The sequence below is a fragment of the Manis javanica genome, chromosome 3 (genome assembly GCF_040802235.1).
Source record: "Manis javanica isolate MJ-LG chromosome 3, MJ_LKY, whole genome shotgun sequence".
NCBI classification, from domain to species: Eukaryota; Metazoa; Chordata; class Mammalia; order Pholidota; family Manidae; genus Manis; species Manis javanica.
The window spans coordinates 45,911,752-46,021,877 of record NC_133158.1 but is presented as its reverse complement, the minus strand read 5'-3'; the positions used below and the strand labels follow the sequence as shown (position 1 = coordinate 46,021,877).

General features: G+C 41.9%; 1 protein-coding gene and 1 long non-coding RNA gene across 8 annotated transcripts; one reads left to right on the top strand and one right to left on the bottom strand.

Annotated features, from left to right (window-relative positions):
- Positions 1-19,824: 19,824 nt before the first annotated feature.
- Positions 19,825-88,216, top strand: KCNJ15 (potassium inwardly rectifying channel subfamily J member 15). 7 transcript variants are annotated; one of them, XM_037014787.2, is made up of 4 exons: positions 44,648-44,870; positions 80,658-80,849; positions 82,078-82,176; positions 84,376-88,216. In XM_037014787.2, exon 4 carries the CDS (start codon positions 84,396-84,398, stop codon positions 85,521-85,523), a length of 1,128 nt encoding a protein of 375 aa, XP_036870682.1. In that variant the 5' UTR covers positions 44,648-44,870; positions 80,658-80,849; positions 82,078-82,176; positions 84,376-84,395; the 3' UTR covers positions 85,524-88,216. The 7 variants fall into 7 exon arrangements, with proteins under 7 accessions (XP_017500590.1, XP_036870682.1, XP_017500588.1 ...); XM_037014789.2 differs by lacking the exon at positions 44,648-44,870 and adding an exon at positions 71,993-72,008; XM_017645101.3 differs by lacking the exons at positions 44,648-44,870; positions 80,658-80,849 and adding an exon at positions 19,825-20,103.
- On the bottom strand, positions 40,471-44,389 carry LOC108386963 (uncharacterized). The gene is made up of 3 exons (XR_001850698.3): positions 43,935-44,389; positions 41,681-41,865; positions 40,471-40,999 (listed from the first exon to the last, which is right to left on the bottom strand). It is a non-coding gene; the product is annotated as an uncharacterized lncRNA (long non-coding RNA).
- Positions 88,217-110,126: the final 21,910 nt, after the last annotated feature.

Below are 110,126 nucleotides of genomic sequence, written 5' to 3'. Positions count from 1 at the left end.
GGGAAAACTAATGTCTATTTGAAGAATTCCTTTGTCATAATTTCAAGGCTTGAAGGAAGTGGATTTCTTTAAGAAAAATGAATCTCCACTCCAATTCTAGAGTTGGTCTGAGATGCTCCTTCACTAGACATAAGTGTTATGACTTTACAGAAAAAAATAAAATCAATGGGTCACGATTTTTCACTTTTAAAATTTTCTCTGCTAAATTTTATGCACAGTTTGGGCATCTTTTAGTACGTGTTCTCCTGTGAGAAAATGAGTCACCATATGGCAACAGATGAGCCACAGACTTGTCCAGATGCAGTCACTCGTGTTTGATGTGGCAGTTTGCTTTCCACCTGTTCTTCTGATTGTTAAGTTATATTGCATATGATAAAGTCCCATTTTCTCCAGATATGGTCATGGCATTTCTAAATGGAATTAAATATATTAATATTTCATGACTTCATGGCTCCCCATTGGAAATAGACATGGACTGAAAGATGGAGAAATGACTCCCCTTACCATTTACAGGAAGAAATGAGCCCAGTGTAGCTGAGGAGCTATTAGAGGAGGTGCCTCCAGCATCCAACCCAACAAAGCCTAACATTCCACAGTTAGATCTTCACTCCTTTGGCTTGACCAGCAGACATTGTATGGCTTCCAAAAATGCAGATATCACAAAGGTAAAGCTGTGCAAGCTAATCATTCACTTGCAACAGTATTTTCCATGGAGGCGTGATCAAGTAGTCTGAGGGTCAGGGAGAAGGGAGGATGATTAATTGGCAATTTCTAAATCCCACCCCCAGGGATTCTGATTCTGTAGCTCTGTGGAAGGCTGTAGGAATCTGAATTTTAGCAAACACTCCAGGAGATTTCTAGGAACATTAGAATTTGAGAACCAATAATTTATATCCTGATGTAAATGAGATTATGAATCCTTTCTTGAGAGCAAAGGAGATATTTAGTGATATCTGAGAGTAATTCAGTGGCCGTCAATACAAGAGGCAAAGGGGAGTCTGACAAGGTGCTGAAATATCTGTGTTTTTCCTGGAGTAGTCATCTATTAGGTGCTTTCTTGGAGAGGGTGTAATAATAGTATACTTTGTATAAATACACTGTGAAGAGAGAAAAACAAACATCTGGGCCCTTGTGTTCCCTCTGTTCATCTAGGAAGGGTCTTACATGGCACAAATTCAGCCCTTCCACCCACCCTGAAGTTCTGTCCTTCATTTAGACATGAGCCCCAGGAAAGTGGCCCAGGTACCACCTTCATTTTTTTTAATATATACATTTTTATTTTGGTATCATTAATATACAATTAATTACATGAGCAACATTGTGGTTACTGGATTCCCCGCATTATCAAGTCCCCATCACATACCCCATTACAGTCACTGTCCATCAGCGTAGTAAGATGCTATGGAGTCACTACTTGTCTTCTCTGTGTTGTACTGCCTTCCCTGTGCCCCCCACCACATTATGTGTGCTAATCATAATGCCCCTTATTCCCCTTATCCCTCCCTTCCCATCTATCCTCTTTAGTTTCTTTCCCTTTGGTAACTGTTAGTCCATTCTTGGGTTCTGTGAGTCTGCTGTTGTTTGTTCCTTCAGTTTTTGCTTTGTTCTTATGCTCCACAGATGAGTGAAATCATTTGGTACTTGTCTTTCTCTACCTGGCTTATTTCACTGAGCATAATACCCTCTAGCTCCATCCATGTTCTTGCAAATGATAGGATTTGATTTTTTATTATGGCTGAATAATATTCCATTGTGTATATGTACCACATCTTCTTTATCCATTCATCTACTGATGGACACTTATGTTGCTTCCATTTCTTAGCTATTGTAAATAGTGCTGCGATAAACATAGGGGTGCATATGTCTTTTCCAAACTGGGCTCCTGCATTTTTAGGGTAAATTCCTAGGAGTGGAATTCCTGGGTCAAATGGTATTACTTTTTTTAGTTTTTTGAGGAACCTCCATACTGCTTTCCACAATGGTTGAACTAGTTTACATTCTCCACATCCTCACCAACATCTGTTCCTAGCCTTTTCAATGTTGGCCAATCCTACTGGTGTGAGGTGATAGCTCATTGTGGTTTTAATTTACATTTCTCTGATGATTAGCAATGTGAAGCATCTTTTCATGTGCCCGTTGGCCATCTGAATTTCTTCTTTGGAGAAGTGTCTGTTCAGATCCTCTGCCCATTTTTTAATAAGGTTATTTGCTTTTTGTTTGTTGAGGCACATGGGGTCTTTATATATTTTGGATGTCAACCCCTTATCTGATAGTCATTTATGAATATATTCTCCCATACTGTAGGATGCCTTTTTGTTCAACTGATGGTGTCCTTTGCTGTACAGAAGCTTTTTAGTTTGATATAGTCCCACTTGTTCATTTTTGCTTTTGTTTCCCTTGCCTGGGGAGATATATTCATGAAGAAATTGCTCATGTTTATATTCAAGAGGGTCTTGCCTATGTTTTCTTCTAAGATTTTTATGGTTTCATGACTTACATTCAGGTCTTTGATTCATGTCAAGTTTACTTTTGTGTATGGAGTCAGATAGTAATCCAGTTTCATTCTCTTACATGTAGCTGTTCACTTTTGTCAACACCCATAGTTGAAGAGGCTGTCATTTTCCTATTGCATATCCATGGCTCCTTTATTGTACATGAATCAACCATACATACTTGGGTTAATATCTGGACTCTCTATTCTGTTCCAGTGGTCTATGGGTCTGTTCTTGTGCCAGTACCAAATTGTCTTGATTATAGTGGCTTTGTAGTAGAGCTTGAAGTTGGGAAGCAAGATTTCCCCTGCTTTTCTGTTCCTTCTCAGGATTGCTTTGGCTATTCGGGGTCTTTTGTGGTTCCATATGAATTTTACAACTATTTGTTCTAGTTCATTGAGGAATGCTATTGGTATTTTGAGAGAGATTACATTGAATCTGTAGATTGCTTTAGGCAGGATGGCCATTTTGACAATATTAATTCTTCCTACCCAAGAGCATGGGATGAATTTCCATTTATTAATGTCCTGTTTAATTTCTCTTAAGAGTGTCTTGTAGTTTTCAGGGTACAGGTCTTTCACTTCCTTGGTTGGGTTTATTCCTAGGTATTTTATTCTTTTTGATGCAATTAGTTCATCATTAGTGTATAGGAGTGAACAGATTTCTGTGTATTAATTTTGTATCCTGCAACTTTGCTGAATTCAGATATTAGTTCTAGTAGTTTTGGAGTGGATTCTTTAGGGTTTTTTAACATACAATATCACGTCATCTGCAAACAGTGACTGTTTGCTTCCTTACCAATGTGGATGCCTTTTATTTCTTTGTATTATCAGATTGCCATGGCTAGGACTTACATTACTATGTTGAATAAAACTGGGGAGATTGGGCATCCTTGTCTTGTTCCTGATCTTAGAGGAAAAGCTCTTAGCTTCTCGGCTGTTAAGTATGATGTTGGCTGTCGGTTTGTTGTATACGGCATTTATTATGTTGAGGTACTTGCCCTCTATACTTACTTTGTTGAGAGTTTTTATCATGAATGGATGTTGAATTTTGTCAAATGCTTTTTCTGCATCTATGTGATGAGATGATCATGTGGTTTTTGTCCTTCTTTTTGTTGATGTGGTGAGTGATGTTGATGGGTTTTTGAATGTTGTCCCATCCTTGCATCCCTGAGATGAATCCCACTTGGTCATGGTGTATGATCCTTTTGACATATTTTAGAATTTGGTTTGCTAATATTTTGTTGAGTATTTTTGCATCTATGTTCATCAGGGATATTGGTCTGTAGTTTTTTTTTTTTTATGGGATCTTTGCCTGGTTTTGGTATTAGAGTGATGCCGGCTTCACAGAATGAGTTTAGAAGTATTCCTTCCTCTTCTGTTTTTTGAAAAACTTTAAGGAGAATGGGTATTATGTCTTCTCTAAATGTCTGATAAAATTCAACAGTGAATCCATCTGGTCTGGGAGTTTGGTTCTTGGGTAGTTTTTTTGATTACTAATTCAATTTCATTGCTGGTAATTGGTCTGTTTAGATTTTCTGTTTCTTCCTTGGTCAGTCTTGGAAGGTTGTATTTTTCTAGAAAGTTGTCCATTTCTTCTAGTTTATCCAGCTTGTTAGCATATAGTTTTTCATAGTATTCTCTAATAATTCTTTGTATTTCTGTGGTATCCTTCATGATTTTTCCTTTCTCATTTCTGATTCTGTTGATGTGTGTAGATTCTCTTTTTCTCTTAATAAATCTGGCTAGGGGTTTATCTATTTTGTTTATATTCTCAAAGAACCAGCTCTTGGTTTCATTGATTTTTTTCTATTGTTTTATTCTCCTCAATTTTATTTATTTCTTCTCTGATCTTTATTATGTCCCTCCTTCTGCTGACTTTGGGCCTCATTTGTTCTTCTTTTTCCAGTTTCAATAATTGTGACTAGACTATTCACTTGGGATTGTTCTTCCTTCTTCAAATAGGCCTGGATTGCTATATACTTTCCTCTTAGAACTGCCTTCATTGCATCCCATGCAAGTTGGGGCATTGTGCTGTTGTTTTCATTTGTTTCCATATATTGCTTGATCTCTGTTTTAATTTGGTCATTGATCCATTGATTATTTATGAGCATGTTGTTAAGCTTCCATGTGTTTGTGGGCCTTTTTGCTTTCTTTATACAATTTATTTTGTAGTTTTTTACCTTTGTGATCTGAGAAGTTGGTTGGTAGAATTTCAATCTTTTTGAGTTTACTGAGGTTCTTCTTGTGGCCCAGTATGTGGTGTATTCTGGAAAATGTTCCATGTGCACTTGAGAAGAATGTGTATACTGCTGCTTTTGGATGTAGAGTTCTACAGACGTCTATTAGGTCCATCTGTTCTAGTGTGTTGTTCAGTGCTTCTGTGTCCTTACTTATTTTCTGTCTGGTGGATCTGTCCTTTGGAGTGAGTGGTGTGTTGAAGTCTCCTAAAATGAATGTATTGCATTCTATTTCCTCCTTTAATTGTATTAGTATTTGTTTCACATATGTTGGTGCTCCTGTATTGGGTCCATAGATATTTATAATAGTTATATCCTCTTGTTGGACTGACCCCTTTCTCATTATGTTATGTCCTTCTTTGTCTCTTGTTACTTTCTTTGTTTTGAAGTCTATTTTGTCTGATACTAGTACTGCAACACCTGCTTTTTTCTCCCTATTGTTTGCGTGAAATCTCCCTTTCCATCCCTTCACTTTTAGTCTGTGTATGTCTTTGGTTTTGAGGTGAGTCTCTTGTAGGCAGCATATTGATGGATCTTGCTTTTTTATCCATTCTATTACTCTGTGTCTTTTGATTGGTGCATTCAGTCCATTTACATTTAGGGTGATTATCAATAGATATGTACTTATTGCCATTGCAGGCTTTGGATTCATGGTTACCAAAGATTCAAGGGCAGCTTCTTTAGTATCTAACCATCTAACTTATCTCACTTATTATGGTATCATAAACAGAGTCTGATGATTCTTTATTTCTCTCCCTTCTTTTTCTTCCTCCTCTACTCTTTATGTGGTAGGTATTTTTTTCTGTACTTTTTGTTTCTCTTGACTGACTTTGTGGATAGCTGAGTTTGTTTTGCATTTAGTTAGTATTTAGTTGGTCTACTTCCTTTGCTGTGGTTTTATTTTCTCTGGTGACACTTATTTAGCCTTAGGCATACTTCCATCTAGAGAAGTCCCTTTAAAATACACTGTAGAGATGATTTTTGGGAGGTAAATTCTCTCAATTTTTGCTTATCTGGGATTTGTTTAATCCCTCCTTCAAATTTAAATGATAATCTTGCTAGATAGACTATTCTTGAATCAAGACCCTTCTGTTTCATTGCATTAAATATATCATGCCACTCCCTTCTGACCTGTAAGGTTTCTGCTGAGAAGTCTGATAATAGCCTGATGGGTTTACCTTTGTAGGTGATCTTTTTTCTCTGTCTGGCTAATTTTAATACTCTGTCCTTGTCTTTGATCTTTGCCATTTTAATTATTATTTGTCTTGGTGTTGTACTCCTTGAGTCCCTTGTATTGGGTTATCTGTGGACTTCCATGGCCTAAGAGACTATTTCCTTCCCCAGATTGAGGAAGTTTTCAGCAATTATTTCTTCAAAGATACTTTCCATCCCTTTTCTCTCTCTTCTTTTGGTACCCCTATAATGCAAATATTGTTCCATTTGGATTGGTCTCACAGTTCTCTCAATAATCCCTTAGGCTGCCATGGGGTAGGCGGCCCTCAGGTTGGCCTGGGGCATTGGTGGGGGTCACAAGAGAGTGGCACCTGTTCTCCCATGAGAACAAACCTTCCTAGTCTCTGCACTTCTCTCCTCTGTCTGTGCAGGTCAACCATGTGCAGGCAGCAGCCTCTGGGTTAATTCCCTAAACTGCTTTTTGCAGGGCAGCCCTTAGGATGGCCTAGGGTGCTGGTGGGGGTTGCAGGTGAGTGGTGTGTGTTCTGCTGCAAGAACAAAGCCCCTTGTGCCTCCAGGTCTCTGTGCTTCTCTCCGCTGTCTCTTCTGGTCAGCTTCATGCAGGGAGCAGCCTCTGGGTCTGCGCTGGTTAGCCACGCACAGGGAGAAGCTCTATGCTAAGCTGTGTGGTTACTGTAGGCAAGGCTGCTCTCCCACTGGTCTGCAGCAGTGGTGGGACAGCTGGTTTGCTCACAGGTGCCAGTGGGGAGGAAGGAATGGCAGGTTCCTTATTGCCGTGAGGGTCCTCAAAGCTGCACTGCCAACCAGGGGGTTAGGGTGCCTGAAGTTCCTTAAAGTTCCCAGCCTGCTGGGCTGAGTGTACCAGGATGATTTTGTCCACTTGTTAAACCCTTGTCCCTTGAAGACTTTTAAAGCACCTCCTTTTCTTTTGTCCCAGGGCAGCCGGCTGTGGGAACCTTTTCACAGTCTTATTCTTGGATTTTGCTTTTCCACTCCTCTAATATCTGGAGCACTATGCAATGTGTGTCTTTGCTTCTGGGGCAGATTACTAGGGCTGGTTATTTAGCAGTTCTGTGCTTCCACTCCCTCCCCACTCTGATTCTTTCCTCCCACCAGTGAGTTGGGGTTGGGGGAGTGCTTGGGTCCCACTAGGTTGTGGCTTCTTACCTTATCTTTTTCTGTGAGATATTGGTTTCTTACAGATGTAGACTGGCTGGTGTACTGTATCTTCTGGTCTCTCTTTTAGGAATAGTTGTATTTGCTATATTTTCAAAATATATATGGTTTTGGGAGGAGATTCCTGCCACCCTACTCATGCTGCCATCTTTCCCTCCTCTGCCACCTTCTATTTTAAGTTTGTACCTCTTTATCCTCTTCACCAATTTTGCCCCATCCCCCCACACCCCTCCTCATTGGCAACCACCATTCTTTTCTCTGCATTTATGAGTCTATTTCTGTTTTGTTTTTTAGATTCCACCTATAAGTAAGACATATGATATTTGTCTTTCTCTGACTTATTTCACTTAGCAGAACACCCTCTAGGTCTATCCATGTTGTCACAAATGGCAAGATTTTCTTTTGTATGACTCAGTAATATGCCATTGTAGAAATGTACCACATCTTCTTTATTCATCTACTGATGGACAATTACATAGCTTACATATCTTGGCTACTGTAAATAATGCTTCAATAAACATTGGGGTGCATATCTCTTCAAATAAGTGATTTTTTTTTCTTAGGGTCAATTCCCAGAAGTGGAATTACTAGGCCATATCATATATCTATTATTAGTTTTTTGAGACACCTCCATAATGCTTTCCATAATGGTTGAGCCACTTTACATTCCCACCAACAGTGTAGGAGGGTCCCCTTTTCTCCACATCCTCACCAATACTTGTTATTTATTGTTTTCTTTGATAATAGCCATTCTGACTGATGTGAGGTGATAGCTCAATTGTAATTTTGATTTGCATTTCCCTAATTATATGTGCTGTTAAGCATCTTTTCATGTGTCTGTTAGCCGTCTGTATGTCTTCTTTAGAAAATGTCTACTCAGGTCCTCTGCCTATTTTAATCAGATTATTTGTTTTTTTGGCTTCGAGTTGCATGAGTTCTTTTTATATTTTGGACATTAGCCCCTTATCAAATATATCATTTGTGAATATATTCTTCCATTCACTAGGTTACCTCTTCATTTTTTTGATCATTTTCTTTGCTGTGCAGAAACATTTTAGTTTAGTCTGTTTGTTTCCCTTACCTGGGACAACATATCCAGAAAAAAATTGCTACTGACAATATTCAGCAGTTTACTGCCTATCCTTTCTTCTAGGAGTTTTATGATTTTAAGCTTTTAATCCATTTCAAGTTTATTTTGTGTGCTATAAGCCAGTGATCCAGTTTTATTTTTTGGCATATAACTGTGCCCAGTTTTCCCAAAAACATTTATTGAAGTGATATTAGCTGTTTTTAAGCAGGCTCTGAGGGCACCACAGCTGACTTCACATCAGGGCAGGGACCTGTGGTGCAATAAGCTGTTTGCCACCATAAATGAGGTGGCCCACACAACAGAAATTGATTGTCTCACAGTTCTGGAGGTTAGTCTGAGATTGAGATGTTGGCAGAGTTGGTCTCTTCTGTGGGCTAAGAAGGAAAATCTGTCCTGAGACTAGACCTCTCTCCTGGCTTCCATAGCTTAATGACCATCTTCCTCTTTTTGTCATAACATTCTCTTTCCTCTGTTAGATATATTTTATTATTTCAATTTTAATAGATTTTTTCATGAATGAGTAATAGATTTTTTGTTGAATCAATGTTTTCTATATATTATGATGATCATATTTTTCTCCTTAAAGCAGATAATGTAGTGAATCACATAACAGATTTTCAAATATTGAATCATTAATACATTCCTGTGGTAAATCCTATTTCATTATGATGTATTTGTATATAAGCTCTATTTGGTTTGCTAATATTTTATTTAGGTTTTCACATCTAAGACTGCTTTTTTCGATTAATGATGCAGGTCTTGCAATTTCCTTCCAAGGATTGTGCTTCCCTGGCTTTGTTATCAAAGCCTCAAAGCCTCATAGAGTAAGTTGCCATGATTTCTCCATCTCTGGAAAAGTGATAGGGAATAAGGGTATCTATTTCTTGAAAAGTTGGTAAAACTTTAGATAGAACCATCTGATAATGTACCCTTTTATGTGGAGCCAATCTCACTGCTGATTTTATTTCTTTACTTGTTCTAGATCTATTTACATTTTTCTACTGAAATCAATTTTGGTTAACTTATTTGCAAAAGTAAAACAATGTGACTTCCAAGCACACGTCATAATAGACATTATCATGGCTTCCTTCTTACTTAATCTAGGGTCACTCACTCTGAATGAAGCCACCTGCTATATCATGAGGACATGCAATCAACTCTGTGAAGAGGTCTATGAGCTAAAGAACTGAGACCTTCTGCCAACAACTGTATGAGCAAACCTCCATGGAGACCAAACATCCAGCCACAGTCAAGCCTTCAGATGACTGCAGTGCCAGCCAACATCCTGATTAGTGCCTTATGACAAATGTAACTATAGCTATACAGCTAAGCTGCTCTGGTATATCTGACCCATAGAACTTGTGAAATAATAAGTGTTTGTTGTTTTAAGTCTCTGTGTTTTGGGTCTAATTTGTTATAAAGCAATAGATAACCAATATATCCATAAATAAAATTTCAAAATGAACCAAATAAAATATATAATATAAAATATATAAAAAAATATATATGACAAGCACAGTTGATAACATTATCATCAAGAGCATATAGAAACACTAAAATAAGCACTCAATCTTGAATAGAAAAAATAAGAACAGTACATGAATAAAGAATTCAGAAAAAGGTGTAAATTACCAAAATATACATATAGTCAACTTTCCTGAAACTCTAAGAAATGTGAATAAGAAAAATTATGTTATAATTTTTACCTATCAAATTAGCAAGGATTTAAACAATGTACTTAACATTAAGGAAAAGACAATAGAATCTGAACTCTCCCTCAGTGATACCAGGGCTAGAAATTAGCACAATATTTCTAAAGAGAATATGGAACTAGAATGCTAAAACTTAAAACCGCTCTTGAAACCAATGTCTCCAGGAAACTCCTCTTAGGAAATTATTAAATAGATAAATATTAAATATATACTGGAAGGAAATATATCTCAACATAAATGGTGATTTTCATGAGGCAGGTGATTTGGGGGCTGTTCTTTTTAAATTTCTGTATTTTTCCATTTTTCTATAATATTACTTAAATAAATAGAAAAATAAGCAAGTATCAACTTTCAGTGAAAGCGGACAATTGCCTATATATGAGTAAGAATGTGAAATTGTCAAGGTGTTATAAAGTCAGGAAACATTCAAGATATATGCAAGTGCACAATGCCCACACTCTCTGGCTTTGGTATGTTTTCTAGGTCACCTCAAAGTTCAATGTATAAATGCTAAAATCACTTAAGGAAAATGAATTATGTACTTAATATATGCAAGGCATTTTCACACATGTGAGCCATTCACCTCCTGTCAGGGAGAGCTTATTATCCTCAGGTTTTGTATTAGGAAAAGAGAACTCAGCAAGGTCATGTGATTATCTTAAGATTACATACACTGAAGGCAGCTGAGCTAGGATGGGCCTTAGAACCTCTAAATACAAGGGCTGAGTCCTTTCAGAGACCCCATAGATCTGCCCAGGCCCCTAATCCTGCAGGAATGGCTTCCATTCATAACTGATGGCCAAGGGTTGGATATTTTGCTGCAGGACAAAGGGATAGCTTGAGCCAACCAGACAAGAGGCCTGTTCATGTTAACTGCCAAGTCCCTCTCACTTCACCATCCCTCCAGCTTTATGTTCCAATATCATGGGCTTCTGATACTGGTTAGTGCAGATTCCTCATTCCTGATCCCAAACTTGTTAACTGAATTTATAGAACATATTTTGTCACCCTATTTTGACTCTGAGCATGTCCTAAAGCAGTGCCAGCACTCACAGTGGTACTTCAGACCTGGTCCCTTGGGCTTCCTACTTAACTCAGGTCCCTCTCCTCTGACTACAACACAAGAGGGCTCAGAGCTTATTTTCTAATTAACAACAAGGTTTTGATTGTTTTCAAGACTTGGATAGTCCAGAGGAACAACGGTTAAACATTTTTCCAGATAAATGCAGGTTGTATCCAGGACTGCTTTCTCCCATTAATATGCACACACATCAATGTGAGTGCATGCACGTGCACACACACACACACACACACACACATGCACACAGCCTGGATAAGAAGTTTCACATTACTTGGCAGGCAGAATAAATGGACATGACTTCCTGGGAATGAGTCTTTCCAGTAAACCTGAGTGTTTCAGTTGGAGAGAGATCACCTAGAGTGGAGAGCATCAGATTTCAATTTGTGCCTTTGAGCACAAATCCACTGAATTTGGGTAGTGTTTCCTCATATTTTGACAACAGTAGGCACAGAGCACATATTAGGTTCCTAAGCTGAATCTCTGTTGCCTAACATCTTGCTGTCTTGCAGCCAAACTTTGTCCCAGCAATGCCCTGGAGCAGTGAGAATGCCTCGCCCTTCCCCAGGCTACCAGAAGCCGAGCTGTGGCTCTGCAGTGCTGGAGGAGATTCATCATGGCACCACTACAGACATGATGTTAAAAGAACTAAAGGCTTTATCAACTGGTCCCACTGGGAAACACTTTGAATGAAGTGTTCGATATTTCTCGATATGAAGAGTGAGGATCATGGGAAGTAGTAGATCAGGACCTTATAAGCATTAAAATTTCCCTTCTTAAGTGAAGGCTAATCATATTCCTTTTGATTTCCTCTGAGGTGACAAGTAGATACTTCATTTTGTTTGTATAAACAATTTAAAAACTTTAGATCATGACATCCTAAGGATGCTTGTTCTTGTCACTAGTATCATTCTCTCAGATGAAGATAGTTCTACATGAAAAATGAACTCTGATCATTTGATATTTGCTTTTTAGGTTCCACATATATGCAGATACCAAATACCAAATCATATGGTATTTGTCTTTCTCTGCCTGGCTTATTTCACTGAGCATAATAATACCCTGTAGCTCTATCGATGTTGTCGCAAATGGCAGGATATCATTCTTTTTTATGGCTGAGTAATACTCCATTGTAAATATGTGCCACATCTTCTTTATCCATTCATCTATCAATGGACACTTAGGTTGCTTCCATATCTTGTCTATTGTAAATAACACTGCAATAAACATAGGGGTGCATATATCTTTTCTAATTAGTGATTTCATTTTCAGAGATGTTGCCAGAGAGAACATTGTAAGTCAATTGCATTTCTCTTCTTAGGAAACAAACATTATAAGAAATTACATTTAGAAGATCTCATTTAAATTAATCAAAATATCCCTTTTATAAAACTATAACATTCTCATAAATATATAAATATATGTATTTTTATACATATTTATCATTATACATACATACACATGTATTTATATATACATTCACAATCACACACAGTTGCTTCTAGTTATTCACAGTTCTTGTGTTCTATAAAGTCCCCATGAACACTAAATTAATGCATATGGAACCATTGTTCCTAGAAAAAATACAGGGTTAAGTTCCTACAAGCCTCTGGTCAGAATATTCTCATCAGTAGATCAAATATATAAACTTGCTTCTTGTGCGCTTCTGTATAAAGACACAGAATTTTATATTTAATATATATCATTTCGTTAACATTGAATGTCATGGTCAACAGCACTGCAAGTCATATCCGAATGAAGCTTGTCTAACTCATGTTTTCTCTGTAAGGCCCATTGTAACCTTCTTGCACTTAATGATGTGCCAGCTAGCACTTCTGCATCATGCTGGGGTGGGGGTATTTTAAACAACTTTGATCAGTATTTTGATTAATCTAAATGAGATCTTCTAAAAATCATTTATTATGTTTGTTCCCTATCTAGAGGAATGCAATCACCCAGAAAAGCCCCCAAACATGGCTCATATGGTCTGCTGAAAGGACGCCCGCCTGCAGCATGAGCTGAGACAAGGAGGCAGAGTGCCCTCCCTGAGCTCCACTAGGAGCATGTGCGCTGGGCCTCTGAGCTTTTAAACTACAACCCCAAAGCCATCAACACTCACCCCAGTCTCTCCCTCCTCTCACACCCTCCACTCTCTGTTTCTATGGATTTGCCTATCTGGACATTTTGTGCCAATGGGATCCTACAATATGCAGCTTTCTTTCTACGAGCTTCTTTTACTCAGCATAATGTTTTCAAAGTTCATCCACATTGTGTCATGTGTCGGTACTTCATTCATTTCTAAACTGGAATAATATTCCATTGTATGGAGAGACCATGTTTTATTTATCCATTTGCCAGTTGATAGACATTTAGGTTGTTTCCACTTTTTGGCTCTGATAAATAATGCCACTGGGAATATTCATGGACAAGTTTTCATGTGAACATACATTTTAAATTCTCTTGAGTATCTATCTAGAATTCAGATGGCTGGATTATAAAGTTAGTCCATATTTAACATTTTAAAAAACTGCCAAACTGATTTCTAAAGGAGCTCTACCATTTTAGCATCACACTGTCAATATATGAGGGTTGTAATTTCTCCAGATCCTCCCCAACACATTTTCCTGCCTGCCTTTGGGTAATAAGCATCCTAGAGGGCAAGTGACACCTCTTTATGGTTGTTCCCTAATAGTAATGGAGTCGTGTATGTTTTTATGTGCTTTAGGCCATTTCCTATTGGGAAGAATATCTATTCAAATCCTCCATTTTTAACAGACGAGTGTTGAACTGGACAAGTTATTTTATGTAGTCTGGATACAAGTCAGTTTTTTCAAAATTTCATGAAAGAATTGAAATAACAATGAGATGTTTCCTTACACCTGTAAGTGAGGAAAAATTTTAAAAGTTATAAGCATGTGGGAGAGCCCCCCTGACTCCTGCTGGCATGTTAACTTGTTCCACATACACTGGAGAGCAAGCTGGTAATATCTGATAAAGTTGCAGGTCATCAAACCTGAGGGCCAGGCCATTCTCCTTCTTGGTAGATACAGTAGAGAAGCTTTCTGGATGTCCCAGAGACCAGTTCAGTTGCATTCATTGCAGCACTGTTTGCAATCACCCCAAATTGGAAACAATTCAGAGGCCTATCAACAGTAGAATTCATGAATAAACTTGGTAAAGCCACACAGTGGAATACTACATAGAAGTGAGATGAATGAACTCCATCTACACAAACAACATAGATAAAACTTGGAATGTGTAGTAACATTAAGTGAAAAAAGGAAGTTGTGCAGTTACACTTTAGCAGAGACTGGCTAGTTGTGCCTTCACCCCACTTGTCTTTCCTGACAGGCTTCATTTCTCTGCCACCTTTCAGTTAAGTAAGGGCATGTTCTGAATTATGGCCAGGGAGATGTGGCTACAGGTGATGCATGCAGCTTCTAAGCCTGTCTCTAGAAACCTCCTATGTGACCCTCCACTCCCTTTGCCCTGTATGTTGACCTTTAGTGGGGCTTGTGTCTGTATCAGCCCCAATCTCAGAATGATTACAAGGAGCACCATCCTCCCCATTCCCTGCTGAACTCCCTCCTCAGGGACAGGACTGCCTGTGAAATACACTTGTCTTGTGGTAAGCCACAAGATTCTGGGGTTCGCTTGTTACAGAGGCTATCACATTTATAAAACATGAGAGGTATAACATTTATAAAACATGAGAAATGCAACAAATTATTTATGTCAATAAGCATTAAAAGCATGGGCAGGAAGGATATTTCTCTATTTCAAGGTACAGTTTAGCTCTAAAAAATGACATCATATCAGTGTGAACTTGGGTAATTAGCTAACTCAAGGGCTCACACACCTTTTCTGTAAAGAATCAGGCAGAAAGTAGGCATTTTCACCTTTGTGGTCCATATGCACCTGTATGGAACCATTCAGCTCTGCAACGTAACATGAAAGCAGCCGTATGTTAGCAAATGGTCAGATCACCTGATTGCCTGCAGCCTGCAGTTGGCCACCCTCTGATTTTATACTATTTTCTTCATCTATGAAATGGGCCCAATGATAATGGTGCCTACCTCAAGTAGTTGTTTGGAGGGCAAGTTAATGAATTAGTTAATACATGGGAACTGCTTAGCATAGCAGCTGGTATACAATATTCCATAAAGATAATAGTGATGACAATGTTTCTGCTATTATTTTTCTTATTATTACTTATACTACTACCGCAACTATGGAAGGAAGTAAGGGAGTGTGAGCGGTAACATCAAACTAACACTGTTAAGTCCAAGGTTTCACCCTCAGCAATCCTCTAGGAAAAGCATTATTATTTTGCTTCTGCAATTGAGGAAACCGACTTGTAGAACAGCTCACAACCTGTGAGAAACAGAACGAGCATGTGAACGCAGGTCATTCTGGCACCTCTTTTGACGAACCCGTGCATCTAGAAGATTCCATATGATCCTAACCTGAGTTGAGGATTTTGTGTGCACCTTTCATTTACTAATTCACATTGTGCGGTATTGTAAACACCTTTCTTACTATACGAGGTTATATATACATGTATTTTCAAATGAAACATTATAATATTGTAAAAGGGAATATGACACAGTAACAAGAGAAAAGACTGGCCAAAAGTGCCCTGGAAGGCTGGAGAGTAAGACACCAGTTAGCTGTTGTGGTTGCCTCAACTGTGAAAGAAAAATCTTGGAGTAAGAGGTTTACTTTAACATGCAGCTTGGTGTACATGTCAAATTGTTGTCAGGGGCAAGTGTGGCATCTGATCTAGACATGACCCCCGTGAGGAGCCAATAAACAAAGCAAAGGTCTTTCCAAACACTCAGACAACTACTAATTAACTTATGCGCATGTTACAAAAATGTTATTTTATATAAAAACCTTGGTTTTTAGACCCACATCGAGCCTATTCAGTCAAAGTAGGAGACTTCAAGGTGTAATGCAATCATCTCTGAAAAACAGCTTGAATGTTGAGGTCAATCTATAAAGACATTTTCAAGGGTCAGGGCAAAATGTGAAATGTAAGAAAAATGTGATGAGTTTTTCATAAAGACATGGTTATTCAATTTACATTCACCTCCCAATCTCTGGTGTTAAAAATATTCTTTTAAATTAGTTGACACTGACCACTACTTCATTTGTCATCTCACTATTTGGGGATTTTTTTTTTTCCCTTAAACGATTTTCTTTATGTTAGGTTTGTGCTTTTCCTAATTGACTACTTAGTTAATTAATTTTAAGACTCTCTTTTCTTTCCCTAATGAATGTGATGTTTATTCCTATTCAAGTTTATATATTTCCTTATAAAGGCTGCTCCATTTTAGGGGAGTAGGGTACAGTATTTTCATTTCCATTTATTCCTAACAGTCTTCCATTTTGATCTGTTCTATGATCCATATGTTTTTAGAAGTATTTTTTTAAACTTCCAAATGCTTTAAATGAACTTTAAATTGCTATTTTCTATTTTTAAAAATACTGTGCCTAAAGAACATGATCCCATGATATCACTTCTTTGATATTTTGAAGATTTGCTTGGGGGCTTATTAAGAGGTCAATTTTTGTATGTTCTCTGGATGAATAAAAACACTGTTATGTTCTCTATGAGACAGGGATTCATAAATGCTAAGTGGATCACTGTTGTTAAATTTCTCTCTTAAAAATTACATATACCTAAATAATTTTTCTATCTCATCTGTTTTTCTGAGATACATGTGTCAAAATTTTCAATTCTTACTATAAATTTTTCCATTTTACCTGATAATTTCCCCATATTTACTGAATTTTTTTTCAGGTTGCATAGTTAGATACACATAATTTCAGAATTTTTATGTATTTTCCTTGAATCAATCCTCTTTCATGATGTGGTGACCTTCTTTATCTCTAATAAGGTGTTTTTTGTTTTGTTTTGTTTTTATCTTCAAGCTCATTAGGTTTGACATTAATAACTACACCATTTTTTTTGTCTTTGTTATATCTTTACTTTTCTTTTTTAGTTTGAACAACATAAAATTGGATTTTGAAAACACCTTTTATTTAATGAAGTCAGCCCATTTTAGTTAGTGATTAAAAAATTAATTTTTACCAGGTCATTTGAATTTTAGTCATATTATAACTTTTGCCTTTTTTCTCTCTTCTTCTGCCTTCTTTTCTTTTATAAATTAAGTTTCTTAAATTCCCTCTTCCCTACTCTTTTGTGACCTATATATAATACTTCTGATCTTTTGCTGTAGACTTTAAACATTTAGTAGGCCTACTTAATTTGACTCTAATGTTAGTGATTATCTCAGCCACTCTCATGAGTTATACAAACATATGAGTTTGCTTTAAGTCCTAATCACTCCCTCCCACCTTCTATACTATAGATACCTAATAGCTTAATTGAACCTCATTTTTATGTTTTATATTTAGTTGCAACTTTTTTAGTGGTCCCTAAGTCACTTATAGCTATTTCTATATGCAATTAGGTTTTTGGTTCTTACTCAGTTTTTATATAAATAAAAATGTTATTATGTTATCCTTACGCTTGAATAACAGCTCAGTTGTATATAAAATGCTATACTTACACTTTCACCTCAGCACTTTAACTGTATTATTTCATTATCTTCTGATCTCTGAATGCTTCTGAGAACTTTGCTTTACATTACTTATTGCTCCCAAAAGAAAATGTCTTTTGCCAGCCCAACCCTATTTGATTTTGTTCAACTTTCTGAAAAGAAAACAAGAAAGAAAGAAATGTTTTAATATTCTGTAGATTTGCTCCAGTGCATCCTGTTGTGGATTTAAACTTCTATCTTTCTGCTCAAGTGTACTTCTTGAATCTGAGTGCCCTCCCTTTGAACAGCTCTGGAAAATCCTCAGTAATTATATCTGAATTTTTTCTCTTTCCTACTTTTTCTATTTTCTTTTTGGAATACTTATAAAATATATGTTAAAGTTATTTATCTTTTCGTATTTCTGATCTATCTTTCTATGCTACATTCTTAGTAATTTTCTCATATCTGTCTTCCAGTTCACTAACCTTCTCTTCAGCCTTATTTCTTCTGTTACTTAGCCTGCAACTGAGATTTTAATTTCAATGACTGTATTCTTTTTCTCAAAGATATAGCTTATTCTTTTTCAATAAGTTCATTCTTTTTCACTAGTATCTCTTTTTTCTAACCTCTATCTGTAGTCATTTTAAACACACTCTCTTTATATTCTCTTTCTATGAATTTCTTATATCCCAGGTATTGATTTCTACTTCTGCTATTTACTGCATGCCTGCTTACCAAATTGTTAAGTGTAACGAATCCTTATAAATTTTAATTTTTTTTAATGGGAACTAATCTTCATTGGTGTTTGCTTTTTTTTTTTCCATGTGGTCTGTGTTATCAGAGACCTCTTGCTTCTCAAGAGAATTTTTGTTCCTTGCTTCTGGTAGGATTCCAAAGGGGCATATTAGTCTGGAACAATTTTTATGCTACTTTCTTAGCTAGAGAATTTCTGGACAAAGTGAAGAATGCAAATTTGAACCCTAACTCTTTGATCAGGAAGGGTTGTGCTAATGGATTCTTAAGGAGATTCCCAGCTTTGCACCCAAATCCAGGCAGAAAGAGACAGGCTTCCCTGTTGTCACCCTGGACTAATGAGTAGCTAATTCTCTGGTCCAGCAGACACAGTCCTGTCCTAATAGGAGAATCTCAGATTCCACTCTTGCTTTGTCTGGCTCCAAGACCTCAACTCCTGCCCCTGTGTGACACTGAAAATTTAGGCTCTCCTACATTTCCAAAAATAAGTTCACTCCACTCCCATCTGCTTTAGCATTAGGCCACATGTTTCTGGCTCCTCTACTGAGCCTTTTTTTTTTTTTAATGCTAAGTAACACTTTAAAATATTTGCAGCATGAGGCTTTTCAGGTTATCCAGGCTGCCACAATGCTGGCCACATACCCTGACATTTCAAGACCAATGTTTACAACCTGACCTAGGTTATTATTCAGCCCGATCTTAGAGGATGTTTCCTGAGATTCAATATAAAAAAGAACTGGGGTTTTTAAATATGGAACAAGCACTCTTCTGAAAAAATACCTCTAAAAAATAAAATTAACATGTCATGAGGCCCTCTTGATGTTCTAAATGACAAATTATATATTTTTATTCTTAAATCATCCATTGATGCTGAGACCTCTATTTTCTTGGACGCCTTGGGCACAGAGTAAGGATAATGTGGCTTGTAGCAACAAATGCAGTTCCCTGAGCAGCCAGAAGATGGCATAAACATAAGCAGCCGCCAGGTAAAGGGCCCGAGCACTCTCCTGGGGTCAGGAACATGAAGAGACGAGAAGCATCATGTGTCATTTAAAGGAGATGGAGGGCTGGAACTGTGTGAAGTTGGAGGCCGTCAGGGAAACTGATGTGCCTTAATCTGTCCCAAGTGACACAGGAAATATATTTTGCCAGCACAACCCTATTTGTTCAACTTTCTGAAAAGAAAACAAGAAAAAAAGAGAAAGAAGTGGTTGTTCCAGCAGCAGAGCAGGAGGACAAAAGGGGGAAAAAATCCAAAGTGGGGAAAATCTGTATTTTGTGGAACATTTTCTTTCTTTGATGGTAAAACATTTCCTTTGTTTAGCCAGGTTGATTAAAAGTGATACCCCTTCCTCTCCCGGAAAAATACAAAACAAACAAAAAAAACCATGTAAAGTCGTCTTTGCCACAGTATGGATTTTCCTTTTCAGAAAAGGAACTCCAGGCCCTTCTGAACTGGCAACTCCACCGTCGAGGGAGATAGTCCCGCCCTTAGATTGCCTAATGCGCTGGGTTGTGGTAAGACAAAGGCTTGTCCAATTCCTGACAACTCCAAGGACGTACGTGGAAGAAATTCCTTGTGAGGCAAGGAAGTCTGCAGGGAAGAGCAGTCTTTAAAATCAGGCCCTGGTGCCTGAACTTAGGGGAACTGAAGTTCTCACTCGACCTGGAACTCCACATGTGGCCACGGAGACACACGGGTGATCTGCGCCCCACCCAGAACCCACACATGCACTGCATGGAGGGCTACCTCGCCTTTCCTTCCTTCACCACGGGAGGTGGAATTTCCCAGAGGAACAAAACACGGATGAAATCTAAGTGGTGAGTTTTAAAGCAAAGAAGGGCCCAGGATGGTTTCTGACAACAGACATCTCGTTGGCTAGAGGCCCCCTGTTCTCCTTCACACACAGCCAAAGTCACCAGGGCACTGGGAACTGGGGGCTCAGCCTGAGACATAAGGCAGAACTTCAAGATGGAAAAATCCAGGGTAGGATTTAGTCACAAAAAGCAATAGAAGGCAATGCCAAATATCCAGATCAGGGTGCGAGGCTAAGGGAAGGACAGGATGGCTTTGATGGGGTCAGTCTCTTTGAATTGGTTAGATTGGAAAACAGAAGTGAGCACTGGGTAAGGCAAGCAAGGGCTGTGAACCATAAATGAGCTGAGAAATACTGGCTGTGGTCCGGCGGCTCTGGGCCAATGTGCAAGGATAGAATCCAAATCTTCAAAGTACCTCCAACCCCTTACCCCACCCTATTGCCTTCTGTGGGTGTTCGAGAACACGCTGGCACGTTTCACTAGCACATAAGCTCAGTCATGGAGAGATTACATTATTTATTGTGGAGGGAAAGTTAGTAACTGTGAGACATCCACTCTTCATAACATGAAAGGAGTATTTGACAAGTATACTACTCAGGGGTGACTAATGGGTTTGTGAATATGTGTGTGTAAAATCGAGATGTTTCCTTTGCTTGTCTATTGCTGCAACTCTTTGTGAGAGAAAGCAATCCACTCCCTTTTATCGGTGACTGATTCAATATCCTCTGTCACATTTGTCACATTCTTCTCATTTTTTTCCAGGACTCTCAGTTCTCATTCTGGTTTCTCCTGGGGTTTCAACATCATGTATTTTTTGTCATTCATTCCTTTTTTGCTTTTGTGTTAAATAGTGGTAGAATAAATCACATGCCTTCTTGCTTTACTTGGAAATCAACTTTTGTGTTTTCCAATCACTGGAGTTTTTGTTGAACTCCTTGAACACAGATTGAGAAGTTCGAGAACTAAGTTACCAAAAATAATGAAATTCAAGCATAACATTTTCATATAAATCCCCATGGAATCCTGCTTGGTTTTTTTCTTACTTTGCATAGGTATTAGTAATATTCATTATCTTACCAATCCAACATTGGCAAACGATGATGCACTTTCACTTCTCTGAGTATTTTCTGATTTAGGAGGATTCTCCATGAAATGTGTGGCAAGTAAGTTTAATGTTTTATTGCACACTTATTAAAATTATAATAATGAGTATGCTAGTTAAGTAGTGAATGACATAGTGCCAACCCTGATCCTTGGAAAGTTTTAATTGTACCTAGACCATTTTCATAACTGAGTTCCCCTTGAGCTTCAGGATACAAGTTGAGAGTAACAAAAATAATCTAGTTTTTAGTTTTATTGTGAGAAATAAAGGGCAAATGTTTCACCTTCTAGAAATAGAAAGTGTTAATAAAAGTTGAAGCCTTCAGATTTTGTCCACTTAATGCTGTTATACATTGTATGCAGTGCTTCTCTATCAGAAGTTCTCTTGCTGCCCAAGGGACATTAGTCAAGGTCTGGAGACAGTTTGGGTTGTCATAATTGGGGAAGGGATCCTACTGACATCTAGTCAAGGATGGAGCTAAACATTCTGTAATGTACAGGAAAGAGGGACTCCCCTTCTCCCCCAGAAAAACAATGATTTAGCCCAAAATTTAGCCCAATAGTGACAACGTTGACAAATGTTACTTCATTAAATTATTTTTCTAAAGAAACCAAAACTCATACTATGTGACTGATTTATATGGATTACATCTCTAACTCCTTTGAGATAGAATTCATATACCAAACAATTCACACATTTGTAGTTTACAATTTAATAGTTTTAGTTTGTTCAGAATGCAATCACCACAATCAGGTTTACATTTCATCTCCCCAAACAGAAACCCGCATGCATTAGTCATCCTTCCCCACCCACTTTCTGCCCCCTCTGCAAGCCCCAGGCACCCACTAATCTACTTTCTATCTCTACAGATTTGCCTATTCAGGATATGTTTTATAAATGGAATTAAGCAATATGTGACTTACTTCTTTCACTTAGCATAATGTTTTCAAGGTTCATCCGCATTATAGTAGAGATCAGTACTTTATTCCTTTTTATTGATGAGCAATATGATATATACATAAACAATGTCTTATTTACGCATTCATCAGTTGATGGGCATTCGGGTTGCTTCCACTGTTTGGCTATTTGAGTAGTGTGGCTACAAACATTCATATACAAGTTTTTGTGTGAATGTATGTATGTTCTCATCTCTCTTGGGTATATAACCAATAATAGAATTACTAGATCGTCTAACTCCGTGTTTCCCATTTTGGGGAGTTGCCCAGTGCTTTCCAAAGTAGGTCAACCACTTTATATCACCACCAGTAACGTAAGGTTCAGTTTCTCCACAATCTCGTTATTTGTCATTATCTATTTTTTTCATTATTACCATCTTAGTGGGTGTGAAGTGGTTTCTCACTGTGGTTTTGATTTGCATTTCCCTAGAGGCTAATGATGGTTAATATCTTTTCATGTTTTTATTGACCAGATGTTTATCTCAGATCAATCACCTATTTTTTAATTCAGTTATTTATGTCTTTATTATTGAGGTGCTGGGCATTCTTTATATAGACACAAGTTCCTTATCAGATACATGATTTGCAAATATTTTCTCTCATTCTCTGGGCTTCTTGATGGTATCATGTGCAGCATAAAAGTTTTGAATTTTGATTAATTTCAATATATCAATTTTTTCTTTTGTTACTGGTGTCTTTTTGTGGGTTATATCTAAGGCTTTGCCTAACCCTAGGTCACAAAGCTTTATTTTCATGTTTCTTGTTAGGTGTTTTATAGGTTAGTTCCTACATTTAGATCTAAGAATGATTTTGAGTTAATATTTTGTATCAAACTTCATTCTTTCGCATATGGATATTCACTTGTTACAGCACCATTTGTTGAAAAGACTTTTTTGTCCCCATTGAATTGTCTTGGCACCTTGTTGAAACTGACCATGAATGTAAAAATTTTGGACTCTCAGTTCTGTTCTGTTGATCTATGTCCATCCTTCTGCCAGCACCAGACTGTCTTATTTATTGCAGTTTTGGGATAAATTTTGAAATCAGGAAGTGTGAGTTCTTCAACTTTGTTCTTTTTCAAGATGGTTTTGGCTATTCTGAGTGCTTTGAATTTCCATGGAAGTTGTAGAATCACCTTGTCAGTTTCTGAAACTTAATTTGTTCATAGTTCTATGCCCACTCCCTCCCTTTTTTGTGATATTATTGTCATACATATACCTTCTATATGTGTTACAATCTCAATAATACATTGTTTTAATTATTACTCTATATTATTTTTTATCTCTTAAGGAATCTGAGATAAGAAAGGAGGGAAAGTATATATCTAAAGATTTTGTTATATCAATCCTTTAATTTTCATTTCTGATTCTCTTCATTTGTCCCTGTGGATCTAAGTTACCACCTGGTGTCATCTTCTTACTCCAACACAGCTTTGTTCCCTGCCACCTCTTTTATGCTGCTGCTATTGGCAAATATACTACATTTATTGTTTTGATAAGCCCTGTATCATATTGCAAATAAAAGTCTTACAAAATAGAATAAAGTGATTAGTTACTGTAGCCCTGGGTTCCTTGTAGACCAAACAGAAACACGAAATGAAACAACTTCTTTCTAGCAAGATACAGAGTTAAAGGACTTCATGACTTTGTGGTCTGTTCAAAGGACTGACCAAAGCTGGCCTGAAGGCTCCAGTTCCTTAAGGAGGGCTTCAAGGCTGGGGGCTTCCATGACACACTGAAACTATCACACTGCTTCAGTGTCTGATATTCCTGTGGTTATACAGACCCAGCTTGAGTGTTTTCATTAGTAGTATTACACAATTCCTTTCACCTATACCAACATTTTGCTAAATATGAGTTTATGTGTAAAGATATTTGTTATTTTGGGAAGCTGAATAATGGGCAAATGCTTTTTACATTTTATTTTTCTGAATTTAAAATGTGTTTGGCATCCTGAGTCAGACAAGTCTAAGAATGAAATAAAACACAAAGCTGGCAACAGAAGTTTTTCTGACTCATGAATAAGCCATCCAGGTGGAGGCAATACCTGTCAGGCAGGTTAGGTATGTTTCTAGAATGCTTTCTCTATGTTCAAGCAGAGTGTGATAACCAGACACCCACCTAAGGTGGTTTCCTGCTCAAATCAAGAAGTGCTGGGAGTTCATCTGAGTTCTTAACTTTCAGGAAAACTCAGTACGACCCATGAACAGTTTCAGTATATTTAATAGGTTTTTGGGGCTCAGAAATTCTTCTTTGGGGCCTTTCTTGAAGCATCAGAAGTTTCCTCCCTTTTCTTTTAGCCTTTGTTTGTTAGAAAATCTTTCAACAAACTGCTTCAGGTTTTGACTAAAGTCTCTTCTTTTACCCAAAAAGTTGAGCTGCAATTTGAGCTGATTTTGTTATTCCTGGAAAAGAAGGTGTAGACACCTCCATTGCTACACCAGAGAGGGCTGTGATGGGAGCCTAGTGGGGGGAATTTGCCCTCCTTGATTGTACGCTTACTGTAGCAGCAATAGGAAAGTTTCACATTTTGTCTTTGAAATGTAGACTATCAAAAATACTAAAATACTAAGTATTTAGAACTACTTTAAAAAACTTCTTAAAGACATGGGTGTGCACTGGCCTGTGAAGCACTCTGAAAGTTTTTTGTTAACTTTTACCAACAACAAAGAGAAGTGTGAAGATAAAATACTTGGATCTTTGCTGTGCTCCCATAAAGATGATTTTCTCTAGAGTAAGTGTGTTCTTTTTCTAAAAAGAGATGATTTACACTGTCAATATTTCTATTCCACAGTTGTCTATTTACTTCCTTTTGCCCTTAAACTTTTTATCCATTCATTTCTTCAAAAAATAAGTACTGTGTTGTTTAATCACAGTGCTTCTATGGAAAGGCCTCTCCTTCCGGAGGCGGGCTCCCAGCTCCCTCCCCTTTCTGCATTTTCTCCTAGGTCAGGATGGGGCATAACGTTTGGCATATTAAAGGTGGTGGGGGTGGACCTAACTCTGGTCAGTTTCCTATGCCTGAATCACATGATTTTCATCATCATTACTTGATCTGGACACTTGTGTCCATTTGCAAAAATACAGTCATACTAAAAGTTTTGCACAAATTAAATGTCAGTCAAATCAAATTCTAACTATTTTAGAAGAAACCTGTTTTCATTCTCTTTATGATTTTTTTAGTATTCCCACACTAACGCTGTCCTCTGGGATTAAAGGAAAGAAGCCTATATTATCTTCTCTTTGCCTATCTAGTACATGACCAATGAAAGAATTGTTGCTCAATAAACAGACCCTTTCCTTCATGGCACTTGGGTGTTGTAGGTACAATAACAGCATGAGATAGATACATGGATGGCTTCCCAACCAAAATGGTTGGCTCTGAACAGCTCTCCAAATTCTGCTGTAGTCCAATTTTTAGACCATTTTCCAGCTGGGGAAATAAGCTCTCTTTGTGGGTTTATGCAAACCTTGTTTCCCCCAAAATGAGCTCAGCCAAGAGAATATTCAATGGCTGCCCTTAGTTATGGGGATCTTACACTGGGAATGGCTTAGTCCTGGGTGCATATTGAAGGTGGTGATATTCACCTGTTCACATCCCATCAAAAGTACTGATTTCCTCTTATGAGGTCAAGAAATAATCTAATCCCAACTCTATGTTTGGAACTGTCTTCAGCTACAAGTGCCTGAATAAATCCAACTTGGTTTTCATGACCCGAGAGGTCCGGAGCAGGCAGCCTAGGGAAGAGAGGATGACTCACAATGTCCTCAGAGACCAGGTTCTCTCTTTCTTCCCACTCAGCCATTCTTAGCACAAGGTTTGTTTTACCATGTCACAAGAGGCCTGGCTGGTCTACCACCAGCAGGAGGAAGGCAAAGCGTGATGGATGGAAATGATAAAAACATCCAGTTAGGTCAACTTCTCTAAAGAGATTTTCCAGAGCTGGGATGGAGCCCCTCCCCCAAAATTTGGTTCAATGTTGAGACTGGGGATACCATCTATGTGCCCACCAAGGGGGTGCAGAAAGGGTTATATATAATGAGGCTTTATGGAGTGAGCAGGAAAGCCTCCCAAGATCCAAAAATAGCTTAAAACACCAGAGAAAGGAAACTGTCTTGTCCTTTATTGAGGGTAGGAGATGAGTCTGCGCTGAGGGCTCCTGCATGGGGTGGGGCTGGTGGGGTGTGAATTTCCCATCAGTGGCAAAGGAAGGAGAACCCAGGCTGTCTTATCAGCTTCCCAGATGTGGGGCAGAAGGGGAAGGGGCAGTGAGGCTTGAAAGCAGTCAGACATCAAAAATAGAGTCAGACTCTTTTCGACACCATTACACCATCTCAATAATCTGCTTGTATCTCATAGGTGACTGAGAAATGTAGTTTGAGCTGCTATATTGGAGGACTAATGGTTAATTTGAAAAAATAAGTTGAGGATGGTGGTGAGCTAGGCAAGCAGCAGGCTCTTCCCTCCTGTTGCTTTTCATTCAACAGCTGCAGGGAAGTCTCTCCTGCTGTTCTTCATTTGGACATGAAGAGTTATCCGGACTGTCCGTCAGGATCTATGGTGTTCAGGCACTTCACTCACTTTTGGCAGATGACCAGGTCCAGTGAACTACAATAGTGTGGCCTCTCCCAAGGCTCAGGGGGGCCACAGGGAAACTGGGAAGGGAGCTAGGAGCTGCCCTTGGGGCCATCGCAGCACCCAGAACATGTGTTCAGTTATAAGTACAAGCATATTAATACAGGCACCCTAAGGCTTGATCACAGTGATGCATCCTTTTGTTAACTGCCAAGACAAAATGAACCCAAGATTCTTTAAAAAACCAACTTGATTCTGCCTTCCAGGTTGGAGGCTATACTACTTTACACTCTGAATGATTATTCGTAAGAGGAAGAAATTTTCCTCTTCAGTGGAAAGAAAAGAGGGTTGAAGTCCAATGATTAGATAAAAGTGTTTTCCAGAACTCTATTGTTCAGGGGTTGGTGTGGAAAAATAAGAGTATGGAAAAAATATTTCTCCCTTTCAGCTTTCCAAATCTCTTTTTACCTGTCCTTGCCTCAGAGAGCACTTCTGTACTCAGAGGTTGCTCCCTGGTTAAAATTAACCCTGCCAGTGGAAGGCCAGTCCCATGAGAAGGCCTGTAAGTCAGAACTTTACCAGTAGGACTGCAGATGTGACAATGAACATCTGGGGTGTTTCTGGGTGAAGGCCATCTTATAGACACAAGCCATTTTCCACTGAACCACAGGAGCTGTGGTTTCTGACTTGCTGTTCAGGTGAAAAGACCTGTCTACACAGAGCTGCTGGAGAAGAACTCAGAACGAGTTTTTTTGTTTTTGTTTTCAATATTTCAGGGAGCCAGATGTTCCTGGAAGCATGTTCATACTTACTACTAAGAACAGAACCAGAAATCTCTTCGATTTGACATTTACTTGACAGCCTTGATGTTTGTAACCATTGGTCAGTTCCCACAAAGTTGCTATCTGACTGGCCTAAGGTGACAAGGCCACCAAGCCAGAGAGTAATTCAAATGCAGTCACCATCTAGGGACTCAGTGAAGGCATCCTGCTCCCACAGAGAATCCAGGGACAGCCCACAGGACTCCACTGGCAGGGATTCTGAACACATGGGTTCTGGAAAACCTCTTCTGGACTCCTGATTTATTTTTATTTTTTTCCTTTTCCCCCTTTTGTTCTTTTGAAGAGCTTTAAAAAAGTTTCCATTGTAGCTGGAAGGGCAGAAGAGGTACTTAACTTCAACCACGTCTTTGGTACCCTATAAAAGCTATATAAAAATAATAGTTAAACAGTAAGTGAGGTACAGCGTAGATGTGCAAGATCTTTGCAGGCCAATGAGAAAACCAAAGATACAAAGAGGCCAGCTCCCCCAACCTTATCTTAAAATACATATTAGGGTGACAACAGAAATATAGGTGCTACCGCTTCCAGCAAGGAACACTCAGCATGGATTCTCATCTCAGCTCTAAGTGAAAGCAGAGAACATTTCTGTGTGTCTGCTTTGCTATGACTGCCCTACAGTGGAAAAAGGACATTTTTGCCGTGACTTTATCATTTGATGCAGATGTTTGGCTCAAGTCTCCTGATCCTGTCAGCAAAATTGATGTTCAAAAATTAGAACAAGGCTCTTGATTTATTTATGTTTTCTTATGAGATGTAAATTTGCATATATGAGCATTATTTTTGCTGAAGCTCCTTACAAAGCAGCTAATTCCGGGGTATATTCCCTATTCTTTCTCCTTGTTATGAGTAGTTAGATATATTACTTAAATTTACTGGGCATTTCTACCTCCCCCCACCCTTATATCCCCAAAGACCACTGGATTAAAATATGCTTTATTGCAGTGATTACTGCCTTCCCTTTTTGTTTTAATGGTCATCAAGAAATGTAGACTCCCACCATGGCATCGTAGATGGCTAACCCTCTCATAACCTCGAGATTTTTCAAAGCCTGCAAACTATAAAAGCAATGGGGACTTCTCAAAGTTCATCAAACTCTAGACCTTCCTAGAGGGCCAAAGACTGTATTTGATGCACTGCGTCCAGTTTCCTTGATGGAAAATGATTAAAAGGTAGCTAGGAAGTTCTGAAAAAGCAAAAGTGGTTATGATAACAAATAAACATTGGCAGGGAAGTTTTCCTTGCACACGAGTCTTAATGCACTGAATGAGCTTTACAAGCAACCTACACCAGTTATCTGTTTTCCTTTTGAGTGGATGGAAAGTTGTTCTCAAAATGCATCTGAGTTGTTGAATATCCATTATGTTACAGGGAAGCTATTCCCTCTTCCAAAGCAATTTTAATTTTTATGGAGTGTATGTTAAAACAGAACATTTATTTTCTTATGGGTAAAATTTTTGGAATGCTCTATTATAAGGATTTGGTAAATTTCTTGACCAAATAACAGTTGACCAAACATTGCTTTCACAATTGATTTCTTTTAAAAGGAAAAAAAAGATAAAAAACGGCAGATATTTGGTCTGTAAAACTTGAAACTTTCAGTGGGGCTCAGTGTCTCTAAATACCCACCTCCCGTGAAGATTTTCATAGTCAACAGGTGGTTCAATCTGCCAGTGTTCTGCTTATAATAAAAATTACGCTTGTGTATTACTCTTGCTGTGAGTTCAATAAACACACCCAAATCTAGTTAATTTGTTCAAATCATTGACAGTTACTGGGATTAATGAGTATGCAAATACAATAAAAAAAAAAGTCCAGGATAGAAAGCATCATGGAACATATTGTACCTTATTGTAAAATAAAAATAGCCTTGGACAGCCCATGGAATGTGTTCTAACAGCATAATCAGTTCTTTACTGTGGTTTTCCTGCCAGTCGGGGAGCCCTGCGTCACGGAGACTGGGTGCCAAGTGTCTGGTTTGTGCTTTGGTGAGACGTGTTTTTCTCGCAGAGAATTTTCAGGTTTGCTATTCCCCAAGTGTAAGGCAGCCAGGTCACCTTCCTATGCAGTAGGGTATTGCTTTTGTTCCAGATGTATCACCAAAGGTTGGAGTTCAAAATGCCACTGGGCATTTTGATGAGCCCACAGCCCCTGTGCAGAGGCCTAATGGACACCTCCCCGTAGGCTGGCAAACAGGACAGCTCAGTGGAATTTTCATCTTGCACAAATGAATGGTCTCCAGACCCAGACTCTTTGCTAAGGGCAGCAAATTCATGACAGTGTGTAGACTTAGGGCAACTACCTAAACGAATTTGAGCAAAACACACTAATGAAGCAATATGGGATTCCCACCCTCCATGGATTAACCGGTTTTCTTCTAAACTTTTCAAGAGTGGCTCACTCTCCTGTTTCCCTTTGTCCACTCAGGCCCAGTGTTGGTATGTGCACACTGCTTTCTTCTGTCCAGGCAGGGATGATCCTCCACCCACCACTGTGCTCACTGGTCATTTTGTTTTGTGCAGCCAAGACTTGAATGGTGCACTTTCCCTGCTCTCTCCTGGTTATTTACCCAAACAGAAGGGGCACTCAGGCAGCCAGCTTCCTGGACCACCTCGAAGTTCTTCCTAAATGTGTGCTGCTCCCACTGCTGCTTCTCTGATGCTTGTTTCTGCTACACTGACAGTGATCTGAGCTTACCTGAGCAGCAGGATTTCACAAGGCGCTGTATGTGGAAAAGACCCCCTCCCCACACACCTGCACATCCCCTTTGAGGCCAGACCAAACAGAAACCCAGGGCAAGCTTAAACAAACAGGGCCCCATCCAATATTTGAATCGTTTTAAATGCCCAAGTAGTTTCACTTCAAATTCTTCCACTGGTCTGTGGAGCCCTGTAAGGTCTCCTCCCCATGCCTTCGCCCCCATGCCTCTCCTACCACAGTGGCGTCCCCACTCTGCTCCGAGGGCACCCAGGCCTTCCCTGCCCCAGCCTTCCCTCTCAGGCTTGCTGTCTGTCTGTTCAGCTGACCCTGCCCTCCACACAGGTCTTTGTCCAAAAGGAGCCTCGTGGGTGGCACCCTTCTGGCCTTCCATTCCGCTCATTGATTCCCACCACCCACCTGTGTTCGTTTCCTCCGACGTTGTCCCCACCTGCACTCTGTTATTTATATGCTTACTTGTAAGTTCCAGGTAGAGGGCAACTCAACTGTTTTGTTTACTGCCATCTCCATAGCCTTTAGAAGAGGGCCCAGCCCAGAGTAGATGCTTAAACTCCGTGAATGTTGAACAAACAAATAATCAAGCCAAATGGTATGCTGCCCAAGAGGGAAACAAATGATAAGGATTCAATTCCCTGCCTCTCCACCCGGCTGTGTGACCTCATTTTTAGCTCCATCTAAAAACCCAATGATTGAGAGCCACTTAGCAAGCCTTCTTCCAAGTAACAAGTGGCCCACCATAGAAATGCAGCTAAAATGATCTCACATAGCTTGTGGCCAATCCAGAGACACTGAACTTCTCTTGCACTGGTCTGTACAATTATTGAGATTTGGGTTAAACTTTAAGAAGATTAAGATTTTGGGTGATTTTTCAAGCTATGATATTTTAGAAATATTTATCTTCTTTCTGACTTTTCCTACAGGATTATAATTTTCTTAAGAGCAGGATTATAAAATGTGCATCTTTTTATTCTCTGATATTCCCAAGAGAAACCTTGCACTTAGCCAGTGTTCAATAATTAACTTGTTGGAAGGGGCCTCTTTCTTCTGGGGATCTCCTCTGCTCACTGTGACTAGGACTTGTTTCAAATGATACGTTGTATATTGTTTGATCTGCTGAATCAAAAGTTGGCAAACTTTTTCTGAAAAAGACCAGACAGTAAATGCTTTCCATTTTGCAGACGACACTTCTTTGTCACAGCTACACAGCTCTGCCAAGTTAGCACTAAAGCAGCCATAAACAATTTGTAAACAAATGGGCATGGTTGTGTTGTAATAAAACTTTATTTACAAGAATGGGCTGTGGGCCATATTTGACCTGTGGACTGCAGGTTGCTGACCCCGGTGCTAGCCTGTTCTTGTCATAAACAACCATCCCTAAAACCAAGCCTGAGTCCTTATTTATTTCATTTTTAGAGTATATAAAGGTTGAGTGTACTAAGGACCTGCCTTTTCTTTTTCCTTCCTTTTTTTAACAAAATAGTATCCCATTTTGTGACCATCTTGTTTAAGCAAACTAACCCGGTGTCAGAGCTTCCAGTGCTGGCTCACTAAGTTGTTTGTGGTTAAACTGGTTTCTCACCCACCAGATGCTGGAAAAAGGGAAAAAGGACTCTACTGGATCAGATGTTTTTTTGAGGAGGGATCAATATGTAATATAAACCTGGTTGTGCCTCTTTTATTCTCCCTGGCCTAATAATGAGTAAACTTCATATACAAGTCATATACAAGTGTGGATAAAGGGTGGATGGATTTTGGTCCCTTAACTGAGACCCTAAAAGTACCAGAAAGCAGAAATGAGTCCATATTCTGGGCTTGGCACAGAAACCCAACCTAACTGGGTCTTAAGTCCTGAATACAGAGTTGTTATCTTCCTTATCTGGTGGTCACCAAACCAGCTTTTGCTTAGGAGTGCCCTCTATTTCTTCCAGACATTGTCTCTGCCTCATCTGGAGTGGGTCAGAGATTACCTCTGGAGAAATGTTGACTCCCCCAGCAGGAGGGGACACCTAGAGCCCCCAGCTGCCTCCTCTATGTGGAATTAAGTCCCAACCAGTCATATTTTTATCTATGGTTCCACTCTGGGTCCCTGCATACTCCAGAGGTCAAAGTGACTTCGGTACATTGGCAGAAGGGGAATACTTTCCTTTGACCCCAGAAAAGTATGTCTCATCCCAGGCCCTGGGGGCAATAACACTGGCAGCTAATGAGGCAGTGGGTTTTCCTCTTGTTGTAATTTTTAAGGTATTTGCTCTGCACAACTAATGGGAACCAGTAGGTACTCTGGACCAAGAACAGCCTCCTTTCTTCTTAAGAGGTAATCAAAGTAACCAGAGCTGTGGATGCGGAGCTGACCAAAGGGAACTGGCCACATCCTGAGGTGGACAGCCACATGGACACTGTGAGTCTAAGATGCCCTTTCCAGAACTGATGACTCACCGCGATGTGAGGGGAAGGCCTAGCCCCTCTGTGACCATGGAAGGCTTCCAAAGGCACCATGACGGAGGAGTCTGCAGACAGGGGCAGGTCCCTGAGGGCCACTCAGAGGGAATAGATGAGAGCCTGGAGACTAGATTCCAGGTGCAAGTTTACCTCATGCTGGTTCTGTTCTGACACCCTCTCTCTGTGCCTCCCTCCCTGGTTCTCAACCTGCTTTCATTCAGATGATCCCAGGATCCCCACAACACTGATGTGTGGGCCTCATCCCGGACCAACTACATCAGAATCTCATAGCCATCTAAAGCTTCTCTGGTAATTCTAATGTGTAGTCAGGGTTGGGGGTCATTGCTGTACTTCATTGTCATCATGATGCTAAAAATACTCCTGGAAATCAGGAAGGCTACCAGCCACCCACCATCCCTGCCCTTCAGAACCTCCTCATAAGGCTGCATCTGAAAGTAGGCTGTAAGATCACCTTAAAAGTGATTTTATATACACACTGCATATATGCATAGAAAGATAAATAGTGTCTATAGCTGGAAATAACATAGGACTTAGATCTGATGTCATGTGTTCATTTTTGGCCATTTCAGTAGCTCAGTTAACCCTGAGAAAACCACATGGGCTATAAATTCATGGGTGGCAGTAAAATCAATGATTCAGAGTGTGGATTTTGCAGTGAGACCAGGACTTGAAACTATGCCTCAAATCAGCTGCTGCTTGACCTAAGACTTCAGTTACTCACCTACAAAGTGGGAAAAATAAACCCCCTCTCCAGACACTGATTTGTTAATATGACGGTAAGTGTACTATTAGAATAAATAACATAGTAAGGAAATAAGGTAGCAAACATTAAACACTACATTGAATTTCTGACCTACAGTGAGCCTTCAGCCAACGGTGGTTGCTATTCATAGTAATAAAATGAATGTGTGTTTGGCCGGAGTCTTGATTCTTTGTTGTACGGGATAATGGCTTGAGAATAAAAATCAAGCCCACTAATAAAGTCTTAATTTTTCCTGAAGCAGTGAGTTCACTAGAGTTTCCTTGTGTTGCCAAGTTCAATCAGATCCAGGAGTATTGGTTATTGTCAGTATATAATGAAGATAAACATTTGGAGAATTCTTTCTGCAGAATGCAGGCCAAAAATTAAAATTCTGGGGCTGCCTTTGCTTTTCTTTGGATTCACAGCAGCTCATGTGAAGGGTGAGTTTATTTCCATATTACCTCCTGTATGCTGGGGGGTCAAGAGATGAGTTACATTGACCTGAAGGGAGTATTTTTGAAATCTTGTTTAAAATGAGTGTTAAGCATTTAGGCAAAGCATGAATCTCTCCAGCACTTGATTTTATTTAAAGAGGAAATATATTACAAAGCAAGCAGAATTCCAAAATAATCTTTAGGAGGTAAATCATGTTTCATGTTGCCCTACCTTCTGACCACAGTGCTTACCACCTGGCCGGTGTGGTGTCTGTGTGTGTGTCAAGGGTCATCTGTTTACCTTCTTACCTATCAGCCTGGTAGTACCGGTCATGCTCCACAAATTTAACATGTAGATTTGCTCTCCACGAGAGTATAAATGCATGTCTGAGAACCAAACTTAAACCTAGCCTTTCTGACAGGAGACATCTAAAGCTGGAAGTTATCCTGAACTTCAGTTTTTAAGGAAAAGGCAAAGTGACATCATGAAACCAGAAAATGAAGGACAGATGGGTAGATGGGTGGATGGATGAATAGATGGTGGATAGACAGACAGATGATAGATTTGATAAAACACTCAAGTTAAAAGACATTTGTTACTCTGCATACCCACGTTCTCCAAGGCCATTTGCACAGTTAGCCTTCTGCAGGAAGGATGGTGCTATGTTGTCATTTCTGTGTCACCTTGCCCCCAGTTTCCGTGTTTTCCCATGTTCCTCGTAAACATACACACAGTTTAGTGTATACAGCTTGAAAGAAGCTTTCCACGTGCCTCCCTGCAGTCTGAGGAAGAAACCCAACACCTCACAAATACTAGAAAGAACTTGTTGATGCGGGCTTCCCTCTTAACTAAAATTCCATCTCTAGGACTCAGTGAACTGACAAGGGTCACGGCTTCCAAATTTGGCTCTTGTTGACCCTACCCACGTGATATCTACAATCAGGGGGAAGTTTTCACTGAATACTATTGCTAGTAAGAGCACATCACAAGGAACAGCAAACACATTACGTACATTCTCCACCCTTTATCTTTGCACCTCCACACTTGCGCAAGGCAGCAGATCTGCTGTATGGAATGTACTTCAATACATGTGCTTGATTCAGTATGGGTGGTGCAAGTGCTTCAACAGGAAAGAAGGAACAGAAGGGTTCTCTGAGCAATGTCAATTATTATTTTAGGTTCTATAACCAAGATAGGAGATAGATTCTCATGCTCGATTGCTGGCAATGCTAATGTCCCATAAAGGTCGAGAACGACGTTAACTAAATGGCATAAATCTTATAGCTTATCACTGTAAAGCAAGGCTCTTCAGGAAAATTGGCACAATAAAACCCAGCTTCCTAGCAACAAGTTAATTAAGTTCTATTTATTCAACTAATCTGAACTATTTGCTCACGTGGTTTGTGATAAAAGAAATAGAGAAGACTCAGAAAACCCTCCTACCTACAGTCCTCTCTTTGGAAGAAGCGGTAGGACTTCTAGGGAACACGAATCACTTAAGGCATTTCAGCCAGGTTGGGGGCTCTGCATGGGGACTGGGAAAGGCACAGCAGATCTTGAAAGAGCCAAAGTACCCAGCTTATCTATCCCACAGTTCAAGCATAGAAGAAGAAAGGAGAATCTAGGTATTAGAAATGGATTTACACGTGACCGTTTGTGGGTGTGAGTTCAGGCAAAACAGATGAGTATCCTGTCCCAGTGGCCAAGCACCATGGGCAGGGTGAGTGTCCTGTCGCTGGCCACCTTCACCATGGAACTCTGCTCTTTAATGTCTTCTGACAGAGCCTCGTGGGGCAGGTCACTTCCCAAGCAGTCATCGAAACTGCTTCAGAACCCTGTGACATAAATTTGCTCTCAGCTCACTAGTGCAAAACCCAGCTCAGAGAAATCAATTAATGTGCCCCAGGTCATGCAGTTAGTATGTAGCCACTCTAGCATTGAATCCACGTCTCAGACCAAGCCTGCACTTTTTTCTTCATTATACTGTACTGCTTTCCAGAAAGAAATAACAATTCAGTGTGTTGAGGCAAGGATTACATTTTAGCTTCAATTTTTCTGTGGGTCTCCACACTGTGAAGTTGATCAGACAGTTAAGATATACCATTAATCAGTTTTGAGAACCAAAACGTAACAATGTTTGCCGAAAAGATGTCATGAGTCTACGCTGATAATCTGAGCGCTCTTGTTGGTGTGCGCATTCCACTGGGTGATAAATGTTATTTACTGACTGATAAACCTAATGCTGCATCTTCAGGGTCACTGCTGCCTAAGTAAGTACACACAGATTTCACAAGGAAAGTGAACTGAGGCCAGTTTTCAGGGATTAGTAAAAGTTCTCCCATGAGCGTAGCTTGAAGAAGAGCAAGCCATAAGTGAACATTCAGTCTGAACTCTGGTACCACAGTGGCAAACCAGAGCTAAGGGGACAGAACAGATGGCAGAGACAGAAAAGATTCTCCAGAGTGGGATCAGAAATAAATTCATGAAGGTGAATTAACCCTAGGAATATATCTTAATGGGGGGAGGTGGGTGTAAAGAAAGTGCATGCACTCCATTTCCAGTCTGTATGAGTACTGTCAAACGGAGGCTGTGTGACTGTGGTTTCAGGAGCCTGACCTGGCCTCATGGTCCACCAGCTTCTGTTCTTCACACGGGACCATCAGGGAGGAGAACAATAATTTAAAAAAAGAGTATCCTTCTATTGGCATTCTTTATCTCCTCTCTGCTCTGGAGGTGACTGAGCAGTCTCTACAAGGATATTGGAAGTGCAGTGCTAGAACAGGAGTGAACTAGAACAAAAGTGAGCGTGAACAGCTGTGCCTTGGAGTTCACTTTTTATTTAACAAATCTGTGTAGCTTTACATAAAGCTGCAGCTTCTCCAGGCAGTGTTTGCCCAGTTAGCACATATCCTTCGCTAAGGTGCCTCAGGAATCAATGGCCTTTGGAGTTGAGGCTTTAAGGGCACCCAGCACCTTCTTCCTGTCCTCATACTACATCTTCACTGTGAAGTCTTTCACGGTTTATGGCAATCAGCTGGGATTTTTCACTTTACTTAATTTAGCCAATTCGCATTGCTCAGTTTTTCCACAGTAACTAGAATATTTGGCAAAAAGATACAACTTTGTAAAGGGAAATATCCCAAGTAATAAAACCTAGTTACTTACCCTGTTCTGCTAATAATCAATAGATAAAATGAGCCCTGAGAAGTCTCTGAGGCTCTCCTGCACTTATGCTAATGTAGAAATCGGGTATTGGTGTAGATTCAGGGTTTTAATGATATTCTTCTATATAGTCATCAGAGACAGAAAGAGAGAGATTCATAGGGAAATGAGTCAGAACATTACAAATGAGAGGTATGGCATAGTAATATACTAAGTAGACAAGTAAAGAGTCAGAAAATATACAATGTGTACCCTGTGGACTGTGCCAGAAGCCACGCGTTGAACTTGGAAAACGTGGAAAAGAGGCTCTATGGGTGTGGCACCAAAATATGTCAAGAAATGTCAGAACAGGTGAGCCCTGTAGAGAGGGACAGGTGGATGGAACATGGGATGAGGAATAGTGTCTGTGTCCAGCAGACAGACTCAAACACATCCATTAATACTTCCAACCCAAAAAAAGAGACCCCCATTGGCTTGGTGATTTTTTAAAGCTGAAATACGGAACTTACCACTAACTAAGGGTCAAGTACTAAAATATGAAAACAGGGGGAAATGTAGAATGAGTCACTACTTTTGTGTTCCCCAACTGATCGTTGAAACTATTCAGGGTGATAATAGCGTTCTCTGTACTATTCTATGTTAAATAGTCTAAATGTAGCTCTTGGAGATTTGGACTCAGACTCAATTTGCTGTGTGTAAAATTCTGTGTTTGGCCATCTCGTGGAAATAGGGCCCAGATAGGCCACACATATCTCACTGTCTGGCCTAGGAGATGACCTGCATCGTTGATTCAGGGTTAAACAACAATAAGATAGCAACAGAGGAGGTGAGTTAATGCAAACCAGCACATAACACATTGCCAGATACATGATATGGTTAGGCCTTGAAAGGAAGGTGAGATCTTTATGGCTGCAGTGGCCTGGAGATGGTAACGCCCCCTCCACAGATGTTGCTTTTCTATTTAGCAGCCCAGGTTGTCCACAGTGAATAAGAAACAGTCATGATCGTGCGCCTTTCATTGATGGGCACTGCCACAGAATAGTTAATTTAGTAAAAGTGGGTCTGAAGTGAACCAGGAACAAGCTGTGTGTGTTTAACATGAGGTGTAAGGTTGCATCAACAACACAGCTAAAGCAGCAAAGTCCGACGTGAGTGAGGCGAGAGGAAACCGGATCACTGCCTGGCTCATGTCGGCTCTGAGCGCTTTGAGTTGAGTGCTTTCCCTCATCAACTCCAAGCCCTGCCACAGCGGGGACAGGGCTCACCCACTTAGTCCAGTTGAGGTTTAAAGGAAAGGGGTCCAGCCTCTGCACGGAGGGTTGGGCATTTCCTGAATCTAGCTTTTAAAGTATACATTTTCCCATTTGACAGAATCGGATTTTACATAGGCCCTAGCAAATGTCCAATTGTGGCTAACAAATTAACCTATCTGCCTGCGTTAACACTTTGGTTTCCAAATTAGCCTTTAATCAATCAGCAGCTGTCCAGAGAATTGCTGAGGGTGCCCATGAGAATCAACCATCGCAGTTTGTCTGGGACTGAGGGGTTTTCCAGGCCATCAGACTCTCAGTCATGAAAACACCAGGATGGTTGATTGCCCTGCAGAGGAGTAACTTGGAGGTACCATTTCTATAAAGGAACTTCTGCATTTGGGGATTAATTTTTGTGCCACCCATTACAGAAAAATGTGAGAAAGAACTAAAATAACCTCAGTGTTTTCCAAGGGAGGAATTCTTCTTTGGGGGAAATGGTGGGAGATTGGTTTTAGTACTATAAGCTTCTCCCCTGGGAATCCCAAGGGACAAGGGAGGCAGGTAAGTGGAAATCTTCTAGAAGGCTCCACAGGGCAGATGATTGGGCAGCTGGGGAGGTTTGTCCTGTGGGACTTGGTTTAAAAACCAGAAGATGACAGCAAGTTTCAAGAAGAACACATGAACTTGTAAGTGACCCGGCAAGAGCCTTTCAGCATTCTTTGCAAGGGGTCTTCCTTCACTCCGAAGGAGTGAACTGGCCTTGTCACAAAGGCTGAAACAACTTTTAAAAGCCAGCCCACCCACAGGGCCAGCTTTTCTATCAGGGTCATGGGAAGTCCGTTCCTTGGCCTCATTTGTTCAGCCCCAGCCCCTATGACTTGAGTAGCTGGCTCTTTAAGCTCCTTTGCAGAATTTTATGTTGTTGCAACTGATAATTGCAAAATCTCTCAGGCCGTACATGGAATACACAATAGATGCATCCCTCACCCTCAGTAACGCCCTAAGATGTGGCATGTAGGCCATGATTCTGTTCAACAGAAGTGGGCCACACACTGTTTCCCTACCTGTCCAAACCTTCAGTTAAGAAAAAAAAAAATGACTGGCTTATGAATTCCGGGTCGAGGCAAAGTGACAGCAGGAAGAAGTTAATGTATCAGGGATCTTGTTTTGGCCACATGGCATGTTGTGGGAGAAGGAGCAAAGAGGGGGAGAATGCTAGAACTGTGCACCGTCCTCGGAAGGCCAGAGGAAACCCTTCCGCACGCGAGCTCTTCCATTCCCCACATGCTTTCACACATTCCGAGGATCTTCAGTGATCCGCCATGAAGCAGAAGAGCAAAGGAAGGACTCTGGGGTCAGGGGCCCTGTTTCTGCTGGGAGTGAAATGCCAGGACACTGTTTCTGTCTCTAGCCTGATGTGGTGTTATCCACGAGGAAAGCATCTCATGCCTAGGTCTGTGGAATTGATTCTTATTGTCCTACTAGAACATCACCTGCTGAGCTCCAAGGCCATCTGCCGAGGGTGGGGGGGCGAGTGAGTCAGGCAGCTGGTCACATCCTGACAACCCCAAAGTGACCCACTGCTCTTCTTACACCAACACAAACTTTTACATAGGCTTCTGCCACTTGAACAGGTTACAAGGGCGCAGGTGTGTCAGTGCGGGGACTGCCACAGCCCAGGACAGAGGATAAGCACCTTGGGAGAGGCGTTGGTGTAGAGCCCGGGGTCCAGGCTTGTGGACCCTGTGAGAGTCACTCTCTGGTCTTCAGTGTCTTAACCGCAAACATTAGGAAACTGGAGGGCATGGCCCTGAGCTTCCTTCAGCCTCTCACTGGGCTTCTCCGACTCTTCTCCTTGCTTCCTTTCTGGAACAACCCTAGTGAACGCATCCCCCTCCCTCTGACCACCTGGAGGGGAGACACAGCTGGGTGGGGAGGCAGGACTGCAAAGGGCAGAGAGGGGCCACGTGCGCAGATGGGGACGATGCGGAGAGTGGGCAGGTGCCTTGGGAAAATGGCATTTGCGGGGCTTGTTCTGGGCAAGCTCACTTCTGCTTGGCGACATAAATGGCTGAATGGAAAGTAGTAATGGTAGAGAATGGATTTAAGCTCTGATTTCTTAGTTTAAAATATTAAAAATATTAACAAAATGTTAATGTTAATGAATACAATGTGGGCTTTAGTCTTCTGATGTTATCAAGAGAAGGGTAACCTTCTGTCCCATGAGGTCATTCTAGGGAAAACTAGACTCACACTCTTTCATACTAATGATTAACACCCTGAATGATTCTTTAATGCAATCTTTTTTTTCTCGAGATTTTTGCTGTGAGCCTAAGGTGAAAGCTTCATTGTTAAGCTGTCCCAGAGGTCAGAGCACTTGGTTTTTCAAATCAGCTTATTTGTTCTGCTCCTTTTTTCCTGGAGTGTCTCCAGCCCTACTTTGTCTCCACTCATGGGAATCTTGTCAATTGAATTCAACTGTTCCCCCCTCTGGAAGCCTACTCCAAACACCTGGGCAGAGTCCATTGTCCTTCCTGTGGGCTTCTAGAATGATTTCATCATATAGCATTGATCGCACTGTTTATGGTCAGCTACTGACCCATCTTCCTGCTGCACTGCAATTTACTCCAGCGTAGGGACCATGGGGTCTTTGTAACCTGGCAAAGAGAAGGCACCCAATTCCATTAATAATCACATTAAACTGACATATATTACCAACGAGGTGTTTGATTAGTGCTAGAAGGCTCTGCTGGGGTCCTCTTGCCACTTTGAGTAACTGATTATGTGTATGATAAGACCATGTGCCTCTTAAATCAAATTCCAGATTTTTAGCTGCCAGTTTTACTTTGTTTGGGAAACTGATGGTGCAGAGGAGGTGGGGGGCTGTTGAGGGAGTGAGAGGGTGACAAGGGGGAGTACCTGTAACAATGCACAGGAAATAGTTCCAGCATCTCCAGGATTAGCGATGCTCTGGGTGGTCTGCCCAGATCCCCTTGGGTCCCCTTCACCTCTCTGGGTGCCCATTCCTATGCTTCCATGTGTATTACTTGCGATTCACTGCAGACCCACTACCATCTCTATAAGACTGCCCCTGGGCTATGGGAGCACTTCCTACAGAAACGGAAAGCCAGGGCACTTAAGGAGCTGCACACCCGTCACCCCTTCCACTCTTAGTTTAGCACTGGCCGACCTGGGCAGGAGCAGGAAGGCCAGCTCCCTTGCTGAAAATGCTGTTTTCACTCCAGAACTCCCTCCAGAATCAGGCAGGCAACCAGTTAGGCAATCAGTTTTGGCCTAAAATTGCCCCTTTCCTTGAGCTCCCTTGTCCCCTGACTTACCTCCCCATCTCTCCTTTGGCATCCTCCCAGGAGCTCTTCCTTAATGAATTGCACACGCATTCTTGTCTCAACACTTGTGTCAAAAGAACCTGCTCCACGGCGAGCTTTCAACTCCGTGGCTTCCTGACAGGCTCCTGGTTCCAAGGACTGAGACCAGCTGGTCCCCACCTCTGGTCTGCACAGTCCTGAAAGCGTTTAAATAGACATCCTTCATTCTCCCTGGCTCAGCTACATACCAGGGGGACAGTTTACAGGCCTCTGGGACAGGGACTGTGGGAGCAAACAGGGGACAACCAACTCAATCCTGCCTCACATGTGGGGGATGCTTCAAGCTGGCGGAGCACAGGGGGCTTCAAGGGAGTTTTAAAACTGACCTGGCCCTCCATAAATAGTTTCATATCTAACCCAACCGAGCTAGATCTATTCAAAGGTAAAAATGCAATTTTTTTCCCCTTTCATCACACTTCAAGGATTTTACGTTTCGATTGAGGCCAACGTGAGAATTGGAAGCTCTATAACATTTTTTCTTCTTCTTTGGAAATTATGTGTAGAAAATGGCTCTCTTGAAAAAGCTTGTTCTTATGATCTTTTCTGCCTCTGCCTAGTTTTCAGAAGTCTTTTTAGAACTTTGGATGCAAATGCACACTTTAGATGCGTATTTTATTCAAATTTGACACATGTAAGAGCCTTGCTGCCAGTTAATTGGGGAGAAAGAAAGAAAAAGAAAGAGAGAGAGAGAGAGAGAGAGAGAGAGAGAGAGAGAGAGGGAGGGAGGGAGGGAGGGAGGGAGGGAGGGAGGGAGGGAGGGAGAAAGGAAAAGAAGGAGATTAATTGAATAATCAATCATTATTGTTTGTTTTTTGTTTTAGGCCAAAAGATCAGTAACACTGACCATCTTCAATCACAAAATGATTAGCTCTGTTTCTTGAAGTGATCTTATGTGGCAGATTCTAGACCCTACTCCTTAGCACCAGGTGTGGAGCAAATTTCAATTACTGGAGGGGAGAGGATTGGGTGAACAAAATATTTTCTGTCAAGATTAATACTTTGTCCTATTTCCCTTTTTAGACTCAGAAATGCTTAGACAGGTCATTTAATTATTAATGCGTGTCAAGTAAAGTCCATCCGCTGCAACAGAAATCTCACAGATGCTTACTCTAGAATTTTCCCTCTCACCTCTCAATACTTCATCTCTCATTCGTAAAGCCTCACCTTTTGTGAATTCTATCAGATCTGCAATCTCAAGATCTAACTGTTGATATAGCTCCAAATGAAAAAGAATGAAAACAGGTGGACATCACCACAACGAAGAACATGTCTTCACATTTAAATTATTTCATTTGTTCATACTATTCTTGTTTTCTTCTTTCATTGTTGTAAGACTGTGTCATGAATGAATAAGAGCTCTAATATGCAAGGTCTGGAGACAATTAAAACTCTCCAGAGATTAGACTACAATTATAATTCATGCAGTGTTATTATTTGATACTCCAAGGAATTTACATGTGCATATGTATGCCCACAATTGACTAATCTGAGAAAAATGTAGTCCTATTGAAAAATGCATGGACCAAAAGAGAGAAGAGCTGTTTGAGCCCCCAGGTTACCTTTCTACCTTGGTAACTTTGAGCAAATCACTTACCCTCTCTGGTATCTGCTTCCTCACCTTTAACATGCAACTAATCATGACTTTTTGGTCTGAGCATCAAATTAATAACGTTTGAGAGAGAGCTTTATAAATTGACCATGTTCAAATGTTAGTTTACCAATCAAAGCCAAGACTGGAAATACTCATTAAAAATAAGAAAATAAGAACTAAAGTTCCATGGTACAAACCATGATGTCCATTTATAATCTATTATCCACCTACTTGACAATTATTTGAGTGACTGTGATGTGCCAGGTGTCCCTAGGACTCGTAGTGAACAAGACAGGTGCTGTCGAGCTCTGAAATGGAACACAGACAGCAAATGCTAGGGTGAGGACAATTTAGGCAGGGCTGAGTGGCATTCAGAGTGAAGGGAGAAGCGAGGCACAGAGCTGGACTGGAGCCGTATGAAACTAGGAGCCCGGCCTCTCTATGGCAGTATCCTTTGGGCTAAGGCATGAACAGCGATAAAGGCTGGGATGTGTAGATCTGAGGGAGAACATTCCAGGCACAGAGAACAGTCCCAGCAAGCCATCTGAGGGAGGATACAGTCAGATCTTGTATGCTGGGTTTTCCCTTTTCCATTTTCTCCACCTCTGTGTTTACCTGTTTCATATGGGACTTTTCTAATATCCTCCTCTGAGGTCTCTCTGATTTTACTTTCTGGAGGAAGAAAAGCAGCTTTAAGGAATCTGGACCTTGCATGGCTTCTTCATTCTCTGGAGTCCTGGGTCCCCAGGAGCCCAGCATCTTCTCTGAGGGGTGACCACATTCACCAAGGCTGAAGAGGGAGCCCTTGCTTCCTGGGACAGAGAAGGACCCAAGGGAAGGTAATGAGGCACTGCTCCCCTGGGGGAAATGAGAAGTGGTGATTTACGCCAGGCTTTGAGTCAAGAAGGAGGCAGTGAGAACATGGGGTATAGACATCTTGTTAGAAGAGACAATCTGGTTATTTATTTATAGTCTATTTAGGCAAAGGGACCTTTAAAAAGGCTTTGATAAGAGTGGCCAAAGTTTCTTCAAAGATTAACTGGCATTCTTTAAAAGGGCATTAATTTTTGTTACACAGGTGTTCAGAGAGCTAGGACTGGGTGTCCCTTAGAATCGTTTGCTGATCTGTAGATTTCCTTAAGACACACTGCTGACATCATGAACTCCTTTCTCAGATTCCTTCTCCCTCTCTCTCTCTTTCTCCTTCCCTCCCTCCCTCCCTCCTTCCCCGTCCCTCCCTCTGCCCAATCTCTCCCAATCTCTTTCTTTCTCTCTTCAGTTCCTTCAGGTAAATCCTACTCAAACTTGTACCAACTTGTTTTTGACTGACAGTGAACAGCTAGAGAGTTTTCTCCATTCTAAGAGAACCTAAACACCCATCTTTCTCAAGGCAACCTGCATGGACGGATCCTTTCTTTGCCTGGTCACAGCTTCCCATCTAGCCAGGAGCCTGCATTCATCAAGTCTCTGTAGGTGAGAGGTATGCCCTGTAGGTCAGTATTGGAGCATGCAGCGTGCTGGAGGTGTTTCTGAAAAATTTTTCTTCTAAAGGTAATGAAAAAGTTGTGATTCTTTTAAAACTTACTTAAATCATTCAAGACATCCAAGCTTATCTGGGGGAACTTAAAAGTGCTGTTTGCATGTGGAAAACGGTTTTTTACTTAATGATGGGGCTAAAAAAAAGTGCTTTATTCTTGCCTGTGAAACAATATCCAGATGTTGTCTTTTTTGCTGTGGGTGTAAGTGATCTAGATCAAGGGCGAAGAGTTACTCCGACGTCTCTTTGCAAGTGTTTTTCTCGTGGTGCCTGTCAGAGCAAGTTTGTTATTGATTTTCAGTGATTATATAGTTCTTTGGGCAGTTAGTTCCCTTTGTTGGTGCAGAAATCAGTTGAGGTTGCCGTAAGGGGAAACCTCATCGGAATATTTTAAAACGTGTTACCTATCCGTCTGAGGAAAAAAGTTATGTAAGTTTTCTGTGGTAGGTGTAAGGAAGGTAAACAATTCTGACTTTGGAAACATTATGAACTGTGTTCACAACCCGTGGATAATTATAATCTGTGTATAATTTTACTGAGTTTAGACTATTCTTGGCTAATAAATGTTACACCGAGTGAAATTTCCACATTGCTCCTGGGAAGCTAGTTTTTTATCTCCTTTCTGCACTTCCGTGTTTAGTTGCCTGAAGGAAATAAGAATTTGTTGTTCAATAGAGGTTTCTTGACCTCATGATTCCTTTAAACCACAAGGTAGGAAACTTACAATACATGTAATATTCAACTGGGGAAAATGAAAGAGCAAACTTTGTCCTACTCTGTTCAAATGTTTAGATTCATTTCTTCTTATCAAAATATACCTTATTTAAAAAGAAAAAAAAAACTTTTTTTTGCCTAAAGGAAGGATTTCAGAAAAATTTGGAAGTGATTTTTAAAGTTCTTTTTCTGAATCCTCAGATCACACTCACACACACACAATCAGCTGTTATCCCAATCCTAGACAGTGCCTCGTCTTCTCTCCTAACTGTCTAAACAAATGTAATGATCAACAATAGCCTGAGGTGATAATTCTCTCAAATTGTCCTAAGAATCAAAAGCAAAAAGTTGAAGACAAGTCTTAGGCATTTTTACACGCCATCATTTTATGAAAACTGTCTGGAGACTCTGTGTGGAATAATTGAGGACTTACCTCACACACAGCTCCCCTCGACGCTGTGCTTTCCTTGGGTTTTGTTTTTTTTTTTTAGCAGTTTTCCTCCTTCTCTGGCTAAAAGTGTGATAACTGGCCAGGCAGGGAGCAGCCCAGAGGCCACCTGGAAAGTCTTCACACAAGGCTGGAAAGCAGAAGAGTTTAACCAAATTGCCAGCAGCGTATCTCAGGAATACCAATCACATAACGGAGCTGACATTTCTTCACGGAGTTAGGGAGTGTGAGGGTTTCATAGAAATAGACTCTGCTGAATTCTGAGATTCTGGTTACTTAAGGAACACACATTTCTAAAAAGTCTCCCCTCCCTCTCATCACCCCTCCCTCCCACCCACAGCTGTGGTCATTTTACAGAAAAGTGCTATTTCCCCAATTTCCTCTCCTCACACGTATAACCAGTGCAGACAGCCCAGATTCAGGGGAAAAGAGAGTGGGACCCAGGCCTCCCACACTAGCAGCCCTGGGCAGCCAACAAAAGCAGATCAGCAGCTCTGTGCACGGGGCTGGGCTCGCTCGGGCTCTGCCCTTCCGTGGAGGAGATCGTGAAAGGGCTGCACTTTCTTGTTTTGGGGTGTGTGTACATGTGTGTGTGTAATTATATCCCCGAATGACAATAGCATGTTTGGTACAAGAAAAATCATCACTCTATGGCTTTAGGTGCCAAACAGAGGCAACCATTTTCAGACTTCATCAGTCAATGTCAAGTACTTGAAATGTCCTTTCCTGCCATACCCCCCCACCATCTGTTAGAAACACGAAGCAGCCCTCTGACCTCCTCTGCACGTTTTTTCAGAGCCCAGAGTTGTTTGTACAAGGTACTTGCCTGGTGGGTGCATCAGAATCTCAGAAGCAAAATAAGAGTCCCAGAAGGAGCCACAGCCTGGGGCAGCTGCAGATGAGGAGTCCCGGGAGGACTGGCTCAGGCACAAACGCCCCCTCTCATTTCCTTCCACCTTTCATATATAAGCAACCCAGCTATTGGCTTCTCCCTTGCAATAATCTGGCACTTTGCACAGGAGTAAACCACACATCTCCAAAGGTGTGTTTTAATTCCTCTTTCAAGTAAAAATAACTCTACTCCAAAAATAGGAAGATATGGCAAGAGTTAATGTTAGCTTTTATGCTTGCAGAGAAGAATCTTATTAATGTGTAAATACAAAAGGCAGATCAGACAGGTGATTATCCATCCCTCTTTTTCCTGACCTTCATCTTCATCTCATAGAGCCACCCTGGGCATGGGGCTTTGGGTACAGGAGAGCAGAGGAGCTTGCTCTGTGCCCTTCAAGGACGCAGTGCCCGGAAGGGGACAGATCTGACCCAACACACCTGGCTCCTTGCTGCCTTTCAGGGAGTTTTCTGGTGCGAGTTTTACAGACAGGTAAAGTTGCTGTGCGGCCTGAAGTGAGCAGCTGCCGAAACGCTAAACCCTCCTTCAACTAAAGGAAGAAAGGGGAACCTACTTCTCCACCTTAAAAGGGAGAGTTCAGAGCACAAAGGGAGAGAAACTAATTTATAATCTTAAAAAAAAAGGTTCTGGGGAAAGAAGTTTTATTTGGTAAGAGTTCCTTTGTTGAGCTAAAGGGGAAAAAATGGACCTATAGACATTTCCCAGTAAAAGACAAAGTAAGAAAAGTGGAACCTGAAAACTGTTGCTAAATGCTCCATGCTCTCAGGTTATGCAAATGGTGGTGTGGACATCTCCACTCTGTGTGACCAGCTGGAGTCCACCCAGAAGTTCTTACCATATTCCAGGGCTTTTTAGCCAAAACTGTTTCTGCTCTTTTCACAAAGAAAGACGAGAGCTTGTGATGAACTGGGTACCTCTATTCCCTTCATGAAGCATCCTGTCTGAGCTGGGGAACAATAAGCCCGTAGTCACCGCAGTACAGCTGGCCTCTGCAAGTCCACATCTAGCCCAATTCCAGAACAGTCTGCGCTTCCAGACCTGAAAGTCAGTAGCACAAAATTCCACATATGTTAGTTGTGATACGAGGATGACTCAGGGATGATCATGCCCACAGCGTCTGAGGACACACAGAAGGACAAGGTCTGATCTGTGACAAAGACACGCTGTCCGGAGAATAGCCTAGAGGAAGAACTCGTCTGTGCTACCTCGGGCCTGAGTACCTTCAGGAATCGGGAAGAAGTGCAGTCGTCGTGTTCTTCCCCATGACCCTGCAGCTCTGAGTCAGAGCCACCTAGGCGTGCACTGACCCTCACTCACTAAACAAAGCTGGCAGCTCCTTCCGTGGGGGGCTGGCCGACAGCCTCCACGCTGCATTGGTGACTGGTGCCCCCATTCAGGGTCTGAGTTCAGAGGGAGGATATTCTGAGCCAGACCATGTGCCTGAGATTGCACATCACTCTAATCCTCAGTCACCATGCGGCCACTGGAATACTAAGGAGGTGACTCAGAGGTGACACTGCACAGGGGATCTTATTCTCAGGGTTTGCTGAGGACCCAGGTGATGGGGTTTGGGTTTCAGCCCACATCCTGTTGCTGATGACTGAAATCTGTGTGGGTTTTGTCCAGCCCTGGTACCAGAGGCTGATCAAGGTTTTATGGAGTTTGAAGAATACACAATTTTGGAGGCCCTCTTTAAGGCAAATGGATGCAAAATTATGACTATAAAATATTAGGTATCAAGCTTTGGGGAGGCCGGGTGCCAGCCCAAAGTTTGCGTTTGACACATCTTTGTGTTTGACCACAAGTTTGTGGTTGACATCATGATAAATCCACTCTGTGTCATACATAATAAAGGCCCAATACTTGCTTCTTGAAGGAACAGTTGACTTAATCTTTGTAAATTTTAGCTCTGCCTGTCCTCTAAGTAACTGAAAAATGATAAGCAAAAATACCAAATAATCATGCTTACACATATCTAATCATGAGGTAACATATGGAAAATTGATCTGGGTGATATCTAGAATGTTTTTCATTTCACTGGCATTTTGCCAAGAAACGTAGATCCTTAATACCGCAGCCGAGTCTTTAGGTCATAACTAGGCCCACAGGCAAGATGCTATCAAGGTTCTGTTTTTACAACAGCTCCATATGTGGGGACTGAAATTAATGGTGCCCTTTTTCCATTTGAAAAGCCCTCACTTTTTGATGGTGTGTGAAATGTGTCCTTGTAAATGCACTTAAATCTTTGGAGAATCAGATGGATATAGAGACACAAAGAGGCAGAAAGGAACTGAATTCTTAGTGGCTGACTGTGGCCACTCTGCAGCCCCAAAGGCTGGCTGGTCACCTGCAGGAGTAGCTTAGCTTCCAGCCGTATGACTCAGTAAACACCACAGCCATGTATTGCTCCTGGGAACAGGTGACACCCTCCACCCCCACACCAGTAGGCTAGTTGTGAGTCTAGAACCTAGAATGGTATTAAAGGCATCAAGAATGTGCTTCTTTTTTTTCTTAACAGATTTGAGGGTTGTGTTAGTGAAGTATCTGCGTCTGGCCAGGGACAGCTTCTTCTGTTGGTTGCCATTCATGCTATTTCCAGTTCAGATGGCAGTTGGCAGTGTCCTTTCTCAGTCTATGTGTATGCTAAACGCATGCCCTCCTGGCCGGTCAGGCTCACTGAGGGATGCCCCACCTTCCGGTCTTTGCAGATGGGTAGCTAGCCCGCCCTAGTCCTCTTTGCCAAAGAACACGCGGTCAGCAACTCACATCTGGCTTTCTTGTTTTCCGAGCCACTCTTTTTTCTATTCTTAACTTATAAGAACACATTTGAAAAGTTTTATCTTTTGCTATGAAACATCATAAATTTGCATAATCTGGACTCTTCCCAACAACCCTGTCTCCACATACCCTCTAGGAGCTAAAGAGAGTATATAAGCCCTAGTGCACACACAGCTCCTCTGCCCAGACCTCTCAAAGCACACAAGAATGAGAACCCACCCTGTCCTCTTTATATTTTCAAAAGCCCATGGAAGGAATGTGTGTATAAACAGAGAGTGAGCTACATCGCAGAAAGACATAACTATGCCCGTAACCAAGCGGCATGCATGTGTGTTTAGCTAGAACATTAATAATGGAACTGTAGGTATAGAACATCCCAATGTCAATGTCACGGTAAGATCTTGTCTTGTTTAATAAATTTCAAATCCATAATTTCCACCTTAGGTCTACATGAAAGATTAAGCATCTGAAAAAGCAGCCCTCTAAACAGTGTTTCTTAAAAAAGTGCTGTCACCTAGTGACACTGATCTTAACACCATTCCTATAATAAATGGGCTGGGCAGCACGTCACATCTCTGTGTTCTCGTCAGTGACAGTGATGTGATAATGCGATCAAGGAACACTGGGCATCCCAGCTCCTGGTCCCACCACCCACCCGGCCCCTGTGGGCAGAAGAAGGGCTGGCTTCCCCCAGGCAGGCCAAAGTGGCCCTGGGGAGCTAAGGGCAGGGGAGGGTTGTACTCCAAAGCCTTCCCGACTCATTCTCCTGGGAACTGTGGGGAGGCCCCTTAGATGCTGGCCCTATACTTCTTGGCCCATGGATCTGAGGTCAGGAGTGATTCCTGTAGCCAGAAAGCAGGAAGGAGTCTCCTGAAACAATCAAGTTTGACAATAAAGCTTCACTGTCCTGAGAGGCCCTGCAGGCAAGCAACAGTCCTGAAAATGGGTCTGTATAACCCTTCCCCTGCCAGAAATAAGAAGGTCTCTACTCAAGTAGGTTCAGGAAATCCCTCATAGGCTGTGGTTCCCTCCTGGCAAGTCACAGTGATCATTAACTTATTAAAAGTCTGCTAAGTCCTGCAGCAAAGGCATCCTTTCACTGTGAACCCCAAGCTATACAACCATTTTGGGCTGCAGAACTGTGTCCCACTTCCTCATGCCTACTTCCAACCATTATTCACTCCTCTCATATTTCATGCAACCACACTGGGGACACTTTTGCAGACTACAGTTGGTGTGGGGGTGGAGGGTGTCACCTGTTCCCAGGAGGAATACATGGCTGTGGTGTTTACTGAGTCGTACGGCTGGAAGCTAAGCTACTCCTGCAGGTGACCAGCCAGCCTTTGGGGCTGCAGAGTGGCCACAGACAGTCAGCCACTAAGAATTCAGTTCCTTTCTGCCTCTTTGTGTCTCTATATCCATCTGATTCTCCAAAGATTTAAGTGCATTTACAAGGACACATTTCACACACCATCACACAAATACAACATGAATCAGAAGTAGATGGATGGCAAAGAAAACTGAAGGCAAGCCTCAGAGAGGTAATTCAATTAAATCATTTACTTACATGAGTTTTATCTATTTTTTAAAACCACAAACTAAATGTATACAGACCCACAGTAGCAGAATCTTGTTTATGACTTGAGCATTAAGTGAGAGTTTTAAATATGCTTCACATTTGAACCTAGTAATCAATTAGGCACCCATTGAATCTAGTTTTGCATGCACCATATTTTATAATTCTTTTGAAAAAGAATGTCTATTTTGCCTCTCATGATCTTTTTTTTTCCCTCTTCATCACTGCACTTGTAATTTAATTGTCTGTAAGTGAGGTTATAAACTTTCTTCATTGGCTTAGACTCAGGTCCAGCACCAGAACCAGGGACCTATGGGATCCCCACACCTGGGTGGATCCCTCTGTAGACTTCCCTCCCCGTCCTGGGCCAGCTGTCTCCTCCCACATGGCCCTTCTTTACAATGGCCCATCTACTTGTCTCTCTCTTCTGCTGGGTTGCGAGCTCAGTGACAATGGAGATATTTCCTGATTCTTCCTCTGTGCTTTCAGAGAGTGGGCTCAATAATTCCTCAGGCTGTGCTTGCTGAATCAACATGAACTGACACGAAGGCAAGATTTTGCTCTTATTACATCTTCAGTTGAACCATGACCTATATCCATCCCACCCTATAATCACACAGCATAGAACATTTTATCTGAAGTTTTTGAAAATACATCTATCTGAAAACTACTACCTGGTACATTTTTGTCCTTGGTGAACATTACAAAGTGATAGACTGGCTGCTACAATCACTTTAGTGGGGCTCTTAAGGAATGGAAACACATTTTTTATGAGTGAGAAGAAAAGGGCATCATGTACATACGGCATAGTGGTTATGGAAACCCCACAGAGGGAAAAGAGGAAACACGCAAAGTATTCTGGAAAGAAGGAAATTGAAGTAAGAGAGAAAAGTCAATGAGGGGTCGACGAGGTCTGGCATGGGAGCATGGACGGAAAGTGTGATCCTGGGGAAGAAAGCAGAGAGAAGGAGGAGGAGGATTTGCTGCGATCCTGGGGTGGATGAGGGTGATCTGATCCTCGGCATGGTCAGCCCAGGAGACACGGGAATTCACATCATGTCGGTCTCCCTCGGACGCTGTGTTTAGATGTGGTCTGTGTTAGCATACCTGTGGCAATAAGGGTATTTGACTCTCAATGTGTTTTAAATTTTAAGTTGAGGAGAATTTTCTAACATTTACCCATTTTAAAGATGAAATATTTTAGGGCTAAGAGTTACAAGTATAATCATTTTTCTGTGATTATAATCAAGTGCATTTCATTCCAACTGGGGCCTATGCCAGAACATGGTGTTTCAGAGTCTCAGGCTGTGTGAGGGTATGTGTATTTAAACATTAATTTTTATAATTATAAATATTAACTTGTCTAGGCCAGTATCCTGGGAATGCTTTCTAAACTATGCTTTCTATACAACACTTTGCTCAGTTTTTAATATTTGAAGAAATGGTCTGTGACTTACTAGCCCTATTGTTGGTAGAAAAGCGTATTGAATGAGTCTGTAATCAACTCCCATCAGGATTTTGGATCATTAGCCTCGGGCCCTCGGTCATCTCCACCCAGCACACCTGTGCTGGTGGCTTGCTTGGCAGGGCTCTGAGTGGCCATGCCTCAGAAAGTGAGAGGGGACAAGACTTAGTTCTTGAGGAATCTCCAGTCTGCTGCTAGGAGGAGGCGTGGATGGCAATGGAAGTGAAGAAATAGTACAAAAATACTCAAAGCATATGACTGGCTGTGGGGCAGAATATGAGGTGAAACATGAAGATCCCCAATAAAGGGCTGGGAGTAGTCAGAGAGGGAAAAACCAGGTCCATTTGGGACAGTCAGGAAAGGCACAGGACATTTGAGAGCCTTAGAGAATGACTAGAACTTCAGAAGTCAAGAGGTGAAGGAGGAGCTGCCAGAGGTCAGAAGAACAGGGGCCAAAGGAGGGTGCAGGGGGGACATGGGTATGCCCTGGGGCTGGGGCTGCAAAGGGGAGAAGTTGGGAAAATGATGACGATGATCAAGAGGATGCCAGTGGCTAGCACTGCCGAGCGCCCTCAGTCCTCACAACAAGCACCCATCTGGTAGGTGTCTTGGTCGTGTTTTAGAGATGAGGAAAGCAGGGCACACAGGTTCAGTAACTTGTTTAAGGTCACAGACTTCAGAAGGGGTGAAGCTGAGTTTTGTAGTGGGGGCACTGGTCTCTAGGAGCCATGCCCTGGGGTGGTTGCCAGGGGAGATGAGACTCAAGGGCAGGCTGGCCTAGAAGGACTGTGTGGGGTTTAGCTCATGAGCAATGAGGAGTCACTGAAGGTTTTTTATTTTTCGGGTTCTGAGCTATGCTTTAGAAATATCAGTCTGACAGAGAAGGCCACATGACCTGCCAGAAGGATATTTTGAGAAGCAGGGTCAGAGGCATGAAGACCTGGAGCAGAGAGGGGCAGTAGACAGGGAAGGGGAGACAGAGGTATAACACACAGAAGGTAGAACAGGGGCTCACTCTAGATTAGACAGGAATGAAGAGTTTGCTGATGGACAGATGGCAGAAGGCGAATGCCAGAGCTTGGAACCAAAGATCAGAAGTACCTGGATTTAGGGAGAGTACTATGCGTCCTGCTTTGGACAAGTCAGTGCAAAATAGTTCTCTCCTGGAGGATGTTGGGAACAGATTGGCTCTCAGGGGAGGTGCTGCTGGTGAGCAACGGATGAAGCAATGGGACAGCCATGGTCAAGAGCAGGAGATGGAGGATGCTGAGCCAAGCAAAAAGAGAAATAAGAGGCTGAGCATAGACCTTGGGGAACTTATCTGTGGAGAAGAGAGAAAGCCCACCACAGAGAAGGAGGATGACCTATCAGAGAAGCAGATAGAAAACAAGAGTCTTCTGACCCACAGCAACAGGCAGCAGAAACTTTCTGAAGACACTGTTACTAATAACACCCTTGACCCAGATATCAGGGAAGGGGAGAAGCATGCTTAGGACAGAAGGAAACATGCAGCCAATGGTCTGAAGCTGCCAACAAGAAAAAATGGCAGAGGAGGGCATGGTAACCCCTGCCCAGCTCACTCTCCAGGCAAAAAGTCAGAGGAACTGACAGCCTCTCATCTGGCTGATAAATACAGATCCTCGGCCACCTGGACAATGGCCGCTTCCAGGCCAACCCATTCCTTTTCTTCCTTAAAGTCAACCAGGTTATTCAATAAACTAACATCTGTCATGATTTCTAAGTATATATTTAGCATGGAGGAGCCATTACATGTGCTCCTGAAGGAAAATTCTAGCAACTCAGGTCCCTTTGTAACTTGGTGAATACCTGGTTTTTATGAGTTACGAGCTTCAGTTTTCCGAGAAGCTCTGGATGAACTACAAGCCCATTCTTGAATGTGTTCCCAATAAAAAGGGAAAGATAATGTAGTGTCCAAATTTGCTAATTACAGCCATGATTAAAGCAAGACTTTTCAAGTTTATGCTTTCATAAGATCGGCAACCTTTTGAACACAAACAGGATCAGACAAAGATAGTCGTAGCTATGGAGAGAGAATGAGCAGGCAGTGCCAGTTCCCTCAGAACAATTAGTTGCTGCTGGCTCTGAACTACATTTAAAGTTTATTTTGCTGGACTATCTTCTGGATTTTTGGTGCCATACTGTAATTAAGCAAAACTTCAGCAGAACATAAAGTACTATATTATAGTCGTTTTGAAAAATATGAGGTAGATGAAAAGACTCAAAGCCTTAATTTTTTTAACAAAAATCAAATGAGTAATATTTTGGAAACTTCTGGATGGGAGAACAGAAATATATAAGAAGAATTCTTAAAGCCCTACAGGAAAAGAAAAAAAAAAAGTGGTGGGGAGGGGATAAGACAAAGCCTCAGGCAGGTAATGTGGAAGCTTGACAGCAGACAGTGATTCTGTTAAGAAAGGGAGGCAGGTCTCTCAAAAAGATACTTTGAACTTTGGAAGCCAAACTCCTGAGTGTGAATTCCAGGTGTGCAAACTCCTAGCCACAATCCCCTTGGGTAAGGTACACTGACATTCCTAGCACATTTCAGTGTATATGGGAGGCAATCAACAGAGGGTGGCCCCTTCTCCTTCCACTCCAGATCCCCACCCTCTGCACAGATTCCTCACTGTCCCAACCCAAGGTGAGGACAAGACTTTCCCTTAAGGTAGCTGGTGAAAAAAAGACTAGATTGGGAGGTGGAAGCCCTACATTGGAGTCCCCACTTAAGGGCTCTGAGGTCCTCCTCAAGGTATCTAACTTTATTTTTCCCTGTAAACATGGAGAAATTCCTACCCACGCAGAGAATAGGGAGTGAAATGAGTTGATTTCTGTGCAAGTGGTAGGCAAACCACTTCTCCCATGAATCAATGAGGAGCAGGCTTTCTCAAAATGACCAAAAACGATCCTAACTTCCTCCATAAGAACCTAATTCCCTTTTCATATAGTTCAGCTTTTTAAACACTTCTTCTCTAAAGAAACTCAGAATTCCAGAGTATAGGTCACCACCCTTACAGAATCTTCAAGCAGATTTTTAAATATTTTTTGTTTTACTTATAAAAGGGATTATACCCCTATAAATATCTGAATTTTGAGGAACAAGAATTTAGATTTGGCAGAACTAGTTTACTGGGTTCCCCTCTAGAAATGACTGTTGTTTTCAATGCAAATTGAATCTGAAATTCTCCTCGTGATTATTTTTTGAGGTTCTCATTCTTTTCTGTTAAAAATACATAGAAATATTTAAAAGATAACTTTCTCCTCGGTTTTATAAGGAGAGGAGAGTGACAAAGAGAAACACTGAACTTGGCGTACAAGTGGACCATGCTCTGGAATTTGGGTGGGTCTAGGAAAAAGCACAGACTTCAGTGGAAAACATATATGGGTGGGTGAGAAATCCCCATAAACTATAAATTGAGTACATACTGCACGGGCTGGTATGGAAAGAAAACACAGGGCTCTCCAAAGTCAGGGGAGAGGAGACAGAACGAGTTGGCACTCACAGAACACCAGGTGTCCTGCAAGCTGGGGATGTTTGCAATTAGCAGCCGTCTTCACGGGTTTATGGAACCTGGTTATGGTCAGCATCCACCAGGCGCCCCTGGAGCAGCTAGCTGACTGCCTACTGCCCACACCCCTGCCACCTGATCGCAGTGTCCCGCACTCCTTTCCCACCTCTCTTCACTGGATCCCCTGTTCAGTTGGCTGGATTCAAACCCACCTTGTTGTCTTTCCTGTGTGATCTATTTCCTGAAAGCTATCATTTCTTTCCTTTTTCTTTCAAAGTCTCATTATCCACCTTTAGGGCCCTTCAAGGCCCATTAGACTTGGCTTTCCTTTTCCAGTGGCGCCTGGCCACCAGGCTGAACCAAACCTAGAATGTGTGTGCACCATGTAGAGCTTACATGCTGTCCCGGAAACAAGCATCTGTTCAGTGCGGGTGCCGCCTCCTTCCCCCAGCAGATAACAAGCCACTGGCTGTCCAAGGGCACATCACACTTGACTGACTGAGAGCCAGCTACCCTTCGCTGAGTCCTGCTTTGCACCACGAGTTGGGTGCATTCAACTCACTGTTTGCAATCTAGTCGAATGCAAGGTGAGCTTTATTACTTCACTTTTTCAAAAGGAGGAACCTAAAAATCAGGGAGGCTGAATCACTTGTCCAAAGTTGCCGGCAGAATCACCTTGCACAGGCGTCTCACTTCATCATCAGGCGGCCCGTTAGGAAGGGCGGACACGAACACTCAGGCCCTAGGTAACTTGCACCCACTGCTGTAACCAGACCACTTGAGCTTTGATCCCAAATCTGTTTGTCTGGCTCCAACTGTATTCTTTTCCACTATATCGTGTTGCTTCCCTGTCACCAAAATGCTCAAGACAAAGTTGAATGTGGATATGAAGTGAATATGTGATGATTCATCCCATTGTGTCAAAACCAAAGGAATATGACAAAAATATGCAAGTTTGACCAGAGCAGCAGTATTCTCTCTCTCTCTCCCCCTCTCTTTGTATACATATGTATGCCTTAAATAGATATAAATTATACATACATATATATATTATTTTAATACTTTACTTTTTATTTTTTTAGAGTAGTTTTAGGTTTACAACAACATTAAGAAGCAGTGCAGAGATCCCCACATACCTCCTGCCCCACATGCACGCAGCCACCCTACTGCCGCTCTCACCAGATGGTACCTTCCAGACCAAAGGCAGACCTACATGGACACGTCACTATCACCCAGAGTCCATAGTTTACCAAATAGTTCACTCTTGGGTTTGAACAAACGTATACTGAACAAAACGTATATGACATCATTGTGATGTCATACTGAGGAGTTTCACAGCCTTAAAAATTCTCTGTGCTTCCCCTATTCACCCTCCCTTCCCCGCCAGTCCCTGGCAACCACTGATCTTTCTCTGTCTCCATAGTCTTGCCTTTTGCACAATGTCATAGAACTGGAATCGTATTGTAAGTAGCCTTTTCAGATTGGCTCCTTTCTCTTGGCGTTTTGCCCTGAAGCTTCCTCCATGTCTTTTCATGACTTGGTAGCTCCCTATCCCCAGGTATTTACAGCAGGATCAAGACAAAACCCGACTTCTCGTTCTTTGCTGTATAGCAAAGGTTGCAAAGGTCCATTAGCAGCATGCTTATGTTTAAGACAGTGTGTCACTATTTCATATATCTCTGTAATATATATAAAATAGTGTGTCATATGTAATTCTACATATGTCCCATGCATCATAAAGAATGTTCAGTGCAGGTGTTACACTGCCTATAGCCCGATTTCTCCAATAGCCAAAGGCACTTCTGAGTGGCAGCTCTGCTCTCATGCACGGAGCCCAGGCCATCTGGACCCTAGAAAGCACCCCAGGAGTGGGGATCTTGGCTGCCTGGAGTTTCACCTTTCCAAACCCTCTCAGTGTCCAAGCCGGGCCTGGCATCTTCAAACACAAGTGTAAAATTGTTATACCTGCTTAAGCCCAAATTTGGAGCTCTTACTTGAAATTTCACTTGATAGAAAGTTAAAGCTTAATGAGGTTTCAGAAAAGTTAGTGTGACCCTCTGTCCCATTTCGGATGAGGAAACGAGGCCCTGAAGGGCTCTGAGACTTGTCCGAGGGTTGGCGGAGTGTGGAGGAGCTGGTCCTTCTGCCAGTGCTAGGGACTTCCTCTTACCCAGGTGGGACCCAGATAGGGAAGAGGTGGCCCCAAATTCAGGGGAGAGCAAAAGAGTGCAACTTACAGTTTGGGAACAAGATGAGAGGAGTGAGTAGAAAGAAATAGAAAATTTCGCCAATGTTGGCAAATTTTTAAAAGGCATACAATTCCTACTTTCCCTAAACTGTAGACCTTTGTCAATAGTTCCTTCCTAAGGGTGGTCCTATAAGGAAAACCCCTGGGAACTGAGTGAGTAGCCTCTCAGTATCTTTGTAATTAGAAAGTGGTAATTCCCGGGTGTTACACTGCTTATGTCGTAGCATCATTCCGAGGCCTGATGCCAGACCTATTGTTATTATTCTGTGTAGATAATCCACATCCTATCCAGAGGTCACTATGGGAAGCTCACTATGGTATCACACATGGAATAAGTCTGTAGAAATGCATGTGGAGGTCACTGAGAATAAAGGCACATGAGATTCATCCACTGTCATGGAAATTTCTAGCCCATTCCCATTTGTTTATAATAATTATCCACCACAAGGGGCTGCTAACTAGTGTGATGTTTTAAAACAAAGCACAAACCTTGTGACCTAGGGCCATAATTGAGACTATGACAGCTTTGAGAACTACTAGAATGTGAGGCTTGATCAGATAATTTCTGAGGTTCTAGAGCCCTTTGGAGAGAATTCAAGAGAGAGAAAGAAGTTCTATCGGGCTGCCTTCCAGGTGATAGTTCTGCGTGGCAGTTTTTGCTGTCAAGTAGCTTAAAAAAAAAACAAAACAAAACCTGGAGCTATATCAGATAGAAACACTTTTTGAAGCAAGGGGCTGTCTTTCACCCATAAAAACCAGAGTTGCCTGCTGGGGGCCTGCATGGCACAAGGCCTCCAGGCTTGGAGGTGGGTGAGGTCTGCCAAATGCCCAACTCTGCCTGCTGGGGTGGAGGGCATGTTCCGCCCCTTCTCAGCTGTCACGTGAGCGAGCACCAGCCTACAGGGCTGGGTTGCACACACGCCCTCCTGGCAGTGCAGGCTTCTTCCCTTTAGAGCCAGGTTCCCTCACTTCTCCACGTCTCTGGGCTCTTCAGCTGAGCTGGGCCTCAGCACCTGGACTCAAGGTAAGACCCTCATAATGCCTCCAGCTGATCAACCAGGGTGGTACAGAAGGAAGGGGAAATAAAACACCCAAACCTCAGTGGAATTTCTGGAAGGTCCAACCAGAGTAATTCATCATAACCTCAGGCATGATTTTTTCCTCTACTCTCCACTCTTGCTAATTTCAACTAGTATATATCTTCCTGATTTGAAGAAAACTCCCACTTTTGAAACTCTGAGTGCTTAAAAGTGATTGAGCTCTACTCTAGGAGACTGCAAATAAAATATTGCATTAACTCTGTTAGGAAGACAAGCAATTAATATTTGTACCTCATACTGTAAAGACTGAACTCTCAGTTTATTTGCATAAACAAAGGTTTGGGGTATAAAACTAATAGTAGTACATCAATCATGCTTCTAAAAATAACAGTTCAGCTATTAAGTCAGATTAAATTTACTAATAACCAACAAAAAATTAGTGCTGAATTTTGAGCCTTAAAGATTGATTTCAAAGACAAGATGTATAACTAATACATCTGTTTGAAAAACTGCACATACTTCAGTGTATTTCTTTCGAGATGGTATATAGTACCACGCACAAGTCACACTGCATATTATGAAAAGCAACAAGGTGTTTAAAACATTAAGTGGTAGTAGCTAGTTAGTACCCTAGTTATCCTTACTTATTGTCCAGTTGGTCACTCATTTTACCTTAGGTTTTCAGGATCTATCCAAGCCCTGGTTAACTCTTTCGCAAAATTTTTGAGAGCGATAAAAGAGATCCTACATATATTGCTCTAAATTACACTTAACTCAGAGATGAGTGACATCTGCATAACTGTACTTAGTATCTCCTATCATCCTAATATTTTAAAAACTCCTTTTGTTTTATTCCTTCCTTCCTTTCTTTTGCTTTCTCTCTCTCTCTGTCACTCTGTCTCTCTCCCTCTTTCTCTTTTTGGCATCCTTTAACCAGTTTTGCTCCCTTTTCTGCTAAGAGTCACAAAGCAATTTCCCCAGCTTGCAAATATGAGAACCTATTTATTTCTAATAATTTTCTAGCCAGTCTATTTCAGTGTCCTATCCCTGACCTGTCAATTAACCATGAACCCTGAGATTTGTCCCAGCAGAATTCAGGTTGTGTATTTTCATGGGACAATTTATTTAAAAACCAGGGTGGTCCATAAAACTAAGGGTTTCATGTTCACAGACCTGGCAGAATGGCCTGAGCTCTGCATCTGCGTTTTTGCGCACCAGTAGTTAAACATTCGATGTAAAAGTTAAGGAAGTAAAAGAGTGTCTGGATTTTACATGTGCTCTAATGTTCACCATTGATGGTGCTGGATGAGAACTTCGAGGTCATTTCATCCAATCCTCTCATTTTACAGATGAGGAAAACAGGACTAATTGATAGCTAATGATACTAAATTAGTGCTCTTCTAAAACTAGATAGCAGACTTAGTAGGCTTCTTAATGTGCTTAGTTGCTATATTGATTTCATGAGCTGAAGAATGTGCTGTGACCTTGAGCATTTGCATTCTGTGGTTTTCAAATGTTTATGTTTCTAACGTGGTATTTATAATCCTGGGTCCCGGTAACCTTTTGTCACTGATGCCTTGCCAATCCCCAACGCTGGGCAGCCCACCTCTTCCGCATGCACCCGGCGCTCCCAGTCTGCACAGCCCTGTGCAGCCACGATAGGTGTGATGGAGAAGCCAGTTCCTACTTGGGGGACACATGGGGCCTGTGCAGCTGGCGAACTTTCTTCATGTCTTGTGGCCTGTCCCATGCTCCTCAGGAGCTAGCCCCGGGTTCTCCCACGTCCTTCAGCCCGGTTTCTCTTACACCAAGGCACCGTATGAGCATTCCCTAGACTAAACACACTGCCTCCTCCACTGTCATCCTCTCCTGCTCAACACTTTTCTATAAGTCTTCTTATCTATCTTCCTCTTCCCACAACTGGAATATAAGCTTCATGAGAACAAGTATCTTGCCTGTACTGTTGTATCCCCAATGTCAAGAATAGTCTGGAAAATAGTAGGTGCTTAATAAATACGTATGCAATGAGTGTGACCTTTCCTCTTTCCCTCCTTAGGGAAACAGGTGCCCCCACCCTTTCTAGGACTTCCCCTCATGGGTGTGTCAGGGTGCCCTTGCCTGCCCTCAGATCCTTGACCTTCAGATCACATTCTCTTTCCTGAACCCCTCCCTTCCTAGCTGTCCACTCTGTTGAATTTACATAGCTGTGCAGCCTTCTTGCTGCTCTTTCTCTAGCTGTTTTACTGGAAAGTTCTCCCTCCTTCTCTGAATATGGGCAATCTCCAAGATTCTGTCCTCAGCTGCCTTCCTCTCTTGGTATTTTTCTTTCTTGCAGATCTCATGACTCATCTGTGATCATCTTATATTTTCTTGTACAGTAGTTCCCAAATGTCCATCACCAGTCCCAAATTTATTTCCTAGAGACGCACACCTCAAAGCAGACACACTCAAAGCCACCCTCACATGTCACCTGCAGTAAACTCTGCTTTTCATGCAAGGCTTCCTCTTCATCCAGAGCCCGTACAGCTCCTGGTTTCCCGGCACCGCTACGCATCTAGTAAATCTGTGAATCTGACTTGTTTATAAACCAAGGTAGCAATGCCCCCAAGTTCATGTGATACTTGGTCGAATTCAACAGCCTCCTAAATAATTTCTCTATGGCTACCCTCCTGTCTCTATGTATCTCGGTAGATGAGGCTGGCTTCTTCTTGCCTGTTGAAAGATCAAATGCTTCAGTTTCATCTCCGTGGACTTTTCACATCTATTGCAGTATAGTTTCCCATCTGGTCTCACACTAACTTTCTTGCTGTACCACAGCAGCTCTCAGTCATGGATGCACATCAGAAACAAATGGAGCTCCGAAATATAACCAACTCCAGCTCCTACTCATATGTATCCCCCACCCCATGAGAGATTCTGATTCAGTTGACCTGTAGTGGAACCAAGATAATAGGGCATTTAAATTTCCCCCAGGTCTTTCTTACATGCAAGCATAGTTAGGAATCATTGATATACCCTAAGATCCAATCAAATAAGCATACTCAGCAAAGCCCTTTACCACCACCCCATCCTTCCAGCTGGGCAGGTCCCCTTGCAGGCAATTCTCTTCCCCCTGTTTCCTCTTCCTACAGTGAATGCGTGAAGACTTCCGTGATTCTTCCAGTTGGAAGGAACTGATCCTTTTCCTAGAAATCCTCACTATGTTTCTGTATATAACATTCACTAATGTCAGCTAAGACTCCTTGTTAGATAAGGACAATATAGAGTGTTAGAATAAGACAAGGTCCCTGTCTTTATGCAGTTTACAGTATCATGAGGTGAGCCAATGAATATCCTAAGTTTTATGATAGAAGAAAGATGTGTCCATGAGATAGCATTTCAGCAGAAAGGGTTCCATCATGCTTACGGTAATAACAATTTACATGTATGTCATCCATCTCTTCTGTTAGATGGTACACTTTTGAGAGCCAGGACTGTACAAAATTCACCTTCATGTGTTTCTAAGTCCACATTTGTCTCATGAGAGTGTTAAATGTTTGCTTAATAAATGATTGAGTGAGTGGGTGAATAAACAATATGTTGGTGGCTAGGAGTCACTGGGGAATAGAGCCCAGTGCCTGGCCGGGCAGAGGGGTGCTCCGCTGGAGTTCATGTTGGCATGTTCAGTCCCAAGCTATCGTGCATTTAATAATTTCCCTCAACCATCCTTTCTATAGTTTTTTTTTAAATAGTAATAGGTAAGTTGTAGATATTAGGTAATCACTAATTTCTTATAACTGAACAGGTGGTGATGGTCTGCCCAAAACAATACTTAGCCCCTCTGACTCCAATAAGCAAATATTAGAGATCACATGTCATCATTTGATGATGGAAAGAGCTGGGTTCAGGGCCAGGGCTGCTTAGAAGAAACACCTGCCCACCCTACAAATTAATGAGCCTTCCCTCTGACCTTGTCATGATCTTCAAGTTAAGTCCCTAGGCCTCTTCAAGATGTTGTTGAGAAAGCTGCCAAACTGGCAAACGATGAATAAATGAATGAAGGACACTGCAATCACTCCCATAAACATGTGTGTATGTGTGGAGCAGGGGGTGGGCTACGGGATTAAGAGACAAACCAATGTCAGAGGAATTGTTCAACTCCAGCGGAAACCTCAGGTAATTACAAGAATGATTAATACTTGTAATCACACCCTAAGAAGTGCACCATAGCCATCCTGGGGGAGAAGGCCATCTCCGAGTGTCCATGGACTCTCCAAGGGCACCGGTGAAACACACTGTAAGAGTCATCAACTGAGTGAGCCGAGAGGATTGGTCCGGCTTTGGAGTGTCTGAGCAGAGGACAGATAAAAGGAAGTGTTTCCTAACCCATAGGATTTCAACAGTAATTCCAACAGAGATAGAATAATGTGTAAATATAAATCACTTCAAAGAATCAATTTAGAAAATTTCATATGTAATGATGAATGCATTAAAACCACTGACATGTATTATATGAATGTCATTTCCTTGAAATTCATTCATTTTTAGTTTATGGATTGACTCTAATCCATTTATTGATTCACTTTTTGGCTCATTTATAGAGTCAGCAGTCATTAAAAGTTTTTTGGGGGAACCTACTAAATGCTGGGGACTGTGTTACTATGGGTGCAAAGATGAATGTGGCCCAATCCCTGCCTTCAAAGAAGTCACCATCTGGAAAAGGACACAGATACAGTAAGAGAAAATCTTGTGTATATCTAATCACAATAATCATGATCAAATTAACAGCTACAATTAGTTGAGAATATGCAACGTGACCAGCACTGTGTTGACAGTTCATATACTTTAATTCCAAACTTCAGAGGAACTCTGGTAAAACTGATGAAAAGAAGTAAATGGAGACTCAGCTAAGTAGGAAAGTTTGCCTAGGTCACACAGCTAGTTAGTAGTGGTGACGATATTTAGGTCCTGGTCTATTTGACTCAAAAGTCAACGTGTTGCCCTGGCGGGTGTAGTAAGATTACAGTTCATAGTGGTAAGGGTGAGGCAGGGTCTGAAATAAGCCAGCAGCAGGAGGAGTTGGTCAGTAGAAGAACCACAGGGGCTTCTGTTGAGGGATCGGTACTATGATGGGCTTTCCAGGCAAGGAGGACATTGGAAGCAAAGGCAGGTAGAAAGGTGTGGGCAGCATGCAGTGTGGAAAGGAGAGTGGACCCTCACCACTGAGGCACGGGCATGGGGAGGAGATTATCCAGGCATGGGGTAAGAGCAGTAGCCAGGCTGTCACTGGGAAGACCTGGACATTGGGTGAAGACGTCAGACTCAATCATATAAGAAACAAAGAACAACTTGAGGGTTGACGCAGGAGCTGGCCATGGAAGGGCAGAGGAGCAGGGGATGGAAACAAGGTCTCATCAGGAGATACAACTGAAGAGCATGGGGTGGTCATAGAGGAAGGGGGAGAGGGAGGCAGCTTGAGCACCTGGTCGGGTGACCACGGAGCCACTCCCAGAAATAATAATAGAGGAGTAAGAGCGGTCAGACTGAGGGCTGCAGGCCATGCTCCACATGCTCCTCCAGGGAACACTGACTTCGTAGGTGTCTCCCATCAGCAAGTAGTTGGTTCTAAGGCAAAGTGACCTTCCCTCTACTTAGCTCATTAATACAATCAATATGCAGGAGCATTTTTGTGTGACCCAAGGTTGTTTTTCCAGAACTGGAAGATTCCAAGTTCCCTTTTCTTCCCTTCATTTATCCATGTATTCATCCATTCACAAACATGAACCCCCAGCCACAACCTAGGCATTGGTACATACAAGGTCAGATACAGTAGCATACATTCCAATGAGAGGCAAGGGAGCATTATGGGCAACATGTTGGCTTTTGAGTCAAATAGACCAGGACCTAAATATAGTCACCACTACTAACTAGTTGTGTGACCTATGCAAACTCAAAATAGCTGAGTCTCCATTTATTTCTTTTTATCAGTTTTACCAGAGTTTCTCTGAAGTTTGGAATTAAAGTATATGAACTATCAACACAGCACTAGTCACATTGCATGTTCTCAAGTAATTGTAGCTGTTAATTTGATCATGATTATTGTGATTAGATATACACAAGTAAAGTGACAATTCCACCACACTGAGATACATGTTGTGGGCGACAGACGGGCAGGGGAGCACACAGGAGAAAGCAGATGGAAGACAGGGGGAGGGCCTTCCAGCAGATGGCCTGGCATGTTTAAAGGCACTGAATCCATCAATAGGGGATCAACCCACTTGGGCAACTGTGCGTCATTCCACATGGCCTGAGCAAGCTGCAGTGCTGGTTCTAAGGCTAAGATGTGGGTGAGGCCAGCTGTGGAAAGGCTCGCGTGCTTGTGATCATAAGGTCAGGAGCTGAGGTCTTGGTGTGCAGCTACTGGGGGCTGCTGCGCTGAGCAGCAGAGTGCTTTAGGATGATCATGGAGGGATGCATCAGAGGGAGGAGGATGGAGGCGTGGTCTTGATTATGAGTCTACTGAAGTCACTGAAGAAAGAACACAATGCGCATCTAACCCAAAGCAGTGGCAGCAGAAGGGGGAGGCCACAGCTTCCAGGACATAAAGGTAAACTAGGGTGATTCAGTGTCTTCCAGTGCCCGAGGGTCTGCAGAAGGAGGGAAGCTCACCTGGCCTGGGGATGATGAAGCTGGGCTGGGGCAGTCCAAAGGGAGACCACAGACCATTCGTGATGAGAGAGACCTGAGGTGGAGACACAAGGTCTAGGTTTCCAGAATTATAAAGATGGCATATCAGTCCAGCTGGGAGTGGGTACAGAAGTGTATGTTCAGTGAGAAGAAACTAGTTCTAAGTAGGGAAACTTGGGGAGAAAAATACCTTTTAAAGGACTGGCAGAAGGGGAGAAGACTAAAGTGGGCTGCAAAGGGACCTGGACAGCAGGGAGGGGCCATCATTAGAAGACGGTGGCAGCCTTCACACAGTCAGGTGGGGAGTGACAGCCCATGGGCTGAGCTGCCAGTGACTCTGCTGAGGGGGCTGGTGGACAGAGGACTTATTTCCAGGGCTGAGGGGTCATCATACCACCACCGAGGAAATGGAGGAAAAGGATCGTTTCTTTCCTTCTTAAAGCTCTTCTCCACCCCATCCATTCTGCCCCGCAAAGCTTGGCTTTCTGATGCAAGGTGTTCGTGGTCAAACTCCTTCTCTCTCCCCATATCCCAAAGATGGGAGTTCTGGGCTTTCTCATTTTATGAGTTCTATTACCAGTGCTCAGAAGGAAGCAGGAGACAGCACACAGAACAAACAAGAGCACACCACCCAGCTCTTCCAACCAGGGCCCGTCCCGACTTCACGTCCTGAAAACTGGATCTCTTGGCTGAAAACTGAAAATAGGGATGAAGACAGATCCGAGATAGGACATTAAAACTTGCCAAATTGGTTTACTTTGGGTGCCACCTCATTTCCAGTGGCCCATGTGATGGCCCCTTGGAACTTCTTCCACCCTTTCCGTTGCCTTTGTTAATGTTGAACATGTGCTCTTAGGTGTCGTGTTGGCTAGAGGCTGAGTTCTGTCGGGCTGCTTCATGTTTGTGTGGCCTGTGGACCTGGATTCAGAGGAAACATCTTTCTAATTCAATCATACATAATTTTTTGTTGGCACCAGTTACACAGTATAGAAGATGCAAATATTTGAAAACATATTTGCAACCACTATTGCATAGTACGAACTGGCTCAGAAATTAAGCTAAGGCATATGGCTCAAATTAGACCAAGAGGACTTTCCAGAGTTGCACTAGGATGCACAGACATGAAGTGCTGGGGAGACTTTGTGAATTAAGAAAATAATTTTATTTGTCGATGATGTGTGTGTGTGTGTGTATTCACTCACAAATATTCACCAAGGACTATATTGTGTATGTGTTATTTTTCTCCTCTTCTTTTGCACAAAGAGCATTTGTAACCACTGACTCCCAACACTGGCCCTTACATGGAGGGTGTATGGAGGTAGTTCTAACAGTCAGAAACTCCGGACTTAGCACTCTACCACTTACCTTTAGTACCACAGGTTCTTTAATGATCAGAAGTGGTCAAGACCTTGATTTCAAGCTATACTTCTCATAATGGAAGTTTCCAGATATGAGCCAAACACTGTGAAAGAACTGCTGACTAACAGGCTTATTTTATAATACTGGATGATGATTTAGAAACAGTGCTTTTTTTTTGTTTTTTTTAATAAAGTCACTTAGTGACTGGGAACTTTCTCCCAGAGGTAAAGCCATATGCCCAGCAGACTCCTCAGATCCCCCTTCCCCATAGAGTTCTCTGTGAGAAATCAGCCTTCCTGGCCCCCACAGCTTCCTTTTCCTGAAATGAGTTACGCTCTTTTGTGAAGGATGCTCAACATGGCCTTCCCTGGGAGACAGGAAAGTCCCTGAAACCGTCTGCTGTGCCCTGTGCTGTGCAGTTCAGAGGAGGGGCCACAGCTGCACAAGGCTGACTGTGACCCAAAGGGTAACCCCCTCCAACCTCGGTGTCAGAACCCCCAGGGAGCTTGGTAGGAATGCAGATTCTCAGACCTCAGTCCGGACCTTCTAAATCAGAATCTGCACTCTAACTCAGTCCGCAGGGAATCTGTCGGCACATTAAAGTTTAATAAGCACTGAGCTAAAGTAATGGGTTCAAAAATTTACAATCCCCTTCTGCCGCACACATAAGGACACTTTGGGCTATACATGCACAATACATAAAATTTAGTCATGTAGTCTTGTAGTATGTACATTTCTAAGTATGCACAAAATGTAAACATTTAAAAGGATGAAGTAGAAGCTAGAATTGAACAATTTCGTTAATTCTTGCCATACCATCTTGGATTGCTAGGGTACAGTGTGAGACCCCATTCTAAGGAAGCAGAGAGCTGAAGAGAGCCCTCACATACCACGGTCAGTGTGCTTAAGGCCTCACGGAACAGAGAACACACTTAGAAAGTAATTTGTTGGCCTAAACTGAATATATTATGATAAGTGTTATCAATTTTGTAAGTTTGAGGAATGTAAAGCACATCCTCTATTCAACGTAGGATATGATAGGATATCCTTTAGCTGTAAATCAAAATAGCAATTCTAAATCTTTATTTCTAGCTCAGTCATTCAAGTCAGTGATGTGTTCGGTCCCCTTCCCTCCAACATGCCTGGCTTTGGACTGGCTTCTCTTTTGACCTAGAATGTCACATCCCATGTCTTTAATGGGCTCCACTGGTTACTAAATCTGGATGGTTGGGAATTCACTTGAACAGCATCTCTGCCCACCCTATCCCTCCCTCAAATATTAAGTCCCTACCTTGTGGCAGGCCTTGTCCTGGAATCAAGGCTATGAGATTCATTGACACCACCCACCCCACACACACCCCATCCCCCCCACACACTCACACACACAGACACTGGTTTAAGGGAGAACAGAAGTTTCTAATCAGATCACTATGGGAGCACAGAAGTGTTACCATGAGGTGTGGACAAGTTGCAAAGGGCAGAAGAGAAGAGCAAGAGGAAATCTGCCTGGAGGCTAGAGGAGGTGGCATTTGAGCTGAGCCTTGAAGGATAAATAGGAGTTTCCCGTGCACAGGGCATAGAGAAGGAATTTGGGGTAAAACAATTTGCTTGCACAAAGACCCTGGGCCGAAAACCTGCTTTTCCAGCATTCCTCTTGGGTGAAGAGCAAATTCTTCTCAGTCCATTAAATGATGTCTGAAGTTGTCGTAAAATAATAACCCTGAACAGTTACTGAATACTAGATTCTTGGATTTGTACAATCAAAATGTCTCTGAAAGTAAATTATTTCATACGGTTTGGCCACGACAGTGTGTGGAAAGTTTCTCAGTAGAGCACAGAAAGTACTTCTCATTTACAGTAAAACCTGGAATGTTTGGGAATGGTCTGTACTCGGGAAATTGCATTTTCAGATTAACTGCATAAAAATGGAAAGTCTGGTTGAAAAACTTTTCCTAATTTCATTTTCCTTTGAAGAGATAACTGCTATCAACATTTTAGAGGCATTTAATCTTATATATATAGAGAAAAACAGAGCGATTACACTGTACATTCAGCTTTTTCAATGCCTTTTTTTGTTGAACATGTTTAGCATTTTGCCATGATGTTTAAAGACTATATAATATTTCAGCTTATACATATTTTATACATATTTTATAAATTTAAAATCATTTTTCTATCATTGGCAATCCTGGTTGGTTCGAATGTTTCAGTTTTATAACTAATGTAGAAAACTCTTGTACATAATTCTGATGCTCATTTCTTATTAATTCTTAGACATACATTTACTGGGTCAGAAAGTATAAATAAATACCTTTAAACCTTGGGTATACACTGTCAAATTGCCACCAAAAAAGGCAAAACCAGAATAGTCTACTGGAAGCATGTACAAAGCCATTCACCCCCACGTGCTTGTTGAGACAGAATGTTGATATGTCTTAAAAGTTTTGATGATTTAATCAGTGAAGAGCTGTGTTCCTTGGACCCAAGGCTCCTTGGTCTAATTTGCCAGCACTTCCTACTCTGCCTGGCCTACAGCTGCCCCAGGCCTGGTCTGTCTGTTTCCCACACTCTGCCTAGGAAAATCTCACCATGTACAGGTTCCAAAGTCCATCTGTAGATGTAAACAGTACGGGCATGCCTCCTGTCCAGCCTTCTCTTTTTTTTAATTTTATTTTTTACTTTTATTTTTTTTTTCCAGCCTTCTCTTTTGAACATCAAGACCCAGGTTCACATCCTGCTTAGATGCCCCAGGCAGCCCCCTTGCATTCCCCAAGCCCCACCCTGGGGCTGGAGCCTCCTTCTGTGGGGACAGTATGTGCCAACATGCGCTCTGCATGATATATATCAAAGTAGCCAAACAATGTGGGTATCCAGTAACATATATGATTTCCAGATTACAGAGGAAGCTCCAGTGTCCTCTGAGTCAGTGACATCTCCATCCCACCCACCTCATTTTCCAGCCAGGAAGTCAGGTGTCATCCCTGAGGCCGTCTCCCTGTCCACCTTTGCAACATCCACCTGTTAGAGATGCTCATTTACTCTGTCCAGAACATGTGCCTCAGAATCCCTCAGTTCGCTCAGCCCTCTGGCACTGTCCTTACCCACGAATCAGGATTTTAGCTTGAATCACTGAAAGTGCCAGTTAATCAGACTTTCAGCATCTTTCCAGTCTGTTCTCCATGTTGTGGCAAAATGTTAGCTTTTACAAGCAAATCTGATCCTATCTCCTCCTTGATTGAAATCCTGAGATGCTCATTCTCCCAGGATGAAGGCAACAGTCCTCAAGGAGCCCACAGGGCTATGCAGGGCGTGGCTCCCCCGAAGCTCCACCCTCCAGACCCAAAGCTCCTCACTTCCTGGAAGGTGCAAGCTCTATGCCTCTTCGGGCCTTTCCAAATGCCGTGCGTCCCTCTGCCCCAAAGGCTCATCTGTCGCCAAGCCTGCTTCCTTACAGCCAAGTGCTCCTCATTCTTATGCCTCCACCTGAATGCCACCTCCCCAGGGAAGCCTTCCAGGAATCTCATACTGAAATATGTTATATACCCCATGTTCTGGTCTCTCTTCCATCCTTGACTTGCTCCCGAGTTCTCCCCAAAATATGTTTGAATAACTTGTCTAATGATTTATTCGCTACCTCCCTTCCTGGCTCTATTGAAAGGGACATGAAAGCAAGGGACAAAGTCAGGCTCATTCGCCGCTGGGTCTCCAGCTGTCTGCATGGTGCTTAGCTCGGAGCAGGGGCCCAGTGACCTCTTGGTGTACAGGTGAATGAGTACATGTTGTTGAAATATCTGTAAGCTTTTTCACCTTTTTTATTTTTTTGCATATTTTAACCCTTCACCTATTTCACCCATCCTCCTGCCCCCTCCTTGAGTTTTTTTGAATTGTTTATTTATAAACTTTGCTGTTTGGGGGATGAGGGTTCTTACTGATTTACAAGAACTTTTTATAGTCCAAATATCAACCCTCTGCTGTCATCTGTGGTAAATGTAATTCGGTCAAGTCAGATGTGTATTTTGCTTATTGTAAATGTATGGTGATAAGAGCTAACTCACATATCAGCTAGTGTGAGTAGAAGGAGTCTCATGGTGCTTTATCTATTATAACCTCACAGCACCCTGTCATCCTGTCATGCAGAGGAATTACCGCTCTGCTGCAGACAGGGAAACGGAGGTTCGGGTTAAGTAAGTTGTCGAAAGCCAGACAGCAATTGTTTAACAGAAGCAGGACCCTGTACTCTTAACCTTTACACTACATTGCTTCTTAAGAAGGGTTTAATTTTGTTCAAGCACAGAAGGTAATAGTCAACCTGACTTTTGAGAACAGGTGGGAGTTGGCCAAGGAGGGGAGAGAACGGGAACCTTCAGGAAGGGCTGGCATGCCCGGACACGGAGCCACGCGGGCTTTGAGTGGTTTGGGAAAAGGTAAGCACGCACCCAGGCTGCATTCTGGAGGGCACAGAGCTGACGAGAGAGTGAGGGCCAGGGCGTGGAGGAGTCCCTGCTTTGCAAAGGTGTCCAGGGCTTAGCCTGTCAGCCGGGGAGGCGCTGAGGATTTGTGAAGGGAGTATTGTCTGAATCACTACTCTGTGGATGAGTAAGCCTTCTTTTTACCCAGGAAGGGTTATGATGAAACCGCGGCAATACAGAGCTGCGTGCCACTGAAGAGTGTATTAACTGTGGAGACCCAGCCTCACAGTTCTCAGAAACACAACATGTACGGCTGTGAGGATGGGGAATTCCACATGTATCTGAGCTGCTGTTTCCTCTTTGGTTTCCATATAACAAGAAACAGTACATCACTTCCAGAGTACGGGGTGTCGGGAGGGCTCTGCCCTGGTGGTTGTGTTCTAGTCACTGCTAACACCAGGTGTGCAGCAATGTCCCTCTGCAAGGGGAGCTAACTGTGATTCTAATTCAGTACACCAGCTACTCTTCTAGCAGAAACAGAATCTGAAGGGTTAATTGTTCAGTGTCAAGAGAGTGCCTTTGGGGAAATCAACCAAGAAGGATTCAATAGATTGGCCTGATTTCTGTGACATTACCAGAATCACTATATGCAGAAGCCTCATGCGGAGCAGAGTTTAAACCCAGGTCCCCTGGAGACATCAGAGGTAGACTTCTGGAGAGTCCATGACCTAGGATAGAGGGAGGAAGAGAAATAGCTTATTCTCAATCATCTCTAACTAAATTTTATATATTTTTTACTACGAATGTGCAACACACCCACAGTCATACCGGCCCCACCTGTGACTGTGTCGTGGCAAAAACCCCAGTATTTCAACATCGCCTGCAGCTGCTTCAGAGACCTTGAGATAACATTTCTGCTCACCATACTTTTACAATGCTAGCTCTTAGTAATGGATGCTTGAAAAAGAAGCACGATTTTGGTTTCAAAAAATATCCTAATGAGTTCATTTAATATTATGTATGTCTTTTGTAGTCACATTTCTTTGATTTTTATCTACTCAAGCACATTCTGAGAAGGGAGGCATAGGTCTCACCAGTTCGCTAGAAAGGACCGTAACTCCAGAGCAATTAAGAACACTGAGCTAAAATATTACAAATGAGATGAGCTGAGTAGACTCTCTGACATGCCATGAAAAGGCTGGCCTCTCATCCCACAATGGCTACATTTGTTTTCAGAGTTCCTGGTACCGGGAAAATCTGGGTCGCTGGTCTTCTAAGAATGCTGTCTGTACACTACACTCTGTCTTTAAGCTTTTCGACCTTCTGAGCTACTCTTGAGCATAGATTTACTATTCCCTAGGCATGTCAGATTGAGTAAATAAAAATATAGGACTCCTTTGTACTATATCTATATAGTACCTATAAATGGATTTCAGATAAACGAGCATATTTGGGTATAAGAGTATATCAAACATTGTATGGGACATACTTACACTAAAAATTATTTGTTTTCCATCTGAAATTCAGTTTTACAGGGTATTCTCCTGGCAACCCTAAAAACATCATAATTGGGGCAGTAGTCCTCCAGCTAATTAGCTACAGATGGTCAGAACATGCCTTCTTACACTGTTAGCTGATGGGGATTAGTCAACTGCCAATAGCCTCAGGCTTTGTTTGAATGTGATGGTATTTTGAAGTCTAAGACTTTCTTTTTATCACTGAACAACCCCAAGCATCTATGTTTTCAACTTTGGGACAAGCAGACAACTCAGAAATATGACCAGTCCTTAAAGTAAATCAACCACAGTCCAAGAATTTGGGTATAAAATGTGTTCTCCTGAGCTTCTGTGATGCACAGTTTCTGTATCAGAGAAATGTGGCCAATGTTCAGACTGACAGTCAAACTGAATTTCAAAACTTTTTGGCGCTCATCCTATTGTTAAATAACCTGATTCCAAATCAAGCAAAAGTCACAATTCCTTTTGTCCAGGATGAGATTCCAGGCCTGATAATAATAAGCTTGGAAGTTGCCAAGGAGAAGAATTGCACCCTTGTCTCCAGGTGAATCACACTGGGTCCATTAATCATCAACTGATAGAGACCAACAATTTCAATTTCATTTTAAACAGAAGAAAACTAGTCAGTACAAAGCCAGGGAAGCAAGCCAGCCTGAAATCGGTATGTGTATTTATAATGTGATACTCTTTCTATATTTCTACACCTTTACCATAGTAAAAAAACATTATAAATGTGAAACAGAGAAAGTTTATATAGGGAATAAAGATAGTGGATTCAGTGGTTTCATGAGAGATTTATTTAGGGCAAAATCCATTTGAAATATTGTAGATGATACACTGATGCATTGTGAATAGGCAGGGCTTTAGTTTCAAGTGACTTTGAAAGTACAGAGATGAGCTTAGACAGAACACATACTTGCTTGTTTCCCATTTCTTTTCTTCCTCTTTTTAATGCTCTAACTACAGCCAGTTTGAAGTTTCATTAAATAAAATGCACTCTATAAATCACTTGTTTCTCTCTCTACAAGCACTGCCTGCTAAAACAGATAGCTTCCGATTTGACTGAACTCAAGGTTACAGCCACGCAAACCCCAGCGCTCTGTACTCCCTTTTCTTTATCTAAATGGGACTGTTCTGAGCCATTGTCTCTGTGTTATGTTTGAACTAATACAGACAAGAACATTAAGTGAGATTCCATGAGCTAGTTAAAGAAATCTCTTCCCTGAAATGAAAACCCGGCACAGCATGTAAGGGAGGCCCACACAATACAGTCCGCCTTGTTTTTTCTCCCCCTCGGACATAAATTTTCCTGTTACACCAGTCATCTCACAACAATGCATGTCCAAGCCATGCTGTGATTAGAGGGGAGAATATGCTTATTACCCACGTTCTTCACATGTTGGAGCATGGAGAGACCAAGGGTGGTAAACCAAAGGAAATTTCCATTTGCTCTTTAGCTGCTGCATTCTTACTCTATAGGGAAGTTAGCTGTTATTAAGTAATAATGCTCAGCTGAAGTTGGTCACTCATAACAACAGACAGATGTATAATGTTTTATTTGGGTTAGCCAGCTCTCTCACAAATAAAGGGCCTGAAATTAAACTGTCTTTACGAAAATATTCAGCAAATGATACCTCTGACTTATTCCAGTGCTCAGATTCTTTGCCATGGAAAATGGAAAATGAGTCCCCTGTTGAACCCAGTATCTGTTTGAACTTGTCTTTGCTGAGTAGAGAAAGGCTGATGTTCTATGGAATGAAAAAAATTTTAAAAAGAATCTATATTCAGGAGTAAAGGGTATAGCCTTGCAAACCACATGTAGAGATGGAAAGGGATTTTTTTAGTACTTACGGAATTCAAAACAATAATAATGGAATGGAAACAGGAAAAAGTCTACATATTTGGCCACAGAGGCAAATTGGGTCATTAGATGCTCACATGCAATGCAAGATATGGGATTTGTCTTTAAAGAGTGCTTGTTGCTTTTCCAATGTGTCATGGGGTGAAAGAAAGACCTGGCCAATTCACGAAGCCATTACTGGCCAGCTAGACACATACTCCTTTGGGGAGCTTGGGTTCTTTTCAAGACTCGGGCTCTTAGGCAGCATCCACAGAGATTTTTATTCAGTAGCTCAAGTGTGGAACCCAAGCATTGGCCTAACAAATGAGCTTGCAGGTGAAGCTGCTTCTGTGGTTGAGGGCAGCCTGCGCCAGGCTGCTGTGTCTTCAGCAACCAATGAGATGGATTGCTCATTTCAAAAAGTTTCTCATGGCAACAGAGAGTGCATCTGCCCATCTCATGGACTAAGGAATACAAAGCCTTGCTTCCAGCCCTAACCCCACCACAGACTCAGTGACCTTAAACAAATCATTCAACCGTTTCAGCCTCTTTTTCACAGATATAAAGTGCAGAGTTCAGGCCAAGTTGGCACTGTGCAAAGTGTTCTCAAATGTCAAGTAAATGCCAGATACAATCAAGTAGGACTTCTCGGACCCCGTAATATACAAACGTCTGGTGTGAGTCTCCAAGGGCACAGAGAGTGGGGTGTTTGAAGGGTAGTTGTGTGGGTCTGTAAGCCCCTCAGGAGCTTACAGGAGTAATATGAAATCTGCCCCCCATACCTGAAGGGTGGGGAGAGACCAATGAAAGAGGCAGGCCACTCCAGGTTAGTGGATGGCAGGTTTAATAGGCAAGGGAACTAATATCTGAGCTTCGTCCCAAGTGGCAAGACAAGTAGATTGCCACACAAGTAGATTGCCACACCCACACACCCAATCCTAAAAGTTTTATAGAAGCCTTAACTAGGTTCAGTCACGTGTCCTAGGCTCAAAACATCACTATCTTAAGGCTCTGTCCTGAGGCTGTCTCTGGGATCAGGGGAGGCTGGCAGCCCCCCACTCCAAGGACAGGGGAGGGGAGAGGAGCCTCTAACTTCCCAGGTCCAGTCATAGGCTGACCAGTGGCCACATCTTCTTGGTGACTGTCCCCTACAGGTAGGTAGGCAGAGCATCCCTAAGTCACCTGATCACAAATCCTTTTATCTGTAGAATGCCTACACCACATGCGGAGGTAAGCTGAACATGAGGGTGGCTTAAACCCTGCAGCTCAGCTTTCTAAGCCTGAGGACCCCAGATCTCTCCTCAGGTCTCCCACATTCTTAACCAACAAACTGTAAAACTACTCTAGGATGATATCCGTCATCCAAAGAAGAAACTTGAAAGCACTTTTCAACCAATTGTTTTTCTTTTTCCAGAAATTCTTATTCTTTTCCCCAAGACAATACACCTGAATTTCTATCCTCGAGGACACTCCTCCTGGCTAACCAAAAAACCCTCTCAGCAGCTACCATATTTGTATATTTAACCCTCTTCCTTCTCACACCAAAGGACCTATTCCTTTGTTGAGACTGTAATGAGTAATGTGACTGAACTTCTAGATAACCCAATTTATGTGCTTGTGTATTTCCCATGTATTCTATATAACTTATTAAGTGCTGAATAGTTTAGATCATGTTCTCAAAGTGTGTTCTCAAGACTATGTTCAACATTCCCTGAAGCCTATTAGAAATGCATATTTCAGGCTCCACTCTATACCTGTGGAATCAGAAGCTCTGGGATGGGGCCAGCCCTGTGCATCTCAAGACCTCCTGATGATTCTGATACTTGCTAAAGTTAGAGAGCTAGCGGCCTAGAGAAAAGAAGCATAGACTATGGACTCAAACAAGCTTGCAGCTGTACCACAGTTTTCTTACCTGGAACACAGGAATAATAGTCATACCTCTTTCAGAATCTATGTGAGAATTAAATTAATATATGGCACTATTGTAAGGTCTAGCACAGGATAAGCCATAAATCAGTTATACCTATTTATTCTATAATGGGCACTGACATGTTCTAGGCAGAAACTTACACTGAATCACAATGTATCATGAGAGATGTCCTTTGTGAGTTAAATTTGATGACGGTTGCATGATGGTTTGATAGGACCACAGCTATGGAGACAGACAGATCTGTTTTGCCTACAAGGTCTTCCATAGATTAACTTTACAAATGGGTGAATTATCTACTCTCCCTAAGCTTAGATTCCTCATTTAAAAAATCATTTAGAAAAATCAAGAAAACACTTTCTTCACCAGATAAGGAGAGAAGGAGTGAGTAAAACATTGTCTATAATTGCTTTGAAAAGCAACTAGTCCCTTTTAAGAATCCCCTTCCCAAACGAAAGCCATCAAGGGTATAAGAGTATGGGCCCCAGCCCTGCCCAGCATGTCTGTTGTTACAGATCATGAAGCCACTATCCTTATCCAACTGCTTCTTGCTCCACAGAATATTACAGTGATAGTTTCTAAGACCCTTGTATCTTTCCTTGAAAAGTTGCCTTATCAAGATAAACTTAAATATTGATTTCGAAGTAACTTAATGAGAAGAATTATTCACCCCATCTATGTTGTCCTTATATGTCAGACACATCTTTCTACTGGAATCTTGTTAGATTTGATTCCTTTTTCTGTTCAATGTTTAGTCACAGACCAATATTCAGAATTTACAATAGGGGTATTTCAAGACTTCACATTTCCTTTAAATACAGTACCTTTTAGGTCAGGCATATAATCCTAAAATACAAAAACATGTAGTAAGGGTATCTCTGTGGTCAGGCTTTCTTGAGATTTTGCCTCAGTAACAAAAAGTCAAAGAATTCAGTGGCTTTAAGGCATCAAGAGTTTTTTCTCAGCCATTTTACAACACAGTTTGATTCACCTGTAGCTCAGCTCCTAGCGTCTCCCTCCTTCCATTCCCCAGAAGAAAGTACAGACCACTCTGAGACTCCCCCAACACCGGGCCTTATGCCCCTGCTCAATGCGGTGCGTGTACCTGTGGCTCACATGCCATTGGCCAGAGCAGTCCCGTGACCAGATCTGACACAAAAGGGTGAAAACACAAGGATCAACTTAGGGAAAGATTCTTTATGTTGGGACCCAGCAGAAAGGGGCACCAAATAACTGGGAACCTCAAACAATTGTCCACAATAACCAAAAAAGTACCAAAGCCTACCAATTAGACTCCAAGTTCACATCTTCAAAGCCTTGGTCATTAAGATGGAAGAGATCAGGTTGCACAATCTCAGCTGGTGCTTCCTCTCTCAGATCCTTATTAGGCTCACGGAGAAGAATGACCAATTCCTCTGCTTCCCAGAAGCTGTCATTCTTTCCAGCCATCCTCAGTCCTCAACGGCCCGAGGGAAAGAACGGGTTTGCGGAAGGAAAGAGTAACTTCCCCAGCAGATAGGAATCAAAGGGCGACCCTTTGCAAACAGCCAAGAGCCGGCTTTGGCTGCTTTATTCTTTTCCAATAAACATGCCCATTTCTGAGACCACCTGGGCAAAGCCATCCGTGTCCTCCGCTGACATTGAAGGGGTCAATAAAGATTAGGAAGTCAGAACAGCCACTGAAGTGAGTCCTGCACTGCTGTGAAGAGCAGGGAAGAATATAGCACAAGGCCAGAGCCAAAGGTCCCAGTGGCATGGCCACAGTCACAGGATCCAAAGAAAGGATAGCTAAGCCTCACTGGTTTTATTTTCAATTACGTTTAAGCCTTTTGAGTTCAGTGAACCCCAATTACATTCTGGTCAAGCATTTTTTTTTACTTAATATTTAAACCTGTGTATCCTTAAGGTGAAATTTAATCCAGATATTTTGGACTCATAGCTAAGAGAGAGATCATCAAAAAATTGTTTTGTTAGCAATAGTTCATGTCCAAGAAAGTTTTTTAAGCAACTTTTCTTACAAACAGGAAGCTGTTTTGCTACAGCTTTAAAGTCAGATCCCCTCAACTTCTAATTTTAGCCTGGAAACCCAGTTGTGATTTGATTTGGATTTTATTCCTCACGTCTCACCTCCCCCGCCCCCACCCACCAGGTTTGACAGTCCGTGAAATGACACCACTCGAGGCCTGCTTGAGAATCTCCATGTTTGGGAAGCTGCTGCCTGCCTATTTTCTTTTTATTAGTTATTTTTCTGCAGGTGCAAATACTTTGCTAGCCTACCATGGAACACAGAAGGGAAGTTTTTTTCAGATTGGAAAGTTGAAAACTTCCAAAATTTGACTCATCCAGAGCTCTCAGTTTTAGAAGTTCTCGGTGTTGTACTAAAAGGAGGAAAAACATCATTCTTTAGCACTTTAAAAAATTAATACTTAGCATTGGCCCACAGCGTAGTTGTCTTTCATCTATAGATTGGCTATTTCTGAAAACCAGTAACAAATGTTTGTAATGTCTATGTGCAATCGTGCTGTTGCAGAATGCAGGAGTCGTGAGGGAGGTGTCTCCATCAAGGGGCGTGCTGACAGCACTCAGCCTGTGTGTCCTAGGGCCGCGGCTCACAGCGTTTGTTCCTGGGGCAGCAGCACCTGGGAACTTGTTAGACATGCAAATTCTTGGGCTCCACCCCAAACCTGCTGGATCAGAAACTCAGCCTTCTGGGTGCTCTAGGGCCTTTGTCAGGGTGGTGGAGAGCCTGGGCACAGGAACCTCAGAGGGCCCAGCAGTCACAGGCTGCTGGAAATTTCGGTGAGTCACTCACCTCTGTGTGCCTCAGTTTCTCCCTCATGGGGACAATAAAGTTTCTTGCCTCTCAGGGCTGGTATGAGGGTTAAGTTCACACATAGAAAGCACACGGCACTGCAGTATTATCTATGATGATGATTATTGTTACTATTCACCTGAAGCCTCATTATTATTACTTATCTGAGTATTGTATTATTGCCGTCGTTATTATTTATCTGCATCGTTCCTATCTTGGACCACTTCTGGCTCTATTCTGCTTGCTTATTATTTGTGTAAATATTCCTTCTAGTGGGTCCGTGGCTTTCTGGCTGTTTATGGAACTGATTTCTCTGTGACCGGACAGTGTGTTCCAGTCACTGTGGTTGAGTTCTTTGATCACCCATTCTTTGGAGAGCCCTGTGCTTTGAAAGAACTTTTTCCTCCCTGAGGATGGTGATGGGAATGTCCTTTCTATTTTTTTCCCCATTCTTCATTGTTTTGTCCCCAAGTCTGGATATATAGGTTTTCATGTAGTTAAATACCTTTTTCAATGTGCTACTGTTTAGTTCTGTTTCAGAACGTGTTTTTCTTTCCTTTATCTCCAGAAAACAAAGGCTTGAAGTAGAAGTTTTTGGCTTGAAGTAGCCCGAGTAACATTAACCTCTCCATCCGATAGTTTCAAGGACCTCACTTCAAAAAGACATCACGCTTCTGAGAATCACAAAGCCAACTCGCAAGTTGGAACAGTGTAATGACAACTGGCGAAATAAATGCAATTTCTAGAGACTTCAGAAAAAGTAATAGTTTGGATGGACTATTGCTTACCTGGGGGATTCATAGAGGAGAATCTTCTATCATCCTTTCCATACTTAACTTGGGAAAGCGTCCCTGTCCTTTGACACTTAAGTGGTCAAGCCAGGAAGATTACAGAATCACTAAGGAAAAAAACCTGAGGTGGTAACATAAAATTACATGAAATGAGAGTTTATGTCAACAATGAAGTACATTTCACGACAGAAGTAAAATACTGTAAATTAAGAGCATATCACGACATGTAAATGATAAAGTGCTCAGGTGAGATAGGTGGCTGCAAAGAGGGATGCTGGATCTTCATAAAGCCACGATGCAGAGGCTATTTGCCCAACACGCTGTGGGCGCACAGGGAGAAAAGAGTGTGTAAGAGGCTCTCTAGGATGACACCTGCGACTACTTAAGCAGTAAAAGAGTAATTATTGCAATAATTTACGATCGTTGGTGGGTCAGAAAAGAAGTATGAAGGCTATGCATGCCACTGTGTGTTAAGACAGGTAAAAATGTGGGAGATACATATATATAAACACAAAGCTTAGGAAGGAGTGTTTTAGAAAAGTAGGATGCAAAAGCTCCCCTTGAATTTAGAACAGATCACATTAGCCTTTGGAGGTTTAAAAGGGGTTTGTGGTGTGCTGATAAGAACTCAGTCTGGCTTCCAAAGTCCTCGGGCCTCGCTCCTTCAGCCATGAAGCATCTCACGGTGGAGGCGGTTCACCCTGACTGCCCAGGTTCCGGGCGCCTCATTTGAGAAATGTGTGTCGGGCGCCTTGGTTGTGACAGTCTTTTCAACTCTGATGTCCTATGACTCAACAGTAATAATGCATTTCCACAGGCGGTAAAAATATTCTAGACTCTTCCCTTCCAATTCCCACTGTTTACTTCCTCTGCACTTCCCCTTCCTGCCTCCCTGTTAGCTGGTCAGTTGATAGTGGGCCTCAATGGGGGTGAGTTAACCCACTCTTTCCAGGGCGTTTTACTATTAAGCTCCCCCCAGGGAGTGGGGATCCTGTCGCTAGGACTGCAGTTGGGGCTTCAAAATAATTTGAAAACACTCTTTGAGTCTTTATCCTATTCTGGGCCCCATGCCAGAGGACCAAGGATTGGAAGGTGAATGCTAGGGCCCTGGCCCTCGGGGAATCGCCAAGGTCAGTTTCATTGGATAAGGTTTCCGAGTAAACACCTGTGATCTCTGCGTGTCCCTTTTTCTTTCAGGTAGTCGCAGAATCCCGTGGTAGCCAGGTGGGTGAGGGGAGCAAGAACATTCCACCTGCCTTGAAGAGACGCCTTCCCAGCTGCTGAGTGAGTGCCCAGGTAATACACCGTCTGAGGGCATAGGGTGTGGAGAGGGAGGGAGAAGGCATTTACCCTCTGAGTGCTGCCGGCCAGATACTCTTTTCTGTGGGGTGATGCTAAACCCAAGATCACCCCCCAGAGGCTCTAGGTCCTGTTCCCCTATTGATGACCACCAACTTCTGATAGCTACTGGTGTCGTTAACACCAACACTAGATGTACAGAAATGCAGAAGAAGAACTTTCAGAAGAAAGGAAAAGATTCAGTTCATCGCAAGTCTGGCCTGTTGCCCCTTTGAAAGAAGCTAAAACAGAAGCTTCATGGCACTGCCTTCATATAAACAGAGCCAGGTTTTCCAGAATCTGGCAGACAGCCGAGCTTGGAGCGTCACTTGTGCCCGCAGGACATTTGTGTATCACTCACACTCGAAAACTTAAGCCTCTGTTTTTATTTTCGTGGATTGAATGGCATACACTTTCCCTTGGCAGTTTCTTTTTTTTAAAAAAGTGCATGCAATTACTTGTACATAGCTGCATTTGTCTTGGGAAGCGCTCACGTCCTGAGCTGACTGCACTTGGGCATGCCAGTGCAGTGTTTTGTTTCCAAAGTTTCATTGTAATTGCTTTCCTCTTAGTTACTGAGAAGTGCTGCTGAGGGTCTGGTAAAGCCCATGCTCATCAGTAATATCCTGTCCTTTTCTTCTAAAGGGATCACAAAATACATGGCATAGGCTTCATTGAGGATAATCAATTCTGAATAACTTACAGCCCTTCTTTGCAGTGAAATGGAAAGTGACTTTCACTTCCAAGAAAAATCATCATTTCAAGGGGCATACAGTAAATGACACACTCTTTATAATGTGGCAGGAAAATTCAAAAGGTGATCAGCTCCACTGCACCCTCAACAAAGGTCTTCCTCTGCCAGACACAGTTTCAGTTTTCTTGAAGGGATTTGCCCAGATGATTATTTTCAAAACTTCTCTTCAGATAATGCAGCTCTAGCAGCAAAGATTATTTCATCAATCACATACCACTATATACCAGTTCCTTTCTGAAGGGGGAAATTTTCTTTTGTCCTGGAAAATAACAATGAGTGGAAAAAAACATGCTAAACAGGTAGAGTTACCCTGTAATCACTCATTATCTTTTTCAAGGCATGCAGGGGCCATTTATCTCAGTGAGCAGGCAGGCACTGTGAGATGCTGTGTGGTCACACCCAGCCCGTGCCTGTCACTACAGGGCACAGAGTTCCCTGGGGCTTGGTATGGGAGCCTAACCTCCTTCCAGGTAGGTCTGTTCTGCTAAGGTGTTGGATGCCTGTGCCTATTTTTTTGTTCATTAGCATTTTCAAATAGATTCCTATACTGGTTGTACTCATTTCTAAAGAAGGAAGGTCGAATTGTGCCATACCTGAAGTCATACTTGATAGGGTATACTGACAGCACTCAAGCTATTAATAAAGCTTCATTATGCATTATATGTTTGCTGTTGGTTGCTTGATAACTTGGTCTTTTCCAGTGTAACCAAGAACTAGGCAAGGTCATGGATTCTAAATTAGTCATTGAATGGGGGGTGGGAATGAGTTGCTATTACAGAGGATGTCATGCAAAAGTTAGGGTTTTTTAACTGTAATTGCCACTACCCAGGTTTTAAAAATTTGTATTCCTCATTGCTATATCTAGAACTATCTAATGGATGGTATATTTTAGTTATAGCAGTATTGACCCTACAGTCAGTCAACTTGCTTTCACATTTTCTGTAATTGGAAATCTATGACAGCTCAATATACAAATGTTATAATACTCTGTGGGGTAGGTACATGTGAGTGCAATATCACAGAGAGAATGTTAGCATTGTTTTTTGTTTTTTTTTAATGTGAGCCTGCTTTGGCACTTTCTAGCCATTATCTCAAAAACCCTGAGAAGTGGACTTTATTCCCATTTTACAGATCAGAAGGCTGAAGTCCAGAGAGGTTAAATAGCTTGCTCCAGATCACACAGTAAAAAAACTGGAGAGTGAGGATTTAAGTCAAGTTTGCGTGTCTCCAGAGGCCCAACTGCTTTTGTCAAGTACCAGTTGATTAGTCTTGCCTTCAGAGTTCTCCTTTCTTATTACATCCATATACATTCATGCTTATTTTACATGAGGATCTATTTCTATTTCCTGGAAGTCCTACCACCTGGGACAGTGACGGAACACTTCTGTCTGTCATCTCCTTAGGTGGTCCCCGGAGCTTGACCATGGACGCCGCTCACACGGGCATGTCCAGTGCACCCCTGGTCAGGCATACTGCTGCAGCTGGGCTCAAGGCCAGCAGACCCCGAGTCATGTCCAAGAGTGGGCACAGCAATGTGAGAATTGACAAAGTAGATGGTATATACTTACTCTACCTGCAAGACTTGTGGACGACCGTCATCGACATGAAGTGGAGATACAAGCTCACCCTATTTGCCGCCACATTTGTGATGACCTGGTTCCTTTTTGGAGTGGTCTACTATGCCATTGCATTTATCCATGGGGACTTAGAACTGAGTGAACGCATTTCAAATCACACCCCCTGCATCATGAAAGTGGACTCTCTCACGGGGGCCTTTCTCTTTTCCCTGGAATCCCAGACAACCATTGGCTACGGAGTCCGTTCCATCACGGAGGAATGCCCTCATGCCATTTTCCTGTTGGTTGCTCAGCTGGTCATCACAACCTTGATTGAGATCTTCATCACAGGCACCTTCCTGGCCAAAATCGCAAGACCTAAAAAGCGGGCAGAGACCATCAAGTTCAGCCACTGTGCTGTCATCACCAAGCAGAATGGGAAGCTGTGCTTGGTGATCCAGGTGGCCAACATGAGGAAGAGCCTCCTGATTCAGTGCCAGCTCTCCGGCAAGCTCCTCCAGACCCACATCACCAAGGAGGGGGAGCGCATCCTCCTCAACCAAGCCACCGTCAAATTCCACGTGGACTCCTCTTCAGAGAGCCCCTTCCTCATTTTGCCTATGACCTTCTACCACGTGCTGGATGAGACAAGCCCCCTGAGAGATCTCACACCCCAAACCCTGAAGGAGAAGGAGTTTGAACTCGTGGTCCTCCTCAATGCCACCGTGGAATCGACCAGCGCCGTCTGCCAGAGCCGCACATCTTATATTCCAGAGGAGATCTACTGGGGCTTTGAGTTTGTGCCTGTGGTTTCACTCTCAAAACACGGAAAGTATGTGGCTGATTTCAGTCAGTTTGAACAGATCCGGAAGAGCCCAGATTGCACCTTTTACTGTGCAGATTCTGAGAAACAGAAACTTGAGGAGAAGTACAGGCAGGAGGATCAGAGGGAAAGAGAACTGAGAAGTCTTTTGTTGCAACAGAGCAACGTCTGATGGCAGACGTGTCGCCCAGGTTAACCCTTACATCATTACTTTAAAACACACCCACTTCTTTCAAGCAGAGAAAATGTTATATATAATGGAGGCTATCTCATAATACCTAAAAGGGGGGAGGGGGGTCTCTGTATTCACAAAATACAATCATTCTGTTTTTACCTTTTTTCGGGGGATTTAGTTGTACAGAGTGAAACTGATCAAATCAGGAATGAACAGTTATAAGAACATATGCAAATGGAGCTGATGCTATTGTTCACACTAATTTTTTTATGCTAGAATGTACTAGAATAGAGTGTCCTTTCTATTCAAAGTGTGGCTTCCAGACCAGCAGTATCAGCACCATCGAGTTGATTCATAGCGATGCAGACCCTCAGGCACCACCTGGGCTTCCAAAATCAGAGTCTGTGTCTTAACAAGACCCCCAAGCGATTCATGTACAAATCAAAGTTTGAAAACTCCACTCCACACAATGTTTTCAAAATAACTTTCTGAAGCCCCAGGACCCTGTGGGTCCCACATCCACATGGCCTCCAGTCCTGAACTTCTTTCTTCCATTTGCTATATCGGGCCAATATTCCTTTTAGCTATTTCATTCCTTATCTATTAAAATACCTTGTCCACAAGGAACTGCTCACTAACAGCCCAAGAGCAAAATAAAACTATTGAGAATGATGGCTGTCACACGCATACTGAGTATATGCTCACTGATTACAGTCAGCACAGAAGAAAAATTAAGCTGCGTTACAGAAATGTGCTCGGATGTTGACATCTACGAGGTTGAATGGGGCCATGAGGAACAAGAGGAGCTTGGGATAAGGAATTCATACACACATGACTCCCTGAAACACAAACAACACTCGGTGATCTGATAACAGGCATAGGACGACCTCACTATTTAAATAAATCTTATACAACTGAGTGTTACAGGGGTAACATTTTGCCTTTGGCAGAATTTAGAGGCCAAGGGCCCTGCATTTCTTTGGGGTGGGGAATAAATGGGCTAGGGTTGCCTCAGGTGCAACAGGTAAATTCTCATTTCATTCCAACCAGGATAGATTTGCATATTCACACAAGAAGAATGACTGTAAGTGTGGAGGTGCTGCATGGACATACACGTGAGCACACGACGTATGTGCACACAGGCACATACACACATATACATGTGCACAGACATGCACATGCTGGTTCTTCAAGCGTAATTGCAGAAATTATCGATGAAAGACATTTGTAAGTAAGAGAGCCAATCCTCAACCAATATGTTCCCCTGTATTTTGTTCTACAAGAATGGGAAAACTGGGACTCAGAGAAAATGGGGAAAGTAATCTGGATTCAGATTATCAGGGAAATGATAATACAGATTACATTAAATCTGGTCATCTCTTGATGTTACCACACTTTCGAGTGTCCTTTCATGAAAGAGAAAATGCAGCTAAAATGACCTGGAATTGTCATCTAATTGACATCTAATACAGGTGTTAAGAATAACACAGGCCAAGTTGTAAAGATTTAAAGAACAATCTCAAAACACAAAAGGGTTTTGTCGTTAATTATTCAGGAATTTTTTCTTATTCTGATGCTAATTTCATGGCAGATTGTTTTAGATCTTCATTCTCTTAAAAAATTGTGTGAGCTTAGTTATTAGCTCTTAGTTTTGCAATATTTATTGTATATTGTGGTATGATCGACAGGATAATAATGCCACAGATATGTTTACAGCTTTTCTGTTGCACTATTAAATTCTTTTCACAGTATTTACACCAGTGCTAATTTGAATGTGATCAAGATTAGGAATTGTTCATAGGTACACAGTGTGTGGTACAATGATATAGCATAAAACTGAGAAATCTTCTTGTATGTTCACTTAGCATATGTATTTCGGTCATACTTGGAAGACTTAATCATCTGATCTTTACCACTACACACAAAATAAACATATAGTGTCTTAAGAACCAATATTTGTACAAGTTGATAAGTCACATTATAACATAATATTCAATAAATAGCTCTGAAGTTGCATCTGGTTTGAAACCTAGCATTTTCCAGGCATGCTAATTTATTAAAACTGTATACAAAATGCCCTCATGTTAACATGCTAACAAAGGATTCATGGGATAAACTTACTTGATTATATCTGGACAGCCTTCTGTTTGAAACAGATCCATGCCCAGCTCCCACTGAGAAGTAGTCAAACTAATGGAGTGTTTCTGACCCAAAACGCCTTTTGCATTTTGAAACATTTCCAATGCATCAGACTTTCTCAGTAAGACCATTCGAAAATGTCTTGTTCCATTTGAGAAACCACAAAGTAAACAGCAGAAAATCAGTGTAACCTGCAAACCGGGTCCTATTTCAGTAACAAAATATATTGCACTTACATGGTACCTAGTAGCCAGTGACCTCAGGCAGCATAGCAAAGATTTACCCATGGATCCTCACAAAAAGCCACTTTGGGTGGAGGCACATATTGATTCCCTTTCCCACTCGTGGGGAAATGACTGTGCAGAGATGAGACTCCAGAAATCTAAAACAGAAACAAAAACTGGTTAAAAATAAAAAGTGTCATGAATGAGTGGACCAGATATTTAGACTAATTTAAATAATGCTTTTTTTTCCCTTTGGATTCAATTTTCAGGTTTAATTGACTGTGATCTCAATACCGTTGGAACATAAATTAAAATTTTTAAAAAGGTGACCTTTCTCCTCCAGTGTGAGTCTTTCTTCCTCACTTGGATCCTCAGTATTCATTTGTCATCTGGTGAAAAAGAAAAAGAGAACAGCCAAGCCAAGCCGGCCCCATCCCTTTGCACTGGTGGCTCGGTAAAGGGTCATCCCATCCTTGGGCTCTGGGCTATATCTTGTCACTGTGGTCAAATGGTCAGACACTTGACCATGTGGAATAATGAGACCTCCAGTCTTCTCAGTCTTGGCTCTCAGCCTTGCTAGATTTTTCTTTGCCTGCTAAACATTTGAAACATCTAGTTTTGAAGAGAGGTTATTTTATCATAGCTTTCTGGGATGGAATTTTTTTTAATGCAAATTTTAAAATTGGTATTTCAAGACTTCATTTCCAAATTCTACAGTGTGCACTCAAATTCCAGCATTGGACTCTGGATGGGTCCAAGATGCACTTAATTTTCTTCCCTTGGGAAGACTTACACTCGAAGGCTTAAAGCTTAATATTTCACTTCTCATTAACCACGTACAAGCTTAATATTTCACTTCTCATTAACCACGTACATATGGCCCTGTGAGTTTCCATTCATCTTTAATTAGCATGATGTGCCAACCAATTCTTGGGCTTGTGGACAGCCTTGAGTGGTTTCTGCTCTGAGTGGAGGGCCTTCAGAGCAGAGTTCATCTCCAGAGTTAGAGCCTGCAGTAAAAAGGCATGCTTAGAACTTAATTGGGGTTTTAAAAAATAAAGAAGTTACTTAACTTCCAGAGGCATTAGTATTCGTCAGTAAACTCATTTTTTAATATTGTATTGTTTTGATTTTTTTTGAAAGGAATCTGAAACAAAATCTTTGTCTTCAGAGTAAGGAAGGCAGTGAGAAGAGTGTAAAAAATAAGTTAAAAGTTGATCAATTAGACTGTCACATAAAGAGACCGCTACCAGTGGAAAAGAACTTCATGAGAGAAAAACTGGTCATTCAGTCTTACATTACAACAGACAGTGTCATTATATTCTCCGGGCTTCCCAGAAAAAGCAGTTTTCCTAGGCTTTAAGAAACACTTAAATGGATTAAGTCCAGCATTTTTCCAAAGTTTTTCCACTAAATTCTTAATGAAAAAGAAACACAAGGCAGAAATAAAGCTGCAGCCATTTTACTTTGTTTTCTGCTGCACTCAACTGCCTCTCAACTTGACATGTGCTGGGATGAAAGTCCTTCATTTTTGCTATTTATTCCATCAGATCAAATAATCCTATGGTTAAAAATTACCCATCCAAATGAGTAATGTGTGGACATTGAGATGCCCAAAACATGGGGACAAGAATTTTTATTTTTCAATCAATACGTTGCTGGTGTGTCAAAACAGAAGACCATGAAATAATTGTTGATTGGAGCTGATAGTTAATTCCTAATGAAATTACAAGAATTGATTGTAGGAATCAAAGGACATAACTGATAGATGAGCATAAAAGCCAAAGAAAGATGTCACATATGAAGGTAAAGGCCATGTAACTCTGCATATGATACCAGAGTGAGGGATGGCAGACATGCTGTGTCCGGAGTACATGTATTTAGCGATTTGTGTCCTGCATTCCTGTATGGACTTTATTAACATGCTGTAATGTCCTGTAGTCATTTTTTTCAATAAATTACAAAATTGCATAGGCAATTAGAAAACAATTTCAAATTTAACAGGATGTCCTTTATATCTATTTGCTAAACCTGACAACCCTGCAGAAAAGTATTCATGTAATCCCAAACTATACCTATCTCTAGAAAAGCACGTAAGTGTCCCTTCATTTGGAAGCTATGGGTTTTCATTCAACTAGTAGAGGGGAAAGGGGGTATTCCAAAAAGATACTTTCCTGGCTTGCTCAATTAGTAAATTTCACCCAAACACCTTTGATGCATTCTGTATGGTGTGGACCACTGATCTTTGAGACTGTCTATCAAGGAAAGGTCTGGAATGAGGGGCTTACATATGTGTACAGCAGCCCTGATTCCCGCTCTCCTCTTTGAAAGTCAGGCTGATGGTTTTGTATTCCCAACCAGCCAAAGATGGAGTCAACCTAAGAGTCCAACACCAAGGTGTTTAGCAGCTGCCTCCTCATGATTCAGTATTTAACTACGATCTTATCTTGATTCAAGGCCAGTCCTATCCAGCAACCAAGCCTTCCCACCTCCTTATGATATCCAATTTCACCTCTCAAAAATACTCAAGCCAAAGGTCGAACTCACTTGAAATTAGACTCCAAAGAAGCTCCCACAATTGATTAAGAGTACCTATTTTATAAAAAAAACTCTGAGAAGTTAACTGTGAGCTAAGAAATGTAACCCCTTAGCTTAGTATTACTATTATTACTATCGTAAGTGTCCTTAATACTAAGGAAAAATTAAACCTCTTCCAAAGAAGGCAACTGATCAGAGGGGAGTTCAAGGGAATGGTTTGTCTCGTTCTCTGTAAATTAACTATATTCCTTCATCTGTTATCAAATCTTAAGGTGAAGGATGTTGCATGAAATCAAATCATGACAGGAAACATGACTATATTGGGGACTTTTTACAAAAACAAACTTCCAGATCACAAGAGGAAGCTGTGTTTGTGTGCTGACACAGAGTATGAGACAGCAGTCAGGAGAGGAAGGCAGGCTAACAGCCAACTTGGATCTATTTTTGAAGAATTATGTCTGTAGGGTGTCATGGAATTGCAAGTCACAAAAAAGAATGCTTTGGTAAACAGAACTCTGCATCCCAAAGGGACCCAGTCCAAAATACCACTTGGTGAGATTCACGGGAATGTTATGGCAATCAAGATCCCAAATGACATGCATGCTTTACAAGTGAACAACCCCACTTCTTGTAAATCGTGGCAATGTGCACTCACCTAAATCTTGATCACACCTCGATCTCTTGCTATATATAGCACTACATCCGACCATCTCCCGGGACACAAGATGAATTTCCCTGCTTCCTTCAGATTTTTAAGCTAGTCTTATGCTTGGACTTGCTTTAGCAGAATAGTGACTCGAGTTTCTCAAGGTTGAACTACTGTTTGATGCATGCTGGAAATCTCATACTAATGTGTATATCAGTTACATCAGGTTCTCAGTGATGTCCCCGCTGAGCCCAGTCACAGCCTGACCATTCAGGTGGAAATGTGGACTTGTAAGTTCTACAGATCCATACCTCGCTCTGCCAAGCCACTTGTTCTCATATGCACCTCTATCACCTTTTCCTTTTTATACATGGAATCACTCTGATCTGTGAAACAGTAGTTAATACAATAAAGCTAATTTTATTCCTGACTTTCTTTTAATTTCTTTGCAGTGGTAATAGTGCTACACTGCTGCCCTGATGGAGGGGGAAATCTAGTATTTCCCTAGAGAGTTCAGAGGCTGTTTCCGATGATGGTAACTACAACAATTTTGGGAGGCTAGGTCCTAAAAACTTGATAAAATGTCATTTTCTATCAGTGCCTAAAACAATGCATTGTGCTTCCTTCCTCCGCATTTCCTTAATCAAAGAAAAGAAAATGAAATTCCTGCCTAATCTCTTTTGCCTTGATACTCTATTGATCATTTCATTTAGTTAATTATTAAAAATCAGGTAACTTTTTAGCAGTTTCTTTTCCACACCTCACCCCTTATCAAAGTCCTTACTTTCCATTGCTCTTTTCCTCTGATGGATTAGAAGAATGAAAACACATAATTACATAGCCTTTAATGTACCAATATGGATGTGCCTGTAAAGCAGCACGACTATTTAAAATCCACAGGGCAGTGATAGATGCCCAAGGAGTAGCTGTTATCCTCAAAGCACTTTCATGGGGAAACCATGCCACATACAACAAAGTAGCTGCCACAGCTCCAAACCGTCCACAGGTGTCTCTGGTGGAAACTTCTCTTTTGGAATCTTGGCTCATTCATTGCAACATTCTCAATGGTGGCAAGCCTCTGTTCTCTGAGGGAGAATATGACAGTTGGAAATTAAAAAGTCTAATTCATATTATAGGAAGTCAGATTTGAGGATGTTTGGGCAAATAAAGAAAAAAAAAACACTTTCCAGAAAGTACACAGTAATCTAGAACACACTAATGAGCTTGTCAGCAGGACACATTTTATTAATTTTAATGTGCATGGAATTTCTGATACATATTATTTTCTACCCCATTATTTCAAGCATCTGCTTGCCTTTGTGGGGTAACCTTGGCTGAGAACTGAGCTATCCATGTCCAAAACATAAGACAGCATTGCCTTTGTACACCAGGTCCTTGGGGCAGTGAATGTGGGAACTTGTCACAGCAGCTTGGAAATCTTTGGTTCTGGGCTGGAACTCTCTTCTCAGGAATCTTTTATTTGGTCACCTGCCTTCGAAAATGTCAGGCTAACAAGTGTAATGGTTTAATTTTCCATGTAAAAGTCCACATTCTTCGCAGAAACTCTTACCTTGTAAGAGGTTTTTCTTTTCCAAACTTTGTATTCCTTTACTTGAATTTAACACTTCCATTAGACTGCTTCACACATAGCACATCTGAGCATCCTGAATGCGTTTCCACCAGGCCCAGGGACCACTCTTTGTATCTTTCTTGGTTTGTTTCTATTGAGTCTGTCGGAAGCTCTTACCTGGACAGTACAACTCCTTGTAAACTCTGTTTACATGTGATTTAAAGATGTGCATACGACTTAAAGATCTGCCACGAGTCTATCACAAACCACAGACACATAGACTTACACCAACATGGAACAATGTCTGCTTTTCCTTATTGCCACCACGGATCTGGCCAGCCTGCTACAGGTATTGCATGCTGTGTCAAGTGCTATTACCAGCCCGCCTCATCTGTCCACCCAAGTCACACACACTGCTTCTCATGACTTCTGATCAAACCTTGGATTTGCAGAGAACAAACAACACACACTTGTCAGGTTCTGAACGCTTCAAATGTCAAATATTTAGTAGTCCCTTTTATACCCGCTAGAGGAGGTAGGCTTTGTTTAATCATTTACCCATTACAGGATGAGATCCTACAACTTGATGAGGTTCAGTGTCTCACCCAGTATCACTTGACAAACTGATGCAATGATCTAGGTCTTTCCCTCTGGGTCCAGTGTACATTCCTCTAATTGGAAACATCAGAAACTCATGGTGGAGCTAATTTCTGTATGAGAAAGGTCAAAATTAGGGCTAGAGAAAAAGTGAAGGCAGAGTGGGTCACTCAGGGAAAGCATGAGGCCAAGAGACTGGAAGAACTACATGAAGGCTTGGCATGCCCCAAGGGCTCTGTTATTCAGGGTTGAGCACATGGGGTAAGTATCTAGAAGGTGGAAACTGGCATGAAGCAATCAGTCTGGAAGGAAAAGGCAGGGGGTATGAATGCCATTCTCTGAGATGGGGACTGAATCTGCAACAGTGCTGTTTACCTAAGTAGGAAGGAACAGTAGGCCAAAGACTAGATGTGGGGTGGCCCGGATTAAGAAATCCCAGAGGAAAGTCATAGTAGCTTTTCCTTACATTCAAGTTTCCTTACATTCATTATAATAGCGTCATATTTCCTTAAAACAGGTAGGTATTATTAGATCCCCACTTGACAGATGAGAAAACTGAGGCTCAGGGAAGTTAGGTAACTTTTCCAGAGTTACACAGCTAGTAAGTGACAAAGCGAGAAGAGAAACCGAGGACAGACCCAAGTGAAAGCCTAACTTCCCTCCAGGAGCTCTGGCCTCCCAGTCGGGCCACTGCAAAGTGCGTCTGAAGGAGCCTAGGGGCCATGGAGGTGATGTTCTTGGAGCCAAGCAGCAGTGTTTGCATCCAGTGAAAACAAAAGCATGGTCAAGTTGCTGTCACCACGGACCTGGCCCATGGGTGCTGCATCAATGCTGAAGAGCAGCTATGCAGATAATAAGGGATTTTCCTAGAGTGCTGCCAGCTGCAGATGGGGCTGGACAGTTCCAACTGACTGTTTTGCTGATTTGTAAGGATTTGTACTGAGCTCTTCTACCAACCTAAAAAGATAGGTAATCACTTTTAGGTCTTGGTTGACTAAGCCGAGAGACAAAGAGAGTGTTGTAGGGATAAGCAAACACTGCAGAATCTGCAGAGCTTGACAGAATCTGATACTGAGCGTATATGGCCTTGTGGGGGCAGGTGAGTGGCCCCGGTGCACCCAGTCACTGCTGTAATAATGACCAGGGCCGGAGCTCAAGCCATCAGGACCCAGACACCAAGACAAGCTAGAAACACAGAGCAAGGGTTCCAGGAAGTCCTCAGAAGCTGACTGCAGAGGGAGGGTCTGACAGACAAGTCCTAATACCAGGGAAGACTGGTCTGAAAATCTCCCTAGTTCATGGGCAGATAGGTAAAGGGAAGGGTGGATAGGGTTGGGCGGGGAGTGTGGTATGAATCCAAATGAATGCTGAGACCAGGGAGTGATGTTTCGAGAGCAGGGGCCCAGACCCATGGCATCCAAGTCAGGGGCAGGACCCTGCTCCCAAGAGGACTCAGTGAAGAAGAGAGGTGAGCTAAAGCCGTGCTTCTGTGGCAAAAACCTCAGCCTGGAACTCAAGCACATGAGGCTACCCAAAACAGGAATGGAACTGGGTAAAATACAGGGGCTTCCTCCCCAGGAAGAAGGATCCGAGGGGCTAGGACCTGGGTGAGGCACCAACTGCCCCAGGCGTCTGCATTTCCCCTGAGTGGCAATCAGAGCTGGCACCCAGAGCTTCTGCCCCAGGGGCCCCCGGGCAGAGGCGCAGGCCTGGAGCCAGCACATCCTCAGGCTTCGGGCAGGCGGCCCCTGGGCAGATAGAGCAGCTCCTTGTTTTGCTTGTTATTTGCCAAACCAAACAATCACCTTATTGCCAAGCCAGGCCTGCCAGGGTCATGGTCAACACATTAATATTGATTTGATAATATTCATAGTACTAAGGGGGTAAAAACAGATGCCATGCTATTTGTATTCCCTTCAAATTGCCTCAAACTGGGTGGTTTACAACAACAGACATTCTCATCTCACAGTTCTGGAGGCAAGAAGTCCAAAGCCATTGTCACAAGGGTGTGCTCCTTGGAAACCTGCAGGGGAGGATTTCCCCAGCCTTGCCCAGCTTCCAGCACCCACAGGCATGCCATGGTTTGCGGCAGCGTCCTCTGCTCCCTGCCTCTGCGGTCACATGCCCTCCTCCTGTGTCTTCACATCATGTGACTGTCTCTGTGTTCACATATGTCCTCTTCATAAGGACACACATAAACCTGGAAGAGGGACCACTTAATGAGCTCATTTTCACTTGACTGCCTTTGTAAAGAACTTATTTCCAAGTCAGGCCACATTCTAAGGTCCCCAGGAACTAGGACGTCCACGTGTCTTTTTGAGGGGATGCAGTTCAACCTATGACGCAGCTCTTCCCTGGGCATCTCATCACCAGCTCGTCTACCCTCAACTCCCTCTGACTCTTCCCCTTGGAAGAGCGAAGGGCTTCCCCTCAGTGGTGGTAACGGTCCTGAGATCCTGGCTCTCCCAGTCCTGGGAAATGGACAAAGCAGACCTCTAGCAGGGGTCTGTTCACTGTGACTTGAGCAGAGCTGCATGGAAGCCGTGCCAGTGCGCAGGGCAGACACCCCCGAGAGGGGTTTGGTTCTCAGTGTTGACAACCTTCCCTGGAAATTCTCTTCACTGTTTTGCACACAGGAAGACTGACTTTCTAACCCTGGTTTTCAAATAGTCAGAGGTTAGCTGTAGCCTTTTTAAGTTAATCATACACTAGGCTTCCCTCCCAACTGCTGTCACAAAGAGCTTGCTGATTTCCCAAGACTTTTGAAGTACTTGACTTTTAAATGCATTTCATAATTCTGTGTCTATCATTTTTTGGCATTGTAACTCCTACCATAAAGGCTAGGAAAAACCCATTCTTCAACCATGGCATGTTCCATGAAGGCAGTTCACAGCTGCGGTATGCCTGGTGGCTCCTCACGCTTGCACTGTTTTGTCACATCAGGTGGCACCCTGTACTGTGGGCACAGTGTACTTGCACATTGTCTTCCTCCCAAACCAGTTCTTCCTCCAACGCCGGAAACCTGAGACCCACTCTTGTTTTCTCCTGCCCCCTCACCACCGGTTTCTAATCCATCAACCAACTCTGTCTGCACCACCCTGGACCACCAGTATCTACTCCATCACTGATCTGTGTCTCTACCACCCCTAAACACCGTATCTACTCCATTGCCAAACCCTGTCTGCACCACCACCAAAGTGGCTCTCAAGCCAGTTTCCTCTCGTCCATTCTAATGCTCCTCCTCTGGCTCAGGCCACCATCATCTCTCCTCTGGTTTTCTAACAAGTTGTACACTGATTGTGCTGCCTCTAGTCCCTCTCCCTTCCAATCCATCCTCCACACTATACCCAGAATGGTCATTTTACAATGGATCATTTTAATAAAATATGATGGCATCACTCCGTCACTCAAAACCCGATCCTTCATAATAAAGGCCAGGTGTCTTGCGCATCATCTTCCTCCCAAACCAGTTTGACATGGGATTACTGGCTCTCCCTTGTCAGCTTCTCCTTTGCACCGTGTCTTCAAATCTCCTGAACTATTCGCAAATACTTTCTCTTCCCTCCAGCCTCTGGACTTCGATCATGCTCCTCCCTCTGCCAGGGGCATCCCTGACCAACTTCTGCTGTCTCTGCTGACACCTTGTATGCATGGCTTTCTTGACAATGCCTATGATATTCCTGAAAAGGAGTCCTGGCCACTGCACTGACTCCCTGTGATACATAGCAACCACCTCCTACAGTTCATGGACATCGTCACTAAGCTTGTCGTGCCTCTGGATAACATTCCACAACTGCCCCAGCTGTATCTCCAGGGCTGTTCCCAGGCCCTAACGCACTTACGTAAGTGGCTCAACACTGGTTCTTCCGATAAGACTAGGGTGAAGTCAGGACAGATAATGAGACACTTGCCTTGAGTGCAAACTGTAAGTGGTGCTGAAAACTAAGCAATCAAGACAGTATTTTGAAGCAGGACTTTTAAAATCAAAATTAATGCAAAAAATCCATTATGGACAAACTATCAAAATGTTAAATAAGATATGATCAGTGCTCAGAGGAAAATTTGTAGTTTCAGGTGTTTGTGTCTTGGAGAAAAAGAAAGTTCTAAAATCAACAATTTAAGTCTCAGCCATAAGATGTTAGAAAAGGAAGAGTAAATTGAACACAAAATAAACAGAAGGAGGGAAATATTAAAAACAAGACAGAAATCAATGAAATAGAAAACATACACACATAGTTCTGTTTCTGGTAACAAACTTAACTTCCCCTTAGGTAATGGCTACAAATGCTGGAAAAAATACATGAAATCAACTCCCTAAGGACCCTGTAGAGTGCACAGAAGCACATAAACCTTTGAGGAGAGCTGAAACTCATGGAAAGCAGTGAGCGTGGAGGGCGCTCCCCAGCCTTGCTCTCAGGACAACTGCAGCTGAGGGGTGCTGTAGGTGAACTAAACTCCCATGGAAGTCACCATCTTTCTAGCTCAGGGAAAAGGAAGGTGTCCGGCTCAACCAGGACTACTGGAAGGTGGTGGAAATCTCAGAAGGAGAGAACCTGGAACAGGAATCTCTAGTTCTGTGCGTACATTCTAGAAAAGTCTGTAGCTGACCACCAGCCCATACACACATGGGGCTGACTGCAACGTACAGATTGAGAACATAGCTGCTGCGTAACCACAGGTGAGATCAAGTTTGAAGTTTAAGTCTAACCAAGTTGACTGTCTGCTAAAAGAAAAGCGTCAGCACACTTTGTCAGAAGAGAACAGAATTCAGAGACTTGGTGGGTCTTCAACAATGTTCAGGATACAGTCCAAAATTAAATGATGTATGAAGAACCAGGAAAATGGAACCTACTCTCAAGAGAAAAGACAATTAACAGAGGTCAACTCTGAGATGACAGTTGTTAAATATGCTCAGTGAGACAGAGAAAATACAATGGCCATGGAAGAAAAAGATAAGAAACCTCACCAGAGATACAGAATAAATACATAAGAATCAAGTTGAAATTTTGGAGTTGAGAAAATAAAATATCTGAAATAAAAAATTTATGAGATGGCATCAATAGCAGAATGGAAGTGAAAGAGAAAAGGATAGGTAAACTTGAATATAAATCAATAGAATCATCCAAATTCAAGAAAAGAGAGAAAAAAGGCTTAAAGTTAACAAATGTCAGGCATCTGTTGGTTAATGTCAAATATCTAATGTACAGGCAAGCAGAGACCCAGCCCCTCCATGCTCAGGCATTACCCTAGTGAAACGAAAACAATACCCACTGGAAAATTTATATGCCACTGTTCACAGAAGCTTAATTTGTAATAGCCAGATAATCTGATAATCTGTAAATGGTCTGAATGTTCAAGAATAGGTGAATAGATAGACTGTGATCTACCCATATGATGGAAGACAATAAAAATTAATGATCTATTGACAAAGACAATAAAACAAATGACTCTCAAAGTCATTATGATGAACAAAAAAAGTCAGACAAAAAGACTACTTATTGTATGATTCCTTCTTGATAAAATTCTAAAATAGTTCACATAATCTACAATAACAGAAAGCTAATCAACGGTGGCCTGGGGTCAGGAACAGAGAGAGAAATGGACGGCAAAGGGGCAGGGGAAACTCTTGGGGGGGATGGCAATGTCCTGCCTTTTTATTGTGATGATGGTTCATAGGTCTATACAGCACTCAAAACTAAGTTCTAGAGATCTTCTGTACACCACAGTACCTGCGTTTAACAATACAGTATTGTGCATTTGCTAAGAGGATAGATCTCACACTAAATGGTCTTACAGAAAGAAAAAAAAACACAAAATAGAACACAAGGAAATTTTTGGAAATGATCTACATGTCTACCACTTTGTTCTCATGGTTACGGTGTCATGGGTATATGCCTATGTCCAAACTCATCAAGACGTATACCTTAAATATGTTCAAATTTTGTGTATCAGTTATATCTCAAAATGGTAAACACATACACACACACACACGCACACATCAATGAGGACAATTTAAATGGATGCAGCGATTGTATCTTCATTTTACCACAATAAGTTGTAATAAAGAATTAACATGCATGCTAATCATGAAGGAACTAGTTAAAATGAAGATTCTGATTCATTAGATCTGGGAGGGGGCCTGAGATTCTGCATCTGTAACAAACTTCCCGGTGACACTCAAGCTGCTAGTCCAAGTTCCACACTTGAAGGAGCCTGGGACTAAATGATTCAACCTAGTTTAGCATTTGATGATCAAGCATTTTGTAAATCCCCTTCCCAATATGTGGGAAGAGGGTTTAGAAATGAGCAAAACTTATTCTTAGAGAGCTGTGTTATGTCCCACAACTTCCTCCTGTAGTGTTACCGACCTGTGACACTGCTGATAATAGCAGTAACATCTGGCGTTTCTTAAGCACATACTAAGTGCTGGATTCTGTTCTCACAGCTGCACAAGTGTTTGCTCACTTAATCCTCTATGCAAAGGCCAGCACTACGCTTATCCCATGACAACAGATGTCTAAACCAAAGCATAGAACTTTCAAGTGGTTTACCCAAGGTCACCCAGCTGATACCCAGAAGAGGCAGATGCAGCCCTGAGCGCCTGACGTGCAACCATTATGCTCTGTGGCTTCTCCTCTGGGCAACTATTCTTCCCAGTGTGGCAGCGTCTGGCCTGAACGTCAGAACCACAGATCCATGCCCAAGAATCTTCCCCCTTTGCCATTCTTTACGAAGGGCTTTATTGCTAAAACATCAAATATTTACTGAGCACTTGACATGTGTCAGCTTTATTATCCACAAGCTAGTGGCTGGCTCTTTGCACAATTTCCTGAAAGCATGTCATCCTTTGCCAAGTGACCCACCATTCACCAGCAAATCTGTTCTCTGAGCTGTTTGCCGGGAATAGCAGCTGGCGTCCTTACCACCTTCTCCATTGTCCCTGGGGTGGTTTGACCAGAATCGGCCGCACACTTTCCCCAGTGTCTCCTCATTCCAAGAACCCACACTCTGAAAGAGTCAAGCTCCGAGCTTCTGGGGAGCCAGGCTGCCACTTCCCTCTCTGGCTGTCAAGGGAACGAGTGGAGAGTTTGTTCAGGTGGCCCTGCACGCTGAGGACACTGACTTAGCCTGGGGGTGAGACAGGCAGGGGTGACTCTGGAGCACCCCACCACTCGCGTGAAACATTCCCATCCACTCGGTCTCCAGGGAAAGAGCCCATACCCTGGGCCCATCATACTTCCTCTAAGGAGACTCCTGATTAGCACTGCACATTTTAAAACTTCCTGTTTTCCTGTTGCCTCAGCATCCCCACCAACAGGCTGTGAACACCCTGCCCAGGGACCAGGTCACGTGGGTGGGAATGCTGTTCCTGCCACAGTTCTACCGGGCCCTCCCCCAACTGCGACCTAACAATAGTCACACACAGTGAAACCCCGTCACACCCTCTGCCTATGTGCCCCTGACCCCATAAAGGCATCTGCCCTGGGCTCTCCTCTCCCTCCTGTCTGGTTAGAACCTGCTCCCTGGGCACTCAGCCTGCGTGGCCCCTCCATGCCCTGCTGTGCCATGCCTCCCTCCTCTAGGACCTGTGAGTATAATAAATATCTTTCACTTGTTATAACTATAAATAAATATGTTTTCACCTGCATGGCTCGCTGTTGTGTCATTCTGCATCCACACCAGACTGATCATCAGAAAACCCATTTTAAATGACACAATTATTCTTAAGATACATGATTCCTCTTTTGGGCTGAGGGTAAAATGGCTCCAGGGTGAAGGACTCTCCAGCTGCAGAGGTTGCAGAAGTTGGGGGCTGGGGACAGAAAGCTGGCAAGGTGTGCAAGGAAATCTGGGTGATGCATTAACACAACCTGAGTGACGTCTACAAGGCTTTTGGGGCAGCTATTATCAGGAGGAGTTTCCTGAAGGGGAAGGTTATGGATGACAAGACGGATTAGCAATGGAGACAGAGCTAAGCTGGAGTGACAAGGACTCTAAACAGAGACCTGCCCCGAGACAAGGAACTGGCCCCTTGACATCTCAAAACTCTCACAATCCTGTGAGTCCACTCAGCGAGTTTTAAGTCATTAGGACCTTGTGGGGTCCAGGTGGACAGTCAACCACCAGAAAAGCTGACCCAAGGGGACAGTGGCCAAGCCCACATCCCAGCTGAGGACAACATGGCTGAAACACAGCGTGGGCAGCTTCCTGGTCACCCTGTCCCTCTGACCGAGTAGTATTTCGGTGAGCTGAGTGTAAATGAATGAGAAACACATGGATTTAATTTCCCTTGAAATTAGGAATGGATGAGCCCAGCCACAGTTTGGAATCACTGAATGTCTCAAACGATTTTTTTTCAAGTGCTGTTGGTTCAGAAAAAAGCGAAACCACGGTTCTGCAAAGCACCTCTCTCCTCATTTGTATGAGCCTTCACATATTTTCAAGGAATTTGATCTGAGTATTTCAACTTCTTTACACTTATCAAGATCTTCAAAAAAATTCCTGTAAGTCTGATAAATATTTTATGACTTTCTTTTCAAACTGTTTTATTTAGAGAAAGGAAATGATAAGAAAGGTTGAGAAATCTGTATGCAAGAAAATGTAAGTCTGGGTAAAAGTTCACACTTTTAGGCAGTTCTACAGCCCAGAATTACACACGTATTAGATGTGTAGTCATAACCTGTTGAAGGAATGTATTCAAAAACACCTTGGAAAGTGCAGGAAAAAGTGGGCAAGTTCAGCAAGTATAAGCTTGAGAAAGGCTGGAAAATGCAACAGTGTTAAATAGCTGCAGGTGTTCTGATCTCTGATGGTCAGGCAGGGTTCCCCCAGTAGCAGTGACAGAATAGAGCCGAACTGTGGAAACCCTCCCAGCATGGGTCTCCCCCATTCTCCATGTATCCCTTCTATTTATAAGACACATGATAAAGGAGCTGCTTACAGAATGCTTAGGAGTGGAAGGGTGGGCAGGAGTGGGGAGAGGGAATGGGCTGTGCCATCTTTGTTTCAGAGATGTGGCTCTGACCACATTCGTGTGTGAGTCCCACAGAGCTGTTTTCAGGGAAAGCACAGCTTGAGGCTCCAGAGGACCAGGTAAGGCAGAAGGGAGAGGGAGGCGGTGGTCCTCCCTCTCAGGGAGCAGTCTGTTTGTATCGTGCTGAAAACAATATATGCTGAGCCTTAATGGACTCCCGCTCACAACGGCATGGGGAAACCGTGGAGCGATGGCTGTTTCCCAGCAGAAGGAAAGAAGGAAGTGCAGGACTCCTTGGGTATCTGATAAAATCCGTCTCAGGTACCTGGGAGACATCCCCTGAGGTTTCCCAGGAAAACAATTCGGTGTGAGGACTTTATACAGGGAACAGTAAAACTAATGGGCAAAGTCCAGAATAAGGTTTATTATTGTTCATATATGCCCCATTTTAATCCCCAGACTGGTATACAAAGAGTAAACACATATATCTCCCTAAAACCATGTTTATCTTGGGTTTGCAATTAAAAGACCCAAATAGGGCCATGTGGCAGGAACAATAGCAGTCCCCAATACCCCTTGGACGCCCCAACATTTCTCAGTCTCCTATTTGTAGCTAGGCTGAGGACATGTGATTGGTCCCAGCCAATGGAGTACCAGCAGGAATGATGTGTGTCCCTTGCCACCAGGACAGTTAATTCTTTTATTCCTTCTTTCCCTTCCCTCAGTGATCTTGGACTGCAGTCTGTCCAGATGGCTTAGCTACATTGGACTTCTTGTCAAGAACTAAATCTTCATTCTGTTAACCCACTGGGATTTGTGGGTAGGGGGAGCCCTGTTTGTTAGAGCAGCTAGTGTTAACTAGCCTGGCTAACACAATCTGTAAACTTAGAGTTGCTGACTTAAGATATGTCATTATGTCTGGACATAATAAAACTGGGGAACCTTAGGCTAGATTCTTAGAAGTTTTTGAGAATATAGTGGTGACTGTTATTAGTTATCTACTCTTGCAACATAAATTACCTTGAAAGGAGGTGGTTTATGACAGATATTTATTATCTCAATGTTTTTGATGGTCAGGATTGTGGTCCGTCAGTTAGGTGGTTCTGATCCAAAGTCCCTAATGAGCTGCAATCAGGGGTTTGCAGGAGCAGAAGTTGTCTGTTCAGGGCCGGAGAATACACTCTGATAGTAGGACTCAGTTTTTCACTGGCTATTGGCTGGAGTTCTCAGTTCCTCACCACAAGGGCCTCTCCATAGTGGTTCTCATCACAAGGAAGCCAGCGTCTCCAAGAGAAAGTGATGCAGGAGAAAAAGGAACCGGGAAACCACTGTCCCTTCTATTGCCTTGCCTCTTTGTTGTCCTTTGTCACTTGTGGTTTTCTTTCCTGTTTATCAGCAATAAGTCACTCAGTCCAGCCCACACTCAAGAAGAGGAGAAAATGCTCCACCATTTCAAGAAAGTATCAAAGAATTTGTGGGCGTATTTTAAACTACACATACCCCATTACCCCAGAACCAGGTCTGAAAGTAACTGAGGAGGATGGAGTAATGGTTGCACCTCAGGTTGGTGGGCACAAGGGCTTGAATGATCTGTCATAGATCAGGCTAATGGAGTATAATAATGCTTTTCTTCTTTCTTACAATATTCCCTGGTGTCACGTGCAAATGAAGGTAGCCCAACCCACTCTGTTTAAACTAAGCAGACTGGGCCCCTGACATAGGGCTGCATACTGAGATGCTGAGGGGAGCATAGAATCCTTCCTGTTCATTTACTCCCGTAAATCACAAGCTGCATTTGTCAAGATGCAGAGGAAATTATTTCTCATAAGACAGGGACCCTGATTGTGTGGGCAAGTAAAGTTGCAGCATCTTCCCCTACCATAACCATCACTCTCCAATCTCCAGTTTTCTCAGTGTGATATAGCATGCTAACTGCTGGTACAAAACCCGGGAGTTTGCATAGGAAAGGATAGGATAGGATAGGATAGGATAGATAAAATAGAGAGGGAAATTCTTCCCTTTGCATAAAACATGGCAGACTAGTGAAGCTAGGTTTAATTAAAAATCCAATGGCAAGAAATGGCAGTCGTATATATATGGCTTTCATTTTCCTAACACCACTTATTGAAGACACTGTCCTTTCCCCATTGTATAATCTTAGCTCCTTTGTCATAAAATAATTGACCATGTATGCTTGGGTTTATCTTGGGGCCCTCTATTCTGTTTATTGCTCTATGTGACTGTTTTTATGACAATACTATACTGTTTTAATTACTATAGTCTTATAATATAGTTTGAAATCAGAGAGTGTGTTGTTTCTAGCCTTGTAATTCTTTCCAAAGATTATTTTGGCTATTCAGGATGTTTTTGTGGTTGCATACAAATTTAAGGATTATTTGTTCTATTTCTTTGAAATACACCACTGGAATTTTGATAGGGATGACATTAAATATGCAGATTGGGTAGTATGGACATTTTAACAATATTGATTCTTCTAATCCATGATCATGGAATATCTTTCCATTTTTTTGGTTTCTTCTTCAATTTCATTAATAAACATCTTGTAGTTTCCAAAATACAGGTCTTTCACCTCCTTAGTTAAATTTATTTCTAGGAATTTATTCTTTACTCAAAGAATAAGGTTAAACTAGCCTAAAGCTACATCACAATGCCTATGTCCTTCACCCTTTATTTCATCACACAGGCATTTTACCATCTCATACCATTACAAGAAGGGTGAGAGCAGTAAAATATTATGAGAGAAAGACCACATTTACATAATTTTATGACAGTATATTATTATAATTGTTCTATGTTATTATTTATTGTTGTTAATATCTTACTGTGCCCAGTTTATAAGTTAAGCTTTATCATAGGTTTATATGTACAGGAAAAAGCAGTATATTAAAGTTCAATACAATCTACAGTTTCAGGCATCAAGTGGGGATCTTGGGATGTATCCCCTGGGGATAAGGAGAGGCTATTGCATTTGAGTCATCCTTTTTTCTTGGTGAGTCTAGCTAAAGGTTTGTCAGGTTTTTTTACCTTTTCAAAGACTCAGCTCTTAGTTCTATTGGTCATCTCTTTTTAGTCTCTGTTTCACTTATTTCTGCTCTTGTCTTTGTTATTTCCTTCCTTCCACTAATTTTTGGCTTTGCTTGTTCTTCTTTTACTAATTCCTTGAGGTGCAAGTCAGGTTGTTTATTTGAGGCTTTTCTTATTTCTTGAGTAGGCACTTACCACTAAAAGCTTCCCTCTTAGAACTGCTTTCACAGCATCCCCCAAATTTTGGTATATTATATTCCAATTTCCATTTGTTTCAGAGTATTTTTTAATTCTCTCTTGATTTCTTCAGTGACCCATGTGTTGATTAGTGACATGTTTAAACTTCACATACTTGTGAATTTTCCAGTCTTTGTCATGTAATTAATTTCTAGTTGCAAACCATTGTGGTCAGAAAGTATGCTTGATATGATTTCAGTCCTCTTAGATTTATTAAGGTTTGTTTTGTGGCCTAACATATGACCCTGCTAAAGGTTCCATGTTCAATTTAGAAGAATGTGTATTCTGTTGCTTTTGGATGGAATATTCTGTATACATCTGTTAAATCCATCTGGTCTAATATATCATTTAAGGCTGATGTTTTCTTATTGATTTTTCTGCCTGGATGATCTTTCCGTTCATGTAAGTGGAGTATTAAAATCCACTGTTGTAGTCTATTTCTCCCTTTAAGTCTTGTAATATTTGTATTATATATTTAGGTGCTCCTATATTGAGTGCATAAATATTTGTAAATGTTATATACTCTTGTTGGATTGATCCCTTTATCATTATGTAATATCCATATTTGTCTCTTTCATAGTCTTTGTTTTAAAGCCTATTTAGTCTGATATCAGTAGAGCTACTCCAGCTTTCTTTAGGTTTCCCTTTGCATGACATATCTTTTTCCATCCTCTGTCTGTGTATGTCCTTACATCTAAAGTGAGTCTCCTGTAGACAGCTTGTAGATGGGTCTTATATTTTTATACATTCAGTCACTCTATGTCTTTTAATTGAAGAATTTAGTCCAGTTAAATTTAAAGTCAGTTTTGATGGGTATGTACTTATTGCCATTTTGCCAATTGTTTCTTGGCTATCTTGTAATTCCTCTCTGTTGCTTTCCTCTTCTCCTGCTCTCTCCCTTGTAGTTTGATGACATTTTTACTGGCATACTTACATTCCTTTCTCTTTCTCTTTTGTGTATTCATTATAGGCTTCTGTTTTGTGGTTGCTGCAAGACTTACATATAACAACTTATATCTGTAAGACTGTTTTAGATTGATAACTTAAGTTTGATCTCATTCAAAGGCTCAACATTTTTTACTCTCGCCTGCGCCACATTTTATGTTTTGATGTCATATTTTACCTTATCTTCTAATTAATTATTGTCATCACATTTATTTTTACCACTTTTGACTTTTACCCTTCCTTCTTGGTTTATAGATAATTAATTAATCTACTACCTTTACTATATATTTACCTTTTCAGTGAGATTTATTCTTTCATACATGTTCTTATTACCAATTAATACCCTTTCTTTTCAGCTTAAAGAAGTCCCTGTAACATTTCTTGTAAGGGCAGTTTAGTAGTGATGAACTCCTTTAGCTTTTGCTTGTCTAGAAAACTATTTCTCCTTCATTTCTGAATGATAACTTTGCCCGGTAGAGTATTCTTGGTTGGCAGCTTTTTTCCTCCCTTCAGTATTTTGAATATATCTTGTCACTCCCTTCTGGCCTGCAAAGCTTTTGCTGAAAAATCTGCTGATAGTCTTATAGGGGTATCCTTTTCATATAACAAGTTATTTTTCTCTTGCTGCTTTTAATATTCTCTCTTTGTCTATAACTTCTGACATTTTAATTATAATGTGTTTTGGTGTGGTCTCTTTGGATTCATCTAATTTGAGACTATTTGGGATTCCTGGATTTGGATGTCTGTTTCCATCCATAGGTTAGGGAAGTTGTCAGCCATTGTCTCTTCACAGAATATTTCTACCCCTTTCTCTCTCTTCTCCTTCTGGGACCCCCTCTAATGCAAATATTAGGCTGTTTGATGTTTACCATAAGCCTTTAAGCCAACTTCACTTTTCTTCATTCCTCCTCTTTTTTGCTGCTGTAATTTGGTGAGTTCTACCACCTTGTCTTTAAACTGACTGATCCTTTTTTCTACTTTAGCTTGCTGGTGAACACTAGTGTATTTTTCAGTTAAGTTGTTGTATGTTCACCTGTGTACTTTTTTTTAAATTAAGGTATGATGGATATATAATCTTATGAAGGTTTCACATGAGCAGCACTTTAGTTTCAACATTCACCCATATCATCAAGCCCCCCCACCAAACCCCATTGCAGTCACTGTCCATCAGCATAGTAAGATGATGCTATAGAGTCATTACTTGTCTTCTCTGTGCTGTACTGCCTTCCCTGTGACTACCTATATTGTGATTGCTAATTATAATGCCCCTTAATCCCCTTTTTTCTCCCTCCCTACCCACCTTCCCCAACCCTTTCCTTTTGGTAACTACTAGTCCCTTCTTGGAGTCTGTGAGTCTGCTGCTGTTTTGTTCCTTCCATTTTGCTTCATTGTTATACTCCACAAATAAGTGAAATCATTTAGTACTTGTCTTTCTGTCTGGCCTACTTCACTGAACATAATACCCTCTAGCTCCATCCATGTTGTCGCAAATGGTAGGATTTGTTTTCTTTTATGGCTAAATATTCCATTGTGTATATGTATCCATTTACATACTAATGGACACTTAGGTTGCCTCCATATCTTGGCTATTGTAAATAGTGCAGTGACAAACACAAGAGTCCATATGTCTTTTTGAATCAGGGATCTTGTTTTCTTCAAGTAAATTCCTAGGAGTGGAATTCCTGGGTCAAATGGTATTTCTATTTTTAGTCTTTTAAGGAACCTCCACATTGCTTTCCACACAGTTGAACTAATTTACATTCCCACCAACAGTGTAGGAGAACACCCCCTTCTCTGAATCCTCACCAGCATTTGTTTTTTCTCACAATTTGGATGTTGGCCATCCTAACTGGTGGGAAGTGATATCTCATTGTGGTTTTAATTTGAACTTCTCTGATGATTAGCAATGTGAGGCATCTTTTCATGTGCCTGTTGGCCATCTGAATTTCTTCTTTGGAGAAGTTTCTGTTCAGATCCTCTGCCCATTTCTTAATAGGGCAATTTTTTTGGGGGTAGGTGTTGAGGCATGTGAGCTCTTTATTTATTTTGGATGTTAACCTCTTGTCAGATATGTCATTTACAAATATATTCTCCCATACAGTAAGATGCCTTTTGTTCTGCTGATGGTGTCCTTTGTTGTACAGAAGCTTTTTAGTTTGATGTAGTCCCATTTGTTCATTTTTGCTTTTGTATCCCTTGCCCAAGGAGATGTGTTCAGGAAAAAAGTTGCTCATGTTTATAGTCAAGAGATTTTTGCCTATGTTTTCTTCCACGAGTTTTATGGTTTCATGACTTACATTCAGTTCTTTGATTTATTTTGAGTTCATTTTTGTGTATGGAGTTAGACAATAGTCCAGTTTCATTCTCTTACATGTAGCTGTCCAGTTTTGCCAACACCAGTTGTTGAAGAGGTTGTCATTTCCCTACTGTATATCCATGGCTCTTTTATCATATGTTAATTGGCCATATATATGCAGGTTTATATCTGGGCTTTCTATTCTGTTCCATTGATCTATGGGTCTGTTCTTGTGCCAGTACCAAATTGTTTTGATTACTGTGGCTTTGTAGTAGAGCTTGAAGTTAGTTAATCACCCCCCCAGCTTTGTTCTTCCTTCTCAGGATTGCTTTGGCTCTTCAGGGTCTTTGGTGGTTCCATCTGAATTTTAGAACTATTTGTTCCAGTTCATTGAAGAATGCTGTTGATATTTTGATACAGATTGCATTGAATCTGTAGATTGCTTTAGGCAGGATGGCCATTTTGACAATATTAATTCTTCCTATCCATGAGCACAGGATATATTTCCATTCTTTGGTGTCTTCTTTAATATCTCTCATGGGTGTCTTGTAATTTCTAGGGTAAAGGTCTTTCACCTCCTTGGCTAGGTTTATTCCTAGGTATTTTCTTCTTTTAGATGCAATTAAAAATGGAGTTGTTTTCCTGATTTCTCTTTCTGCTAGTTCATCATTAGTATATAGGGATGCAACAGATTTCTGTGTATTCATTTTGTATTCTGCAACTTTGCTGAATTCAGTTATTAGTTTTAGTAGTTTTTTGGTGGAGTCTTTAAAGTTTTTTATATACAATATCATGTCATCTGCAAACAGTGACACTTTAACTTCTTTCTTACCAATCTGGATGCCTTTTATTTTTTTGTGTTGTCTGATTGCCATGGCTAGGACCTCCAGTACTATGCTGAACAAAACTGGGGAGAGTGGGTGTCCTTGTCTTGTTCTTGATCTTAGAGGAAAAGCTATCAGCTTTCACTGTTAAGTATGATGTTGGCTGTGGGTTTGTTGTATATGGCCTTTATTATGTTGAGGTACTTGCCCTCTATACCCATTTTCTTGAGAGTTTTTATCATGAATGGATGTTGAATTTTGTGAAATGCCTTTTCAGTGTCTATGGAGGTGATCATGTGATTTTTGTCCTTCTTTTTGTTGATGTGGTGGATGATGTAGATGAATTTTCGAATGTTGTACCATCCTTGCATCTCTGGAATAAATCTTACTTGATCATGATGGATGATCTTTTCAATGTATTTTTGAATTCAGTTTGATAATATTTTGTTGGATATTTTTGCATCTATGTTCATCAGAGATATTGGTATAGAATTTTCTTTTTTTGTAGTGTCTGTCCGGTTTGGGTACTAGAGTGATATTGGCCTCATTTAATGAGTTTGGAAGT

Excerpts from the sequence above, each read along its gene's own strand:
- KCNJ15 (XM_017645101.3), top strand. The coding sequence starts at position 84,396 with ATGGACGCCGCTCACACGGGCATGTCCAGTGCACCCCTGGTCAGGCAT.